Genomic DNA, 140246 nt, shown 5'->3' with positions numbered 1-140246 from the left:
CCACAGAAAATCACAGCACCCCTTATCTATGCTGTTTCCATTGCTGCCATTGGATCTCTCCAGTTTGGGTACAACACTGGTGTCATCAATGCTCCCGAGAAGGTGAGAGGGAGAATGAGTTGGAGAGCTGGTATGAGTGAGGGGCTGATGGGAAAACAAAGGTGTATAAAGGAGAAGAGCTGTCTCCCAAGCAGCTAATAATTTGGTTCTGGTTGATGAAGTCAAGAAGACATTCAAAACCCCCCCTCAACTACAACAATGGACAGGAGGGGCAAAGTTTTGCGGAGGAGAGAGCAAGCAGAGGTTAATTCTCTTAATTAGGACTGCTGAGGGGGCAGGAGGCCTCCATCTGCCATTTCCTGGTAGGTCTATGTTTGGTGCATGGAGGAATGTGAGCCACTTCAGTTTTGAGTCAGAATAAACCAGCCATGGCAGAAGAAATGTAGAGAGCAGCATGCAGAAAACAGTTGAGGGTTCGTAGGGATTACAGTTGCTCTAGTTTAGTTTATCTCAGGGACCATCTTGGCCTTCTTTATTTTATTTGTTTATTCATTCCTTGTATTAAGTGTGGATTCAGTGCTTGTAAAAGGGTTGTGAGTGGAGCACTCTGATCAAATCATCTCATGACTGTAGCCTAAGAAAGAAGAGATGAAGAAAATGAGAAATGTGGTTTCCTTGTAACTATAAGATGGTTCCTCTCTCTCAGGAACTGAGTCACCAATACCACATCCACCCCTTCTCCGGGAATAGATGTCACATCACCGGGGGGGTGGGAAGGGGGGGCGGGGGGGGGCTCTCCTCCCTAGCTAATGTCCTGCTGCCGTCTAGTGGGGGCAGACACTGAGGCCATGTCCTTCTCAGCCCTTGCAGAATTTCTTTCCCTCATTATCAAAGGGGATGCCCCAGAAATCAGCAGCACAGCCCTGTCACATCCCCATGGGGCACTGAAATATTGTTCTACATAATGCTGCAGTTTTTCAGTATTCTGTAAATGAAGTGAAACTTTGTGTCTCTTAAACCATTTCCATGCCAGAAAGCCTGTCCCTGCCACCAGAGTTCTGGTATTGCCAGAAATATTCCCTTACATTCTCTGGTCACGTTTTCTTGCTCCCTCTCACTCCCAACTGTCTCACGCTCCCTCCCAAGCACCACGAGTGACTCGCGTCATCCAGAAAATGAGCCTGTTTTCCTTAATGATCACTGGCCCACACCCCCATGTTCAGTGAAGCAACCTCTCCCTCGCCATACTGCTACCTGTCTACTGAAAGTTCCTCTTTCTGCACCCTCATCTTCCCCTTGTATGACTTGTTGCTGCCTACTGAATTTTTTGGGGTCTATCCTTGCTTCTTGACTCCATGAAAACAGAAGGAAGGCCTCAGCAGTCTCCCCTCTCCCCAGTGCAAAATGCCTCCCACTGAATTGTAACTCTGTCCCCATCTGGTTTCTCTTGCAGATCATCCGGAGCTTCTTCAACAGAACCCTATCAGAACGGAGCGGGGAGGTTGTCTCCCCAGAGCTCCTCACCTCTCTGTGGTCCCTTTCTGTGGCCATCTTCTCGGTAGGAGGTATGATTGGCTCCTTCTCAGTCAGCCTGTTCGTCAACAGGTTTGGCAGGTGAGTTGGGAAGAAGGGTTCAAGCCATTGGGAAATTTTTCCCTTCTACAAGGGAGTGTTGAGAGGAAGGGAGGAGGAGGTGGCTGGTGAGGAAGCAAGAATATGTGGGCTGCAAAAAGAAAGGGTTGCAGGCCAAGGCAGGAGCTGAATGGGAATTACTCTGTTCTCCCGCTCTGAGATGGGGCATCATCGGTAGGTTTACCCCTATCCCAGTGATTTTCCTACTGTATTTGCCAGTTTAAGCTCAGTCTTGACATCTTTACCCTGGCAGGAGGAACTCCATGCTACTGGTGAACGTCTTGGCCTTCGCTGGCGGCACTCTCATGGCCTTCTCCAAGATGGCAAAGGCAGTGGAAATGCTGATTATTGGCCGCTTTGTTATCGGCCTCTTCTGTGGTCTCTGCACTGGTTTTGTGCCCATGTACATCAGTGAAGTCTCGCCCACCAGCCTCCGTGGAGCCTTTGGGACCCTCAACCAGCTGGGCATTGTTGTGGGCATCCTGGTGGCCCAGGTAACCTTGACACAACCCGTTCCTGCCCTCGGGGGAACAGAAGGCTGGGGGGAGATGAGGTGGGCTGTGCTCGCCATTGGGTGCTACGGTATGTGGCCCTGTCATACCCACTGGGGTGGGGGTGAGGAATTGGGGAGTATTTCAATCACTCTTATTTCTCTCCAATTCTTGGTGTAGATCTTTGGTCTGGAGGCAATCATGGGGACTGAAGCACTTTGGCCACTGCTTTTGGGGTTCACGGTTCTCCCAGCAATCCTGCAGTGCGTGGCTCTTATTTTCTGCCCTGAGAGCCCCCGTTTCCTATTGATCAACAAGATGGAGGAAGATAAAGCGCAAGCAGGTGAGAACTCATCTCTGAAGGGGCAGGGCTGTCTTCTGGCTCCCCGCCTGCACTGAACTTGAGTGGGAAGCCAGGACTGACTCTGGAGCCTGTGGTGGATCAGGGTGTGACTCCCGGCGGGCACCAGGCCTGCCTTCCCATCCTTCAGGGTGCACCGGTGCCAGGAAGTGTGGGAAACCTGGCATCCCTACAGAGGCTCCAGGTGGGATTAAGGTGTGAGGAGTGGCACCTGGCCTGGTGGGATGTAGCAGGGCCAGCCACTGCAGCTCTGTCGGCTCCTCCTGAAAGGCAGGAAATAGGCTGACATTTAACAAGGAGCTTGGAGGGTGTTTCCCTTTCCTACCACAGGGGGCTGGAGTCAGCTCTGGCAAACGTGTGAACAGAATTGGGGATCAAATGTAAATTTTGAGATCAAGCAACATGAGCAGGACCTGGGCCTGGTTTCCATGCTGATCACAGCACCCCAACCTCTGGGTTGAAAAGATGAGCAAGGCTGCATGTAGAGGCTCAGTCTTTCCCACCCAGCAGGCCCAAACATGGACTGGCAGGTGATCAAGTCTTCCCAGTGTGCCCTCCCTGAAATAGTAGGATGGGGGAACCTACTGGTCTTGGGTGTATTATACCTGGCATTTTTTGATTCCTCCCTCCAGTTCTCCAGAAGCTCCGTGGTACGCAGGATGTGTCTCAAGACATCCTGGAGATGAAAGAAGAGAGTGCTAAAATGTCCCAGGAAAAGAAGGCAACTGTGCCAGAACTCTTCCGTTCTCCAAACTACCGTCAAGCCATTATCATTGCCATCATGCTGCAGCTCTCCCAACAGCTCTCGGGCATCAATGCTGTGAGTTATCTTCCTGTCCTATCTGCTGGGCTTCCCTTATCTCTGGCTACACTTGCACTTGCTACTAATGTTGAGAGAACTGTGCTTCCAAAAACCCGTTTGCACCTTGACTGGAGGTCACTGTTTTGTGCTACTGCAGAGATTGCCAAGATGAAAGGTGGAGATTATACTGCCTTTCACTCCCCACCCCCCCCCGCCCTCCCCCCCCTGCACACCCTGGCAAGACATTGCGGCCTTGCACAAAGTGAATGAACCTTGACTGGAAGCATACTGTTTTATACTGCTCAGTGCTTCTTAGAAACTCCCTGTTGGGCCTGCAAGCCATTAGGCAGAGAATGAGGGACATGCTCTCAAACACTGGAATCCTGATGGTGTCCAACTTTTGCTTCTCTTCCCAGGTATTCTATTACTCTACAGGGATTTTTGAAAGAGCTGGTATCACACAGCCTGTGTATGCCACTATTGGAGCTGGCGTGGTAAACACCATCTTCACTGTTGTGTCGGTAAGTGGAACGGGGACTTGAGGTGAGAGGTAGCGTCTGCCTGGGCTTTTCTGGGAGGTGTGACTGAAAACAGGCAGCCAGGCTATGGCAAAGCATTGCGGGAGGAGAGGAGGGGAGAAAAACCTATTGTTATACTTTTAGAAGAAAGGGAGGGTGAGAAGGAGTGCATGGGGGAAAAGAATGATGAGAAAAGGCAGTAGCAAGAACCAGAGAGGAAAAAAATTGTACCAAGGATGGAGCAGCCTGGTGACCTGCACAGAGATCACCACTGGCACTGAGGGCTACAAGCAGATAAAATAAAGGTGTAGGGCACACTGAGCAAAGGAGCCTCTTCTGCTCTTGCTGCTGAAGTCATGGATTTCTTTTTCTCCTTCTGCCATGTTTCCAGCTGTTCCTGGTGGAGCGTGCAGGGCGCAGGACCCTCCATTTAGTTGGTTTGGGTGGCATGGCTGTGTGTGCTGTTCTGATGACCATCGCTTTAGCTCTGAAGGTGAGTAATTAGTGTTCTTGTCTAGGCTGACCCCGGCAGGGACATATATAAGACTATACATCTGCCTTGCCCTGCAGTTCTGCCCTGCTGGCAGGTACAGCTGGGGCTAGAGCTGAGTGTGTGGCAGAGAGCACAACTTCCTAACTGCAGAAACTTGTGTCACAGTGTTCACAGTGCAGCTGAGAAAGTTGTGACACGGGAGATGGTATTGTGCTGTGCTGTGTTTGCCTCAAATTGCAGCTGATCATGTTTTGTTCTCTTGCAGGACACTGTGGAGTGGATCAGATACATCAGCATCATTGCCACTTTTGGCTTTGTGGCTCTCTTTGAGATTGGCCCTGGCCCTATCCCCTGGTTCATCGTGGCAGAACTCTTCAGCCAGGGCCCACGGCCTGCAGCCATGGCAGTGGCTGGTTGTTCCAACTGGACCTCTAATTTCTTGGTGGGAATGCTCTTCCCCTATGCAGAGGTAAAGACCTGGTTTGCAAAGCACTGTGAGAGTGCTGCAGCATTGGAATAGGTGTCCAGAGTGGTTGCAGAATCTCCACCCTTGGAGACTTCAAAACATGACTGTATGACCTTTAACAACCTGATCTCTCCTTGAAGTTGTCCCTGCTTTGAGCAGAGGGCTGGTCAGTCTTCCAGAGGTCCCTGATTCTGTGTTCTGATTGTTACTGAAGGTTAAGAGTGTTGCAGCTCACCTTTATATTCTGTCTTAACTGCTTGTAGTTTACAAATAGTTGGAAGAGCCATCTTAATTAGCACATCAAGGCTTTCCCTTTAAAAGCCTAAATTTTTTTCCACCCCCAGGAACATTAAAGTGTTTCAGAAGTCCACAGGAACCCATTTTTTCTCAACAAAGCATTTTTTTAAATGAAATTAAGGGCACTGTTGGAGGAAGGTGTTAGAATTTTGACCTATCAATAGCAAATGACCTTGCATTTAGGTTTATGAGCTTTTCAAATTAAAACCTTGTGCTTTTCTCTTCCCTGCAGAAACTATGTGGCTCCTACGTCTTCCTCATCTTCCTTGTGTTCCTGGTCATCTTTTTTATCTTTACATTCTTCAAAGTGCCGGAGACCAAGGGCAGGACTTTTGAAGACATCTCCAGGGGCTTTGAAGGACGAGGAGAAGCCAGCCCCTCATCACCTGTAGAGAAGAACCCCATGGTGGAGCTGAACAGCATACAACCTGACAAAGAAGTTGCCTAAGATTCACAACACACCCCTTCTTCGACTCTTACACGCTTAAAGAGTCATTAAAGGAATGAGCAAAGAAAACAATGAGAACTGGGACATTTTTTCCCTCCCCCTCAATTGCTGCTATTTTCTTCTTTGCACCCACATACTCGCCCATTCTGCCAGGCTTACCAGCATTAAGCAAATCTGATATGGGTGATCCCATTTTCAAATACTGGAAGGCACCTGGCACTTGAAAAATAATCTCATCTTCCCTGTCACAAACATCAGGAGAAGAGAGAAGAGCTGGCAATATTTTTGCTTTTCTCACCTATAATTGCTATTTGGGGTTAACATTTATGCACGCAGTGACTGTCACGTATTTGAATCTAACTCCTATTTTTGTAGTGAGTTGAAGTGACCCACTAAACAAGTCCCCAGCCCTTTGAGTCTACTGTGTGTGTGTGCAGTGTTACACTGGAATTTAACAAGCCTACCAAAAAGCCATCTCCTTGCTTTTTCCTATCCAGTGTGCACTTTCTTCAGCCTCAGGAAAAAGGGGACCAAGTTACATGCATATTTTTTCCTGCTCTTTTATTTTTTGTATAGACAGACTGAAAGCATACTTTTACTTAAGTTTATTTATTTGTATGTCACTTTGTAAATATTTATTTTTTTAATGGTGTACAAAAATGTACAGATAATGAAATTGAAGATGTTTAAGAGAAATAGCTATTCTAACAAAAGATGCTGTAGACTTGAGGTGCAATAAGACTGTAAAGGAGAAAAGTGGACCTGGACAGGAGATTGGGCCTTTTGGATGGTATGTACAGCAGAGCCAATTGTGCACATCACTTAAGTTATACGTGCCCTCTGGAAAGAAATTCAAACAATTGTGTACTGGTGAGAAGAGGTATGCTTGTTTGTCCACCAAAATCTCTGTTATTTGGGATTTTTGGGGTGGCAATTTTAAATATTGTTGATTGGAAAGTGTGGCATTGCAACAAATGGGTGGTGTAAGTTTATACTTTTAGTCATGGTTAAGCATTCTATGGGATGGTTGAGGGTGGTGATTGCAATCCAGAAGGTAACTTTTCTTGCCTTCTCTTAATTTTATTTTTTTGGCTTCTCTGCTGTATTCTAGTAGGTCTGAAAATCTGAAATTTGCAGGTTGTTATTTAAAGGTGTGTGAGGATAAAAACTATTTTCCAAAGCTGTATTTTCTTAGCAGTTATTATAAATATTAGACAGAGGCATGTAGCATGACCCTTCTGGACATGGGCATGGTCAGTTATGGCATGTGTAAGTTCACAAAGGTGGAAGTGCAGGACTAGAGACCAGAGCTACTAGAACTTGCTAGCTTAGCAGCATGGAAGGTTTGTAGTGCTCAGTGCACCGGTTGGTGGCAGTCCAAATGTTTTTTGTCCCATGTGCCCTCTCTGGAACATCTGCATGACGTTGTTGTGATGCTCAGCAGTGTGCAGCATGCTGTGTAGATGTGTACAGCTCTGTAATAGTGCCTCTGTTAAAGGGGATATGGCAGACAGTTATTGTACATCAGTAAATATTGGTTTCCCTGCTTGTCATACTGCTAGGCAGTCAAGAGCACGTATACACCTACCCTTGCTGCCAGGCTAGCACAGTTCAGTTCAGGAAGGCAAAAAGTAGCACATATGGTATACTTGCAATCAAGGGGTGGCAGCTTTGCTTCACTGACTTGCAGTGCTCCATCGAGAGAAACTCCAGGCCCGTGTCTGTCCTGAGCTGCATAAGCTGTCTAAAGGTAGCACAGAGGTAGGTCCAATTTAAATTCCTGCTCTTAAGATCTTCAGACCTGATCAAACTCGGGTCTACCTGCAAACTCATGCTGGAGTTCATCACTGGATATCCTAGAAGAGAGGCAGGCCCACAGATTCCAAGGTGGGTGAAAGGAGGAAAGGCTCAAAGGTAGGAATGACAGCAAAATTGTTGTAGCATGAATAGCCCAAGCTTTCTTGACAACACACTGCTTCAGAGCAGGTCAGAGAAGTTCCCGTTGATGTATATTCTGGGGGCGTGTATCTGGCATTTTCAGTAACTAGACTGATGACATTTCTACCTTCCCTAATGACAAATAGTTGCAAAGATCAGTAAAATTTGTTGCTATGAAATACTTCCTGTGACTTCATTTGAAATACTCCAGGTTTGCACAATGCAATCCTATTACATCCAGTTTTCCCTAGCTTTCTATCAGGCTTCCATGCCAGCTATTTATTCTCGGAAGTCTTATATAAGACTTATTTTCCAACTTCGATATTTTGGCTCAGTTATACAGATTTCTGTGCCCTTCCTCTGACCCTCCAGCACTTCCAGATGTGATATTTCTACATGGGCATCTGTATGTTAGGAAATTTCCCCTACAGCTGTGCATAAGAGCATTCCATACTTTGCATCAGAGATGTGTGGTGGCTTGGACCGAAATGTGTAGGTCTTTCTCATGTGGTATCTCTTTGTTATTTTCTTTTTTCTGTAACAGCATTGTAAGTATTTTGGATGGGTTTTATATCCTTATTAATGTGGTTGTTTCTTGTTTTTAAAATAAAAACTATAGAACTAAGTATCTGGTTTGGATTTTACTTTCCCTGTAGGTCTTCTCATTCTTACTCCTTTATCACAGCCTGGGACTACATCCTGGAATGTCCCCAACTTCTGCCCTGCAACCTTTCTGGCTAGCCCAGCACCTGGATTTGCTGTTTTATTCTAGTGGAAACTACCATTTTGCTCAGCCTCCATGCGTATCATATCACCTTACTAAATTCCCTTACTACTTATCCCTTAGGAGTTTTTAAACTAGAAAGATGTGCTTCTCTGGCTCTTGTTTTGCCTGAATCCTTTTGTTTGCATCCAAATCCTTTCCCAGTATTTCTCAGTAACAGAAGGGGAGAGGAAAGTGGCTGGAGGCTAGGAGTCCTGCCCAGAGCTAAAACACCTGAGACTTCTGCCCCTGCCCTCTTCTGAGAGTGGTCCTCAACTTCTGTGCCACTGAAGAGGGAGTCCTTCTCCCTGTAAATGATGCTTTCCTCCATCTGGCAGTGACCTTAACGTTCTCCTTGGAAATCTTGCCTGTGTACACTCAGTCCTGGGTGCCTGAAAGGAGCAGGGTGACTAAGGAAACCCCAATGCCTGGACAGAGGCCAGTCCCCAGGAGCTGCTCCCTTACCCTGGGGGCTGTGGCATTGCTGACCCACTGGAGGTCTGTGGGGTGCTCTCAGCCATGGCTCTCTTACCTCGAGAGTACCGAGCACCCACCTATTGCCATGAGGCAACAAGCTCTTGTTCTAGTGCGCTCCTTTCCCTGTCCTACAGCCATCTTAAAAGCCCAAGGAGTCTCTACCTGTGTTAAAATATCCTTCAGAGGAAGAGGATAACCCAAAGTACCCTGGAGGGAGAATCGGGCTAATACAACTCCAGCGTCAGCAGGCTGCACAAAGCAACCAGCAAACCGTAGGGAAGTCTGAAAAAGCTCAGCATAACACAGAGGCAGTACTGGCTTTCTGAAACCTGACATTACCGACTGCTGCGTGCTCCTAGTTCATGCCTGCGTTTGCACAGTTTGCTACATAACCAGCCTCAGAGCTGGGCAGCGCTCTGGGCTGAGCTGTGCACGATTGTTTTTCAACTCTGTGGCTGAGCTGAAAAAACCCAAAAACCCAGCTGTCTAAACACATGAGGATATCTAGGTCAAACTTAACCCTAACATTTCTGTTTTATTGTCAAAATGGGAATGAGAGAGCAAAATCGTTCAGGGCCAAAGTACATGATTCACTGAGCCCTAAATTAATGTTTTGTGTAGTTTTTGTGATAAACTTCTGATTGGGAAATGAGTCTTTGTTTTAGGTGTGGCTATTTTATTTCTGAAAGTTGTAAGGAAGCTTCAAGAGGAAAAGCTGTTTGCAATTAAATGGCTTGAATGCTTGAAGATGGGTCGTTTTCAGCTGAAACTCTTCATCAGGTTCAGGCAAGTGTGTAGGCAGTTCTTTTGGCCACACTGTCCCCCCATAAAAATGTCATTCATCTGACCGGGGTGGCAGAGCTAGCTTGGACAGTTATGTCTTTGAGTCTACCCACAGAACTTTGCTCCGGCTTGCTGTGTGCAAGTGGCACTGCAGAGACCTTCAAAGCATGGCACAGGCCTCAAAATCCAGCTAGTCCCCAGAGCACTGTGAGAGATTCAGGTTTAGCGGCAGCGGGTTTTTTTCTTGCTGATATCCTCACATTACCTCTTGGGTGTACTCGGAGCTGGTGAAGTATCACCTCTGGTGGGATGCAGAACACTCCAAGTCTCTGCATCCCACTCCTGAACTGGACCTGCAGTGAAAGGGAGGGAGGAAGCAAGGGAACACAAAAGGAGAATATCATAATGAAGGAAGGGAAAATTTAGTAAGTCTGGGAGGAAACCCCCTCCCTTCGCCACTTCCCTTCTCTTTGCCCAACACGTACGTTACAAAACCTGTGAGATTCTCGGCACCTTCTCAAATGTCATGCTATTGGCAGAGACGGAGTTTGTGCTGGATCAGCACCACTCTGGATTCCATCTCTGTTCCAGTGCATTCCCCATCTGAGCAGCAGTTGGCAGAGGTGTTATCACCGGAAAAATCCCAAATGGCATGGGAAGTTTTGACATGTCTGTGAAATCAGGAGGCCCTAGGATGTGTATGAGTAATTAGATCACTGCAGAGCCCTTCTAGGAGACAAACCACTACTGAGTGAACAAAAGATCCCCAAGGGTCACAAGAGACATCAGCCACGTCAAAGCTTTCAGTGCCATTTTGCAGGCTGGAGCATGATAGAGAGTGTCGCAGCATCACTGCCAACATTTGTCACTTTTTGCACATGTTATTTCTGACATTTGTGTACCAGACAAGAAGAGCAGTTAATTTCTGTGAGAAGAAATGTGGAAAAAAAAAACCCAAACAAACCAAACCCAAAACATTGTATTGGAGGTAGATTTCACTGCTGCATGCACTGTGCACAAATCTTTATATCTGATTTTGTGCTCTTTTGAAGTTCCAGGCATCTCAGTAGCTGGAGAGACCATGGGGATGCTTCTCCTTTGGGAAGGTACCCGGGTGAGAGGCCAAGCAGTGCTGCAGTCTTACCTCCAAGCAAAGCTGCTAGACCCTTCTTTGAGGGAGATTTGCTAGTTTGGTGGGGGACTGTGCCATCGGTTTTATTCAAGAGGCAGAAAGTTGTGGATACTCTGCTAATGCCATCATGGTGGGGCCATGATGAAGCAGCACCAGGAGGTGAATCACTACAATCTCCTGCTGTACACGTAATGAAAAAGGTCCTGCCAGCAGGTAGATCAAACACACAATGAGTTGCACAGAAAATGTATGCCTCTCTGACCATTTTTTTTTTTTTTTTCAGGCTTTCTGCAGACCAGACCAAAGACACAGTTCCAAGGCTTTCTTCACTTTGAGAAGGACTCTGAAGACATGTGAGATGCTTACTAGAAAACCTGGGGTACGTGGCTCTGGTCTGTCATGCTTATGCTTAAGTCTGGCTCTGTCTTTACAGTGTGAGTTACCAGACAAGAGACAGCTGTCTTCATAATATGCTGCTGGGAAGAGACGGCACTCAGGGAAATTAGGCTTGCTTAGGTGAGGAAAGAAAATGGGTTTGTTTCCTAAGGTACGTATTGCTAAGACAATTTAATTGGTGCTACTTCAAAGTATGCCATATCTAGTGGAGGCAGGCTGTGTAACTTTTAAAACAATTCACTTGCTGTGGTAAACCTTGTTTCTATGCTATACCCCACTAAAATACACAGTGTTTACAAGAACTGTCTTCCTTCTCCATAAGACACAGCTTCAGCATGCCTGATAGACACATGACTGACCTGCTAAGTCTGCTTTCTGCTTGCATTGCACAACCATTTTTTGTTTAGCAAATGGTCACATGGATTTGTGTAAGGCAGTCACATTGGTGCACCAGTCCCTGTGGCATGCAGTGTGGCACCATTGCAGATCATGTACTGAACAAGTAACCGGTCATCCATGCAATAATCAACCTGATCAAACACCACTCAGTCTTTCATCTCTGCTCTGGTCTCTGCTTCATCCTGTTTTCTTCTCTCCTCCATCATGAATAAATTTGCCTTCCATCAACAAATTTGCTTCTCCATCATGAACGAACTCAGATGTTTATTGATTCCTTTATATTCCTGTCACCAACTGCTATTGTCACCCAGACGGCATATTATCTTGTTTTTAACTTGTGTTCATACATGAAATACTTTGGGGCCTGGACTATCTTTGTTCCCCTCTGCTTTGCTTATTTCTTTCAAAGTGCTCTCTCTGATATGGATCAAAGTTCTCAGTGACATGTCTTAGCCTCATAGCTCTGCTTTGAGTCTAGTCTATGACGCAAGTCTATGACCTAAAGAGTCCACAAGGTTTAGGACACAGTCACCAGAATAATTTTCCACTGAGGAAGGCATAGGGATGCAGAACCAGGAGAGGATGAAAGGTGGGAGCAGTGGTGAAGATGTGGAGGGATATAGATGCAGCAGTGTGGCTGGAGACATTTACGATGAAGAGCCCGTAGGAGGCTGCATACGAAAGGGAAACAGTGAAGGATGTACTGAAGCAATCAGTAAAAAGAGAACGGTGGGTTGCTGATCTCCAAGGAAAGGAGGAATGAGGTGCAAGATAAGAAAACCTTGAGACCTGGAAGGAGGGTGAGGCATTCCTAAGTGTGAGAAGGTGGAACAGGCCTGAGAGAGAGGAGTATGACCTTTGGCAGAAGCAGGTGAGAGAGTGAGGAAGAGAAAGAGAGAAGACAACGCGCAGTAGACAGGTGACAGCCACAGCACCAAAGTACGGGCCCTTGAGCTGCACGCCAAATAACATGAAGCCTCACAGGCCTCTGGTAGCTTATGACTCAGAGGAAAGAGGTCATCGGTTCCGGAGGGAAAAGGAAATGCAGGTGTCTCCTCCACCATGAATGCCCATGAGAAGCTTTGCAGCTGAAACAAATAGCTGTGTCAGAGTCACAGCGTTCCTTGCAGTGGGACTTCACCTCTCGGTCCACAAAGTTCGGGTTCTGCTTGCTTGAAGGAGGGCATTAAAAATACCCATTAAGTGCCACAGCCAGGAAGAACTGATGGACATGTAAAATTCAGCTGGCTCAGCTAGACTAAAATTAGCAGAGTAGCATACCAGAAGCTGCCTTTCCATGAACACGAGGCAAAGGTATAGTCCTAACTGTGTTAGGTAATGCAAGACAAGGTCCTGACAAAGAGCACCAGCCAAGACAAACGTCAGCAAAGCCCAGTGTGGACAGATACCACCACTGCGTTGGAATCTGCAGGGGCTCAGCCATCTCGGAACAACTGCCAGCGCAGAAGTGTTGGAAGAAATGCTTTCCAGCTTCCTTATGTCATGCCACAGACAAAACTTTTGGGAGTGATGGAGCAGCATCACACCGCCTTTACTGTTTGACTTTTTTTTCTCATTCTGACATAAGAATAATATTCATACTGATCATACATAGCTCATAGGTAATTTTGTAGGTTGTAATGCTTTGGTCACACACACACTCCCCCAAAAAGTTAAAAGCATTGTATTAGTGGGAGGCTTTAGTGTTTCCAAACACATCGTCAAGGGCAATTTTGCTGTGTGAGCAAGTCTGATTTCTGTTCCAAGTGTAATTGAAGCCAAAAATTTAAAAAAAAAAAAAGAAAAAAAAAAAAAGAAGAGGAAGTAGAAGTAAAGAGAGCGCTACATTTTTCCTTGGGTATGGAAAGTCCACCTCCTGCCTGGCTGTGTGTGTGAGGACAGAGCAGCCAAAGCACAGATGCTAGGGCTGGCTAGAAATTAAGCTCTGGCAAAGATTTAGTGCACAGTGGTGGCTCATGAAAAGAGAGTTTCAGGTTTTCCTCTGGGCTGGCACTTAACCTTTTGTTAACTAAACTGAGCCGAGGGAGCATGTCTTCTCCTGCTGAAGGAAAGGTCAGGGCAAATTAGTAACACTGCAAAAGGAGAGACGGAGAGAATCTAAAGCTCATGGGAAGCCTAAGAGGAGTGATGCGCCCCAGATGCGCAGACCCCGGCCGGGTGTATTTGTGCAGTGCCCGACACCAAGGAGCCTGCGGAGGCACGGCACGGCTTGTGGCTCCTCATCCCCTTCGGTTGCCTGACATGGAGGGGCAAGGCGGTGCGAGAGGGGCACAAAGGCAGGGGGTTGTTCTGTCCCTGGCGCCCGCGCCAAGGGCTGCGGGAGGTGCCGGGTGACCGGGAAGGTCTGGGAGCCAAAGGGGACGTGTCCCCTGCTCCCTGGCTCTCAGAACTGGGTGCTACTGGGCAGCTTTTGGAGCACAGCCATGAAAACCATATTTGAAGTGGCTTCCCACCAACATTGCAAACACCAGTTGAGAGTCCTATTAGAGGCCAGGTCTTTTCGAGAGAAAAAAAAATATCTGATGTGTGGTTTGTGGGTGTGAACACTTTAGTTGCACAGATAGAGTGTGCTTGATTACTTGCTCAAGGTAGGGCATTAAAAGTGTAGGCCAAAATAGTTGGGATAGAAGAATTTTCTGTGTTTAAACCAGACTTTCTATCTCTCCCAGTTTTTTAAATAATGTCGTCTGAAATTATGTCCTCCTCTCTGCCCCCTTGATTCACGTTGAAACCTTGACAGACAGGTATGAAACCCTCAGAACTGCTTTTAATGTCTTCTTACAGAAGTCTGGAGTCTCAGGTGTGCCAATGTCCTCTTGGAGGAGGGAAATGAAACAACAGAGGAATCGGTCCCACCGAAAGGCACAAAGACCAGTGCGTGGAGGCCATTACCATCCCTCCCAGCCTCAGTGCCAGCACCGCACTGTTAGGGTTCAGTGCTGTAGGGGGCTGGGCTGTGACCAGTAGTCTCACGGGCAGAGAGGGAGCAGTGTCTCAGGGGGTGAGGAGGGACCAGACATGAGTTCTTAGCGGGTAGGTCCGTGCTGATCGTGAAGAAAAATGGTGTCTCTGGAAGGGAAGCTTAAGAGGGACAGGTGGTGGGGTTTTACGAGTGAATTGTGGGGAGGTCTTAACACTGGAGAAGACTTTCTCATCCCCCTGCTCTGTCTCCTTCTCCCTGTTTTGCCTTTTAAAATCAGCTGCTCCTCCAAAATAGTCCTGCTACCTGGAGTCTTCCATTCTACCTTGGTCACCCTAGAACTGGGAGCCAGAAGATCCCTCCTCTCCATGTTTCCTGTCCGTGCCTTGAATGCCAGCTCCTCATTCTCAGTGGACGGGGACAGAAATCTGAACTAGGGCCTCCTTGCTGTAAGGAAACAACAACGCTTTGTTCTCTGAAGCACCTGTCATGCGGGTCAAAAAATGGACCAGTAGCTACTATGGAGTTCCATCTCCAGCCGTTCCAGATCCATGCTAACCTGCAGGTATTGGCAAGCTGCACTTTGCCCTTCTACCTCACAGTGTCTGACCAACCTCTTCTAGTATTGCTCTAGCCTATTCCACACCCCAGCACACAGAAAAATTCTAGTCAACCTGTATGTCCTGCTATCTTAGGTCCTGCCTTCTACACTGAAGCATCCTGCTGGCTGTCCCACCATGGCCATCGCTGTACCACAACAGGCTAGTGGGCCCAGCAGCTTATGCTTAATAGATGCACTGCTGGGTTTTTCTTCAGGAATAGCCCATGACAGTTATGCATGAGCTGAAGCTAGTGTGAAGCATTTCTTCCTCACACTGTCTCCCTGGTTATGAATTCACCATTGAGATATCCTCTGGCCTCACGGAGCTGCCAAATGTTTCGTGGACAAATGCATCTCTCCAAATTACACGCTCACGAAAACCTACATTTGGTGGATGTACCTCAGCAGAATGTCAGATGTATGTGGTGGCAATAGATGCGGGATGCTTCTTCCATTTCCAGATATTGCTTGTGAAAAGGTTGGGGAAAATCTGCTAATATTTGGTCCATTGGTTATGGCTTTGTATAGTCTACCTAGCTTTTCCTCTGCCTCCAGTTCAAGCTTCAGTGCTACAGAATATTTTAATGGACAGTCAGCTGGTGTATGTGCTACATTTAGTCTTTCTGATGTATTGTACCCTGTGTCAGGGTGTTGAAGAGTGTGATGGGCTGCCCAGGGCACTCTTTGGGCAATGTCACATTGCCAGAACACCAACATGGAATTAGGAAGAGCTAGTCTACTGGTGGTGTCGTTCACCTTCACTGGGGTATTTTACAGCTTCCCATTTCCCAGTATGCTCAGTAGTGGTTTGCTGTCATCCCTCCCCCTCCTTCCAAAGGAGTATGCTGTGGGAGACAGTACCTACGGTGTAACTCATGTCAAAGTATATTACATCAACCACTCTCCCCTAATCATATAGCCAGTCCTTTCATTTTAAAAGGCAGCCAGTTTGCCCTTGGTAAACCAGTATCAACCTTTCTGGATTACATTCTCGTCCTTCACACGTTTGGCACTGGGTTCCAGGAGGACGTCCTACTGAGGCAAGGATGGCTGGTCTGGAGCTCCCTGAGTCATCCTGCTCGCTTTCCATACAGTTGAGCACAATGTTACCCTTTTTCCAGCTGTCAGAGACGACAGCTGAAAGACTGAAGCCTCATAATCACATCAGGCAATTCTTTCAGCAGCTTCAGCTGTATCCCAGCACCCTTGAAATATATCCTATCCAATCCCATGCACTGTGATATACCCAGCCTGTCTAAGTAGTACTGAGCCTCTTGCTGCCCCACGCCTGGCTGTCCCTCAACTTTCCAAGCCATTATGATATGTTTGGCCATCTAGGAGCAGGCTTTGCTTCTACAGACTGTTACAAGGAAGGCTTTGAGTACCTCAGCCTCTTCTAAGGCTGAGGCATCCATCGCTAGTTTGTCCCCCATTCCTCAGCAGACATGTATTTTCCCTGGACTGGCTACTAGGATAATTACAGAATCCCTCGTCACCCATCCTATCCCATGCAAGTTCTTGCTCCTGCTGGGTTCTCAAAGGCCTTTCTGATTTTGTCCTTTAGTACCCAAGCAGTCCTTCTGTCCTCCTCCTCCATGGCCTATCCTTTTTTTCCACCTCTTGCATACATGCTTTTTGCATTCGAATTCATTGTGAAACTCCTTCCTTAGCCGGGATACTTTTCATCCAAAATTCCCAGACTCCCTGCACAACAAAATGATTTGAAGATGCTGTCTTTCATTCCTCATCTCTCTATACCCACCCAGGGGCTAGGCCAGGGCAAACAGTTGCTGATGCTGCGTCACTGTCTTTTTACAACTCTCTGATGCTGCAAATCAGTGGAAGAGCCTCAAAGCAGTCAAAAGAATACATCAGAGGCAGCACGGAGCTGGTGGAGCAGGGGTAAGGTTGAACTGAAATTGAAGGTGATGTTTAGGGAACAGAACAAGAGGAAGACAAGGAAGGATGGAATGGAGGGAAGCACTGAGAGATGGTGCAGCAGAAAGTCTGGCAGAGACAGCGAGTGACTGCAGAAGGGAGTCCTAGAGCAGGCAAGAGATGGTCACCGCAGTGAACTAGCCAGGGGGGTTATCATATACCCAGAGCATGTCACTTAAAGTAGGAAACAGGAGGAAGCCGTGTGTGCTAAGGGGCAGGAACAAGTATGCAGTGAAGAGGGGTCAGGTCTCTGAAGGCAAAAGCGATTGAGAAGACCTCGTATGGGACAAACCTTGAAAGCAGCGTGGCTGTGAGGGAAGCTGAACGAAGTGGGGTGGAATGGCTACCAGGTAGTGTTAGCTAGCTGTTAGGTGTCTCAGTAGGAGACCCCACTTTTTAGTCATGGGATCATGACTACAAGGTGGATTGGGAGCAGGCAGCTGGAAGGCAGAGGAGGTAGATAAACTCTAGCCTATATCCTCCAAGAATGCGCAGCTCAGCGCTTGCTGTCCCCCAGCAGTCTTTGTCCTTTTGTCACCATGCTCCATCCAAAACAGTTCTTTCGTGCCCATCCAACAGTGCTCCGGGGGTACAAAGAGGTGACTGCCAAGCGTACTGGGGTGGTGGGAATGAACAAAAAAATGCAGACAGCTTTGGAGTAAGGGTTATACTGAAGGCTAATCTTGTTTCAGCAGCTAGAAACAGGAGTTGGTGTGCTCCGGGCTTCTTTATCCTGTGGATAAAGCAGAGATTGACAGCAGTTGATGAGAAGGGTGGGGAAACACCAGTGTGCTTGCAAATGGATTGGATATGCAAGTGCAGGGCTGAGCCTGCTGGTTAAACGCAGACAGCAATACTACATGACACAGCACTTGTTTGGAGTGTCAACGCTCTTCTGCCGACAGGTCTGAGATGGAAAGCAGGGACAGGGATGGGGCTGACGTTGGTAGGGACAAGAGTTGTGGCCAGGTATTTTGCGTGCAGCAAAATGTTGTGCCAGTGCGCGTTTTCTTCTCTGGGCTTTTGACCTAAGCAACCTCCTTGGAAGAAGGGATGATCAGGGTGAAAGTTTAGCAAGCAAAAGATCGCCCAGCTCTTATCATGGGGTGGTGCTTGGCATGCAGGGGTCGAACTGGAACTCCTGGCCTTGCTGCTCGGTTGCACAAAAAGCTCGCCAGCCTCAGGCAGAAAAGCTGGCAGTGCCATCTCCTGGTCAGAGCAGGGGCTTTGAGCTGAGCAGCTCCCATTTTGTGCTGCTGCTGCCGGCCGGCTGAGTGACCCTGAGCAAACCACTTCCCCTCTTTGCAACCAGATATTTTCATGAACAAAATGATGGTTCTAGGGAATTCGGTGAGCAAAGCGCGTGCCCATCTAAATGAAAGCTTGACAAATAAAAGTGCAGAGCTACGCTCGCGTTGACAGTGACTGCTGGAGGGAGAGGAAGAAGAGCAAATATTGCCTGGGACTTTCCAAAACTTTCTCACTGAGTTTCTGCACAGGGCCATAACGTACTTCTTGGCTGTGGTTCTTTTTAACTGGGGACTTCCTAATGGACCTGTCCTGGTCCTACCTCCAGGTACATCACAGTGGAGTTCTTCAGCCATGTTGTTGCATCTTGTAACCACAGAAATTGTACTAAGACGTTCAGCGCTGTCAAGTCTTAACAGCCACCGCTGATAAGGAAGCTGGGTGTGGTGGGAGATGATGGGTGGCCTTTGAAAATTTCCGCTAAGCACACCACAGCTATATTTTCTCTGGATTATGAAAGCAACACCTTCAAGACTGAATCTTGCCATCCATATAGGCTAGATTACAATTGCTCCACAGGATATGAGCAATCAACATCTGCAGAAAGTTACTCACATCCTGCAAACAAGAAATTAGGATGCACAGTTGTGTGCAGAATGAGATTTTTCACATCAACCCAAAAAGAAACATGACCAAAACAAACACTTTTCACAAAGGATCAACTGCTGGAATTTATTGTCAGCTGTCCTTGAGAACTACCTGCATAAAGGGCTCAGGGCAAACTGATAAATACTTGGGATCTTTTAAGTGCCACAGCCAGGAAGAACTGATGGACATGTAAAATTCAGCTGGCTCAGCTAGACTAAAATTAGCAGAGTAGCATACCAGAAGCTGCCTTTCCATGAACACGAGGCAAAGGTATAGTCCTAACTGTGTTAGGTAATGCAAGACAAGGTCCTGACAAAGAGCACCGGCCAAGACAAACGTCAGCAAAGCCCAGTGTGGACAGATACCACCACTGCGTTGGAATCTGCAGGGGCTCAGCCATCTCGGAACAACTGCCAGCGCAGAAGTGTTGGAAGAAATGCTTTCCAGCTTCCTTATGTCATGCCACAGACAAAACTTTTGGGAGTGATGGAGCAGCATCACACCGCCTTTACTGTTTGACTTTTTTTCTCATTCTGACATAAGAATAATATTCATACTGATCATACATAGCTCATAGGTAATTTTGTAGGTTGTAATGCTTTGGTCACACACACACTCCCCCAAAAAGTTAAAAGCATTGTATTAGTGGGAGGCTTTAGTGTTTCCAAACACATTGTCTAGGGCAATTTTGCTGTGTGAGCAAGTCTGATTTCTGTTCCAAGTGTAATTGAAGCCAAAAATTTAAAAAAAAAAAAGAAAAAAAAAAAAGAAGAGGAAGTAGAAGTAAAGAGAGCGCTACATTTTTCCTTGGGTATGGAAAGTCCACCTCCTGCCTGGCTGTGTGTGTGAGGACAGAGCAGCCAAAGCACAGATGCTAGGGCTGGCTAGAAATTAAGCTCTGGCAAAGATTTAGTGCACAGTGGTGGCTCATGAAAAGAGAGTTTCAGGTTTTCCTCTGGGCTGGCACTTAACCTTTTGTTAACTAAACTGAGCCGAGGGAGCATGTCTTCTCCTGCTGAAGGAAAGGTCAGGGCAAATTAGTAACACTGCAAAAGGAGAGACGGAGAGAATCTAAAGCTCATGGGAAGCCTAAGAGGAGTGATGCGCCCCAGATGCGCAGACCCCGGGTGTATTTGTGCAGTGCCCGACACCAAGGAGCCTGCGGAGGCACGGCACGGCTTGTGGCTCCTCATCCCCTTCGGTTGCCTGACATGGAGGGGCAAGGCGGTGCGAGAGGGGCACAAAGGCAGGGGGTTGTTCTGTCCCTGGCGCCCGCGCCAAGGGCTGCGGGAGGTGCCGGGTGACCGGGAAGGTCTGGGAGCCAAAGGGGACGTGTCCCCTGCTCCCTGGCTCTCAGAACTGGGTGCTACTGGGCAGCTTTTGGAGCACAGCCATGACGACCACATATCTGATGTGTGAGCTGTGTGTGTGAGCACTTTGGTTGCACACATACAGTATGCTTGATTCTCCCCAGTAGTGTAATGAAAAGGTGCAAAGTGTCCGCACACCCCACTGGCTCTAGGGAGGCCTTCTGAGAGCCTTGACCACAGCTGGCAGATCTGCATCCTCCTTTCCCCTGTAGGGGAAAGTAAGGCAAAAGCTGAATTACTGTAATCATACAGCCATGCACGCCTGTCCAGCTTTGCAGCACAGAGAATCAAGGTTTTCACCCAGCTGCAGTGATGACCTAGCCCCCACACCACACCCTGGGTGTCTCTGTGGCAAGGGGGCCACAAAATTGCTGCCGAGCCTGCAGATCGCATCTGATGCACGTGGTGACTTGCAGGAAGAGTTCAATGCAGGGCCAAGCTCTCTTCCAGCAGCAGCCAGAGACATGAGATCGTGTCTTTCCATGTGGAAGACTCTATTACTAGAGTTGAAAAGTCCACCTGCTCCTTGCTAACACTGATTTGTCTCCATCAGAGGTCCAGCTACCACAAAAAAGGGGGCAAACCAGCACAGTGAGAGTGGTGGAGGCTCTCCTTCCATTCAGTGGAGCAGGGTCTTTTCTCCAACCCACCAAGCACCGCTGGAGTCACTATAAGCTGAACACAATGCATGCTCCTTGGCACCAATAGGGCCCTTTCGTCTCCTTTCCATGATCTCCCAGGGCCTTGGAAGTAGCTATAATTTCACTAGACTCCTCTCCTCCTTCTGGCTCATAGTGGCTCTTTCTCCTCACAGGGTCTCTGATATCTGTCCCTGAATCTGCTTGTGCACACCCAGAACTAGGGAGCAATACACCTTTGGGGTGATCACTACCCACCTTCACCAGGCTGACATCTCCTCTCAGCCTTAGGAAGGGCAGACATGGGTAGACTGGAAGTGTAGATGGAGACTGGCTTGCATTACCTGGCCAGCTCTGGGCTCTCTCTCATACCTCAACGTCTTTCTTGTGCCCCTGAACCTCGCTTGGTCCTTCCTTCTACTGCATGGCATTAGCTCACTGCTTTCTGATGGCCCCATTTCTCCTGTAGCTCCTTCTGCGTATGTCATGTGTTGCAGGGTCTGCCTGTATACAGAGCAGAGGGTGACCTGGCGGTACACTCCTTCACACTTTGGGGATTCTCTCTGCATTTTCCCTGATGTTTCAGCCCATTCCTCCTGCTCTTCCCCACTTCTCTGCTTCCCCTTTGCTCTTCCCTGTCTCCCCTTAAAGAGCCATTCTTTAAGCACCGCTTCATGTCGCTGTCCTTCCTCTGCCTCAGGTTTTCTTCCAGATGTATAGTCCTAAAGCTCTGGGGGAGGGTGTGGAGGTTTGAGGCACGTTATCCTGCGCTGTGACTAAACTTGCATTAATCCCATCCCAAACTCTGCATGACACAGGGGACCTGCTGAGCTTAAATCCAAGCCAAAGCCTTGTCTCACAAGGATCGTGGCCCAGTGGATGCTCCTACTGCCATCCTTGCATACTTAAAGTCCTGCCCTACTGCAAGGTCACCTTATGATGGCTTCTGCTGTGCTGGAGAGGGACATGCCCGGTGGGGATGCCGGCAGGGCTGCCGCTGGCGGCGGAGGTTCGTGCTGTGGTGGCCCTGCAGCTTAGTGTGTGGCTGTGCCACCCCGGTGGCTCTGCTGCTCACAGCTCCTCGGGCACCGCTCCGGTAAAGCCCAGAGGTGTTTCTCGGAGCCTGAGGCTGGAAGACACCTGCAGGCTCTGCTTTTTGTGGTGAGCCCAGGCGACATTTGCTATATGCCTCTTCTGCTGTGAGCAACAGGTATTTCTTCACCTGGGTCCCAGAAGAATAGCACGACCGTTTAAAAACTCTCTCCTGCTTTTTTCCAGGCTGAGATTTCCATAGGCCACCACCCTCCTACTCTCTCTGTTGTCCTCCCAATGAGTTAACATTACATCCCCCAAACTGGTTACCTTTGGGCTGTGAATTGCTTCCTTGCTCCTGAGGTCTCTCATTCCGGCTAGAGCACAGCACCCAGAGGGAAACAAGATCCCAAGTGCAGCCTCACTGGAGTTAACACTCTGTGTTACCCTGTCTGTAGCTTCAAAACATGCTTAATTATTTGGCAACCCACTATCAGCATGTATGTTTCCCAGGTGCCTCATTTTTAGCAAATAGTCCGTGTAGATGGTTGTCAGCTACTCCCACCCCCCAATTCTCCTTGCTAAGCTTAGGTTCATCTGCAATGTAATTATCAGTAACAATTTTGTAGACCGACTGATAGCTCATAGAGGTAAATCTTGACATGCCAAAGCACAGGGCTACTCTGAAACATGAATGCCATGCCCCCACCCCACAAAATATGCAACACCCCCCTGCCCCAAACTCCAAATGACAACCCAAATCAGACTACAGCTCAGCAGCACTTCTGTGGGTCCTGGTGCACCCCTGAGCCAGAGCTACAGGCTTCAACTGATTTTTCTACAGAGTTGACGGTCTTGCTCCTGTTTGCCCTGCAGAGATAACAGAGCTCATGGGGGAACCAGACCCATTAACAACACTGTCTATTAAGATCCAGCAATGATGTGACTGATGCCCCAGTAAAAGCTGCTGGAGGATCATCCAACATAACCATTACTGATGGTGATGAGGCAGAGGACCAGACCTGGCTTGGCCCTCTGGCTCATCCCTGTTCCAGAGTGGGCTGGTATGTAGGTAAGATGATTGCGAAGAACTAGCGGAGGTGAAGTGACAGGCAACCTTATTTATTTTCATCAAAGCCCCATCTCTGGCACTGTGTCTGCCAGTTCAGCCCTTTCCACCTGTCCTCACCTGCTTTGTGGGAAGGGCAACCTGAGTGGAGCTGGCAGCGGGAATGCCTTCAGACAAGACAGATCCCCCCCATGTGCAAACAGAGATTAGATCTACAGATTGCTGAGAAGATGAGATGCTGCCCTTCTGGTTTGATACACGCTTGGCAGAGAGGAGCTGTATTTTATAACACTCCTGTGCTTGCTGCTCTTCCCTGGGGCCTCCCTCTCCCCCACTCGTTTTGCAGGGCACACAAACCAGAATGTAACCTCCTTCATGTAATCTCACCATGACTGTGCATAATACCACCCTTTAGCCCTAAGGCAAAAGTTTTCTGCATTGACATTCTGATGTTTCTGCCTAGCCAAGGTGTGGGCAGTGCTGCACAATAACAGGCCCTTTACTGACTCCATAGGGTGCCTCAGTTTCCCCATCCATGAAAATGAAATCATGTGGATCTTTGTTCAAGTGTTTGCATGCCTGCAAAACAGTATTGCTGTTGCTTGAATTTGGTAGACCTCAGCTGGCAAACATGCATCTGTTTTGCCTGTCTTTTTTTTTTTTTCCTTTTTTTTTTTTTTTTTTTCCCCATGCTGTGCTTTCTAGACATCTCCCTTTGATTACTTACCTTTGGGATTCTTTCTCCCCAGGTGCATGACTAGCCCCCATCTTTCCTTCTTCCTCCCTGCCCAAGCAAGATAGGTTCCTTTTGCATTACTTCTTTGTTCTCTGTGGTATTTGCAACACCCTCCCAGCCTTGTATCACCTGTGAATTCCATTCCTCCTGGTTGTGTTTTCCCTGTCTTTGCAGCACCTAGAATGACGAAGCCTTTTGTGCTGCTGTTGCTGCAATTGAACCTGATACTTGAAAGGAGGAGAAAGGGTTGGAATAAACTGCTCTGATGATTCATCCCCGGGGCTGAGAGATTTGCTCCTTTGATATCAGTCCCTTGATCAGAGCTCTGCTATGTTATCTCTGTTTGTCTGGGGAGACTTAATTCCTGGCACATTTGGGCTGGTGGAATCCCAGATACCAGAGCCGGTGACTGGAAAAGGAGCACACTGCATTCTTCTCCCAGTCTTAGATAGGTCAAAGAGTCTGTAAGGTTTGATGTTCCAGGCCCTATAAGCCCCTTAAGAGACAGCCTTTTAATGCAACTGAGAAACCTCTAACTTTCTTCCACCTGCCAAAATCCATCACCTGCTCTCTCTGTATCTTACACCCCTGCAGAGGTGTCCCAACACAGTCTCCTCTTCCTCCTGCCTTGTTCTGTGGGCAGGTTTCCCTACCAGCTCATCCTCTACTTGTGTGCCACTCACAAGTTATTGAGGACCCTTTCACCATTCCTTTAGGAGACTGCGCACTGATCCACTGGTCATGAAGCAGGATGAGTGAAAACCATGAAAGGAGCATGGAAAGCCTAGCTTAAGCCTAGCCTACCTCAAATGTCTTCCTCAAAAGCGTAATATCAAAGGGCCGGATGAGTGGGATGGATTCCCAGGTATGGACAGCTCAGCTGGAAGAGGGGCCATGGAGACCTACAGTTTTGCAAATTGGGCTTAAGTGGGGATTCTCTGGAAGATTTGCCTAGGAACAAGTTGGGGGGGGGGGGGGGTGGTGGTCATACAGGGACCACATCTCTGTAGGACCAAGTGGGTCTAATGGTGGAAGAGTGTTTTCTCTATGAATACATTTTGATTAAAATGTTCTGCATTACACGAAATGGTTAAACATGATTTGAGATTTCAAGACCTCAGATAGCTTGGTGCCATGGCAGTGACCACCATTAAAAATCTTCATAGCTTTTGTTAAAGAGAAGGGGAAACAAGTTCAAGTACTAAAAAAATGTAAGCATTGGAAAATCCATCATCCCCTTTCTTTTCAGGGAGAAAATATAGCACAGATAACATTAACAACAGTTAAGATCCATTATTCTAGGGGAGTTACTCACTACGGACCTGGAGCATAGCTTTGCTGTTACTTCATATAAAACCCTTCTTCTTCAAAGACAAAACATCATTGAATAGGGAAACGAAGACCGATGAAGGAGGAAAGTGCGCCTTCCATTTCAGATGCTGGACTCACACTACTTTCTGCTGGTGGCACACACACAGTTTGGACAGGCAATCTGGGAAGTGGAAACACATGGCAGCATCAGGCTGGCCAAGAATTTGCTGTATTTGCACACTGCCCATAAGCTTGTAGCCGTATAGCCAGAGAAATTGCTTTGGCCAGTAACCACAGATGCCTTTCAAACATGAAGCCAGGAGATAGAAGGTGGACTGGAGAAGCTTTGTGAAGGATGGGTGAGAGCAGAGGAATCATCCGCTACATTTCAAGAGATGTTGGAATGAAGCTAGAAGTGGTAGATGTGGCGACACTGTCCAGGGCCTGCTCTTCTGCCTACTCTGATCACATTTTTTTTTAGCAGATCAGGGAAGTAAAATCCTAAAGGTGAGACCCAGGAGACTATGGGAGTGCCAGGAAGGGCTGGCAGAGTCCTTTTCTTCCAGTTTCACCTTCCTCTTGGCATCAGGGTCAAATTACACTTCTCTTAGAGGGCCTCACTGTGTGAAGGACTTCAGGAAGGGTGTATGAGCAGAAAAATCCATCTCGTGATAATGATCAACAGCTTGTCCTAAACTGCTTTGTTGGAAACTAAGCCCATTCATTTCTTGGCCCTTACAATTTTTCACCGGGCAGATTAGAAAAAAAAAAAAAAAAAAAAGAGAGAGAAGGAAACAGAGGGGGAGGATTTAAATATATAGGAGGGGGAGGATTTAAATATATATATAAATAACAGGCCCTTTCTGAGCCCAGAGGGTGCCTCAGTTTCCCCATCCATGAAAACGAAATTACGTGGATCTTTGTTCAAGTGCTTGCATGCCTGCAAAATAGTATTGCTGTTGCTTGAATTTGGTAGACCTCAGATGGCAAACATGTATCTCTTTTTACTTTTTTTCCCCCAGATTTTCACTTTTACTTTTCAGTGATTTCACTGAAAAATTTTGCACAGCAAAATAAGTTGGGCTTTTGTTACTCTGAATAATTTAAGAGAAGGGGCCTCTGCAGACTGTTCCCTTCCTTCACGAACCAAAACCACTTAACACGGGAAGTTTACTCCTAAATTACATTTACAGAAGGAAAAATGGAAGGCAGCTAGGAAATACTGATGAATGTTATTTAAGGTTTGCAGACTTCCTAACCCCTCCCCCAGGCTTTTTTCAGTAGGTGTTACCATAGCTCCCCTTACATCTTCCAGACCTGAGAGGTCTTAACTTAATTTTTTATGCGTCTGGATGGCTGCTATGTACAGTGAAGTACCAGCTCTGACCCTATTTAGCTCTAGGCCCAGAATAGCCTAAAAAGAGAAGGGAAATCCTTTTCCTTTTTCTTTTTGATCACCCAACTGAAACTTGGTTATATTCCCTCACTGGGCATATATTTTACCCCTTTCAGAATTTTTCAGCCCAGTGTGACACACCTAAAAAACCCTAAATGTCAGCAGCATGTTTATGATTTTTTTGGAATAAATTTTCCTTTCCACAGCCTATCCTCAGTACTGCAAGACCATATGTGTTAGGGGGAAAAAACCCCTCCTTTTCTGGTACATACTCATTAACAGTATTTGCAAGGAGGACAAGGCCATTGTGAGGACAGGTAAACGCATGGATCTGACTAGATTGCAGCACAGTCTCACACAAAGCAAAGAAAAAATGTAGAAGATGATCAATCACCAAACAAGAAAAGTCTCTGGAGAAAAATATGTTATTTTAGGAGAAGTAAATTCAAGTTCAAGTCACAGTTAAAGAATTAACATGCTGAACTAAGTGGTTAAAAGGGGAACAGGGTGGGAATGTTGCAATGTGGAAATGTTTTAGCTACTTTGCTTCTTATCATTCAAACTACATTACTTTTCCACTTTTTTGCTATTAAAAATTTCTTTAGATTAAGGCATTACTTTCAATATCAATCACAAAACCTCTGCAAATGTTTAAACAAAGCAGGGCATTTGTTTGAGGCTTCAAAGGAGAAATACTATAAAACAATACTGCCAAAGCCTTTGTCTTAAAACAACTGCATTAACTATCTTTGAACACTTAACCAGAACCACATTCAGCAAGTTCAAGGACTGAAAAACATACTTTTTTTTTTTAAAAGCCAACTTGGACAGAAAAAAAAATGTTTGTTTGCCAATATTACTCATCACAGAAAGAGACGGTGTGGCCCAGAAAGCCTCTGGAGGGTTGCAGGGTGCTCGCCTGCTGCTAGCACCACATGAGCCTGAGGACAGGTCCCTCTGAGCAGACATGGTCCCCACGCACCCCCCCCGAGTGGGGTCTCGTGAGGCCAAGCCTCCAAGAAATTTGTTTTCCTTCTATAGTGGTAGCAATAAGGACTTCTAAACTGTTGCAGCCCGAACTGCCCCAGCCTTGCCAATCAAACAGGAATGCAGATGTAGCGATACTCTTGTTGGTGGCACCAGCTGTAGCATCACTGAAGAGGCTGTCGGGCAGAGCTACACCAAGAAGAGGTGAGCCACGAGGGCTCAAGCTGTGACTGAACATCTAAGTCTCTGCAGGATGCTGTCAGCTTTAACTTTTAGTTCTTGCTCTGTTACGTCCACGCTGTACATGTCAAGTCTTGTTTGCGTGTTAGCTGTCATGGGACACTTCGCCAGAACAGACATCTCAGAGTCAGGGCCGTCCAGTGTCTCTATCCAGATCTGAGCTTTCCCATTTGACCCTGTCAGATTCCTCTTTTAGGAGAAAAGAGCAGCAACTGACAAATGAAGAGGTCTCAAAGATAATTTATTACCTAAAACCCCAGTGAAAAGCAGAAGCAAAAAAAAAAAAAAACCCAAACAAATCAAAAGGTGTTGCCTGGAAGGATGATTTTGCTGAGGTCACCTATGAAAGGTAGGCAAGGATTGTTATAAGAATATCAGGTTGTCACAACCATATGGACTGTGCCAGTGAAAGGACCTAGTTACAGAAACCATTTCCATGAGTATGTTCTCCATCTTCTGCTCTGCCTGAGCATCTTCTGAATGATGTCCATAATCCCAGCCCAGTTTTCAAGGTTGTTTTTTTCAGCCTCTCCTGCCTTCCGTGTCACTAGATTTACCCTGTGAGTAGCACCTGCGTTCACTGCTTTGTGGTTATCATCTTGGGCAAGTCAGCACGAGCTACAGCCACATCGTGGAGGGCATGAGGACAGAGAATGAGGACTTTTCCTCTTTCCTCCTGGTCTCTCTAACTACTAGTCTTCTTATACCACTGCCTTTATGGGGGAAACCTCGTCATTCACAGGCTACTGTTTCATTGCTGTGACTGTTGCAGAGGTCAGCGCCATCTGAGAGAAAGCAAAGGACTTAGCTGTTGATGCAAGATCATGTTACTAACACGCCTGTGAAGAATTTACCCTCTTTTTATTGGAGTGTGCTTTCAGCTTCACGGTACAGAAGAGCACATAAAGGTTGCTCAAGATACTAGAAAGCCCTCGGAGCCAAGAGCATGAGCCTGGAAAGGCTTTCGTGGAGATGACCGTGAGATGATAGTGAGAATTTGGGCCCAGCCTGGAATAACACAGTACCAAACCAGCGAGGGTCTGGCTCAGCGTGATGCCGAGCCACATCTGCCGGCTGCCTGCAGTGCTGGTTTTGGGGAGATGCTGCCTGCCCCAGCGGCTGTGTCACGTGCAGCACGGGGGAGATAAGCTGCTCCCCGAGAGGTGCTGCTGCTCTGAAACCGCCGAGGGTGAAGCCCGGAGGTTTCTGCAGCTCCTCTGCCTCCCGGTCCCCCTCCTGCCCCCGGGGAGGTGATTCCCTCTGTGCCGCCCCACTCACCGGTCCAGCCGGGCCGGTGGTTCTGCTCCCAGGGGTAGCACCATCCTCCACCCCGGCTTCTGCCCAGCGGGACTTTGTAGTGCAGGTGACTACGCCAGTTTATTATGGCCTCTGGGCACTTTGCAAGAAAGATCCCAGACACCTTCAGAAGTCACTGAAATCAAGGAGCTCAAGTGCAAAGTGCTCAGCCAGTGAGACTCCCAGCAAGTACACGGATACCCACTGCCACCCATGCCATGTTTTCTGCTAGGTCTTCAGATTAAACAGTCTTAGAAGACATCCTGATACCCTCTAGGTCTGCTACCTTGGTCTGCTACCATTTTCTAACTGCATCTAAGGCCGTGAAAACTTGAAGACCAAGGTACGGTAACAGGCCAGATGTGAATAAGTAGGAGCACATGACATTCTCCTTGGCTGGTGGCACTGGAGCTGCCCAGCGGGGTCCCAAGCACTGTACAGCTCAGGTCATTGGTGTGTCTCCCTTTGCTTAATCAGCTAGGGCTTGAGGGCAGATAGGAGGGATGGTGATCGGAGCTCATGTGGCACTGCAGCTCTGAAACAGAGAATGATTCACAAGTGAGGCATGAGCCAAAACCACTGTGTAGAGGCTGCTGCAGAGTGATTGCCATATTCAGGATGTTCTTGGGATTCTACTGAGGCTGATGTGCTCAAAAGCCCTTTTTTTGCTTTAAGTTTTTCAAGTTAATTTCATATTTAAAACTGCATTTCTTGTGCAGAGAGATGTCAGTCCCTGCAGTTTGTAGGCACACAGAAGTGTTTCATGCAAACAGAAAACATAATACTGAGTGTTAAAGAGACCCTAGCCAGGCCCTTAGCTGCCTCCAGTCTGCACCTCATGGGAAAGTGGGTGGTCCCAAGGCAGCAGAATCATGCTGTGATGTGGCAATTAAGTTGAATGGTCTGCCCATGATGGCTCAAGAGAAGCTGCACTGACTTTCAGGTTCACCCACAGGCCAGTCCTGCAGTTCCTTTAGGTTTCCCATGCAGGGACCTCAGAAGGCTCCCAAGTTGCCCCCCTTCTATGGACAGGGAAGCCGGCACTAGTGCCACGGGACACAGAGCAGCAGCAGAAGTGCTGGTAGAAGTGGTGTTCTACATCCTTTTAAACTGATGCAAAACCCATTTCCTATGGTCTTGCTCACCCCCACCTATCTGTTTCTTCTCCCTGCTGATGCTTGAACACTCTCACACCAAGCGGGTTCCCCTCTCTGCCCTGTTGGGCAAGTACTGGGTGCTAGCACAGGCTTGGGAAGAAGGCAGCAACAAGCACCTGTGGAACAAAGAGGCGCAGAGGGGTGCAGGGACAGTCCAGGTGAAATAATTTTACACTTCTGTGGCTTTGCACCTTCAGCTCTGAGCTTCTGACAGGAGGCATGCGCATGTCCTGGTACTAAGGCAGGGCTGGTTCTAGCAAGAAATATTGGAATTAACTCTGGAACTTCAGTCTGTGCAATGAGAAATACAGACATTAGCTAGAGACTCAAAATGTCTTTTGAGGTGAAACTAATGAAATCTTCCTAAACACAGGCAGAGCAAATCCTCCTGAGGGAAAGGGACTGCAGCAAGCCCAGAGAGCAGACCAACCTGCAGGCCCATAGCTGAGTTCTGTGGCACACTCACTTACATCTAGTTATTTAATGAACACCTCTGCAGGTGCCTGTCCCCCTTGGATGGGCCATATGTCAGCAAACATCAGCTAACCCTGCCTTAAAGGAAGCTCTTCATCTTCTTTATTCCAACCAGCCAGCGACAGCCTGGCAAAGGCCCCAACCAAGACTACACAATTGAAAGGACGTGCCTTTGAAAGGCCACGGGGGAGCAAATCTGTCAGCTGTGGACCTTACCTGCACTAAATCTTTTCCTACCTCCAGAGTGAAAATGTCTTTGCTGATTGTGCCTCGGTAAGACCAGCCGGCTGAGATTTCTGAGCCTGCTCTGCAAAATGAGACCTGGTGTTGGATGTGACTCATCCAGCGTTTCCGAGTTTGCTCTGGCACAGCCATGTGGAAGATGGGCCAGACACATTTTCAGCTGGCTCCCTCAAATGCCTCTGTGAAGGAAATCCCTTCTCAGTTTCAAAAAAAAAAAAAAAAAAAATTAGGTTCTAGCCCCCAGGCCTGATCCTTACTTGTTTTTTTCGCCCTTGCTCCATCTCTGCCATCTGCACCAGGAGTGTGGGAAGTGCAGGTCCGGAGGGTGTGTGCATGGGGGGGGGGGGGTGGGGGTGCTTTGGGGGGGGGGGTGTCAATGTGACACAAACCACAAAGCAAAGTCTCAGAACCCTCCCCATAACGTGGAGCCAGGGCTTGGGCTTGGCCGGCACGGAACTGAGCAGCTCAGCACCAAATCTACCTCCTGTCAGCTCCCATGTGGTGGAGGTTGGTTGGGATCTGCTCTCCCAGCGCAGTGAAAGGCTCCTCTGAGGTCGTCTGCGCTCACGGGGTTATTTCGTGACAGGACAACTCGAGCTGAGCCCGCAGAAGAAAGGAGGAGGAGGTTTCCCGGGACTCCGGATCAGGCCCTGCTCAGGTGTGACCGAGGAACCTGCAGAATGGGAAGAATTCAGAGGGGACATATTTTAGTCCTGATGCCATGTGTGGCTTCCCCCCCCCCCCCCCCCAACCCCCCCAGCTCTGTCCCCACCCCACCGATCAGCCTCTTTAACATGACAAAGAGCCCGGAGGAGCGGGCGATGGTGAATATTGCAGTCCCGGGCAGGGTATAGCCGGCTATAAAGAGAACTGCCTGTCTACACTTCGGGGCTACCTCAGCTCGCTGCTGAGACCTGCCCCCCCATCCCGTCCCCCCCCCGTCCCCCCCAGTGAGGGTGACATCCATTAGGAGGTGGGGGAACCAGCCCTTCCTCTGCCCGCCATGTGTGCGCACTTGGCTCTGCCCCCCTACCAGCCTTACCCCAGCGGGACTGGCATGGGATACCTGGAATTTTACTGGAACTCGGCGGGGGAGGCAGGACATACCCCCACCTCGGGTGGGCCAGCGGCAGCCGCCGATGCCGGCCAGTCTCCGGAGGGAGGAGGGAAGAGGCAGATGGCAGGTAAGGCCCTTCGGCTAAATCCTAGAGCCGATCCCCCGGGATACCTGCGGTCCCGGGTCAGCCACTGGCTTCGCCATCTTGGGTGAATTTTTCTCCCTCCCTGCCTTGGTTTCCTAATGTGTGACCTTGGGCGAAGCGTGACATGGTGGGCAAGGAGGATGGGGTGACCTCGGGCAGTCACACCACCTTTCTGCCCTACTTCTCTTTGGTGACCATGAACCGGTTTCCTAAAAACCTCACCGGAGCCTGGGAGAGGCCAGGCGCTGGCAGGGCTGTGCTGCAGGCTGACGGGCAGCGTGACAGCATGGGCTCATGGAAGTTCATGGCTCTCGGGGCAGGAGTGTCTGGGCCTCCTTTTAGGCAAATGCTGTCGTGTGCTAAGGAGAGAAACAAATCCTGAAGGTAATTCTGCTCCTGGCATCCCTCATCCCCTCACAAACTCCTCGCCCCCTTCATGTGCTCATTAAACTTGAGCCAAGGCAAGCTCTGAAGCCCTGGGCCAGGAAATCTGCTCCCTTTAAATCCAGCGTTGTTACTCTCTGCTTCTTTCCATTTGCCGTTTTCCTCTCCCTGTTTCCCTCTCCTTTCCACGCTCTTGTTGCCTTGCCTTTCCCTCTTTGCAAAAAAAAAAGTCCAGGCCGCACCACGGTGGCATTTTGTGTTCCTGCCGTTCCTCTCCTGCTCCAGTAGAGTGGCAACAGAATAGCTGATGAAAGCAGGTTTTTGCCCAGCCCCGTTGTACAGTCAGCAGGGTAACAGTTGGTTCCAAGCTGTCAGATGCCATAGAGAGCTACAGGCTCGGGCAGAGCAAGTGGCTAGTGGCTACTCGGCACGTGGCTACTTGCCATGTAGTTTGGAGAAGTGCTTAGGTTCTCTGCATGCTGCCTGCTACACAGAGGCAGCGGGCAGCTTGACTCATTTGTGCCCACAATGGGCCTGGCTTATAGACTTAAAATCTGTCTTCAAACACTCTGCTCTGGCGCCCGTCTCTACAGAGGGAGCCCAGTCATGGAAGCAAACACCTACAGATGTCAAGGGCTTGGGTCTGTCTTAGGTTTTTCACATTTATGTATGTTGCACTGCTGTTTGTGTTTCTTGCTTCCTTTTTCCTTCACTGTCTTCTCATGGGAGAGGGAGCACCTTTGTCTTGCGCTCCAGCTGCAGGTGGTAGATTACATGGCGGTTTGGGGTGACAGGCTGAGCAGGAACACGTGGGAGCTGTAGCTCTACGGTGTCTTGCTGTGGTTCCCATCTAACAGAAGACTTTCCTGTTTTCCAAGCCCACATTCTCAGCATGCTCATTTCCTACCTGTAAGGTTTTTACTGCACAGCCTGTAGGAACCAAGCATCCTGTGGTACCACACAAAATTTTAGCTGCCCGTGCACAGATGTTCAGCCTCCTCTCAGGCTCTGCAGTCTACCCACCACGCACATAACACCTCGGGCCCCTGCACCTCTTCTGTTGACAGCCCCTTTTCTCCTTGGAGGCAGAATCCCTTCGTAATCCTCCTGGCTCTGCTCCCCAGCACCAGAAACCTGCCCCACTACACACCTGCCCCTTCACATAGCCCGTGCTCTGAGTGGTTATCGTCTCCCAGGGGTAGGAAATAGCCAAGAGCAGGCAACCCTAGTGTGCCAGGCACCACAAAGACGCGTGTGGCTCGATCAGGAGGGTACCACAGACACGGCCACCTTTCTGAGGCCCAGCAACACTTCCAGGCTTTTGGGTGCTTGCTTAGTAGCCTCTCACCTTGGGACAGGAGGAGGAAGGGTTTGGTAGGGTGGATGGGGAGCCCATTCCTCAGGAGGGCGTCAGTACTTTGCGTTGGGCATACATTCGGGAGGTTGAGGAGGGTGTCTTGGTGGGCTTCAGTCACTCTTAGGGTGACTAGGAAGGAGGTTGGGAGCTCTTGGTTGGGCTCAATAGTCAGAGGGTATGTACTGAAAATAGCACTGCCCCATCCACTGCACCTCCTCTCTCCTGAAATGTCAGTAGAAGGAGAGGGGATGGACCATGCAGAAGGGTTTGCAGAGGAGCAGCTGGAGGAAGGAGGGATGGACAGATTTATCATTGCAGTTATGGGGCAGGGGGAAGACTGGCATCACAGCCCTTCAGTCATGGCTGGCCTGAAAAGGTCTCAGCCTCTCACAGACCCCCGCGACCAGGCACCTGACAGAAGGGTGCTGGGGTAATCTCTCTTGTTAGCATTTTCCTATTCAGGCAGCCTGAGTGACTTTGCATCTTGGCAGCTTTTGTCTGGACTGGTAGCCGATTGTTTCGGAAGTTTTTCCTTTAGATCTTTATCTCGACTTTGTCCTCAACAGAGTCCCTTTAAGACATGTACCAGGACAAATGAGAAGGGGCTTGGACACCTTCCTCTGCACTCTTGAATTTTGTCCCCTGTGTCCCTGGTACAGGATTACTGGCTCTTCTCACCTGTCCCACACATCCACCTTTCCTCTCCCCCTCCCCACTTCCACGTCAAATTTCTCTCCTTCATTCTTCTCTTGCCAGAAGCCCCCCTCAGCGGAACAGGTCCCTCTATCTATACGCGTGTTGCCGGTGGTGGTATGGTCTGTGGTGGGAGCCACAGGCGAACAGGAGTGAGCCAATATCCAAAGCCTGAGTGATGGTCTCCACCTGCCGCCCCATCACTGTAAGCACCGACTGCTCTGCCCCACCGTACGCCCTGGTCAGCCGTTGCTTTGCCACTGTCTATCAAGTGCCTTGAGATTGCTGGGCAGGCAGTTTTGGGGAACCCAGTCACCAACCCAAAGCTATGCTTGCAGTCATGACCAGGCCTTTTTACACCACAATGAGACCAGACTATTGCGGGGGCCTTTGGGAGAAGGAGCCAATGTGCACCATTCTCCATCCCTGCCCTGAGTTTTCCACCTGGCAAAAGGGAGCCACTGGCATCCTGGAGGGCTGAGCTGGGAAGCTGCTTGCTGCCAGCAGGCCTGTCTGTGCTCACAGGTCCATGAAGAAAGGAGGGTGACAACAAGCGTTTGCTTCAAGAAAGCCCCTGTCTGGTAGGCAGGGAGCTCTACAGCAGGCAGGGAGCATGCTCATACCCGTACAGCATGTCCCATTATGTCTTGTATATCTTTTCCCACTGTCTTTTTTTCTTGCAGAAGTATCCCCAGCTTCATCCAGTTCTGGGAATTTCAGCCAATTCACACCAGATTCAGCCACCAGTCCACATTCGGCATCCTCGTCCCCACAGCCTACGGCTAAGTCTCAGAAGGGCAAAGAAGATGGCATGGAGGGGGTGAGGAAAGCCAAAAGCCGCACGGCTTTCTCCAAGGAGCAGCTGCAAACCCTGCACCAGAGGTTCCAGAGCCAGAAATACCTCAGCCCCCAGCAGATCCGGGAGCTGGCTGCCACCCTGGGGCTCACCTACAAGCAGGTGAACACGGAGATTTTGACCCCTGGTATACCTGTCACACAGCGGCTGAGTGGTCGCATAAGGCAGTGACAGGACGGAAAGACAAGTCCCCAGCAGAGAGTAGAGGCAAAGGTGCCAGCTAACGGCTGCTCCCCTGCCTATTCCTGCCCAGAGATCAAAAGCACTGCTGGGGGAGAAGAGAGCCAGTGGCACCTCACTGGGGCCTCCCCAGTGAGGGGTCAGTTAAGGGTACTAGTGCCAACACTTGTAGTAGAATTGCAAACACAGCGATGAATATGCTGTTTGCCACAAACAGCCTCTACCCTGGGCTTGACAGCACTTCACAGCCTTTTTCCATGCACTGGTGAACTTCACAGAAACCCTGGCATGCATCAGTTCTCTGCATCCCAGGGCTGCAACATGCTGAAAGCTATTGCTCATGTTTCCTAAGGCTGATCTTGTCCCATACCTAATAATGTCCCACGCTTAGCACCGCCAGGCTGCTCAACACCCGCTCCCCCCTCCACGCAGGTACTGCTAGGTTCGTACATTGCAGCCTTTCAGCATCTCTGCTGATCTCCAGGTAGGTTGTGTGTAGTGAACTGCTGCTGGCTCCAGTGATGGCCTTCTAAAGCAGAGGGGGTTGGGCAATGGGGCACAAGTGTTTGCAGTTACAAGTCCAAAATCTGCCTGGAATTTGGATCTGAGAGCTGGGCAGGATGGCCAGGAGCATCCCGGATGCCTCGGGACTAAAAAAGTTACATATGCTTTGTAGGTGCACACATAGGCACGCAACACACTGAACTGGTTCTGTCAGGAACAAGACCTGTGGGACAATCTGCTCTTTCCTTCAATCCACATCCCTGCAAAGGCTGCTCTCACAGCACAGACGCAGCCCTGGAGGCAAACGGCTCTGGAATTCACCCCAGCAAGGAGCTTTGCATTTGGGACCTGCTGGGTACAAGGAGCAAGCCTCTCCCTTCTCCACTCGCAAGCGTGCAGAAACCACGTGTCAGAAGTTTGCCTGTAGCTCAGGGGGTTTGTAGAGACCTGGGTGGGTCTAATTTGCACCAGTCGTTCATCTCTAATGATGGAAAGGAGTCAATTTGTCACAGCTATGACTGTCTGTGGACATGATGCGGTCCCCTCCCCCCCTGCAGATGCACTCGCCGCCTGCTGAGGCTGCGAGACAGACATCTCCCCTGGGCATCGACCCCAGGGAGCTCTTCAAGGCCTTTATCTGCTGCTGCCCATGTATCTATGCCATCTGGTCACTCTCCCCCTGGTTCTTCCTGCTTGTGAATCTGATAACATTTGCTCTTCCCTCTCCTTTGCTGATGTTTTCTCTGCTCACCCTTTCCCACCCAGGTGAAGACTTGGTTTCAGAACCGGAGGATGAAGCTGAAAAGGTGCCAGAAGCATGGCCTGTGGACTGAACGGGCTCAGTGCCTCACGCAAGTAAGAACACAGCACGTGGCTCAGTGTGGCCCTTCCATCTGGGCAGATCAGTCCTGTGATATATTTCCTCCACGGGGGCAACTTAAGCATACAAGCATCGGCGTACCCTGCCTTCTGGTTTGTTCAGCGCAGAGGCACAGACTTGGCGTGACTCTCCATGTTCTGTAGGTAGCCTAGCAATGGGCTGACGATGACACTGAAATGCTTCCAGAGAAAAGCTGATTTCCTCATATATATATATATACACACACATACACACACACAACTGTGTATCCACCCCTGAGCTATGGGGATGTGTACGGTTCTTCTTGCCCTCCCACGCCATTGCCGCTGACCAAGAGACAACATGAAATGTGAAGGGACAGAGCCCCAGTACGTGTCAGGCCTGTGGATGCCAGTGGAGAAGCTATGTGTTCTGACTCACTGTCTTTCCCTTGCAGGGTGGTTTCCAGCCAAGTACTTACCTGGACATGCACCCCAAGTTCCACCAGGGCTACCCCATCACTGCAGCCAACAACATCCAAACCGTGCCTCCCCCCCGTCAGCACTATGGAGCAGGGCAGAACGCTTACACGATCGTGACCAGTGAGGATGGAGGAGTCTTTGGCAAAGGTGGGGGCACCTGCAGCGTGCAGCAGACAGTGGGCTTCATTGCCCAGCACAAAGTAGACTTTTACCACAGCTGTCCTGGCAGCGTGGAATATCCGAGCACAAAGGCAGGTGACGGCTGTAACTTTCACCACTCGGCCACCATGGGGGCTCCTTTCCCAACCGCTGCTGGCCACCATCTCTATCATTCCTAGGCACTGTGGATGTGGGGTACTTGGGCACCTGGGAATCAAATCTTATTCTCCTCTCTCCCTTTGTTATTCATGTGCTCTCCAACTCAGGGGCATCATGTAGCTAGAACCTGGTTTGGCATCCAAATATGTGCCTGCAAGCATGCACAGACACACAGATGTGCAGATACCTGTTTGCCCATGTATGTACATACAGCCCTTCATTCATACATCCTTACACACGCACGCACACACACACACATACCCCTTCTTTATTGGCACAGACAACCAAGTTCCCTTATAGCAAGACCCAAGATGTGGCTACCTAGATTATCCCCTGGAACTTCTAAATTATTGTAACTTGGCTCAGAGGAAGGACAGATTCCTTTGGGGATCTCATTTATACATATCACTGTACAGTTGTGCATACATAACATGTGAAGCCATGGGCTGTATGGAGAGGTGCTGGTGACATACCTTTCACCGAAGCTGGAGAAGCTATTGTCACGTGCCAGGCATCCATCTGATGGTTAGACCACCAGTTCTGTAGGTCAGCCACAAGGTATAGAATTGATGAAGCGTCTAGTGAAGGGAGATGTGACAAGCAGCTTGCAGAAAGGCTGGTAAGATGATCTCATAGGCATCAAAATTATAAATAAGCCCTTTGTTCTAGTCTGTATGTTTCTGTGCCTCCCCTCAAGAAAACCAAACAGTGCATTCAATTTGGCAAATAATAAAATATTTTTTAAGATGGATTATGTATTTTTCTGTATCTTTTTTTCCCACTGTAATAGAGCATTGCAATATGAAATCCAGATGGAGCATAAATAGCCATAGCAACCGTATGCCATTGTTATTACTGATTTGACTCTGAAGCTATAAACAGACATTTTTCTGTGTTATTAATGGATAGGCTTCATGACTCTTGGCAATGCCAGTTATCTAGAGTCAAAGGACAAGATGAGTAACTACCCCTCACCTTAAAAATTGCCCCTGCCCAGCGATATTTAATACTGGGACTGGCTAAAATATAGAGGTACCATCATTTCTAAACTTAATACTATGTAAGTGTCTAAGTACCTAAAACCAGATGTGTATATCAAAGTATATTTAATAACAAAGCCCCAGTTTCCCGAATCACAGGTTTTCTATCATTCTGATGATGGCAGTAACTTTATCTTAATGCAATGAAATAGCTGTCGCAGTTTAAAAAAATGAGCATAAAATGAAGACAATTGGTGTCTGTGACCAGCATAATAAGAGGCATGGTCTTCCACTGGAAAAGCTGGTTTATGTCCCTGTGCCTCACAGCTGTTTGTGCCCACCCCCTCTCCTTCACACAGGCACTTTTTGACCCTTTGGTTGTTCAGTTACACTGCTTATAGAGCCGTACTGTAAACTGTATGACCAGCATGATTTGGGGAAAAATAAGGCCTTTTGGAGGGCAAATCTCTAAGTCATACCATTTTGGAGATCCAATTTAAAGCACAACCCAAAGACACATGTCCTACACACAGCAAGTGCCTAAGCTTGGGAAAGACATGTTCTTGCAGCCACTGCACCATCAGAGGGGTGCGGATCAATTGAGTCAGCTTAACTGGAAAGGTGCTGGTTAACAGCTAAAGGTGCACTACAATAGCAGCAAATACCAGGGCTCTCATATGAGAGTTTTTTCAGCTCCTTTGGAGCCAACAGTGCTGCTAATAACCTGAATATCATCTGAAACCTTGCCATGTCACCCCATCAAAGGCTACTGTAGGTGTAAAAGTTGAGCTTGTGACTGCTCCTCACTAGCAATTCTCTGGAAAAAGTCACCTGTCATGCCCTGTTCCTTCAGGGATGCTTTAGGACAGCCAGGATCTTTCTGTGAAATGTCTGCGACTGGCTTGCAGGAGGATGCTGGCTAGAAAAGCAACAGTTGTGATCTTCCTACTATTGACCTTCAGCAAAGCTGTGCTAACAAACAAGGAAACTGCAAGATTTGGTAGCCAGAGACCCATAAAAATTTTCAGATGCCATCATTTAAAGACAGAGCTTATTGCCACAGGTGGTTCTGGAGACCAAAAACCTGCAGCAATTCCAACAGGCAAGCAAGCAACTTCCAGGAAGGGAGTTCACTGATGTCTGCTGTATCAGGAGCTGCATTCCCAACGCCCGGTGTAATAACAGCAGGAATGCAGCTCCTGTTACTGGCAGTCCCTCAGCCACGGCCAGCCAGAGAGGGACACTGGGAACTTGCTTTCTCTTCTGGCCTTTCCCTAGTATGTAAGCAATGACTTGGATGGATCTTGGGGCTCATCCAAGGCAGCAGTCCCAATGTTGTAATTTGTAAAAGATTCAGTGATTCAGGCACAGCCCAGCTGCTAGAGACACACCCTGTCTGTGAGCACATGGACTTCCATTAAACCTGAGAAATTAATTCTAGCCTGGTTATGAAAGAGACTCACTGATAGGACCTGAGGGTGCTCTTCAAAACTTTGGACAGCATGAAGGTAACATGGCCCTCCCAGGAAAGGAAAAACATTTTTTTTTTTTTTTGTCTAAGACCAGCACCATGATTTTGGGCCTTTCATTACTCCTGACTGCTCAGAATCAGCCAAGATGCTGTTGGCCTCAGATGACAGGTCAAGCAAGAGATGTGTGGCAATGCTTTACTGAAAATTTCCGAAACCCTGTTAGCTCAGCATTTGAGTCACACAGTGAGTTAGATAACTAAATATAATGTTCACACATGCCCATAGGGGAGGACCTATTAAAGCAAAGATCATGCCTTTTATCTGCACTGGAGAGACAACAGGGGCTGCAAGCCCTTGCTCATGGGCCACTCAGAAGAAACGTGTGGCTTGTAAAACATCACTGCAGGCCACGTTGACAGGAGAGCAAGGAATGAGGTTGCTTGCACCACTCTACTCGCTGGTATTTTGCCTAAGTGACAGCAAAGGCTAGAGCCCACTAAACTAGAGAATAAACCCTGGCCTACATAGTCTGTACTAGATCTAACTTCTCCTGTTTGGGTGGGATTGTCTGCACCACTGCAGCTACATCTGCAGCGTTGACAAACTGGAGCCTTGACACTGCAGAAACACTGTGAAAGCACAGTGTATTCCCACAAGCTATAATACATATAAAGAGCTCCATATGAGCTTACAGCTTGATCCTAAAAAGATTTACTGGTGAGGCAAATCGTGTTTGCAGCATGCAGAAATCACCATTACATAGCTCAGTCACAAGAAGCAGCAGTCCTAACAGAGATGCAATGGATCCCAGCAGAAATGACATGCACTTACCTCCTCTGAGGAAATGATATAAACCCTTTTGGAAGGATGGGTCTGGAGGGACTAATTGCATCTCCAGCACTTTTGGTAGTAGTGCTGCAATTACCCATGCAGTTGTTTCACATGGTGATGTGACTCAGGCATGTCAAGGTAACAGAGGAGATCTCCAGCACCGTGGAAAGGCAGAGTCCTACTTAATCCCACAGCTTCCAGAAACTCTGCCTGAGTTACCAGCAGTCCTTTCCAGCCTACCTGCCAAAATTCCAACAACAGTTATTCTGCACGCTCCCTCCAGCCCTACAACTGCGTGTGCTTGCCAAACCTGTGTGCAACCCAGGCTGAGCAAGCAGGGGAATAACGCACCTGTGAAGGAATGCGCCATTTCCACAGAAGGCTCCCATGGTAAATGCAGGAACACAAACCACAGCACGCAGAGCAAGCCATCTCAGCTCCAGGGCTGTTTTAGCAACAATATGTGTTTCTGCAGGAGGACACCTGCCAGCAGAGCTCTGGCTACCTTGTGGCAGAAACATGGAAGAGAAACATGCCTGAGCAACACAGGTAATCTGTAGCAAGCATCCTCTACAATCATTCTGCAAAGACTCCAGTACCTTGTGTATTTCTTTAGAGGTTAAGTTTGCATCTTAAAAAAAACATAAATAAAAAGGACACTGCCAATTTTACCAATTTTTTAGTTATCTATGACTTTTAGAAGTATGTGGTTCAGCTTTGTTTTTTCAAGGGAATTGTTGAAATTAACAGTACTACTAGAGCATTACCCAGAATTCATTCAAACTGATGTTGAGACATGGGTCTCAGGTCAGGATGAGAAAGGATCTCTGTTCTGTAAGACAGGAAATTGTGTGAATCTGGCATTTCCTCCCTCTTCCAGGCCAGATTTACCTTTTTTCTATGGTTGAAGGTTGGCAGCCTGTGAGTGGAAAACAGGCTTTCTTCCTCCTCTACAGGCTCAAACCTCCCTTCCCCCTCCTTCCTGCACACATTCCATCTCACCCTTGGAAGCAGAGCATTACAGTATTGCAAAAGGAAAGTGGACATGCTTCGGCACCCACACAAGCAGGTTCTGGTCAGCAAAGGACCTGTGGCAGTCTGAGCCTGAGCAGTCAGCTGCCAGTTTAGCCAACGGTGCACAGTGGGACTCCCTATTGAACAGCCCCTTTCAGGCAGATAAAAAGCCTTGGTGGTGTACTGTGGTTTAAGGAACCTGGGATTAAACACAAACACATCATTTTTGCTAGTTTAAACTCTGGCTGTTAACAGGAGCTTGGTTCTGCTGGTACAGCATCAGCCATTGAACACAGACAGCTGCCTTGTTTCATTAGTGCTCCTGTCCACAGACCCTTGCAGCCCTTGGCTGCATGCAGGTTGCACAGGTGTTCAAACTAAGACATATGCAAGGAAAGCAAAGCTCTGATGAACCAAGGCTCACTGAGCAGAAAGAGGTTAATTGAGTCTCTAGATAGGTGGCTGCTGATGCACTGCTTCAGTCCCAATGTGTCCGTCTCACATTTTTCAGTACCTTTTAAGTGTTGCTCCCAGATGCTAAGAGGAGATAAATGCAGTCTTGGGGCAAAGCAGGAAGAGTAGTAAGTTTTTTGTTTCAATGCTGGAGGCAGGAGTCAGCTACGCACAAATTTCTGCTGCCATTTGAGGTTAGCACAAGAACCCCAAGAGAGCTGGAGCCTCAATGAGGCAGGACTTCCAGAACCCTAACTCTGACCTTCTGGAGAAGCAGCAAGTAGCCACACAACCTCAAAAGACACTTTTCTTTTGTTCCTGCCCTCATACTTAAATAATTATTTTGAAGCATGGCAGTTTAAGGGCTAGTGCAAGTATGTTAACAGCAAGCCAGCAGCTAGCAGTCCAGTTGCCTAGCCCTGGAGCCCCCTCCCCTTGCACTAGGCAACACACCTGCATGTTAAAAACAAGGCTGATGGACTTCTGTGACCTACTGCTTTTAAACAGTTGCTCTTGATCCTCCTTCTGGGAGAAACACAGTAGGGTTACTTTTTTTCTGCTTTTCCTTAGTACTGCTAACTGGTCTAACCTGTGCAGAATAACCATTCCTGCAGCAGGCTGCTCCATTGCAAGCTGATGACACTCTTTCAACATTAAAATAAACTAATTTATTTTCAATTCAAACAAGTTTGTAAGAACATTAGGCAAAAACAGTAATAAAAGACAACATGCACATAATATAAAACATGCTTGAGATCACTGCAAGAAAATACTCTTTAAGAAAAATTATTCTGGAAAAACAACAAACGTTCACCGCCTTTGCAGTGGAAGTTTAACTACAACATACAACCCTTGTGCAGACATTTGAAGACAGGGTTGCAGTAAAAATTGTGCACTAACCACAAAAAAAAGAAACCTCTACCACAGAAATATTTATGCTTTTACCATCTCGTTTACTCTTGCCAGCTCATGCCATTTTGTATGCTTGGGCAGTGGCAGACCGGGCTCTGCAGTTCCGCATCTTGTAAAAAAAGTCAGTTTCACATTAGGTTGGAGCTGACTTCCAGTTTCTCCATACTGGAAAGAATGATTCAGTTATTTTAAAACAAACCAAACCAACAAACCCTGAAGATTTTAATTAGCATTTTCCTCATTTTGTCTAACTAGGTTTCTCTAAACTTCTCACCTCCCCCAGAGCTTGGCTACTTATGTCAGATGAGGCAGCCAGTGCCCTTTTCAGCAGAATAATACAGAAGAGATCCAACTAAGCCCTGGGGAAGGGACAAATATCCTACTAGCTTACACTCTTAAAACTGGGATTAGACAAGAGGGTGGGGAACCATCCTGCTCTAGCCCCTTGGATGCCAACTCCACTGGGACCCAACAGGATTCCCTGCCCTCCAACATCCAGGTTCCAGGATAAGCCACATTAAACATCACCTTTAAAATAACTGAGTCCTTTACCTAGCTGCCCGCCTCTAGCCCAGAGAAAGCTGCACTGTAGTGGTGCTGTGTTTGCAAAGTGCTAGGGGACCATCATGTATAGATAAGCAGACTGTTCTCACCACTCCAAAGATGACTACACACAGCCACTCCGCACACTTCCAACAGTGGCACTTTGGGCTACCCTCTGCTGCAATTTGCAGGTTGGGGCAAACCAACAGTCTCTCAGCAGAGAGATGTAGAAAGGCAAGATCTAAACTGGGTGGGGACAGTCCCAGAGACACCATCCTGAATGAGCTGACAGGCACAAAGAAGTTAGCAGCTTTGGAAACCGAAGTTTCCACGTGATATATGGGCAATACTCTACCCCACTTTCTCTCCTCTGCTCCTCCCCTCCTCTGAACTGCCCATGGTACACAGGAGGGCAGCAGGCAAGGGGTAGGCAGGCACTGACCCCACCAGGAGAGGCTGCTGAGAGTAACTGGATCAAATCATCTGAAATCAGATGATCTCATGTAGCTTTTTGATGAGGGATGAGAGGATGTAGACAAAGAACCTATTAGCAGTTAGCTGGCTGAGGTAGCATCAGAAATAGGCAAGACAGCAGGAAAGATTCTGGGCTACAACAGGGTATTTCTAGCAGAAATATGCTGAAGTACAGGGTTTGCTTCTCCAGCAAAGCTCTGCTGCAAGACACACAGGGTGAGGATCAGAGATCACCTGCTAAAGAGGCAGCAGAGGGAGGCGAGATGTGGAGAGCAAACACGGACCTTTACCACCTCTGCTGCTCCTGTCTGTGGCCTTGCACATTCCCCTCCATGAATTAAGTCTCATCTATCCACACGCAAAGCACCCTTGCCAAGGGTTAGCTAGGTACAGACAGGTGCCTTTAAACAGAAAGCTAGCCCAAGGCAGCAGGGTGCTGCGCCCCCCCAATGGTTAAAACAGGAGGAGGGGAGGAGGAGCAAGAGAAAGGAGTGGAACCTGGATCCCTGAGTCAAGACCCCAGAAATCCCATGAGAAAAAAACAGGAGAAGGGAGGAAAAAGATACTTCAACCTAAGACTCATAACCATTCTGGGTCCCCAGGGGATGCCAAGGGGCCTGGTACTGATGCAGTACAGGAGAGCTCGAGAATGATATGATGCTGTCAGAGGTGCTCTGGAAGCTGTAGGTGTCTTCTGACTCCAGGCTGACGTAATCCGTATCAGCAGGGTAGCTGTGATAGAAGTTCATCTGCTGGCTTAATAAACCCATGGTTTGCTGGCTATTGCAGCTTGTCCCACCTTTTCCAAAGAGCCCCTCATCCTCCACAGCCACGAACGAGTACAGGCTCTGCCCGTTCCCATAAGTCTGGCCACTGCTGTAAGCCTGGTGCACGCTGGTCACAGCCTGAAGGTTTCTGCTGGCGCCCACGGGGAAGCCCTGGTGAAACGTGGGGGTTATATCCAGGTATGGAGCCTGATGAAACCCATTCTAGGAGAGACAGAGAAGGCTGTTCAGTAAAGCAGAGCACCACACCAGCTGTGCCCATTCTTTTGGATGGGTCCTCCTTTCTCCCCTGCCCCCTCTCCCCAAGCCAAACAATAGTGTCTTTTTTTTTTGGTACTCATTGTCCTCACTATAGACTAATAATAGCGGAGATGACAAGCTCTTAAGTTGGTAATCTCCAGCTCAACATGTCTGGGAACACCATGCTGGGGAGAAAAACCGCAGGAGTAGCTTTGCTGGCCCTCTTTGGCTATTTTGTTTTCTTTCTAGTCTCAACTGGGAGATAAGTGGACTGGAAACAAAGCTCTTTCAGTTGCCAGGGCAGGCTTAAAATAGATGCCACTGTAAGCCCAATTACAAGAAATACAACTGGCTTGGTAATAACAAGTCCCATGCATTGTTTGAATTAGCAGGTTGGACATGACACACTCCTCTCCAGAGACTGGGGGAACCGTGACTGGTGGTGATGGGGGAAGGGGGAATTCTCTCACCTGTGGTAGATAGACCCCTTTTTCCACCCACTGGCTCTCCTTCTGGCAACGTTTAAATTTCATCCGTTGGTTCTGAAACCACGTTTTCACCTAGAAGTGATGGGGAAAGGACATAGGACATTAGAAATTCATTCTCAGAGCTTACTATACATCCTAAAGATGTTTTGCCTTCTACTACAATCCAGTTTCTTCTTGGCTCCTGATACTGCACGTAATTGCATGCAGCAGCTAACAATATGCAGGTAGCCATGGAATCACAGAGCTGAGATTTGAAAAACTAACATTCTTATTCCTCCGATTACCACAGGATGAAAACCCTACCTGAAAGGCAGGCCAAGACAACTGCCAAACCGCAGCTTGTAACAGCGGTGGCATCTCGCTGCAGTGTCAAGATCAGGCCTGACTCAGGAGTCATTCCTTCAGTCAGAAGTGAGTAGCTGGTGGGGCAAGGACCCTCTCTAGGGAGAGACCCAGGTGCCACTCTGACTAAGAAAGGCAACTTGCACAGCAGTGCAAGTACCTGACTTTTCATGTTCAGAGACAATGCACGTCCACACCGAACAGTAGCCTGACTGCATAGCCCTGCTCTGCACGCTCTTTCAACCACCTGCACGGAGTGGGTGGATAGTGCTGAACCAAACATAAGAGGAAGACTGAGTCATAAGTTTTCACACCCTCTGCTCTCTCACGTAGGCAATGGCATAAACAAGACCACGAAAGAAACTCGCTCATCTCTGGGTTTTAAGAAAAAAAAAAAGAAAAAACACCCCCAAAAACCTCTCACAAGGTCACGTCACACCAAAGATGCGACTCAGCTGCTCAGAGCAAGACGTTCACCTGCTTGTAGGTGAGCCCCAGGGCGGCAGCCAGCTCCCGGATCTGCTGGGGGCTGAGGTATTTCTGGCTCTGGAACCGCTGGTGCAGGATTTGCAGCTGCTCCTGGGAGAAGGCCGTGCGGCTCTTGGCCTTCTTCACCACACCCTCACCTTCCTCCTTGACCTTCGGGAAAGAGGGATGGGGAGACTGGCGCTCCGCCGTGGGGCTAGTGGCGGAGTCGGGGGTGTACTGGATGAGCGTCCCAGAGCTGGAGGAAGCCGGAGAGACATCTGAGGAGAAAAAAAGAGAGGGAACCGGGCTGAGCAGGGCCGGGCGGAGAAGAGTCAAAACCTTCCAAGTCCGGCTTCTGGGGAGAATTTAAGACTGCGGCTGCCCCGGGGACTCGCAGGGACTCCGCAGCCGCAGGCAGCGCGGAGAAGCGCCGTGTGCCACGGGCACCCTGGGGGCAGCGGAGCCGGGACACCCCCCCCCCCCCCCCCTTTCTCCGCTCCCACCTCTGCCCCGTCCCACCTGGTCCCAGAGACCCCCGGCAGCCGCCCCCCCCCCCCTTTGCAGCAGGGCAGGCGGCGGAGCAGCGCCCGTCGCACCCCCGTTGGGGCGGCAGCACCGGCATGGCCCCCCACCCCGGGGCAGGAGGCACACGAGGGACACCACCACCACCCCCACCAACCACCCCCCCCTTTCCCCCAAGCCCAGGGCAGCCCGATGGGTCCCCCGGGGCCGGGCCGCCTTTACCTGGGTGGCTGGGGGTCTTCACCGCCGCGGGGAAGGGGGGGGTGTCCGCAGGCGGAGCCTCCTCGACGGGCACGTTGTCCATGCTCCCTGGGGAGAGCCAGTAGTAGTCCCCATACACGACGGAGCCGGGGTAGGGCAGGTAGGTGGGCATGGCCAGGTGGGCACTCATGGCCGGCCCGGGACCCCCAGCGGGCAGCGAGCTGGCGGCGGAGGCTGCAGGCAAGTACCCCATTAGGCGGGGGTGGGTGGGGGGGATGCTTTATGTCCTCCCCAGCCTGGCCTGGCCTAGAAGGGATTGTCATGGCCATTGTCATGTTAAAAGTGGGTTGATTGGAGGGGAGGGGCTTTTGGGGGGGGGGGGTATTCAGGGAGTGGGGGAGGGCTGCGGCACCCGGCCCCGCTTCCCACCTTGGCTCCTAGGTCGGGCCGGTGCTGCCAGCACCCCCCTCCCTGCTGGGGGGGGGGGGGGGGGGGGGGGAGGAAGACCCTCGTGTCCCCCTCGGGGCCCAAAGGCCAGAGCAGAGTCGCCCGGTGAGTTGGACAGGGCTGGGCAGACACCCCCCACCCCCCCATTTAACACTCTTTCTCCCCACCTCCTCCCCGGTCCCCACCCGAATGCAAAAGAATGGAGCGGGGGGGGGGGGGGGGGGGGAGGGCGGACGACCCAGAGCCTGCCCCGGGGCATGCGGAGACTATGCGTGTCTGCATTGCAGATCGCAACCATCATCGCGAAGAGATAAGCCCTCCACCACCCCGCAAGTCAGTACAGACTGGGGGCAGGGGGGGGGAACACGACACACGGACACGGGACACACGCAGCCCTACAGAGGTGTCTGTACTGCGGGGAAGAGGGCTCGCAGAAAGCCAAGCTGCTTGCCCAGCGGCTAGCCCAAGGCTGAGGCAGGCAGGCCTGTTTTGCAGGGGCAGGGAGAAATGGCACTTCGCCTTTTTCAAGCCTCTTTCCTCAGCCATTTGACACTTTTTGGTTTTGAAAGAAGTGGTAGCTTAAAAAAAAAAAAATTAATAAAACCCTCAAGTTTATTTTGGGTACACCAGGGAGGGGTGGGAATCCTCCAGTCAGACTCCAATGGAAACGAGAGTGGTGCAGCTATGACAAAAAAAGTAAAAAAAAGCCTTATAGATCTTAAGGATTTGAAGCCAGGGCCTACAGTCTGCTTGGGGAAGATAAACTCCTCCCGCCCAGCTCTTACCCCTTCCTGTAAGGAAATTAAAAACTTATCACAGCCCAGGAGTTACAAAACCTGGAAAACCACCTGGAAGAAGTACAAATAAAGGCATGTGACACGTCAAGAAAATTTCCCACCTCCACCCAGTGCAAGGAAACGACACGGGCACTTACCTGCATACAAAGGCAGGGGAGTAGCTACTAACCTGTTGTACTGTTAAAAATCTTTTGGAGAGGATAGAGAGGGGCCTCCCTTGACTTCCGTATATCTCCTCCTCCCCTTTTGGGTCATGATGAGGCCCAGCTGGTGCCCTGAGCCCACCGCCCCAAGGTAATGCAGGGGTGGAGGGTTCCTCCTCAGGCCCACCTTTGATCACCTCCTAATTAATGGTGATTTCGTTTCTCAGTTAGAATCCAGCCAGGATCCAGATGGAGAGACAATTAGGAGCAGAGGGGAAAGCGATTATAACTGGGTGAGAGGGATGAAATACAGAATTAGAGCCAGAGCCCGCTTCCTCCCCCCAGCAAGCAGTGTCCACCTCCCTGGGCTGTGGGTTTTGGGCAGGTTGCTGATGCACCCACAGAAAGGGATTCCCCCTTGGACGTGAAGCCGTCATTGTGGGGATGAAGGCCCACGGTCCCCTGCAGACAGGACTGCCCTGGGACATGCATGTTTCCCATGGGGACTCTCCATGTTCCCCCAAACCAGTCCATTGGAAAGACAGAGGAAAACACAGGGTTGAGGGTTTGGAGGTGGCGGGGGTGGGGGTGTGTGTGTGGGGTGTCTACAAACCAAAGCCCTTGCCTTTTGCTGTCTCTTGGCGATGACAGCTTAAGGGGTGCCCCGTGCCTGCCTCTACAGCACGCAGCAGGCAAAATAATTTCATGTACTGATACCTTCCTCTGTGTGTGTGTTTGGAAACACAGCAGAGCTGTTCATAGTTTGTAATTTTCCTGTATGGATCAGTTTTCACGTATAGATCAGATTCCCTCCCAGAGGCAGACCTGCTTTGTACGGTGTGCATGGAACTGATTTCATTTCCCCTCTCCTTTTCCTTTTTTTTTTTCCTGTCTTTGTTCCTCTTTTGATTTTTCTCATCCCACTTTCTTCCATTCCCTTTGTTTTTATGCTTTAACCACTGTATCTCTTTTCTGTTCCATATATCCCCTTCCAGTGAGGATAATTTGCTCCCTTTCCCCAACCGTACCTCTAATCAGGTGACCAAACATATCTTTTTTAACATCTTTGTGAGAGAAACAAGACTTGTGTGAGTGTATAAAACCATACCATCTAAAGTCAGAATTTATTTAGGAAAACAAATGCAGTTATTCTCCCCCCACCCCCCTGAATAAACAATACACACAAAAATATCTTGGGAAGGTAAATCCAGAAGTTGTACAGGCACAGAGGATGCTATGGGAAGCAAGATGTAGATGTTTGAGAGGCTCCCCAGGGTGCCAGGTCTGGGATACGTGCACTGTGGCACCATCAGCCTTCGAAGTGGGTGTACTGCCCATGAATGTTTAGAGCTGATGTGCTTTTAAAAAATACCTGTTGGGAATGACTCATAGAGCAGATGCAAGTATCCACTCCTGGTTTTTTTGGAGCTGCTTTTGGCTGGAGCGGCAACACAGTTCAGATCTAGTCTAGTCCTGTTCTTCTCATCAGGGCCAAATAGCAGCAACAATTTGGGTTTTTTGGCCCAAGGTTGTGTCCCACTCTCCCTTCATGCTGTGGCCACCCCCGCTTTTGCAGTTCTCAATTCATTAGGTGCCTAATACTGTGGCAGATTAGTCAGGTGAGTAAGCGTAGGCTCATCAAGCCTATGGAAGTGAATGTAAGCACTCACTGGGCTGAAGCATGTCCTAACAAGTGTTTTCTATCGTCCTTCAACAGCAGAGATAACAGCTCAGGTCTAAAAGCAGTCTTGTCCTCTCGGCCTAAGCATAGGTAAGACAGGACCATGCCTGGAAGATGTTTTCATTCAGCAAGTTCCCCCTACAAGGGATCCCCCATCGGTGTCGGTAGGGTCACTACCTTCGGAGGGGCTGGAGCTCAGCCTTGCGCTGAAGTGATGCAAACACACCAGTCTATGTAGACTGGAGCTGGGGAAGCAGCAGCTGGCTGATAGTATAAATCCGGCTCTGGAGCTCATACCACTGGGTCAGAAATGCTATGGGCTCCTACCACAGAGCATTGCTAAACTCGTTTTAATTAGCAGGTTAATGTTATACTGGTAGAGGTTGCCTCAAATTTTATGTGGATTATGTGCTCTTCTGTCCTCCTGTAGCTAGCTCAAACCCGGGTCGTTTGTGTTTTGGTGAATACTGTGAAGTGTCACTGAGTGTCGCTGTGTCATTCTGCTTACATTCATGGGACTCAGCGAGGTGGCAGGGTGCAGGATTGGTATTAGTGAACAGGGAACTATGGCCTGAGCCCCATCGCCCCTCAGAGGCTTCCCTGGGAGCCATCATCCTCTGTCAGGGATGTGCGTGGTTGGGGAAGGCAGGTAGAAATCTCTCCCTTGTGTTCTGCTGAGCTTGTCCAGCTTTTCTTCCAAGCAGGCACCTTTGATTTTGATTTTTTTTTCTAAAACTGAACACTCCACAAATTAGGTGTATGAAAACACTCCTGCCCTGCAGCCCTCGGTACTCGCCCAGCACTTGGCTCCGGACAGCCTGCCTCCTGTAGCGTGGTCACAGCTCCCAGTCTGGACCCAAGATGCTATGTTTGTGGAAGGAAGGGGGTCAAGAAAGAATAACAAAAATTAGACCCTCATTCATATTAAAATACAGTTTTCCTTTCTCTTCACTCTTTAGGGGAGCAGGTCGAGAAAAGGACAAAGCTTCTCCCCCCCATTAACAACCTAGTCTCTCAATCACCTGAGAATTACTGGATGATGTGGCCCTTTGTTAGCAGTGGGGAGGCAGGCTGGAACAGAGGAGCCATGGCACAAACCCGAGGGACTTCCTGAAAAGGCAGGAAAGCTGAGTGTCAAAAAACCATGTGGGAAGCAGGCTAGTGAGCCAACACAAATTTCTAGGGCTTGATGGGTCTGTTCTTTCTTTACCAACCCTTCATCCATGCCTGCCACACACATGATGCTGGAGTGCTATAGCTGTAAGCACTCATCTCAAGAAGCATTTCCCTACCAGTGCCCATCAGCTGGAATACAGAATAGTCTCCCCAAGGGAAGGCTTGCCAGCAGCACAGCTTGGAGCCAGGGTTGTGCAGAGTCCTGGGGAACATGGAGACATTGTGCGTGTTGGGCAAAAACCTTCCAAGCGTCCTCTCTGCTCGAATTCTCCCCACTTCCCTTTAGCTACAACGTGGTTGTTCCTACAGGCTCAGTTAGATGTTCTCTTATTAAAAGCGAATGGCATACGTGCAGCTGCGTTCAGACGCTTTCTGCCGTTTCCACCACTGGAGGGGAATAGCAAGTCCTGAGGGGAATAGCAGGTCCTCTGTGTCCAGTGTACAAAGGCCCGATGTAGCCTCAAAACAAGAGCCACCCCCCCGTCACTCACCTCCGAAAGGATGCTCCCTATCAGGCAGTTTGTCTTTTGTTCCCCAAACACACACTGCTTGTAACCTTTCAAATTAAACAGAAGCTCTTTTTTTCCTGAGGCTTCTTTGCTGGTCTTCCCCATTTTGAGTTCTGAGGGGGACAGTTTCCTACAGCTCAGCCAGAGGAAAAGTCTCCGCAAAATCCATCGCTGACAGAGCCTTCGGTTTGCGTGGGGCACTGAAGTGGTAGCTAGATTTCCTGCGTGTTGAAAGCTCTCTCGAGTTCACTGTGTACTGTGGCACCTGCTTTCTTCCACATCTTTCCTCTGAGACTGATGCCACATGTTTCACCATTGTTGATGAATATCAGAACAGAGCTAATGAGGATTATGTGCCAAACGGGTGACTGTAATTACACTTGTGCAGGTCATAAATGGGCACACAGTCTGCAAGTGCTGCTAACACATCCCGCTAACCGAGCTCTTCCAAGTTAGCATGTACTTTTCAGGCAGGTCACTGTGCCCAATCTGTGCCATCTGGATTTTTTTAAGCCCCAGCAAGTCCCCATAAGAGCAGATCACCTGTGAGCCAAGTGTCTAATTACAGGGAAGACTGGGATTAGGGAAAAGGGTGCTCATCTTTCAAATCTGTCAGGGGTTGAGACAGGGATCCCCGCATTGCCTGGCCCTTACCCCCACCTGTACACCCTCTCCTTTTCTCCAAGACTGCCTATTGCACATGCATTCATGAGCGATTAGCAGGTGTTAGAGCGTGAGGCTCCCTGGCTGGCACCTGCTCTACATCTGAATGGCAGAGCCAGTGAAGCCCAGGGCTGTGGAATGGGATCTGCAAGTGGATGTTGTCTGGGACTGACGGAAGAAAAGGATTTACCGGCTTTTGTCTAACAACATTTAGATGGCCGACTTGGCTGAGATGGAAAGAAAAAGACACAAAGAAGAGAGGAATGGTGAGAGGCTGTAGCTTTTTTAACTGGGTGTCATTTGTCTAGGAATTGAATCCAGTGAAGGCTGGAGGCTGGGGAGGGGAATATAGCATTGACATCAGCTAGTGGCGTAAAGGTAAAAATTATCTATACTTCAACTCCTTTACATTGTCCATGGAGAACCAGCTCACATTAGGCTGTGAACACACACATCTTTTGGGGCAGCAGAGGAAAAATCAAAGAGACTCTATTACTGACTGTGTCTCTTCCCAGGCTGCAAGGTCAGGAAAAGCCACAGAATCACACAGTGAAAGAACTCCAGCCCCCCAGACTCTGCTGTGTCAAAATAAAAATGCTTCCCCAGCACAGCTTAGTCATGAAGGAGGAGGAGCAGTCATGGCTGTCTGTGTTGGGAACAACATCTTGCTTAAAATCCCTGCTCTAACCCCAGTTGTGCCCTCCATGCAAAATCTGGGGCTAAGACAGACCTGAGAACACCTTCCCTTAACTCCACTCATGACTAAGTTGCTTTGCCATAGTTGTAAACAGCCTAATAATAGTGTCAAAGTGCCTGCAGATGCAAAGCAACCTTGCCGGGTGTTGCATGGCTTTGGTGCGAAGATGCAGGTGTTGATGTGTGATCCAGCAGGGCCCTCTGACATGGTAACACCTCAGCTGTCTCTTCACTTACTGCACTCACCAGACTTCCCCACCTCTGCAGCAGAAATGGTCAAGCCGGATGTTGTAGTTCATCTCTCCTCAGCCACTGCAGTTCACAGACAGCACGTTGACGCAAACCGCTGAAGATTTCAGTTTCTATCACTACCCACCTGCTCTGTGAGCCCATGTGCTGGCCCCAGCTGGAAGTCTGACTTCTGGTCTGTCCACCAGCAGCACCCAGTATGGGGACAAGGCAGCAGTGTTGCCCTGCAGACAGAGCAGGCTATCGAACAGCATGTTCCCCAGCACAGCTCAGTGATGAAAGCCAGCCCCTCTTGCACTCCTCTGCTGTGATTTGATCCCCAGAGAATCACAGAACAGTTTGGGTTGAAAGGGACCTTAAGGATCACCTAGTTCCAACCCCCTGCCATGGGCAGGCATACTTTCCACTAGACCAGGTTGCTCAAAGCCCCATCCAACCTGGCCTTGAACACTTCCAGGGATGGGGCAGCCACAACTTTTCTGGACAACCTGTTCCAGTGCCTCACCACCCTCACAGTGAAGAACCTCTTCCTTACATCTAACCTAAATCCACCCTCTTTCAGTTTAAAGCCATTACCCCTTGTCCTATCACTACATGCCCTTGTAAAAAGCCCATCTCCAGCTTTCTTGTAGGCCTCCTTTAGGTACTGGCAGGCTGCTATAAGGTCCCCCTCGAGCCTTCTCTTCTCCAGGCTGAACAACCCCAAATCTCTCAGCCTGTCTTCACAGGAGAGGTCATTGGATTCAATGCCTGTCCCCTGCATGTGTCCTTCATGTACTGACATTCCAGTGACTTGAGAGAGCCGCTTGGAGCACATGAAGCTGTCCCTCGCAGCACTGACTGATGCAGTTGTGGAAATGCCAAGGGCTGCTGGCAACCTGCTTAACAGCAATCTGCTATAGCACCAGGAAACAAGAGGAAAAGAAAATGCTCAGAATCAGGCTGTTATACGTAATGTCCTGTTCCTAGCTTTAAAACCTCCCCTCTGGTGAAACACATGAACATCTAGTTTCAACCTCCTGAAGTTAAGGCCAAAAGAGAGGGACTTAGCCCAGTGGGCCAGGTGCTGATTTCTGTTCCCTCTGTGTAACCGGGTCAGCAGGGAGGGATTCTGATCCCATGACAGTCAAAGACAGTTTCACATCAGCCATTCCTGGACAAAACAACAAAGTTAGACACAGTGAGAAAAGGTGGGCCACATTAAGTAAAGGGGAGGAAAGAGAAAAAGAGAACAGAAAACCAGTCTATTCCGTCTAGGTTCCTAGATTGCCTTCATCGTTATGGTGTCTGAGCATTTTCCGGTGGAGTATTCAGCACCCTGACTCAGATCTGCGGCATGTGGTTCTTTGTCTCTTTCTCATCCTCTCCGCAGGGAGACAACTGCACCTGTTGTGGAGGACTTCACTTTGGGTTAGCAGGCTTAGTTTGGGGCTTGTTCATAACATGGTCACAGCTGTTTGTATTTGAGGTGTATGTTGGAGAAGTGCACCTTCTATTTGGAAAGCGGAGCAGTGAGATTGGGGTATGTTGTAGCACAGCCTTACTATGACCCCTGAGACAACTGCCTCCTGCTTAGGCTAGATTTTCACAGGGTTAGAAAGCTCCCCTGTACCAGTAAAGTGGAACTGCTGACACCAGTAGATGACAGATGTTGACTTCAGAACCTTAGAGGAATGTCTATATGCTGGTCTAAGGCTGCTGGATACATCGAGGAGACCGTGAACTGGGCAGTTTGGCAAGTAAGGGGCAGCCTCAGTTAGAAAACATGGGTCAGATACAAAGAAAAGCGGGTCAACAGGCGTGGGAGAAACACTGCCCAGTCCTGCCCTTGTGCTGTAGTAAATTGACTCTGGAGGCTGCCAACACTGTTTGCTAACTGATGTTGGGAGGGGAGGAGAGTTTCTCTTTGTGTGAGTTGCCAGAAGAAGGATAACTGGCCAGCTGGTCTGATCCAATATTTTAGGAAGTGGTGTACTTGGAATACAGTAAATGTCCAGGCTAACTGAGGGATCTCCACCATTCCACTGTGCTGGGTCCATCACAAACCCATGTTCATCAGCAGACTCAGCTCCATATCAGGGAAAGACCTTACCTTACCAGAGGGACCACTGTTCTAGGGTACATCTCCAAGCCAGCACTTAACTCTGAGCCTTGGTTATGGATAATGATGGAGTTTGGACAGTTGGAAGCTAAGAAGCTGCAGAATCCAGCTGTGATGCTGGTTAGATACTTTGGCAGTGACCTGAAGGACTGCTGTTCAAACTGCAAGCAAATGCAATGCAATTACATGGGGTAGTTCTGTGGTAAAATGATCTACCCATGGCCTGGCTTGGCGTGACCTAAATTACCAGACTAGGGGAAGGATTGAAAATAACACAACATCAACTCCTCCGTATAGCTGACAAAAGAAAAATACAGCACTAATTAATCATGTCCCACAAACAGGTCACCACCCACCTCCCCACCCTCAGCAGCGCACACAGCCCTGGGTAACTGCTATTGCTTTTTGTTATTGTTGTTTTCCCCACATGCCAGGAAACTGAGGCACAAGGCTTTGTGGTGGCCCAGCCGTCCTGCCAGGCCCGGAGCAAGCATCAGGCGATTCACGTGTCTTTGACACCTTGCATTCTTAGGCTGAGAGGAGGTGAAGATCCTGCCTGAGGATCACACCCTGGCAATACCTCCTGCCCAGACTGCTGTTCGTTTTTAGGCAAAGAGCATACAGGCTGTGACGCTGCTGCTTTCTGTGCCCCAGCCCTAGGCGCCGCACAGAGCGGGGCAGGAGGCTGTTTGGAAGACAGCTTCTCCCACAGACCTTTGCTGGGTTGGATGGCCTCCGCCAGGAGGGCGGCATGGAAGCTGGCTACTCCCTATCCCGAAACACAGCCGCGGGGGGCTGCGGCACTTCCCTGGCGTGCTCCTGCCTTGTGCTGCTGCCCAGGGAGAGGGGCATCCCGGCCTTCCTTGCCCGGGCTGGGGCACCGTGGCGCCCGAATCCCTTCAAACCTCCCAGGGAATGCCATTTCAGGCGGAGAGTGTCCCTTCTCGTTAGCCTAAATAACTGCATTGACCCGAGTAAGCAGCTCCTCAGGGGTTTCTGCTTTAGGCCATCAGCTCCATCTCACGCGTGAGAAGAAGAAGGTGTAACTCTGCCCCAGACCAGCCCTGCGTGACGGTGGCCCCGATGTGAGGGAGAGCCGGTCCCGGGATGCAGGGATGGGGAACGGGTGGAAGAAAGTCCCAGAGGCCAGCGGGTTGCAGGCAAGTCCCTGCTGGGAAGGAAGGCACAGCGTCCTCCGGCCCGGGACGGCAGGTTTCTGGGACGGACGGCGGGGAGGCTGAACTCGGTCCCCCGAGGGGTCTCCCCCCGGCTCTCCCCTGCTTTACCCTCAGGCGGCCACCGAGGGGCAGCAGACAGCCGCGGCGGGAGCGGGAGCGGCGGGAGAGGCTCCCGCCCTGTCCCCTTCCCTCCCCCTTCTCCTGCCCTTCCCCCGGCGGACCGCAGGGGGTGGCCCGTCCGCCTGGCTGCCTCGGAGCCTCCGGGGTGGCGAGGGCGGTGGTAGGCTGCGCCTCCACCTTGGTCGTGGTTGAGTACATGGCAAGTGAGGTGGGTTGGAAGGAAAGCCGGTGAGGGGACCGGGAGGAGAAGGACTGGAGGAGGCAGAGGCAGTGAGGGGAGATGGGGTAGATTACTCCCATAACCGCTGCCCCCACACCCCCCCGCCCCTAGCAGGGCGAGGTGGTACCGAGTGGCAGTGGGTGCGGAGAGCCCGGGGTGATGGCGGGCTCGCCCGGGGTGCCCCAGCGCCCTGTGGGACCCAGGGCTGAGGTACGCGGGGGGGCGTTGTTCCCGCCTCCCTTCTTCCCGCCTCTCCGTGGCAGTCTCCGGGAGATCTCCAGCTTCGTGAGGGGAGAACTTGCGCCCTGCCTCAGCGGCTGACAGGTTCCTCTTGGTCATGGACGCAGATCTCCGTAATGGCTGCTTCATGCATGGAGTGAGACAGGCTTCAACTGCAGAGGTCTTTTACGAACTCGGGCCTCTCTTCCCAAGCACAAACAACCCTTTCCCCACCTCAAAACGAGCCGAGCTGCAGCTGAGGGACAGGACAAACGGGCAAAAGTCATCCAGATGAAGAAGTCTCGCTCCTCGGAAGGGGGAACGCTGCACGTTTTCTTTCATAGCATTGTCCACCGCTATCACATGAGTAAAATCTTGGGGAATTTAGTGGCGGGAGCTTTCTTCCTTTACTCTCCTTCTGGTTTGCCAATTCATTCGTAACAGGATTGGCTCCTGAAAGCTATTTCTGAGAGGGCGATTTCAGGTACCTTCGCAAGACATCCAGAGAGTGTTGTGAAACTGAACAAGATATGCAGTGATATCAGCTGTGACAGCACAGAAATCCAGGAAATTCTATTTACTCATTTTGCATCCAAAAATAAAAGCTTGAAAACATACCTTCCCCCCTGTACAATGGTTCTTGTGCCTTTCTGCTCTTCCCTACTTGATTGCTGTTCTTCAGCCTCATAGCACTCACCTGCACCTGTGTTTTGGACAGGGTTTCTGTTGTTGGCAGCAAGTCCCAGACACAACCTCTATAAAATGGTATTTGCATTGGCATGAACTTAACTGGCTGCAAGCTGGGCCTAGCTTAATTGGTGCAAAATGCACATCTTTGCTTGTTTGCACAGAGGGAGGGACTAGCATCCTTTCTAGGGTGACGTGCCAGACTGTAACTGTCTTTTTCGCAAAGGAAAGACTGAACGTGTTTCTAGAAATCTTGCAGAGGTGTTGACTCAGCTGTTCTGTTCTCAGTGGCAGCTGAGACTCACTACTCTTTTCTTACTCTTACATTTCTTTCAGCATGACACAGTTAGCAGCTCCTGGCTTTGCTGCCGGCCATTCATATTCTCCATGGGTGCTGTTTTTGCTACCTGTGCTGCAGGTAAGGGGCTCACACACTAGAGTTTCCACTAGTCAGATACCTGTATGATAAAGGCCACAAGTGGGGAAATGTCCTATGCAAATAAACCCTTCAGCTAAAATGGTTTCTGAAGATCTTAATCTGTAGGGTGTAAACTGCAAGGGTACATGGCCTGAGCTCTTGGAGGGCTCATTAGCCTGGAAATCAAGCAGGCTATATGAAATGAGGCTGAACTCCCCTGCTTTAGGATGAAGTTGTTGCTAACAGTTCCCAGCAGTGCTGGGGCATGTGCCAGAAGTTAAGCTGGCAAAGATTAAAGGCTTCAGTTGAGCTAGGAGAAGGATTTCCTTTCTTCCCACCATCTATCATGCTCTTCTGGTCTGTCTTCTCTGCGCATGGGATGAGTGAGCCTCGTAGCATGGAGTATTCAGCATTTCTTCCCCCTCACACAGGCTGGATGGAAGCGTGGCATTCGAGGGGAGCCTCCTGTGCCTGGCCTCTCTCTGATCTCCCCTCAGGTTTTTTTCTGTTTATTCTTGTACTCCCTCTTCTTTGCTTTTATTTCTCTCCTGTATTTTTTCCTGTTAATTTTGTTCTCCAGATGGCCTGCCATTTAAGTTTCTCATCTCCCTGTATTTTTTTTCCTTCATGACGCTGTATCTCCTTGCTCTGTTTCCTTGCTTCTGTGTGATGTGCAGCAGTCTCTGGCCAGTAACCAAAGCAAACTTCATCTGAAGACAAACACAGCTGCTGATAGAGTTGATTTTGATGCACCTGTTGCTTGCACCAATATAACTGCAACTGTAGCTGCCATCAGCTACAAGGTTGCAGGTACCATACCAGGGTAGACCAGACCTCTGCTTTGCACCTTTCTGTTTTCTTTTTATTAATGCATTTTTAATTTTTTTTTCATGGAGAGGGAGAATTCTCTTGTTGTTTTATGATTCTCCTTCATTATTGTGTAGAACAAGTCAATAGATTTAATAATAGAATGAGTTACTTGGAAAATATGAGATGCAACAGAGCTGCTCAACAGGCCATGAACAGTGTTTTCAGCCTGTGCCTCGTATAGCCCCAACGCAGGACTGGTTTAAAACCCAGTCAAGCTAATCGGTAGAGACAGGTTGAACAAAAGATGAAAAATCAGCAAGAAGCAGGTGCTTTGCTGGCAAAAGATTAAAACATGCAGAGCTTATAGAGGTAGATGTGTAATAGTTAATGGAACAACTTGAGGGTTTTCTCAGAATTGTGCAGGTATGGGACTTCAAGGTAAACTGAACAGGAGATGACTGACCCGAGGCAGACCTTGAAATCTCAAAGATGAGAACTGGGACCAGACAAGACGAGAGAACTGAGATAAGAACTAATTAAAGGACTTTGATGAACGATAAGACCTGGGAACCGAGATTCCACTGAAAACTTACAAAGATTTTGGACTCCGATAATGGGTGGTAAAAAGGTATACGAGACTCAGAAACTTTTGGAGGGTTGCCATTCACTGTGGTGGTAGCCCAACTCTGAGTTGTTAATAAAGCAAACCTAGAGAAACCCATGACTGAGAATTCTTTAACAAGTGTCCATTTATATTGTGGGGATAGTTAGGTGCTCTCAGCATGCGTGGTATTGGCACCACTGAGGGTGCTGTCAAGGACATCAGTGCTGAGAAATTTCCACCAACCATGCTGCTGTAACAGCTTCTCTGGCATGGTGGCAATCTCTCCAAGCAAACCAGGGGATGGTGTCAACCTGGCAGCTTCATCTGCTTTCAAACTCTGCCTCCTAAATCACAGTCAGATTGCATCAGGCTTCTTTGCATGCTGAGAGGAACCCAAGTAACAATACTTTCTAAATCTCCAACTTCCAGATGTTTCAATGTCTGCATGTGTGCAGATGTTCTTTTTTTTGTGTCAAAATATGTTGTGTCTTTGAAGAAAGCTCCACCCACCTATCTATTGTGGTGCTGCACACCCTCACAGGTACTCCTTTCCTGCCTGACAGTAAGGATGCCAGCATCCCAGACTGGAGGAAAGAGTGTCCATTAGCACCAACAAAGCAAAGGTTCTGTGGCTGTAGCACAGTGAGGTTTAGCAGTTCATGGCCATTCACTGTTGAGGGCAGGAGGACTTTCCCACACTATCATGTTGAATATGCATACTGTTTTCAGTGTGCCATGGACACTAACCAGCTCAGCAGTCCCTTTGGCTTTGACAGTGCCCACCCCTTATTTAAAACTCGGACTCACCTCAGATAAGTGTGCCCTCCTGCCCCAGTAGCAGCAACAGGGGTGGGGGACAGCAGGAGAAGACAAGGTAGGAGCTGTACTTGCTACAGGAGCAGAGTCCAATGCTATGTTTAAGAAAAGCCTCAGCCTTCTGAAGATGAAGGTGTCAAAATGTAAATCCCACACATGCGTGCTTAGTCCTAGCTTTTGTTCTCCTCAATTAACACCAATCTGTTTCTGCAGCCCTTTGAGCTGGTTTCTGTCTTGGAGACACAGCAGTGCATGCAGGAATGAGAGCTGAGCTGGCCAAGATTGTTTGGCTTTCATAGAGAAAGGTTGCTTGGACAGAACAAAAAAGTTTCTGTGGAAAGTTTTGGTTTTCAAATTTTTTTTTTTTTTTTTTCTTTGGGAAGTGTTCTCCAGGCTGAAAAGGAGATTAATTGGGTAGCCACTCTTGGGTGGTATTCAGGCTCATACCCCTTTTTTAACCTGGCTGTGGCATCCCAGCGGCGTGTCACAGGCTATCAGCTGTTTCAGAGAATGACACAGAATGTGGGTGAGACTGGGAGGGAAGGAGGGACCCTGTGTTTGTGTTGTGAGTCAGAATAAAAACATATCAGGGTGATGCTTTTCAGGTAACAACTGCTGATTTCTGGCCAGCTGTCTTCATGCTTGGCTGAAGTCAGTCAGGAAAGGTATTTCTGGGAAAATGGAATTTCCCAAGTTTCTGATACTTTGTTTCATATCACACTGCAGTCTGGTTGTTTTTGGCCAAAACCCACCTGTTCCCTTGCAGACCTGCAGTCCAAGCTCTTTTACTACCTCTTGCAGAACTGACTGGATCAGAATTAAACATTAAAAAATCTACAGAAGAGACCGTTCATCCTGTCCTTTCCAACAACAGAACTGCAAGGGTAGTAACTGGCAGCGGAACAGGGATAGTCCTGCTGCAGCCCCATGAACAATTTGTGCTGTAGTAAGTGGAGCTATCCTGCTTCAAACCATCTGCAAAGATATGATGCAAGCCCAATAAAGCAACTTTGGCTGTTGTTTTGGGATTTGGACTTAAGCCCATTTCACAGCTCACCCTGCTCCTTCTCCTTTAGGCGTGACTACAAAATCCCAGTATAGACATGGTTTGTCACTTGAAGTCAAGATAAAGCTGTCCTGGTTCAAGTTTCTAAGGCTAAAGACCCAGGACAAACTGGGTCCAGAGAGAAGAAAACGAAGTTTTCCTCATTCCCTGTCTTAGAGTAGATTTTACCTGAAATGGAATTTTTTCCCTTGCCATGGGCTTTTGCCAAAACCCTTGGCCCCACCACCCCCTGCACAGCCACCATGCTCTTAGAGAACCTCTTTATCCCTATCTCTCCTTGCACTCATCTACTACCCACTGCTGCAGCTTGAATTTTCCTTCTGAAGATATGCAGAGTCAAGAGAAGAGATGGACACAGGGCTGACTTTGGGATAGAGATCAGAGACAAATTCCACTGCCTAGCTACATTGCCTCTGCGATGCTCGTGTATTTGTGCCTGAAAAGAAGTCTGCAGACTTTGGGGTTGAAATGTAGGGCAGGCAGGGTTTCCCCAGAGCTATGGGTGCTGGTGCAGCGAAGGGCTGTCCATGGGCTGGAACGAGATGGGGCATTTTCAGGCTGGGGATAGGAGCAGTGATGGCCCCAGCACGCAGAGGCAGATTCCTCTCTGGCTGTGCCTAGTGCAGGCTGCCCCACAGGCAATAGCAGGGGCCAATCCTGCCCGAGTCCCCTCAGCTCTGCTGGCTCATCCCTCATACTGCTGTGCCACAGATGTGTAGGCAGCTGCCTGCTGCCTCTGGGCTGGCATGGAAGAAGCTGGGTAGTGCTGAGCACTACCACAAATGTCTCCAAGAAATTTCCTCTAGTAATGGAAGGGCCTTACGAATGGACAGCTAGAGCTGCACAGAGATGTGTTCTATCCCAGCCTGGCTTGCTTTGCCTCTGCCTGGCTCCTGTTCCCTCTTTATGGGAAGAGTTTCCTTGATCAGCTAAATCAGGTGGAGTAACCGAAGGGCAGTGTCATCGTCCAGGGCAGTCTCTTGGCAGTGAGAAGTGTCCGGATGGTACCTGGATGATGCAGAAAAGAGAGTGAGGAAAATCCTTTATGCTTAGGCAGACTTTTCCCATTCCCTTTTTTTCTTTCTTCAAACACCAGCTTTCAAAACAGAAGTTATTTCACTGTCTGCCCCCCCTTATCATCCAGTTCAAACTCTTTGAAAATCATTAGGGCAGCATGTGCCTTATAAAAAAAGGAAGCAAGCTTAATAACAGGGATCAGTAATTTTTCTGGGGTATTTATTTGCCTCTTGTTTTTTGAGTTCTGAACTGTCCCTCCTGTTCTTTTTCCCAGGGGTCTGGACAAATATATAATGTCAGTTGAGTGGCTGTGACGCAGGTCTGAATCTAGAAGGGCTGAGATGTAAGGAAAGACTTCAGAACCTGACAACAAAGGTCAACATCGCCCAAGAGAGTACAGAGAGATCTGCTAGGGAGTGCAGTAGTTTTGTGATACACTGGTTCTGGTGACAATTGTTTCCTATAAAGCTCCTGGCTTGTACAGATTCTCCTGTCCTATTCAACTCTGGGAGGTGATAAAGGCCTCTTAACAAGATCCCAAATAGACGTGGGGGACAGAAAGGCCCAGCTGTTGGGGGACCAACATCCAATATGTGCACAGGAAATATTTCCTGATACTCTACAAGATTCAAGAGAGGAAAATGAATCACAAAAATGCAGTTATGTTATGGTTTCTATTTCACTGAATAATAAAGAGCAGCATACTGAATGAGATAAATTGAACTAAAAAATTATGACTCACGTGTCCCATGACTGAGCTGTCAGAACAAGATGTTTTGTATTCCTGGTTGAGTTACATACCTGCTGATAATCTCACATCACGTTTTTCACATCATGTGGTATCCAATCTTTCACTGAAATAACAAATATGGCCAGAGTGCTCAAAAGGCAAAATGACTGTGGACACATCGATCAAAGTAATCCATATTCTTCTTTTCTTCATTGGGTGTTTACCAATCTAGTTACCTAACCTGCTTTCTCTATAACCCTCTCAGACCTCTGTAATTAATAATAATTATTAATTACCCAGCAGACCCCTGACCACTAATGCCAGACCCAGGCGGTCCTGTTGGTCATCGGTAGGTGCCGCAGATTTGTTCTGGCTCTGGTGTGGGCCCGCAGCCACATTCTGTCAGGGCTCTGCCGAGTCCCCCCAGCCGTGATTTTGTGCCAGCATGTGCCCTGCAGGTGTGAAGCTGATGCTCCAGGTGGTACCGAGCTCGGCTCCTGCTGTGCATTGCAAGGATGCGCTCCTGTTGCACAGAGCAGATGTTTGGGCAACTTCCCAGGAAGGGACTGGCTGTTTCTGAGGGCAACCACCATCCCATGACATGACCTTAAGTAAAGACATCCCACTTTGTGGTGGGAGGGCTAGCATGTTATCTCAGCAGCGCAGCGTGTCATTTTCATCCAGTCCTGGGACACTGCAGCAGCAGGAGGAGGCAGTGCAAGCCCTGGACTTTTGGAGGAAATTATAGCTGTTGCAATGAGCATGTGTCTGTCCACTAAGGGCTTTCAGGGGTCACAAATACAAGCAATATGGTTTGTGGAGCAAGAGGTGAAGTAATATGTAGAATGAGAAATGGCGTCTGGAGAAGAGATACAGGCATTGCTTAATGTCAGCCCATCCCATACTGCTTACACCTTTGGAGGAAGTTGTTGACAGGCACATTCTGGTGAACAGAGATGCTGCAGTTTAGGAAAGTACTATCCCATCTCTTGACTTCATCTCAGGTGATGTTTATTGCTGTCAGAGCAGGGTCACTGGAATGGATGATGTAAACAAATGCATACTGCATGTTATCCTGCAGGAAACTTTCCCATCAAATCTCCACTCAGTCCATTGCAGGCTGAGTGTCAGCATCTTCTTTTAAAAGTGTTCTGTGTCTCAATCTCCAATCTCCAAAGAGGGCCATTCCTTAGTAATGTAAGTTTTTTCAGTCAAAGGTAGGTCAGTTTATCACAACCTTGAGCTTCATGAATTTCCACCACAAACTTCCATTTGTGGTTTTTTTTATGACGGAAGTGGCACATTTAATACCTCAGATGTCTGCATTCCTAGCAGACCTTTTCTGGTATTATCTTTGATCCTTTTCACCTTTCAGAAAGTTGCACTGTTACCACAGATACTTACAATGCATGCACAACCAACCATGTCAGAATGAACACACTGATCGTGCATGTCTTTACAGCCTCTTCCAAGCCACACACAAAGCTTGCCCGTCAGGTGAGGGTGGCGTACACTGGTTAGGCAGCACCTGCAGTGCTTGCTTTGTCCCTCATGGAGAGAAGTGGTTTCTGAGGCAGCCAGCACTCAAGCCAAGAGAGTTTGACAAGCTGGTGTCAACATCTGGCACTAGCTCCAGCACTAGCCCTGAAATCCCTGAAGCTTCTTGTCCCCCAGAAGTGACGGGGCTCAGCAATTTTTCTTCAGGTACTCCAAAAAAAAAGAGTAATGGAAACCAAAATCCTCATGCAGTTTTGGGATACCCCAGGTAATGGAAAAAACCCCAAGGCCGGTTCCTGGAGGGCCAAATAGCTCTGTCACTGTACTAGGCCAAAGCTGGCTCTGTGCATCCAAGCAGTGGTGAGCCTGAGGTTGTGGGAACTGCTCAGAACACCTGGCATTTGTTTTCAAGAGTGAACGTTAGAATTTGCTCTGCTGCATGTTTGCCAAGGCTTTGAAGAACTAGTTTTACAAGGTCAGGTCGGAGGATGGCCTGGTGTATGCCTGGGGAGATGCGGCTCAAGAGAGTCACGAGTATGTGTATGGAATGTTTTTATCTTTAACTGTTCTGAGGACTGGCAAAGATCCCAGCTGAGCCAGATATGCGCTTCTGTGTTAGTAATAGTGGCTGTATGCTGATAGTTCTTTCCAGATCCTTGTTGAAACATATGTAAGTTTGATCCGTTTGTGAAATAAAGGGAATCTCGTACAGATAGCTCGAGCGCTTAATTTAGTCGCTGCAGAGGTAACCTACCCTCCTGGACCACAGAGTGCTGCCGACACACAGAGTGTGGCATAGCTCACCTTGAGGCAGAGCTGGTCCCTTCATGGGTCTATGAGGAGTCACTCGGGTGTCATTGCCCCCTGCTCCCCTGGGCTCCTAGTCTCAGGAACAAGTCTGCAGAGTCTCTGCAGGAAAGGACAAAGTGCCATCTCTGCAGCACTCTCTCAAGACACATCTGGAGTCTTTGTTAGGTTAGGCTTGGTGTCCTGTGAAAGTATTTGTAATGTTTCCAGACCTGAGCAGGCAGTCCTGTGCCTCAGCTAGTGAACGCAGCCAGACTTTGCATGGAGCCAGCTAACCTCTCTGCATCCACAGTGCAGTTAATCTGCAAGCAGAATATGAGCTCCTGAGTGACTGGTAGTTGTACCTGCTCCTCCGTGTCACCCTAGGATTGTGAGTCTTGCTAGTTTTGCCTTGGCCGTGTTTTCAGAAGGGGGCTGGCAAAGTTGCTGAGCTGCACTGTGTTCTTCTAGCATAGCAGGTGAACAGTAGTAACTCTGTGGGACTTGGGGGCTACTATCTTTCCTAAATGTCTCCCCAGGAAATTAGTATAACAAAACTCAAAAAGACCTTGAGGAAGTGGAATGTGATTTTATTTTACAAATCTCAAAATAAATGGATTTTGCCCCCCTTGCACTCTTATCCATATACTCACCAGCACCAAGATGTGTGCATCTTGGTGGCCTGGCCGGGACCGCTTATGTGCAAGAGAGATGGTGCAGGGTACTTACTAGATCTCAATAAGAAAGGCCTGACAACAAATGGCTTAATAAAACATTTATTTTGATAAGACAGAATAAGAAGAGGAATATAGACAGTGAGTAAATCTAACATCCCTTCAGACGCTGGGCGCCCAGCGCTCGTGCAGCATCGGACAGACTCCGGATGGATTTTCCCACGGCACATTATGCAGATCCTGTCTGTGAAGGGAAGCTCCCCCTTTTTGGTCATCTCAGCTATTATATATTTTCTTACAGGAACGCAATTCTGTTCCTAAAGGACGTTCCAACTTCCTGCTGCACATGTAGATAATGACAGGGCCAGGCCGGTGGTGCAATCGCCGGTGCCAAGCAGGAGCTGCCTGGAGGCTGCTCTGTTGCAATCCACCAGCTAAGTTCATCCAGCGGCCAAGGGACATGTCTAGGGACACAGCCTGATGGCTGTGCTGCACGGCACAGCACAGACCTGTGTATATAAATCAGATTACATTAGTAACGTATGGGCTTCTCAGTCCCTAAGCACAGTGCCCAAGAGAGCAGACATGGGCTGTTCAAGATCACCAGCTCCTCAAGTGCCATGTCTTCTGCAAGGCTCCCAGGACATGGTCCCCTCTCTTCCTCCACAGGGGGAACTCTCCACCTTCTGGGTTTGGCAGGGAAGAGGAGTAAGCTTTGCCCGACTCCTTGTGAGTGAAGAGGTATTTGTGGGCACTTTGTCCTTGACGCAGCTCTGACAGCACGGAAAGATCTTGTGATGCATGAGGCTGAACCACCATGCTTTCCACAGAGGCGAGCTTTGGGTGCTTCGGAGGAAAGGCCTGCATGCCACACAGAACAGCTGCACCACCCGCGGGACTTTCCTGCACAGAATAATAAATCTCATTTTTCTGCTGACAAAGCATTATCCTACCTTTCAAACTTCAAGCAGGCTTCAAAGAGATTGTCCAATTATTACATTTTTAACTGGAAATACGTATCAGCCCTCACTCCCCAGCTAAAGGGCGAGGAAAAAGCACTGCTAAGGGCAGGCTTGTAAAGAAGTGTCATTATGTGGTAGCAACCGTGGTCAAACCAGTTTTTTCCCTTTCCTCTTACATCACCCCGAGCCAGTGAAGCCTGGGGGTGTGCTCGTCATCATCGGCCCTGCTGCAGGAACAGAAACAGAAAGCAGGACAGCACCAAAGGAGGGTTCACGGGCAGAGGAGAAGAGGAGAAGCCATGTACAAGAAAAAGCTGAGAGGGTAAGAAAAAACAAAATTGCTGACCAACCCCCCCCGCCCCAGCTTCAGCTCTGTGTTGTCGTTGCTCCAAACCCAAGGGGACCCCTCCCGTTGTCACCCCAGGGGTGTGCTTTCTGTCGGGGCAAAGTCTCTGCCCCGCGTGGGGAAGGGCAAGGGTGACACTGATGCCAGCGTGCCCGAGTGGGAGCCCTGGTCCGTGGTGTGACTGCAGCACCAAAGTCTGAGCTCGTCGGGGAAGTTCCTGCCGGTATAAAACTGTCACGGGAGCCATAAACCAGCAGGGAATAAAAGGCGCTGATAGAAATGGGCGAAAGATGGGGCTGAACTGGGGAAGGGCTAAGGCAGGAGCCGCCTCACCCCAGCACTGGGCAGCAAGAGAATCCCAAAGTGCCCTTCCCTGCTCGATTTGCAGGTCTTGAAACAGCTATTGTGCCCTAAAATAAACAGGAAGTGTCAGGCCAGACATTTTCTGTGCAATAGAGCGGAAAAAACCCAAAAGTTTGAATGCAAAGTTTAGTAAAGAAGTGCATTGGCTGTGCAAAGCGTTAGCAATGGAAGAAAAACGCAGATTAAAAAGTCTTGACATAGCTATGCTTGTACATTTTTAGATATTATCATTATTACTGTTATTATCTTGCAATGAGCACAATTTTAAATAGTTCCTAATAAAAAGCGTTAGAGGAAGGAAGGAAAATTATTAAATATCTATAATGGTGCACTTTATTACACAAAGTTTTAATAAGATACTAGTTTTAGGAGCTGTTTTTGTAAAATTAGTACATTTTAAAATAAACTCATTGCATTCCTGTTCAAGTTATGGATGATGGGACAATAGAAAAGATATAAATAAGACATTTTAAAAGATATTTGTAATCAGTCAATAAGTTTTCAGGGTTTAATGCACATTTACATAGCAGCTGCATGTTAATGGAAAAGAAGATAAAGCCTAGGAGACAGTTATGTTGGCTGTCATCCCTCTGCCATTTTCTCCCCTAACTAACTCCTCTAAACTTTTTTGGGTGGAAATCACCTATCAAATACTCAGTCTTCACAGGTGGTGTATTTCTCTCCAGCTCTTAAATTCTGAAAAGGTTACAGGTTCACCTTCATGAGAGTGATGAACCAAATTTAGAAAGAAAACTAAAAAAGTATTAGGACTTTTTGATTGTTTGTTTGTTTTATTTGCTAACTCCTAATTTTGTCTTGTATTTGTCTCAAGGAACCAGCTATTAAGTGCTTGATTTTTCTGAGTTTGGCTCCATGTCTATATGTGTACCGCACATAACTATGCTGAACGGCAAGGACTGTTTGTGATAGCTGTACAAATAAAAGAATCAAAGTGATTGCATGGCTTTGGGCAAGTTATCTGTAAACTCACAACTTATTTTAAGTATTTTCTTACCTGGTTTGGGGAGAAAAGGGAGTAGGTGCTGGGATTCTGTATATATTCTATAGTGTGGCAATGTTTTATGACGTTTTTTAAATTTCTTGTCAATCCTTCTGTTACAGGTGTTTAATTTTTCATTAATCCATTATTTAAAAAATGGCAAGTTATATCTGTAGCAGATATTTATAAGAATGCAGACTTTTGTTTATATTGCATTAAGCTGATTACATAATAAATTTCACTTGGCTGAATAGATCTTTAAGTGGCTATATCTTGAAAATCAGTGTATTGCAATATTGTTCTAAAGAAATGGCTTTATGTCCCTGAAAATATGCACAGGACAGCCACTGCAATAGCTTATCCAAAGTACAGTATTTTGTGGTCAAGACACAGGCAAGAGGGTGCGTAAGACTGGTTTAGGTAAGACCTGGAAATTTTAACTTGTCTTTATGTTATAATCAGATGGCAACCACTACAGATACCTTTGAACAAATCTGTTGTAACACTGCTTGCCAAAACCTTAAAGATACCTCCTGTAAGAATTAGATTAACTGATTGGGCTTGAGTATCGGGAGTTCAATGTATTTTCTTTGGTGAACTTCAACCACTGTCACTATATTCCCTGTATATATACACACACACACATAACATATATTATGTACATATTTTATGCATATATGCACATACATTATGTACATCTATTATGTACATATACTTATTTTTATATATATATATGTTCCCTAATCATCAGGTTTTAAAGAAATTTAAGCTAATAGGCACTAACTTCCAAATAACATAATAGAAATAGAAAAAAACCATCTCTTTTAGCACCTCAAATGAGAAAAAATTAACATTAAGCCTGTGCTTCACTTTTGTCTCTCTTGGTTGTTTTTTTTAATAACATACTAAAGGACTTAACTATAATAAAAATAGTTATTCCTGTACCAGATTTAAACATTTGGTGACATTTATATTTACTACATTTACATAAATTCAGTAGAAAGTCTGATAAAGAAATCTGCATGCATAGTTTCTGTGGTTTATATACACAGAGTTTACATGGTAAACAGAGATACACTCTGTACTTTACAAACTGGTTTGTGTACATATGTATTTTAATGCATAGGAGGCTGGGATGAGGAAGGAGACAGGGTAAGAAGACAAAGCCTTCTGACTGACTCAGATAAATGAGATGCTTCTTTACATAAGTGATGATAATATGTGACAGCTCCTTGATCTGCAAGATTTCATTTGTCCTTAGTTCAGATAGTGGGTTTTTTGGTTATTGGTGGGTGCTAATCTATAAAACAATCTACAGGCTTATTGCTTCTCTGTTAAGAGCCTGTCTAGTTGTCTACTAGATTTATTCTGAATTACTCTGATGTGGAAAAATATGTGTCTATCTGAAGTGCATTCTCATATAAATCTCTATATAAAGCAATTGTACAAAGGCTACAAAGTGCTAACAGAGACTTCATATATTATTTATGTATCATGGATAATTACTGATATAAAGGATACATTCACGACCAACCCTGGCAGTCTTTGTACAGTTACTTAATTGACAATATTTAGAGCTCTGCTCTGAGCTGAATAGATCTGGATCTAAGAGATGGACTATCTGTCAGAAAATGTCATTCTTGGGAGACGCATCTTTTTGTGTAGAGCACTTCTTTTTCCTTCTCTCAAGTAGGATTGTGCTGACTGTGCTAATCCTTATGAAAATACAAACAAGAGAATCCAATAAGGAGAAATACTTAGCTTTATAATTTATCAGTGGTTTTATTTTCTTTCTTTTAATTTTCTCAGTTTTTACAAAACTTGCAACGGCTCTCTACATTGAAAAGGGCTACATAGGAGCCTTGGAAAAAATGTCTGTCACATAAAAACATATAGAAAGCTTTTAGAAATACCTACCTGATGAGGAAGAGAACAGCCATAGGAAGGGGTGAGGAGATGGAAGTTCTGCATGCAGCTGCAGACAAAGGGAGGATTAGGTGGTTCAGGGTTTGGTTCCTTTAACTACTGCGTGGTGTCTACCTCTCCATTTTCCTCGCATTGCTCTCATGTTTTGCCCTTCTCGGTTCTCTCATTTCCTCCACCCTTCGCCTTCTTTTGTACAGGAGAGCTACTGAAAACAAAGTTGTAACCAGTCATTCCTTGAAGTTTCTCTTCTGTTTCAGCATGTATGTATCTAAGAAGGCGTTAAAGAATCATTTTGACCCCCGTAATGCTCCACGGGACACATACCTACTTTGCAAACTGCAGTGGGGTGAGACCGGCACACCTTGGACACACTGGGTCAGAAATGATCATTACCATGCTGAAGTCTACTTCCTGGAGAAGGTCTTTAAGATGAAAAGATCCAATAATTATGTCAACTGTTCCATCACCTGGTACTTGTCCTGGAGCCCCTGTGCAGACTGCTGCCATAAAATACTGAAATTCTTAGAGAAGCATTCAAATGTGAACATAGACATACATGTAGCTCGCGTTTATTACGCAGAAGACGAAAAAGTCCGCCAAGGTCTGAAGAACCTTGTGAGCTTGGCTGAAGTAACCATTGCAGTCATGGAAAAGAAAGGCAAGGTTTCCCTGTGCTTTGTGGGACTGGGAAAGGGTGAACTGGTGGACTTTATGCATGTGTAAATCTGTTATGGGCTTGCTTCTGTGCCCAGCATGCTGCCCAGGTTCTTTGGGGGCATACCCATCATCATTCAGTGACTGTCACATTCAAAAAAAAGGTGTTCAAATATCGCAGGAGAAGGGGGACAGGACTCTTAGCAACCAGACCTGTATGAAAATTTTCCCTTGTTTAGAGACACCATCTTTCCATCACTCGTGAGAAAATGGGAGGCAGGGTGCTTCTCCCTGGTCCTAGGGGACTAAATGCAGGTGCTGGGATAAGGCTGGGTGATGGGGCCCTCTGCTGATAAGAGAGAGAAAAAAAATGCCCAAAGAAAATGGCATTGGTTCCAAATATGGAGTGGAGAGCATGCATCAGATGGCCTGTCCATGGCCAAGCTGTCTCTGTGTCATGGGCACAAGGAAGAGGTTAAAAAGACTTGTTGCCTGAGTTTGTCTGGTATCTGAATAAACTGAAGTCAGTCATTTTGCTTCCATTTCTCCAGACTATACTGACTGTTGGAAAAACTTTATCCAAGGAGGTGCTGATGGTGGTTTCTGGACTGTGGACTTTCAATTGGCGGTAGAAGAGAATTGTTCGAAGCTCGAGAACATCTTTGAGGTTAGTAGACTCTGAGGGATAGGGGGAACCACATGCAATGATTTGCAGTCTGGGGTCACTGAGCTGTAAAGAGCAGGAAAGAAGCTGTTCATACCTAGTTGCAGTTTAAAGAGTGCTGCAGCATGTTTTAGGAAAAAGTAATGTAGTAAAATCATAGGAACTATCCTGTCCCATTGGGAGAGAAGCACTGTGGATTTTCTTCCATCATATTACAAAGCCAAGGCTAAGAGTGCAGCTTCTCTCCTTCAGGCTCCAGAGTGGGAGATCCTTTGATTACCAGCTGAAAGTCCAGTCTCATCCCAGAAACCCTCCATCAGATTCCTTTCTAATCTGGATCTGAGCATGGGTACTCAGCTGCTTTCTGTCAATATCTGCAGTGGTCTTACACCCCCTCTCAGTCACTGGGCCCCTACATTCTTCATTAAAGTCCCTTCCAGATTTGATTCAGCAACTTCCCTGGCTGGTCCAAAGGGTACCGTTTCTGCGAGATGAGAAAAGCTGTTCAAAAGAGAATGCCTGTCCCCTGCGAAAATCCAACTTTTGTTTTTGTTTTGTGCCAGACCTCCTGAAAGGCAGGAGAGAGAAGAGAAAGTGTGTTCACCAATGGTGCTCAAAGTTTGTGCCCCTGGAGACAAGAGACCCTGCTTGAATGAATAGGTCCACATCCTTGGCCTGGAAGGACCGTGTACAGAAACAATCTAGCAAAACTCATATAAGTTCTGCAGCATTTTTATTTCAATGTATTAGAGTTTTCTGACAAATGCTATTTTTAGTGAAACAGAATGAAAGAAATCTATGGCTAAGTAGGTCATTGAACATCTGGGAAATCCATCTTATATGGCATCTGTGGAAAAGAGATATTCTGGGCTATTACAAGTAATAGACTTCTGCTATGTCCATTTCAAATCACAGCAAGTCCAAAGTGCAATTGTTAAAGGATCTAAACATCACGTTTTTATTTTCATTTCAGGATCTTCCATTAATAGAATATCTCAGCTTGGAAGGCACCCATGAGGATCATTGAGTCCAACTCCCTGCTCCTTGCAGGACTACCTAAAACTAAACGATATGACTAAAAGTGTCGTCCAGATGCTCCTTGAACTCTGACAGGCTTGGTGCCATGACCACTTCCGTGGGGAGGCTGTTCTGGTGACCGACCATCCTTTCAGTGAAAAACCTTTTCCTAATGTCCAAGCTGAATTTCCCCTGACACAGCTTCATTTCATTTCCTCCTGTTCTACGATTTGGTGTACTATTTACATAGAACTTGTTTAGCATAACTTGCTTAGCATTAGTAGCTAAATTCGCTGAAGCCTTAGGCCGCAAGCTGTGAACTTTCAGCTAGATATGTTGAACTTTTACCTAGTCAAGTAAAAGAAGGCTCCAGAGCTGGTTCAAGGCATAATATAAGGAAGCTACATTCATTAACAAAAGCTGGAAGCTTAGAGATAAGAAAATAAACGGCCCGCCTAGACCCAATGTAGGGACCCAAAGAAGAATGGGAAGACCCCAGTCCCTAATATTACTCCTGGTCCAAACTGTTGCATGAGGGGTGGAGAATTTAGATTGTAAGGGTATAATTGCCGAGGGATTTCTTCATTCAAGGTCCCTCTTTGGAGGAACCCACCTCGAGCTGTAGCGCTATTAATAAAAAGTACTTTTATAGAGGAACCTATCTTTCGGCTTATCAATTCAGCAGAAACCTAGAGTTGAACGCAACTGGTGACTGGTCGCCAGCCTGCTGTAACCCCATTTACTATAACCCTTTGAACCCAACCCATCAGCCAATTGCTCACCCAACGTGTGATGGACTTGTCTAGCTGTGTGCTGGACAGTTTGTCCAGAAGGATACTGTGAGAGACAGTATTGAAAGCTTTGCTAAAATCCAAACCCACCACATTTACTGGCTTCCCTTGGTCAACTAGATGGGTGACCTTGCCATAAAAGGAAATTAAACTGATTAAGCAGGACTTTCCCCTCGTGAACCCGTGCTGGCTATGACCAATGCCTGTGTTGTCTCTCAAGGTTTTTTTCAGTAAATCCCAGAATAACCTGCTCCATAATTTTACCAGACAATGAAGTGAGACTGACAGGCCTGTAATTACCAGGGTCTTCCTTCTTACCCTTTTTGAAAATTGGGACAACATTTGCCAGCTTCCAGTGGACTGAGATCTCTCCAGACTCCCAGGACCATTGAAAAGTAATGGAGCGAGGTCCTGCAATGACACCAGCCAGCTCTTTCAGTACCCTGGGACAAATCCCATCAGGCCCCATAGATTTATGCGCATCCAGCTGGAGCAGCAAGTCTTGAACAAGTTCAGGGCCGGCTGGGAGTTTATCATCCCCCCAGTCATGGTCTGCCATCACAGGACTCCAGGGGTCCCAGGGCCCATCATCAGTGTTAAAGACAGAGGTGAAGAAGGTATTAAATGTCTCCGCTTTGTCTACGTCTCTATTTGTGAAGTGACCAACCTCATCAAGTAGGGACCAATGTTATCTCTGATCCTCTACTACACCCACAGAAGATGGCCAGCTGCCTTACTGCTTGTATGTAGAAGATAACAGTCATAAAATGTTGCTAACATTCCCCGGTTTCTAAAAGCCACCAATATCCTGGAAAGACAGCTTGTGACTGGGAATCTTGAGCATACTGGACAGTGCTACATATCCCCGATGAGAAATTTCTGGATGTAGAAATGGAGGCAGGTACCAGCCAGAATGGGGACCAGTGTCCCAGGCCCAGCAATCTGCTAACATTGTTATTCCTCTGATGTGGCCCAGTGGTGCACAGGCTGATGGGAAAAGGGTACTGAAAGAAGACTGCTAAATTAGCACCCAAACAGTTGATTAATTCACTGTAACTTACTTCAGCTGAGGCATTTTGATGAAAACAGGCTATTTCCTTGACTGTTGGAAAAATGAATCTCTGGCAAGAGAAGGTGGGGCTGCCGAAACATTTGTACATAGGTACATTTGTGGAGACGTACTGTCCTCTCGGCTATCCTTGTCTCCTACCTCATGCTGCAAGAGGAACAAAAGTGAACGTAAAACCACAGAAAATGCCCCATCGGGGCAGAAAGCATAGTCCAGACATTGTATCTAGTAGTGGCAGGAGGACATGATTTTTAGGGAAAGCAGACAAGCCTGGCCACTATTTGTGGTTCATTATGATCCAGTCACATTACCTCAATACCCACAATGACTGTGGTTGGGAACTCTGCATCTTCCCTTTAGTGTCTGTTTATGGGCTTGAATACCATGAATTTCTCAGATTTCTTTTGGCCCTGTCCTGCCATCTGTGTCCACAGTTTACTGGGGCAGCAGATTCCAGAAGTTCACAGCTTGCCATGTAAATAAGCACTTGCCTCTGTTTTAAACTGATCAACTAATCACAGTAAGTGCCAGTTCTTGCTATACAAATGTCTCATCATTAATCACTGAAACACTTGTCTGCATTTGAAAGGCTGTGCTAGCCTGAGAATTTTCCACTGGCTCAGTGGGAGCTATAACATGTAACTGACAGCAGCACTTGATCTTAAAAGAGCAACTTAAAACATCCCCAGATGCTCCATTCAACAGAAGCAAATCCTCCATCCACCAAACGGTGTGACTGTGGAATGATAATTACAGTATCCGTGGTCATTGCATTTCAGCAGCTCCACTCAGCTGGCTAAAAGAAGTAAGAAAATATTTTTATCCACAAGCCCGTCCTGGAACTGGACCACTAGATGTATCCACTGGAAACTCCTTGAAAAGCGAGGCATGTTAGGCTGCACAAAGAACGGTAGGAATGCAGTTGTACCCCTTGCAGTTGTCTGGCTGGGTTGTTTGTTCCTCTGTCCGATTGTTCGCTCCTCTGTACTGTGCAAAGGTACAAGCCCTGCTGTCCGTACCAAGTGCTTGGGAATAGAACCTCTCTCCATCCCTTGTTCCTGATGCTAGGTTATTTTTGCAAGACTAGGATAAATATTCATTGACTTATACCCATTTTAGTCATTAAATTCTAAAGCTATGATTGGGCCTGATTCTTTTCTCATTTGTACTGCTAATCTTTTAACATAGTCAATAGAATTACTCAGAGTTTTCGACCAGTCTAGCCTAAAGAGAATCTGGCTAATGGAAAAAAAGAGGTGACAACCTGTAACTCACAAAATGGCAGCACTCCTCCTCAATTAAGTAATGGCCACTTTGGTAATGTGTCCTCCTGTTTATATATGGGTCTTTACATCTTACAAGTTTAGGAGCTGATGCTTTCAAGCTGGTCTTAAAGAGGCAGAGAAAATTAATCACACAAGTTGTTATTGGGGTAAGAGAAACACGGTGTGAAACGGCTAAACTCAATTTTTGAAGTAAACCAAGTGTCTCGCCTCAATCTCTACTGTTGTTGGCACAGGCTGCCAATCAAATGATATCACAGTATACCTTCCCAGCAGCTTTGGGGATGGTTCTGTTGCTTGTTGATCTACTGTCCATGCCAAGGCTCATTATGCTGAATTTTTGTTTACATTGTCCTGTTGGCCTTGACTTACCACACTGAGCCCCTGTCTGTATTGTAACCAGCTCTTGGTCAAAGCAAGGCTGTGACATTCCTATGTCACAAGCAACCAAGAACCCAAAACTGTTTTCACAATAAAAACTGAGGGCAATTATTATGGTCTGTGTATCTCAGGGCCCTGAGGGCATTAAAAACCCCTTAGTTGCCTTGACAACCCTCACTTGGGTCTTCCACTGACACACTGCCCACAGATGGCCCAGGAGCTCCATTTAAGCTCAGGTCTGTGCTATTAGTCCCTGCCTGAGCTATGGCGTAGGTGTGCTTGTCTCCATCTCCCCCACCCATGCCTACGTCCATGCCCGTGACCAGCCATGGAGCCTGTTGATCTGTTTCCTGACCTGTGAACTGATTTTCAGGGTTGACCTCAGACCTGTCTCATCTCTGTGGACCAGGCCGGTGATCACCGTGTCTGTATGTGACCTTGGTTGCCATCACAGGACCTGATCCTGACCTGAGGTTTGACTTCCCAGCTTGACCTAGGACCTGCCTGGTCAGCATGAACCTGCCTGAGAATCTGACTCTTGGTTGATCCTGGCTGCTAGCCCTGGGCCTGCCCTGCTCTCCTTTTCTGGGTACACTGGGACGGGCCCTGGCTAGCAAGGCTCCTTCCTTGCTGTCTGCTTTCTCTTGCTTGACTCGGCTCCTCATCCTTTAGGGAGTAGCTGGCCCTTGCTGCACCCTGGCAGTGTCTGGCAAGAGCTGCTGTGACATGGGCACAGAAAACAGTGGCTCTGGACACCTGGCCGGTTGTCTAGATTCTGCTTATCTATAATGCTATGATGACATTTTTATTTCAAGCCATTCTTTTTAAGTCATATTTGCCTAGCAAATTAGTCTGTGGTCAAACAGTAAGCAAGAAGAGACCTCACTTTCAGCTCAGTTCTCCCCGGGGTGTGTGTGGGGGAGAATAAGGAAATGAAATACAAAATGCTGTATCTAATGTAATAGTGAAAATAAACATACCAAATGAGACCTGATAGGCCAAAAAGCAATGATGCAGCTGAGCGATATTTCTCAATAGTAACTTAGAAATCAGAAGCCACCTCTCTTGAACTGGCAGAGACAAAAGCCAAGTCATGAAATAGGAGAACACTCTTGCTGCTGCCATAGCTGGCTGAAGCACTGCCATTTAACCATGTGGCACATGCATATGGGGCTAGGAAAAAGATCCAGGAGCTGAGGGATGATGTTCTGTACTCAAATGTCTTGTAGTTCTCATGTATAGAGGAACAGAAAGGCCTGAATCCAGCCCCAAGTAGCACCTCTATGGTCACTGCTAGTCCTTAATGCACTGCAGCCTTTCTGTTCCCTGCTTGAGGCATATGACCTTTTAGTCTCCCATGGACTGAAACTTGTGCTTAAACTCAGTCATTTAGAGGTTATGGATGATACGTAGAGTAAGGCCTCATCCAGCACTCCATTCTGGCTACCTGGTCTGTTTGCATCCTCTCCACCTCCAGCCCAGGCCCGTGTCCTGCCACACAGCGTGATGACTGCTGTCCTCACCTCCGTTTCCTGACTAGGCAAAGGTGCTGCTAGCTGTTGTCTCTTTCCCTGCAGCATCCCAGATCTGTCAGGCACTGAAGGGGTTGGAGCTCCGTTGCTGGTTTGGCCTGGACTTTTCCTTCAGCAGATCAGAATTCCTATGCCAGCATGCTCTGTATGTGCCGCCCCACCTCTGCATCTGGATGGTCACTTGGTGGCATCCCAGAGCTCCGAAGAGACCCAGGGAGCAGCCAGAGCTTTATCTCCCCAAAGTGGCTTTGGGAGCCTGGCTCAGCTCTGCTTCCTGATCTGCAGCCCCAGAGAGGAGATGCAGAGCCACAGTGCTTTGCACTGGCATTGCCCGGTTTGCGCTGCATCCATTGCTACCATGGGTCTGATTAAACCAACAGCAGTTTTCCTGCCAAATGAAGTCTCTGTTCATCCTTGAGCCTTATCCATGGTGATGGGAGGCAGAGTGTCTCAGTTGAAGTGTCTCTGGTGAAGGTGGATTGTGGACTGGGCAGTAGGCTGTGGCAAAGGAGGTGCAGATGAATATGTTCCCCATCCGGCAGCCCTGCCTGTCTTACAAGACAAGCAGTAAGTGTGTTAGCCTCCAAATCTGCAGTCTGTGTTAACTGTAGTAGTGAGATCTGGCAGGACTTCCCTGTCAGCATCATGCATGACTTCTCTGAGATAAGACAGGAAAATTGTGACAGGGCAGATTGCAACGACATGGTATCATCATTCCCTCTGCTTCCAACTACCATCTGGATTATTGGTCTACCCCATAGTGGGGTCTTTCCATAGCAGCATCTGATCAGCAAATGCCTAATCCATAGCACCAGGGCCAAGACTATTTGGGTAGTTGGAGATGATTTTCAGGCCACTTTCATAGCTGGATCTGACAAACATTTACAGTTGACCACATTAAGTGTACTTGTCTGAGTGAACCATGACAGCTCAGCTGGATTTTTGGATATAAGGTCTGCCCTTCCACCCTCACAGTTCCCTGCTCATCTTGATTTCCATCTCATTTGTTTTCCACTTCTGCCATCTGCTGCTCACAAACACTGGTTAACCCCACATCCACCTTTTAATGCCTCACTTCTCTTAAGACCTGCTTAGATGCAGTGAACACAATCCATAACCATCACTGTGGCAGGTGTGGGTCCTCCTTGTGCTGCTGACTGGCCTAAGCAACACCGCTTCAACCTGGGAAAAGGTAGCTGGGACCTACCGCTTCAGCTGCATCCCTAAATCTCTTCCCTTGAAGGGTTATCTCACAGCTGTAGCAGGTGTCCCCTGGACCTGCACCACATGCCATGACTGTTCAAGTTCAAAGCTATCAAGACTACTGATAGATGGTCCCCTGAAGATTGTCCTGCCTCTGCTGTGAGGAATACCATAAAACACTGCTGCTTAAACACACGTTTGAGTTCCTATCTCACAGTCCTGCTCCATACCTGTGACAGGAGAAGGAGCGTTAGCTGTGATGGAGAGACTATTACATAGTAACGTAGGGCCCAAATCATGAAGATCCTGGCAGAGCAACCCTGTATCTCTGGAGTCTTCTGAAGACTTCTTACAAGACCTCTTTAGCATCTTACCTGTGGATATCCAAGTAGGGTGGATTTCTAGCCTACTTGTGGATGTGAGATGGTGAGTTGGGTTAACCCTGGCAGGCAGCTGAGCACCACACAGCTGCGTGCTCTCTCCTCTCCCTGCCCTATGGGATGGGGGAGCGAATCGGAAGGCAAAAGTGAGAAAACTCATGCATGAAGATAAAGACAGTTTAATAAGTGAAGAGGAAAAAAAAGAAAAGGCACCCCAAATGATGCAGAGGCAGTCACTCACCATCAGCAGACTGATGACCAGCCAGTGCTTAAGCAACAGCAACTTCAGAAAAAAAATCTCCCCAAGTTTTATTGTTGAGCATACCATTAGATGACATGAAAGATCCCTGTGGTCAGTTGTCCCAGCCAGCATCTTGCCCACCCCCAGCCTACTGACTTGGGGGCAAAGTCAGAAACAGAGACGGCCTCAATCCTGTGCAAGAGCTGTTCAGCGATAGCTAAAATGTTGGTGTGTTATCAACACTGTTTTCGTAAACCAGGCTAAACCACAGCACTATACGAGCTGCTATGAAGGAAATTAACTCCATCCTTAATGGTGCCCGATGGTTGTAATGCCTGGTTCTGGCAGACATTTTCTGTTTCTCATGGAGGTTTTACCTCCCGTGGGAGCTACAGCTTACAGGTGAGTTTTGGGGAGAGTTTAACCATGTGGTTGCCAATCCAGCAATCCCTGAGCACTTGGAAAGAAAAGCTCAGTGCTGAAAGTTCCTAGAGCGGCTCTGAACACTCTCTCCAGTATGACTGATAGGAAAGGAACAGATGAATCATTGCTTTGTCTCTAGTGAAGTCCACCTGGTTTTGTTGTCCCCCTCGCTATTTAAAACCCTGCTAGTTGTGTGATGATTGTATGCCAGACTCAGCCTCTCAAAGGGAGTATGGACACTCTGATGTCCACTGGGTTTGCAGTACTTATTGTTCTGCTAAGTGCTTTGACACAGTACGTGCATTGAAACAAAGAGGTAGATAGGAGGCAAAATCAGAAGGATAAATATGCAGAACTTCTGTGGTGCAAAGTAGTGTGAGATGACTGTAGAAGGACTGCTTAGACTAGAAAATCATAGTCCAAAATACAGATATGTTCACTTACAGTATTTCTTTTTTCACACTAACTCCTCATGAAATATATTTGATCCACTTCACTGATTTCTATAGCCTCACCAGATTTCTATACCCTTACCAGTTAATGTGAAAGAATTCTATTACAAGGATATTGGGATGTTTTGTTTAGCTAAGAAAAATTAATATTGAAGTAAGCACACAGGTAAGTCCTGCCCACTAACCACACGTCCTCCACCTTGCCTGGGTCAGGGCTCTGCCCACACACCCTTGTGTCTGGCTGCCATTCCACTTCGCTGTTCAGAGTCAGACTTACCCAGAAGTAGCACGGCGTCAACAGTTATCTTAATCTCTTACATTTTCATTTCCACCTATGGAAGCTGAACAAGATTCTCAGTAGAGCATGATGCTGCTGTGTAACCTGCAAAGGAAACGAAAGCAAAGGTGCTGGGAGAGATAAAAAGGCCATGGGTGGGTGAGCTTACTGGTCAGAGTTGTAAATTAGTATGCTGCTAAGGACCTGTATTTGTTTATCTACGAGCTTGTTTTTATATGCATTATTGCATTATTATGCATACATATATATGTAAATATCTGTGTGTGTACTCATACATACATATTCATACACACACAGAGACATGTTTTAGCCTTTTTTAAAATTTGAAGTTCACAGAATAAATCTCAAAAGGATCTGTGTGGTTTTTCTTTCCATACAAATGTAGATATCCGCTGAGAAAATGCCATTAAATCCAAACAAACATACAGCAGATTTTCCTTTTACTGTCAAATGTGCCAGCAGCAGAACACTTGAACTAACACAAAAGTTAACATTACAAATTAAGTCCAGGAGGTGGTTCGTAAGTGGAGATTGAGACCTAAGCCTCTGTGGCGAGAGCCCCAAGCTTTTAGTCACATTTAAGTTTTGCCTTCCCCCTTGCTTCCAGACTTCTACCTGGTGATTCTCACCTCTTTCCACTAGATCATTGAGCCAGAGAATAGAAAGCTGAGTACCTGTAAAATTCTCAGAGATTTGCAAATTGGGATGTTGGCTGATTCCAGCCTTGTCTCTTTTTGTCTTCTATGATGTCTGATCTAACTTTCCTTCTTCTGTGCTCCTCTTTGTTCTTTCTAACCTGCCTGTCTTCCCTAATTTCCTCCCCGTGTTTCCATTTCTATGACTTCTACCTCAGTCCACATTTGTGTTTTATGCTGAATAAAATTGTTCGGTGTGACGTTGGAGTTGGTGTTACCAGATCTACACCTTGGTTTTCAAGTGTCAGGTAAGCCAAAAGATATTTGAGAGAAATTGCAAACTTTGTGCCTGTTCTCTGGAGACACAGCTGGCTCAGTGAGATAAGTTAGAGGAGTGGTACATTCAGTAGACATCACTACTGTAATACTGTCATGCTGGGAGACTGTTTTGCTGAAATCTGTTTCCTGGGAGATATCTGTAAGGAGTTAGCTCCCTGTTGCTCTGTCCACCTCTCTATCACCTAATGTATATCCTGGAGTCCCTCTGCAAAGTGTTCTGAAGAAACTGTGAAGTTTCTGGACGATTATCCCCAAGGAGTCTGGTCATAGGTATACAGCATGGCTCTGCTACCACAAAAGGGAATATTATCGTGAAGGTCTAAGGAACCTGGTGGCTAAAGGAGTCATGTGTGAGTGTGTGTCCACCACTCTGTGTGCCCTTTGCTGTGTATGATCCTCCAAAATGCATTTATGTTCAGGAGGTATGTGTATGAGGATGGTGGTTTTTTTTTTATTAAAATCCATTTGCTGGAGTGGGTGAGATATATTCAGATGTTACCAATAGCTCAGCATTACAAACCACCTTCACTTTTATCTCTAACTTTATCTTAAGCAGCTTCTGTAAGGGGAGATAATTGACAGCATGAGAAATAGAAAAGAAGATTTTGATCACAGCTGTTTGAGTAATATGAAGTCCCACCCATATATATGACCCTTGTTACAGACATGTAGCAACTTAAAGGCATACTGGATTACTGCTATTTGCTCATAAAGGCCAAGAAAGGGTTCTCCCACTCAGGTATATGACCCTTTTGGAGGTTATCATCATCCCCTGATGCACTGAAGTTTGGTCCCCATAGACAGGATGTGCAAGTTCTTCTAGAAGCGTGAAAATTCACTTGTGTAGTAACCTTGTCTTTCTGATTTTGTTAGGGATTCCCCTCCTCACATTAAGCTGGCAGAAATGACAGAACGACACTTCCCTTTTTTTTCTCTTTTGGTTTTCCACCATCTCATAGAGCACATTCACCTTCCTGGAGACACGTGGAAATGTTGCATTGCAAATTCCCTGCTTCTGCTTGGACTCGTTTTTTCTCTCTCTGCTTTCTGGGACACATTGCTGGTTTTATACCACGAACTACTGCTACTGAGCACCGCTGCTAATCAAGCCATTTCTTGCAGATCAGACTAAGCATCTCAAAACCTATTTTACAACTGCATATTTGCAATTATCTACTGCAGAGAGAAGGAAATTAAGAGAATAGCATAGTATCAATGCATTTCTGGCCTTACTGAGTATCATGTCCATGATCTCAAAAACACATTAGTCAAACACCTTTCAAATTTTTTTTCAAGAAGTGTCTGAGTTGATCCCATTCACTCTTCCTAAATTATGAACTAATGCAACCACGAGGCAACAATTCTGTGCTGTGAAGTGGGTGGTGACCTTGCAGCAGCAGAAGAGGCCCTGAAGGCAGGTGCTGTGTTGGCACCGTGCTGCCCGATAACCTGCCACGACCAGCCTTCTCCTTCACAGAAGGTCCTGCCAGTGCCTGAATCCCTTCTCCCTCTGTAGTCCACCATTCATGTTCACTCCTGTTTGGTCTGCCCTTGCAGGAAACTGAGTATTTTTTGACAACAGAATATTGAGGGCTGGCCTCGGAGAATACAAATAAATCACTCCTTTAGCTTTACAATCCCAAGTCAGACCTGGCATTGAGGATGGCAATGGCTTTGTCCTCAGGGAGGGCACATTACTGGACGATGGCTCACCAGGGATCCATTTCTGCAGCTTGCATCAGGTCACAAAATAATTGTGTCACAAAACCAGGGGAAACTGTAAGTGATGGAGACTGACTCAGCACAGTCATGTCTAGCTAAGCCATATGAGGAATTCTTTTGTAATCCCTTTAGCTCTGCAAGCCAGTTTTGGGTGTGTCTGTCAGAGGAAAGCTTCTCACTAGCAACTAGCATTGCTTCACTCATTTTTCAGATTAAATGGGAAATATTTTTTGCTGCATCTTGTGTGAATTACAGAACAGATCACAGGAAGGTGATGCCCAGTTCATGATGCAGAGCAGATTTTTCAGGGCACTGGAAAAAAGCCTATTCTTTTTACATCAGGCAGCTGGTCTCTCATGACCAGTAGCTTCTGCAGATACTCACCAGCTGGCTTAGGTCTTGCTGTCAGGATGCTCACATGAGTACAGAGCTTTTCTCAGTTGTGAAGTTTCGTAAATACCTGGGTGTTCCCCCACAACAAGCTGTCCACTGCCATAGCTTTCTTGCATGCTGGGCAGCTTGCTCAGGGTTAGCCCAAGAGTGTCTGCCCAGTTGCTGACCACAGCTGTAGATGTGTCCTCACACACATTGAGGGTCTGCCTTGCTTACGTTAGGACCCAGGTTCAGGGGTGGATGAGTGGTCCTTGGAAATCCACAGAATGGTCCCATGAAGGGAAATGGCAGTAACCATCACCACCTGCTGGAGATCCATAAAATCACAAGCTTTTGCAGACGATGTCTTCTGTTTCCCTCTCTCCACCGGGTTCTGCTCAACTTTCTGATGATAGCTGGGTGCCAGAAAAGGTATCTGCCATGCCACAGCAATGCGACTTGATGCCATTTGTGTAGATGCTTTTTCTCCCTTTGTGCATTGGGGTGACCAGAGAAGACTTGCTTTTCTATTCTGGGGCTAGGGGTAGTAAAGAGATAAAATTTCTGTTCTGCACTGCAAAAAAAGGGCTCACCTGTTAATTCCAGCTTCTGGCAGGCAACCTTGCTTACACCCCCAGATCTACTTTTGAATGGGAGTCACCCTCCTTAGCAATTTTTTGCTGCCAGGAACTTGCTTTCAGTTTCCCTGAGTGGGGTGGTTTATGTGCGTAAGAGCAAGTCACCAGGAGGAAATAGTTGAGTAACATTATTACTGTCCAAACTTCAGTGTTTCGGAACAGAAACTGAAACAAATGTAAGACTAAGAAAGAGACATCCATCCCTCAAGAGGCAACAGACAAATCCAGAAATATCCATGGCTGCTGTCGCTGATAGAGGTAAGTACCTGTATGTGAAACGCAGGTCTAGTTCTCCATATTTGGTGTAGATATTTATTGTAGTTGTATCTAAGGAACTGATGAGTACAGCCAAATGTGTGCATTGGCACATGAAGATATACAGGAGATACTCGTGGATTTTGTGTGTTATCTCTTTGAATGCATTACCATACCTTGAGTCTTAGGTCCAGCTTCAAAATATTAATATGTTAACCCTCATGTGGCATTAGGCAGGAAGAATTCAAATTCCAAAAGACCTCTTAATGTGGAGAGAGATCTCAAAGGCAATTAAGAATGGAGAAAATTAGTTGGCTTATTTTTTCGCCTATTTTGTTTTCAATGCAATAAAAAAAATTAAAAGATGCTTCTTAAAGAACTGGTGCAATAAGGCTGTGCAAAGAGCTGATCAGGTCTCTGTTGATGTAGAAGACTATTTTATTCCTGCTGAAATGTAATTTCACTTTGTATATTTCATAATTCCTCACCTTAAAGAGCTAAGAGCTGTGGAAAAATACCTTTAGTATCTTAATTCTAAGTAAATTAATTCTTTTCTTCAATAAAATGAGGGTTCTTAGATCCTTAAGTTTGCTCTGGATGGACTTTTACAAAAGAAATAACTGTCCTTGATCACCCACAATTGTTTTCATCTAGACCCTCAGCTAAGAAGGGATGAACGAGTCATAGGGTCAAACTTCTTTGCCATCACAAGAGACAAAAATGTATATAATCAGGCAGGTCTGTGGTGCCAACCCATAGGTATTTGGTAGTCAGAAATCACCCTCCTATCTGCACTGATATTTTTCCCTCAGCACTGATATTTTTTCAGCTTTTGAAACAGTTTCATGCTAAGAAAAGAAAGAACCATTGGCTGTGGAAATGTTTTTGTCTAGATTGACATTATGAGTACCATCAGGAAAATAGCTCAAGTTTTGCCAATAGAAGTGGTTTGGAAGATACAAAGGGAGAAGAGATTTTATTCTGCTCTTTCATTAGTCAGGGAAAAGCAGATGCAGTACTGCTGAAATCAGTGAAGTTAAACTTGAGTGAGATCGCAGTCAGCCCTAATGTGTTAAAGTGAGTAAAGGTTCATGTACAGCATAGTTTAAACAACCATCAAGTTCAGCTCCCAGGTAGAAATCCACCACTCCCGCATCCCAGAGTGGCTCCCCTTTTAGATAAAGAGATTTGGCAGGAAGTGTGTAGACTGAAAGGGGCCAGGACAGGAGGTGTAGAGGAAATTTTGTTCTCTGATCTGCTATCCCTAGTGACTGACAATTCTGTTCCATCTAGATGCTGCACCCAGAGAGAACATCCACGGGTAAGAGATACAGTTCTATCACTGTGTGCTGTCTGGGCCCCATGGCAATTTCCAGACATAGGCAAAACTAAGAAGCCTTGTGCCTTGTTTTCTTCTTACCATCCCTTTCCCTGATCTTCCTTTCCAGTTGTCTCACTGCTTTGACCAGTGCTGATCTCAGAGTGCTGATGGGGTTGCTTACTCTCCCATCACCTCTCAAGGAGGTGCTGTGGGTGTTTCACCAGGGCCACTCTAGGGGAATAATTCTGGAGCCTTCATCAAATTCCAGATTTAGATCATTAGATTGCAACATTCTTCAAGCTGCTTATTTGTGATGGGAAAGGCTGAGAGTGGGAGGCTTGGCTGATGTTGAGAGCAGGCAATGCACAATGGGACCAAACAACTTTGAAGTGGGGGGATCATAGTACTGCTGATAACATTTGTCGCAGGTGGAAGCTACAGCCAAATGACTTCAAAAGAAATTATTTGCCTGGCCAACATCCAAAGGTGGTGTACATGCTGTACGAAATCAGGTGGAGCAGAGGTACCATCTGGAGGAACTGGTGCTCAAACAATTCTACCCAACACGCTGAAGTCAACTTCTTGGAAAATTGTTTCAAGGCCACGCCATCTGTTTCTTGTTCCATCACCTGGGTCCTATCTACTACCCCCTGTGGGAAATGCTCCAGAAGAATTCTGAAGTTCCTGAGGGTATATCCCAATGTGACCTTGAAAATATATGCAGCCAAGCTGTTCAAGCACCTGGATATCCGTAACCGGCAAGGTCTCAGGGACCTGGCAATGAATGGAGTCATTATACGTATCATGAATCTTTCAGGTATCCCAACTACTCTTTGGCTTTGTCTAGATGTGGATTGAAAGTTCTGGGATTATGTGCACTCTCAGCAGTTGTTCTTTGTAATAGTGGTGATGACTGGCATTGGGGAGGACTAGTGAGTGCAAAAGTGCCACTCTCTTCTGCCTTATTTCTTCTGCAGTCCCATACAGCCGCAGGACCAGCATCGTCATTTCCTTTTGCGAAATCTGAAGGAGAGTTATGTCTTTCTCTAGCCATCCACGCCTCCTTTATATATAGTAAAAAATCCTGAGTGTAAGATAGAACCTGTCCCTTCTAGCATATATGGACAGATCAACTTGCCAGCTGCAGCAAGTAATGGGTTTCCCTTGATAGCTGGAGGAGACATATCTAAAGGATACTTTCAGAGGATGAATCACAGAGGATGTCTTGCATGTGTGTCTTTTAATATGTATATCTTGCTTGTCTGTTGATGTTTAGCTGTAAAAATAGTCCAGACAAGTAGCTCACAGAAAGGAACGTACATTTGAAGAGATGAATCTCACATACCTGTCTGGATATTTGCTACTGGAGTGTGCAGCTAGAAAACCTACCAGCTCAAATGTAAACTTAAAGGACATTGCTTATCTTGGGGAACCTGTCCCTGGGATTATACCACCAGAGCATTGACAGAAGCTCTGGCCACCCTATCAACACTGAGATCAATATGAAACTGCTAAACGTTAGGGTGTTCACTCCAGGTTTTCCACGATCATCAAGGTAAGTCAGACAGATTCATGACTGAAGCAACAAGTTTATCGTCTTAGCCAAAGCTGCTGTGATCAAGCACAAGGCTGCCAAAAGGTATGCCTGAACAGCCCTGATTGCACATGCTACTTCCCTTTTCAGTCGTTCCCAGAGAAGCAGCCTGCCTCTCGCTAACTCCTTCTCCCTTGGCCAACATGCTCTGGCTTTATGCCCTGATCTGCTATCTGTGATAGGGGTTGCCCAAGCCACTGTAGTGATCTTTCTCTCTTTGGCAAATCCCCTTTTTAGACATACTGCTATTTGTAGAGTTTTGGTTCCCCTTTCCACTAACTTATTTGTGTATTTGCAAGTCATTGTTAGTCCCTTGCATGAATACCCTCAGATGAATATCTTTCTCCTGCCCTTTACCGTTGTCTTACTGAGAAAGAAGTGACTCACCGACATATTCATGAAGAAAGAACTGGGCATGCCATTCATCAAAAGTGACTGGATATGTCTCTTTTCAGATTACAGTTACTGCTGGAAAACATTTGTTGCATACCAACATGGAGAAGAGGATTATTGGCCCTGGAGCTTCGCTTCATACATCTTTCTGAATCAGACAGAGCTCTCTCATATCCTTTTGGTTAGTACGCACTTGAAGAAAACACTGAGAGAGGAAAGTAATGCAAAATCCTAGGAAAAGGAGGTTTGGAAGATCCTGGCAATAGTGTTAGCAGAAACAATAGTAGGCAAAATAAGCACGGGCTTGATGCTGCATGAACAGAGGGCCGAGTGGGCAAGAGATTGCCAAGGACTATGAGCCTACATTGTGCCTTTGTGGCCAGGAGTAGAGAAAAGATTTAGCAATACTCTCACTTTTTTTACTAAGGAAATGGTAAACTATTTCAACCCTTTACATGGATCAGCTACAAGTTCATTAGCTTGCAGCTTACTGGAGCTATTTGATACCAAAAGCTCCTTCAACTGTGTAAACATGATTCAAGTACACTTGTATTGCCTCTCAGGACAAGGCCACCGATTTTAGTTAAGTTCTGAGCAAGTTCAAAAGCCCAGATGGGTGGATTCACTTTCAGAATCAGAGCTTACACATAAGAGTATCATATGATTGAGATCTGCATTCCCTATTTCTTGCAATCCATACAACTGCAAAAAGTTATTTCTATGGCCTGATATCCTACTATACAAGAAAGAGAAGGTGGTCTACTGAACAGGAGAGAAGACCAGGACTGGAATTATCTTCTTGGCTCAGCCACCCTTTGCGGAGCAAGCCAGTTCTTGAACTGGTCCCCATATGTAGAACAGGGGCTAGCAGAATGGACAGCAGGAGATAGAGGAAGGGATGCACAGAACTACGTAATACAGACAGGAACTTAAAAGTCTAGAAGGAGAAAAACTAACCTGTTTGTAGGATGCTATAAATGCCTTGTTTCATTTCTGACTGAGGAAAAGGTATGCATTAGCGTTCATTTCAGTTCCATCCACTCCAAACTTTACACAGGTCTTTTAATACCTCAGGTTAAGTATTAGGAATACCTCAGGAAAGGACCCGACCTTTCTAATTCTGTCTGAATAAGACATTCAGGTGACAGGATACACAGTCAGTGGCATTATCCTGCCAGTCAGCTGATCTAACAAAGTAGTTAATGCAATGTAACTGCTTAGGAGATATTTTTCCCTTGGCTTTCAGCCTTCCGGAGTCTCCTAATGTCTGAGATGAGATGATTAAATAATTTAGCAGCTTACACACAATCAAATGCAGAGTGTGATGCTTACCAGGGAGTTGAACAGAGCTGTCTGCTAAGTGCTTGTGAGTACTGACAACATGCAGCTGACTCAGCACCGCTCCCTGGGCAGCAGGACATGGCAAATATGCCCTTCAGGTCTTGGTTTTAGAGACAGCTAACAAAAACCTGTCCCTCCCTGTGCCCCTGACATCCCTGTTTTTTTACTGCAGAGTCCTGGTGCCTAGGAAGCTTGCACTGGGACACTCGTGCTGAGAGTCAGGCACTTACTTGCTCAACTGCTTTGCTGTCTCAGCGAAACTCAAGCCACCCCTAAAATGAAGGTGAATAGGGCCCGTTATCAGTAGTTCTGACTAACCACTAACCCACCCAGAAGGAATGGGAAGGTCTATGTGCTCAGCCCTTGTGAACACCCAGCCCCATTGTACTAATTACACAGGGGTGTAATGAGGAGAGTGAGTTCCAGGCACATGCTCCAGAGAAATACAGACCCTTGGGTCAAGTCGTGCCCCCCGCCCCGGCATAAGAAAGACACTGAGGAACTGAAGAGGGTTTGGTGGAGTACCACTGTGATGGTCAGGGGGCTGGAGCACTTGACCGACGAGGAGAGGCCGAGGGAACTGGCTTTGTTAGACCTAAAGAAAAGAAGGCTAAGGGGGATCTAGCTGAAGTGTCCCACTACATAAAGGCAACAGACAGCCAGGCTCTCCTCAAAGCTGCACAGAGAGAAGATGAGGCAACAGGCACAAGCTGCAACAGGGGAAATTCCAACTGGAAAGAAGGAAGAAGTCTCCCCAACAGCGATGCCGTACTGGAGCCGGTGCCCAGAGAGGCTGTTAGACCTCCATCCCTGGAGATGCTGAGAAATTTCCTCTAGAGCTGCCAGATGTAGCTTTGGAGTTAGCCATGCCACAAACACGTTGTTGGACTAGAGACCTCTAGACAGCCTTTCCAACCCCCCCAAATTCTGCCTTTCCACAGGGTCTAGCTCCACTTCCCCTGAATTCAGCTACGCAATCTGCCACCTTTTAAATGCTTCTGTTTCTGAGTGGTCTGGCTTTCTAGGAGGGGTTTACATGGCACAGTAAATTCCGAGGTGCTATCCTGTTGTCTGGAAAGCTGTGACCCCAGGGAGATTATCTAACATGCTGAAGGTGGATCAGAGCGATGTCTTGGACTAGATGCTGTATTTTGAAACTCTGGATCATGTTGAAGAGACAAGTTTTTAGCACCTAATTTTTAATGTTCATGTTTCTTTCTTCCTGCTAGGGACTTCCTCCATTGCTGGCAAACTGAATACTAACAAGCATTAGCAGCATGTTTCAAGCTCACTTTTATCATAGCACTATTTACAAGACTGGAAAAGCCCGTTCCTGGCAGTCTTTTCTACTGCAGCCTTGAACTATCAGCTTCATACTGCCACCAGAGAAGGCTCTTATCACTGGCTGGGCATTGCTAAGTATTGGACACAGTAGAAGCAGCACATGAAAAACCATCAAGAACTTTGGATGATGCAGCCAGGCAGCCAAGACACAGTGCTGTTGGTCTTTACAAGGCTTCCTGAGAGTCCAATGGGGATGGTGACCATGCCCCAGGATCAGGCTTTTCATGTCTGCTGATTCTGCAATCAGATTCTGTGAGTACCCTCTTGAGAGGCCCGTGCACATTTTTTGGGCTCTGATCTGTTCCAAAGAAATAATCAGAGCAATGCATTCTGGTTTGGAGAATTTCATGAAGGTCACTTTTATGGCTATGTGTGTATGCTTCAGAAAATACTTCATGCTATTGCAGTATTTCTGTAATATTATTATTATATTGCTGCTTTTATTAAAATATAATACAATTTTATTACTAAGGATTATGTTGCTTCATTTTAAGGTTTTATTCTCCCTACTTTTATGAAAACAACAGAATAAAAGGGAAAATGTCCACTCTGTGGAAATTTTGCTTTCTTGCTCAGTTCCTGGGCACATCCTTCTCCTGTAATTCCAGACTCTGGAGTCCTAGCTGTTCATTGTAAACTGGGGGAACACAGTAAAAAGTCTCTGCTTTTCCAGCTGGAAACACTGAGTGGAATGGTGAGGTAGGAGATAGTGAGAGCTCTGCGCTATCTCTACAGGCAGAAGGCAAAAAGAAGATACAGGTGTGTCGGGCCTTAGAGCAGTTCTCAGTTTGCACTGCAAATAATGCAAAACATCTGAATGAGTCATGCTGGGAGCTCCGTGTTTCAGGATTCCCCACCCCTCCAAGCAGGAGGCCCATTGTGTGATCCCACTGGGGAATGTGCTGCTGCTGGGATTTGCAACATGCAGGCACAAATGATTCTTTCAGGAATAAGGCAGGGGCTGGTGGGAACCATGCCTATCTCTTCTAGTTGATTAATGCTTATAGCATCCTTTGGCCATGCCAAAGCCTCCAGATGTTTCGCAGACAATCAAGACAGCCAGAAAAGTTGCAGATTGAGGAAGCAGCTCCAGCCCCTGCTGTCTGAGAGAGCATCTAAAGCTGAGCGCAGCTGGCTAGGGAGTGTCTCTTACGTTAACCGAGTAAAATTACTCCAAGCAATGTATAGCATGGCTAAAGTTTTCTTTCCCCTGTCCAGGACCTCAGGCTGGATGTCACGTGCTTGCTTTCTGGCCATTCTAGGGTTAGGTCTTTGTTTCCTCAGGGAGAAATCAAATCACTCGATCAAGATGTAGTGGAGTACACCAGGGTCCATAACCATTCAGCAACATACTTTCTAGGTTACTGGTCTGCTGTAGAATGTGACAAATTGATTTGAGCTTAATCAACATGTGTATCTTCAAACGCCTTCATTTGTGTCTTGCTTTGAAACTTCATTATGCCACAGAAGTCAGCTAAGTCCCATCTGAGAATCTAAAAAGTACAACAGCACAAAGCTCTGCAACAATGCGTAGTGTCTGTGGCTAGCACAAAATGGAATCCCCAAGTTTTAAGAAAGCCTGCAAGACCTGAAGACCCATCCATGTCTCTTGTCAGAAATACTTAAGCATCATAGAATCTTGCTCACAGTTTAACATATCACAGAGAAGGCTTTACCCATAGCAGTGTGGAAATTACTTACACATTGCTAGTTCACGTGAAAGAAAGGTAAAAATGCTGGCAGGTGTCACTATGTTTCCGTACCTTAGAATAAATATGCAGTCATATGACCTTGGAAAGGTTGGAGCTCAGTGTACCTAAAACTCCAGCTCTCTGGAGGAAGACAGCAGGTTGGATGGCCCAGGTCTTCGGAGTAGGATGATGACATTGCCTGGAGATTAAAAAGACGTGAATTTGAATGAGGAGGGGAAGGTGGGTTGATGGGAGAGAATTCATCTGAGAAGACCCAAGAAAGACAAGAGAAGCCTTCTGTAAGTAGCACTAGATGAAGGGGATTACACGGTCCAGAAGCTAGGGCTGTGTCAACCACTTTGTTCTACATGAGAAAGGACCAGTAGTCCAGTAAGGAATGTACCAGGCCAAAGTTGATCTTAATCCTATAACAGCAGTATGGTCACCTGCTCCAAATTAATTGCTTTTTCCTGCAGTATCATCTGAGGGTGAGTTACAGACCCTGCTGTGAAACCTCCAGCTTTGTTCCTGGCAGTCCAAGGCCCATCTCAGTGAGCTATTACCATGAAATAGTTTTTCTGCAGGCAAGGTAGAGGACAGTGCCTTTACTGCAGGACAGAGGGGTTATTCCTGGCACACCTATTCTTACTTTGAACTTCAGCTAATACTCATCTGTTTAGCCCCAAGCCAGAGAGCCCTGGATGAGGGTGGGGCGGTGGCCGAGGGAGAAAAGCAAGGGAGAAGTCAGAATATACAGCAGAACAACAAAAGACAAAATGATGAAGGAGGAAGAAAATGAGATCCCACCAGGCTCCTCAGTTTCATTTAACATGGGTCTTTGCAGCATTACCCAGTGCAGCTTCTCTCAGACAGGTAGTACGGTAGGTATGATTCCCTCCAGGCTGTGAGGAATGCCTTGGGGATTAATAACAGTAGGTCGGCACTAGCAAGCATATGAGATGCAACCTGATGAGTTTTGGACACACATCCTGGAAGCTGTTGGGCTCACTCCTGTTCCATCATCCTGTCTCAAAACACTATTGGCAAGTGTCCACCGGCTCCTCAGGGAGCAGTGGGTGCCTGCACAGGGATGTGCTGGTTTATGTCCCTTTTCAGCTCCCTATAGTATTTTATAATATCGTACAGTATTGACTCTCTGACTCTTACTCCCAAAACATGTGTTTTCATTTGTCGTCCCCTGTAATTATCTGGTTTTCTGTCCAACTCCTTGTTTGTTTGTTCCTCCTTCTCAGAAGGGTAATCAGTCTTCCTAGAAGTCCCAAAAGAGAAACGCAGCAACAATGGGTTCCTGAAGGTGAAATACTAAGGAAGAGAAGAACAAAGTGAGAAGATAGAATACTTCTCACCTGACAGGCTCCCAGGCTCCAGCTCTCTTCAGCTCTTCCTAGGCCAAACGTGGTTTCTGAGTATTCGGTAGCCCTTTCTGAAGCATAAGCAGCTACGATGCTGTTCTGGGAGTGGAAATGAAGCAGGATCTTGGAGACAGCTGAAAGCAGAGACAGCATTTTATGGAGGCTGTAACAATTCCAGCTGGAGTGTGGTCAGGGTCCCATGGCCCTGCCCCAGTACAAGTCAGGGTCGGGAGGGGGGAACCAGAGATGTGCCCATTTGCTCAGCAGCAATCCTAGTCTGTTAGGCAAGAACTTTGCAGTGGTGATGATCCTGTAATGTGTAGGACTATCTCTAAGGGAGCAAGAGGGCACCTGATAAAGCAGAAATGATGAACAAGGCAGTGTGAGGGATGGTGCCACACTCCTAGTAGAACCTGGACTACTAGTGAAGTGAGCGCTGGGGATAGTGCTTGGCATTACCAAGTCATTCAGCTGCACAGAGGTGCCTGGATTAACTGAAGTGCACATACTCATTTTTATGAATGAGCCAGAGTTCATGATTCTTCATGGAAGGCTCAGCCCTTTCCCAGTGAAGGCAGGAGGACAAACTTTCTCTGGTCCATTTGGAAGCTTGCCAGTTCCAAGTCAGCTTAGTGAAGCTTTTTACACCAGTTTTAGCTGCCAAAGTGAATTTGCAATCTCCTGTATCCCTGCTGTGCTCCTCCTCGCGCGTAAGGGCCTAGAGGTGGGTCTATAGGTAGCCTATAGAGGTAACCACAGAAGAGAGCTGGTTTACTCTCATCTTCATCTGTCCCTCTGGACTGGTAAAAACATTATTCCAGCTTGTAGAATAGGATAGTTCTTAACTGTGATTTAATAACAAGATTATAGCACGGACACATCGACATCCTCCCTGCCCTGGAACTCGGGTGCACTCACCCACATGAGGAGACAGGCCCCCTGTAGGTAGGAAGATTACCTCACTCAATATTAGCCCCGCACCTCCAAAAGTCACATCAGTCCTTCAGCTGGCATGCTTAATAATAATAATAATGACAACAGCAGCATTAACAATGGTGTTTTAGCTATATCTGATGTGGCTTTGGAAGCCTGAAGGGAAACATGCCTATCACAAAGGCATATGAGAGATTTAGAAGCCAAAGGCAGCCTTCGAAATACTTGCCATGCTTTGGTGCCTACTCTTCTGCTCTGACCTCTGCTCTTGCAGCAACCCACTTTCTCCTTCCCCCGCAGAGGCTCTGCTCATCACTGCTGGTGTTGTCAGAACAAATGGTCTCTTCTGTGCCAAACCCCTCCACGTTTCTTCTGCGAACCAAATCTGATTTCCAACGCCGCGAGTATTTAATACATATGTGATTAAATAATGAAATTTCTGCTCATAGAAACACCAAAGGGTCAGCACCAGGGAGGGGAGAAAAAAAAATCTACTCGAGCTAGAGGACAATGTTGGGCACAAATACATCTCGGCTAAAACTCCTAAAAGGGCAAGTAGCAAGGGACTGGACTCCATGACCCTGAAGCCCCTTTCTGTCTTGGTTTCCAAGTACCAGCAGGCAGGAGAGGAAGCAGCAGGGGGGAGACGTGCCTTGAAAATCCCCCTTGTATTTGCAAGGGCCTGGAGCGTGTCTTTGCATTGTTTAATGGTAATCTGTTTCTTATTATTGCAATGTGATGTCCAAGGACGCTGTGTACTGACCTGGAGTAATGCTGTGTGCAGCTGTGGGAATGATGTCAGTGTCCTGCTCTTCAATGGGCATGTTCTGGGGGTTGTTGAGAGCCGGACTGCAGGAGCCATTTGCAGCGAGGAACAGCATCCCTCCAGCCAACACCCTCCTAAAGGGTGCCAGACACCCCTGTGCGCCAGGAAATGACAGCCATGCCTGGTTTTCCACACTGTACCGATAACCATCCCATCCCCGTTTATCCTGTTTCCTCCGTTATCAAGGACCGATCCTGTACCTCGCTCTGCTGCGGAGCTGGAGCTTCCACAGAGCGGGTTGTCTCTGTGTGATGGGTTGACCCTGGCTGGACGCCAGGTGCCCACCAAAGCCGGTCTATCACTCCCCCATCCTCAGCTGGACGGGGGTCGAGATAAGGACAGGAGAGATCATTCACTAGTTACTGTCACGGGCAAAACAGACTCAGCTTGGAGAAAATTAGCTCAATTTATTACAAATCAACCAGAGTAGGGTAATGAGAAATAAAATGAAATCTCAGAACACCTTTCCTCCACCCCTCCCTTCTTCCCGGGCACAACTTCACTCCCGGATTTCACCACCAAGCCCCCCCAGCGGCACAGGGGGACAGGGATGGGGTTTACGGTCATCACACGTTATTTTTCTGCCGCTTCACCTCCTCAGGGCGAGGGCTCATCACACTCTTCCCCTGCTCCAGCGTGGGGTCCCACCCATGGGAGACAGTCCTCCACAAACTTCTCCAACGTGGGCCATTCCCACGGGCTGCAGTTCTTCACGAACTGCTCCAGCATGGGTCCATTCCACGGTGTGCAGTCCTTCAGGAGCACACTGCTCCAGCGCGGGTCCCCCACGGGGTCACAAGTCCTGCCAGAAAACCTGCTCTGTGGGCTCCTCTCTCCACAGATCCGCAGGTCCTGCCTGGAACCTGCTCCAGTGTGGGCTTCCCACGGGCTCACAGCCTCCTTCGGGAACACACCTGCTCCAGCGTGGGGTCCTCCCTAGGCTGCAGGTGGAGATCTGCTCCACCGTGGACCTCCCTGGACTGCAGGGGGACAGCCTGCCTCACCAGGGTCTTCCCCACGGGCTGCAGGGGAATCTTCGCTCCGGTGCCTGGAGCATCTCCTCCCCCTCCTTCTTCACTGACCTTGGTGTCCACAGGGTTGTTTCTCTTACATGTTCTCACTCCTCACTCCAGCGGCTGTTTTCCCCTGTCCCAACTTTTTTTTCCTTCTTAAAAATATTATCCCAGAGGCGTTACCACTATCACTGATGGGCTCGGCCTTGGCCGGCGGCGGGTCCGTCTTAGAGCCGGCTGATATGGGCTCTCTCGGACACAGGGGAAGCTTCCAGCAGCTTCTTACAGAAGCCACCCCTGCAACCCGCCGCCCCCCCCCCCCCCGCTACCAAAACTTTGCCACACAAACCCAATACACTCTGTATCCCAGCCCCCGGGCTGATAAAGCACGTCTGTTGTCATACGACTGGATGCGTCCTGAGGGTCCAATTGCCAAAAGGTCATGCAGGTGGCTGCGTGCAGATACACGCAGGATGACGAAGGAGCTACCCCCAGCCCGTGGGCAGGATGGTTCTCAGCAGCCCCCTGGGCCTGGTGAAGGTGTGCTTACAGTAAGAGGGCATACAGCTTGAACGTGCAAAAAGCACCCAAAACATTACACACCCAGTCATGGGAGCAGGCCTGGCAAAAGCTCATGTTTGTGCCAGATTTGCTGGGAAATCTTTTGCATCCTGTCATTAATTGCAGCTGCAGTCCTTAGGTGCGAGAACGGGGAGGTGGGCACACTCGTGGAAAGGAAGGCTCGGGGCAGCAGCTGTACAACTATTCGGATGCGCCTGTGCCTTGCTCATCGCTGCAAACCGTGGGATGTTGGACCAAGTGAGACTGGGGTTTTCGGGTAGCACCATAGGCCCCTGCTCTGGCTGTTCCCCACAGTCTCGGGAGGAAACACCAGCCCAGATATCATAAACCCCCGTTTCCCACAGCTCAGGCAATGGGGCCTGAGGTATATTTGCCACAGTCTCCTTGAGGGGTTAGGTTTTTCCCAGGCGCATATAAAGGAAGGCGACACTGAGAATAGCACAGTCACTATCTCCATAAGGGATAGGCTGTAAACATAAGTGGTACTCAAGAGTATATAAGCAGCAGTGAAATGTTCCCTATATACACAATCTACAAAGCAAGTAAAAAAATCGTAGGCTGAAAAAGTAATGTTACTACATAACAGTCATCCTCCAGGGAGTTATTCTTTACAGAGACACCTAATGCATCTGAGTTTGAATTAATAATAATGGCAATTCAAAGAATACGTTGTAACAAATAATATGAATTGGTATCTGAGAGTGGAAAAAGTGCAGTTGAAAAGAATCTCTATAGCAGAAGAGCTAAATTCCAATAGCTAAATTGCATGGATTAGCTAAACAGTCCACTGAATTTAATCTGCTTTAGATTGAGAAGAAGCAACCTGGGATGTTTTCTGAATGCAGTGCATGTTTCTTTGCATTTACTCATTGCATTTATTCTCCTATCGTATAATGTCACTATTTGTCATGTTTCAATAGGTATCTTCAATTCAACGTTTGTCAGCAAATGCCATTGTCTCAACTGCTTTTCAAAAAAACGTTACTTTTTCTAGTAGCTCTCCAACAATTTCACTGAGAAGGACAACGGTGTTGTACAGGCCAATCCCAAAAGTTGGAAGACAGAGATCCTTTTTTCACCTCTGCTTTTCTTCTTGTTTTGTGAAGTATGTTGAGTCAGCACTTCTGTGTCCACTTTGGTCAGTTACAAGTCATGAATGGGGACGATGATAGGCATGCAATCGAATGTTGCAATCAATCATCTTGAACAACTTCAGCATTTACATCAGATATTTGGTAGTATTTCTGAAGTACCTGTTGTCTGAACACTTTATCTGCCTTGATCTGCTGGGTGACACTGTCAACAACTTCAAAGTTAAAAGTGAAAAGGATAAAGACAGTTTAATAGGATAGTGCCAGGTTGTCTCTCCAGAAATCAGAAAAGATAGATGTCACGTCAACCCTCTTTGTCAACTTTTAATTCCCTCACCCACATAGTACAAAATAATGACAAAACCAGATGCTCATTTTTGAGACCTTTATTTATATAAATAATATCCACCATATCAAACAAATATACAACACCATGCTTGCAAATTAATGCTTTGCAAAGAACTCTCATTGCTATTCCTGGTCAAAATTCCTCAAGCTGAGAGTATCTCAGGAGCCTGAAGTTGTAGGAAGCTTGTGATGCACCCAGTTGTGACCGCTCCTAGCAGGAGGAGGCACTGTGGGAGCAGGGCTCTCTGCTGTCCTCCTGCATTTGGCCTAGCACCAGAGGAGGTGTTTTGAGGAGCGATGCAGGAGCCTTCAGCCTTACCCGGAAAGAGGAACGGGATGGAGCAGAGAACTCCCAGCCATCATGAAGGAAATGACAGAGCACCCCCAGAATGTGGGACACACTTAGCCTTGGCAAAGCCTCAAGAGGTTCGACTGCAGAGGACAATCCATTTGTAATTTAGATAGTGGGAAGGTGGTGGTGAGTAGGTGTGTACTATGAACCCATGTCTTCAACTTGGTAAAGACTGTGTCCACAAGATCAGGTGCTAATTTGCCCCCTACAGAAGATATCTATCTACAGGCTGTATAACTTTGCTCATGCTTGATGTTTTTTCCTGGTCAGCTCTCAGTCCAGTCACCAACTAGCCATATCTGGCCATATTACGGGCAGTAAGAGGCCTGAAAAAAACAGAAGACTGTGGGACTGTTGAGATGCCTCCAGCAGAGGGCGGCTGGCTGGGGACGGAGCATATTGCAGGTCTGATCTGGGAGGAGATGCTCGGTGGATGAAAAGTATTCCAGTAGTGAGAGCTGTGGTGCTCCTCCCTGAGGTGTGCAAAGAAACAGATGGTGACCGATGTAGATGCCAGTACGCCATCTAAAATGCCACAGCCTCAACCTACATGAATGAGAAATTATGTCTGAGGGACAATACGGTGTGGAAATGAAGTGTGATTTCCAGTAGCTGTATGCTGGAAAAACATTGCAGAGGTGAAGTGCCTTGGAGGCTCCTTTCCTGGCTGGGTGGGATGTCCACACACTGATCAGTACTGACTCCGAGCTGCCACGGCTCTCAAAATAGTTAATAGGAGTTGAGTGGACTTCCTATTTCTGCATGGGGAATGTCTTGCTGCACACTCAGAATTGCAGCTCGCACTTGGAAATGTTGGCCAGCGAGTCTTCTGGTTTCATTTTAGGCTTTTATTGTCTAGTTTCAACCTCCCCTAGGGCACAAAACCTGGCCCCACAGCTACTGAAGCTCCCTCCTTTCTGGGCAGGAGGCACTACAGGGCCTGGGCCTGCACACGATCCCTTAGAAGACCTGCTGGCTTCAAGTGAGGTTTCCAAGCTAAGCTACCTGGACTGTCCACAACTCACTTCAATACTCTCAGTCAAGCTTTCCAATAACTGGCCAATTCTGCTGTTAGGACATAGGCTTTACCACTTAAATGGTGATGGTTTTCAAGTTTCTACCCACATCTGGAAGGACAAATAAACCGTTTCACAGGGGAGGACACAGAGCAGCTCAGTGTAGTGCAGCTCTAAGAGCCAAGAGACTTGCTCGCCGAAGCCCTCATGAAATGTGCAGATCATTGCGGTGCCAGTGAGAACACAGTTGCACGACCAGCTTTGTAGGCTGTCTGCTCCCACCTGAGCAAGGCTAAACGCAGGTCTCCATTTAGTGGATCACCTAAATTAGCTCTGCAGGGACTAAGGGAGGGCAAATCGCTCTTTGGCAATGTCACTGCAGTCCTGGCTCTTCCCAGCTAGCAATGGATGAGGTGTGAGTCTGGGGAATGTGTCTTCAGAAGATCAGCCTAATTCTCCTTGGAAATGAAAAAGTAAGGATAGTCTTATCTCTAGACACAGGGCTGGAAGGAAGAGAGATGTAGAGGGAAGAGGAGAGAGATCTGTTGTAAGGGAGAGAGTTGGAAAACAACAAGTGTTGGTGAAGTCTTCTGATTGCTGATGACTTTCACTTCAAAGTCCCAGAGTTTTAAAGGCGTCTCGTAAATCATCTACTTCGTACAGCGGCTGCAGGACAAAATACAAATGGTAGGTCAGTTGTCAAGTGAGCAGGAACCTATGAAGGTGGGGAAGGAGGAAGGAATGGCAGGAAATGGGATGAGAGGTGGAAGAAGGGGAAGCGAATGAGGAGAGGAGACATCAAGGAAGTTGGGGGACAGAGGCACGAGGGGCATAGAAGGTGAAGACACAGGAGTGAATGAAATGGCAGATGGCAGAGATGGGCAGCAAGAGCAGAAAGGAACTATAGTGAGGAAGAGAGGAAGAAGCTGAGGGTAGGAGGCACTGGAAGTGAAGTAGAATTGGCCCTCACCAGGAGGATCCGTCGAAGTTTCCTGGACAGATGGACAGCGTTTTCATGCAGCCCTTCCCAGGCTTTGAATGTCTTTTCCCTGTTCTCCACAAACGTGTTCCAGCAGTAGAAGTAATCTGTGCGAGGCGCAAGGGAGTTACAGAGTGCTCAGGACTGCCCCAGAGAGGACACTGACCTCTCCTAGGATCACCACATCATCGCATCCCGCCACCCTCTGCTCTGGCTCCTTGTCCTAGCTCCTCCCGCCCTCCTGGGTCTCCCTAACCCCCCGTAACTTTCCATCACCTCTCTCCCGCCTGCACATCTCACCTTTGAAGGTCATGATGGCAATCTGGGCCCCGGCCCTGTGCAGGCGCCTCAGCCCCTCCGGCTCTGCCTTGCGGTCCTCACAGAAGTAGAGGCGGGCGGTGAAGATGCGGAGGGTCAGGTTGGGGTAGGCGCGCAGAAAGTCGGCCACGTGCCGGGCGCAGTCGTAGCAGGGGCTCCAGGAGGTGAACCAGGTGATACGGTAGCAGCGGCCCGGGTCCAGGTCCCAGGCTGAGATGTAGCGCAGGAAGAGCACCTCCACGTGACAGCCCATCTTGGTGAAAGAGGGAGAGGGGCAAGGTGTGAGGTGGGGCGTAGGGAGCGGGGCGTACGAGGGGCGAGGAGGGAGGTGTGGGCTGGATGGGGTGTGAGGGGAGGAGAAACAAGATGGGGGTAGGTCCCAGGGTCAGCGCGTTGAGGGAGAAGGCGCAGCGGTACGGAAGCAGAAGACTGGCTAGGAAAGCACAGGAGCACACCGATGCGTGGGGACGTACAAGAGGAACGGGTGGGAGCTGGGCGGAAAAGTAGGTAGACTGGTAAAGCAGCAGAGAGTATGGGTGTCTTGCTGGTAACACACTTGCGGGTAGCATAAAGTACAGGTTTACCTGGAGGCCGCACCCCCCAACCAGTATGCCCCAGTGCAGCGTCCATGCTCGTGGACACGTGTGCCAGTGCCTGCGCTGCTGCCGCAGCCCTCTTTTCCCTGCTGCCCAAGGCGATCTGAAGCTGCAGGCACCTCAGCATGGATGTAAGAACAGGATGCCAAGGCGTTCCCGTACCTTATTGCGCAGGTATCCGAAGTCCAGGGAGCACGATGTAGCGCTGTCACGGCGCTTTACAACATAGCAGAGGTAGGTTTCACGCCGGCCCTTGGCCCAGCGCAGGTTCTTGAAGTTGTAGAGGAAGAGTTTCCTCTTCATCAGGAGGCTGCAGGAGAAGACAAGAGAGAGTTTACATTAGCCCCACCCTGGAGCCAGCATTTGGCCATGTCTTTGTTGAGGTCTTAGCACCAAAAATATCCTCCTTGTGTCCAGGCCTCTCAGTACAAGACGAGCATCGGTAATTTGCATGCAATGTGTTAGGGAAAGGGTGCAGACTTGACTGTGGGGATGAGGCAAGTGACCTTGTGAGTGGAAACAGTAAATGAATTAGTAGTGATTAGTCAAACAGCAACTATGGCTGGGTAGAGTGTGAAAATATCTGCAGATATCCAAAAGATGGACACCAGTGAGGGAGAAGGATGAAGGCATCTGAGAAGAACTGGGAAGATGAGAGCGTCTGAAGTTCAGTCATCAAGAAATATTATTTTTGCTGTATGAAACCCTGAAAAGCCACTGGGGCAAGGGATGGATCAAATTAGAGCCTCTTTAGAGAAGACTGGACAGAGTTTCTTCCCAGCATTGCCCAAAAGAAGAGCATGGTTGAAAGTGTGCGGGGCTGGGGGTTCGGGTAAGGTGCCATACGCTAGCTGACCCAATACGTAATGGGGTAGACATGCCGACAGCTCTGCAAGCACAAGTGCCATTCCCACATTAGACCAGCCTGCTCCCATGCCCAGAGATCCTGCTGGGGAGGCAGCAGGAGCACGGGGAGGGTAAGGTAGTCATGAGTCGTATCTAACAGCCTCGCTGCCAAGTGGAGGTACACGGGCAGCTGAGAACAGCTGTGTTCATTGAGGTGAGATACTCACCTCCCCCACAGCAATGCAAAACAGAAGCGAATGGGTTAAAAATAATCACATCCTTTGTCATCTTTTCCCTCTGACAGGCTGATGTTCAGCAGGGAGATGGGGACAGTTTTAAGTGATATTGAGCTGGGTTTTTTGGGGGGTCTCCAGTGAGGTGTAGGAAAGAGGAATTGGGTTTGTTAGGAATTTAAATCCGTTTTAAATCTGAGAGTCCGAGAAAGGAAAAGGTTTTTTTATACAAACACCCTTCAGCTGTTTGCTAATGTCACCATAAAGCCTGAGCACTGCAGAGCACTTAATCTCCAGCCTCTGCTCCTCCAGGAGTCCTTCGTGCACCCTCACTCATGGCTGCTGCACCACAGGTGCTCAGGACTCATTCATACAGCCATGCACATCCTCTTGCCTTCTGCTACCCAGCGCACGTGCTTTGCTCTCCTGTAGCACTCCCTATTGCACCTCACGCTGCATCATTGCCAGAGAGGCACGCTCTTCCCTCAAGCACCCGTGCTACTCTGATCGTCCTACAGATAGGCAAGCCACCGGCACACATCCTCTTTCCTGCTGTGTCACCCTCAGCCTGCGGTGCAAAAAAATACCTGTCCTGCTCGCACAGAAAGAGTGAGCACACACAGACTCAGTTATGCCGTGCTTTATACAGTCATACTCCTAGAGAAGTAGATCCCATGGGAGTTACGGCACGTCTCCTGCTAGGAGAAGGTCCGTAGAGAAGACGGGGCTCTGCAGAGTCCTGCACACACTCAGAGGGCAAAGCATTCCTACCGAGCATTTTATTCAGCCCAGCAACAGCCTCAGGCAGTTCTTGGAGGCCTGTCCTGGAAGCGCTGCCGCAGTCCCGCACCGCTGGGCTTGCAGGTTGTGTCAGGAGAAGAGCACAAACTGGTCCCGCTGCATTTCATCTCCCCTTTCTCTGGCAGTTCCTGCTGGGTGCGTGTTTCCCATACCCACTGTAGGTTCTTCAACCTCAGTTTTGATTTATTTCTCACACTTCGAGCCGCCCCACTTCCTACCACCTTAGATTCACCCTATTTCCCCGCCTTTGTACAAACATATATATTCCCTAACACACACATATGTTGGTCCCTTCACAAAACTGTCATCCAGGGGTTCACCTCAGGCTTCCCCCTGTTAGATGTGTGCTATTGCAGGGATGGGGGGAAGACTCTCCCCCCTAACAGAGGTGCTGGAGAGTGGACACCCCTTCTATGTGTGACACATCCTCAGGTTGTCCAGAGAGGATAGCCCAGACGATCGCATGGGAAATGAGCAGGTATGATAGGCCAGAGGCTTGGAAAGCTCTTACCTGGACTGTGCCACAACAGCAGAAAACAGAGCAGAGGAATTGGGAAAAATGCAGACGCTTGTTGAAGGACCATATAAGCCAGGTGAAAAACAGTGACAATTATTTTGATGTTGCATCAAAGCCCACATGGAAAAATGCTTTTCAGCACATCAGAAACTTTAGGGAAAACAGACTTTCCCTTTTCTTTTTTTTTGTGAATTTTGGGGCAAAAATGCTTGCTTTCAGAACGTTTCTGATTCTTCTTCTAACTGTCCCTTTTCTCACTTCTTCCCATTTTTCGCTATTAAATGGTTTTGCCCCTGTGGAGCAGCACATGGATGCACATAAGGGTGAAGAACAAGGAATGACCCCAAAACCCAGAAAAATAAAATTATGATCACTGGGGTTATTTTTCAGAACAAAGTGAAGACAATTTTGAATCACAGTTCCTGTTTTCCCTTCTCTCTGGAGTTCACCGTCCCAGGGTTTTTTTTTGCGAGGGAGGATTTCAGCATGTGGCTGGTAAAAGAAGAATAATGAATAAACAGATGTTGTGGGGAGCAACTGAGCAGATGTGCAGTTAGGTACAAACTGCTGGATACATCCGCAACTCCTATAGCTATAGCATAGCTCAAGGGAAAGCAGGAATGCCACAGGAGCTGTGATTATACCCGGGCACTGAAGAAGTGGATTGAACAGAGACCACCTCCTCAAATAAAGATTCATGAAGCCAATCCTCAAGTCAGAGTGAAGGCCCCTGAGTGTGTGAATGATATGCAGTTGTGAGGAGTGATTAGTGATAATTAGCTCGCAGAGTAATTGCAGTGCAAGTAGAGGAATCCAATGCTGGAACAGTCTGCGCTTAGGAGCACAAGGGTGTGAGCAGCAGAAACACAGTAAGACGGAAATCTGGTGCAACAGAAAGAGTAAGTGGATGAGGAGAGAAGAGTGGGCAGGGATTGAGGTGCTTAAGCGGCGGATAGCATCTGAATGTTCATCTTTCTGTTATGTTTTTTTGTTTCTAGAAAAGAAAAACTATGAAAAGGAACAGAGAATAGTCACGAGAAGGAGAAATGACAGAAAGGGAAAAGAGTACAGGGTGGCAGATAGTCAAAGAGAAAGAATGACGGAGACACAGAGATGCAAGGTGCAAGAGCAGGACGGGGTGGGGAGTTAGATGACTGAGTCAGATGGAGAAAGGGAAAGGGACGGTGAGCACCAAACAGAGAGCAGGTTAATTCTAAGAGAAAGGCCCTTGTTTCTTAGACGAGCAAGAAGCCGGAGGCACTCATTTTACCTGTCCATGACTGCCAGGGTGTCTCTCAGGTGATGGGATTGCAGGGAGGTTGTCTTGCAGGCTCCGTCTGTGCAGCCCTCTGACTTGATGTGCAGAAAGGTGGACTGCCCCGTGCGTCCCCTCCCCATTCACCCCTATCTACCCCGGCTGGCTTTCGTCGGGGTGTGGTTGAGGGAGGAGTTAGAAAGGTCTCAGGAGCTGGAGAGCAAAGGGTTGAGATGCGAAGGGGCATCAGTTCTGAAAGATGCTCAGCACCCATTGGTCGCCTCCCCCCGCCGCAGTCCCCATTGGGCCCTCCCCGCCTGCAAAATTATTCTGAATTAATATCAATAACATAATGAGGCAGGAAGCATTGTCTAGTGGTTAGAGGGAGGCCTGAGAGCTTGTGTACCACTAACGTGAATGTGGGCAAAACCACACTATCCCTCCGGGCCTCGGGTCACGCAGCTGTGCCGTGAAGATGGTGACCGTGCCTTGCCCCGGCGCAGAAGGAGCTCGGGAAACACCGAATTGTTGGCAGGCTTCCCCCCCGCTCCTCCGCGTCCCCCTTCTGGGCAGCACGGGGCAACACCGAAGCCGAAGAGGAGAGTGAGAGGGACCCAGCTCCGGAGAGAGCCCGGGGTTTGACGGGGAGCACCTGGCCCCGCTTTGGCACCTGAACACGGCCGCGGGCGCCCGAGCCGCGTCGACACGCCGGGAGCGGTGGCAGACCTGCGTTTGCAAAGCTGTACACAAAGCACGGGTGGGGAATGGCTCAGGGCCAGATCCTGCCATTCCGGGCGGCACCGGTGCCGCGATCCGCCGGCGGCAGGGTGGCTGCCGGGACCCCTCTGCCCGACGGCTGCGCCCAGCCGGCGTGCCGTTGCATGCCGTCATGCCCGGGTTCACGCTCAGGATGCGCAGTCTCCGCTCGGCCAGCACGGCTCCCTGCCTCCCGGGCTCTGCTCCACCGCGGCCCCGCAGCACCTGCCCAGGCACCCGTCCCCTCCGCAGGGCTCGAGGGCACGGCACGGGGCAGCCGCTTCGGCCGGGCAGGGTACTGAGGAGGCGGCCGGGGGATATTCTGCTCCGTTTCTTCCTCAAGCGGGGCACGGTCAGCGCGACGGCTGAGAAAAAGGGCTTTTGTTTACCTCACGCTAGGGTAGTTCTTCGTTTTTTCTCCGCTTGATTTACTTTCCTTATTAATTTTACTGGCTTTCAGCACGCTAGGGCTGTGTGAAACCAGTATATGCAAAACCATGAAAAGGAGAGATGAGTTGCCAGAACAGAGCAGACGACTCTCTAGCCCAGCACTTTGAGAGTTTTTGTCTTTGAGAGCGGCTGGCATGGCACGCTTCAGGAAAAGGAGAAGCATTCCTGGGGCGTCCAGGGCTGGGCTGTCCTGCTCCCTGGGGAAACGTCTGGGTAGGGCGCACACTCAACCAGCCCACATTTGGGCAGCTGCATTGGTCTCGAGAGTTGTGGCAATTACCCTCTTTGAGGATCTGGCTCCTAGCTTTTGACCAAAGCTAGAAGAGGCTGCAATCCTTGCCAATCCCTGTCCTACCCAACAGAGTCAAAGAGGAGACTCCTGCTGATGACACAGCTGTCCCCTTTCAGCCTTTGCCCTAGCAGCACCTTGTGACAAATCTCCTAGGTCAGACCAAGAGGCGTTTTGTCCCCCTTTCATACTAGATTTTTCTTTTAACAATGCAAGGAGGATGTTTGTTACACAGGACATAAAAAAAAGAAAAAAATAGCAACACGCCCCGGGAAATCTGCCTCTTAGAGATCACAACTGTTTGTGTTTCATCAGATAATTAAGGTAGTTTCAGCTTTATTCTTGTTCTGGCTCCTAATTTCCATAGCCAAAAGCTTGCAGAAAATTTTACATAACATTTTCTGCTCTGAAAGGAGTCAAGAAATACCTTCATGGCCAGCCTGTTCTTCCCCATAAATTAAATTTGTGTGTAATCATTTTCACAATGGTTTAACATGTCAAGGCTCATAAAATGTTTAACTAGATCCTTTCTCTGGTCCTGCCTGTAAGTGGAATTCATTCCTCCATGTTTAAAACGTCAGCTCTTTTCCTTAAATGTTGAAAGCCTCTTTGCTCTCCGCAGAGATAAAAAAGAAAGAAAGAATGAACGAACAGATGAACTATATTTATGTGACTCTTTGGCAGGGCTTTCAGGTCTAAATACCGATGTAGGCTTTCTAACACCCTTCATTTACACCGGTAACTTCCCTCACACTGCAGGTGCGACTGCACAAAGTCAGTGGCAGTGATTCTCTGCCTCTACCTCTAATCCCCAGAGCAGAAGCGTCTTGGTGTGGATGTGTGTTTAGTGTCTGATAGCAAGTCTAGGGTGACATCTCGAGAGGGACCCTCAGCTCCTCTGCAGTTCTGCCTAAAGCAGGAGCTGCAGTCTCTTTGCCAAGGCAAGATCTTGCTCCTTAGCAGATGTCACCTCTGCTCTGGTTAAAAAGAAAATAGTCTGGAAAACCATGGAAAGGTGGTTGATGCCTGATCTAGCTGCTAGTCCAGCTTCCTCCCTGGCTGTAAATTGCCAAATCTTTAACGTATGGTGGGGACCCTTTTGGCTGGGAGCTAATACACCTGAGGAGAGATGCTGAACACTCTGGCTTTCCTTCCTTTCTTCTCAATGCAAACTTACTTGGAGAAGGGACTGGGGAGGGGAGAGAAAAACAATTTTACTGAAGATGACTCCATCTGTTTCTGATCAAAGCCCGGGTCAAAGTTACAGGCTCATGGGGAAGGCTAGGAAGGGTCCCTGTGCTGGTGGTTTTGGAGTGTTAGCTAGCAAGAGACACTGCTCCAGCTTATCAGGATCACAGAAGGATGTTCTAGCGTCCCTTCAGGTTTCTTGTGCGTGGGGCTCTATTCCATGTCTTGAAGTGAGAACAACAAATAACAGCAGGCTGAAGAGCCGTGCAGGGGAGGAAGAGGAATATCACCGTTACTGTTACTGAAGATTCAGAAAGCAAGCTGATAAGAAATCAGAGAGCAAAAATGTGGTGAATAATTAAAAGTAATTACCTAGCCCCAAAGCAGAGGAGAGGTTGCTTGTTTAGTCAACAGGAAGTCATGTGTTGGTGTGTACTGATATAAATACATATTTATTTTTTCCATTCACCCTTTGCTCAGAAATCGCATTTTGAAACAAGCGCCGACATCACCAGTTGGTTGATTCTCGTGCTGAACACAAGAAACGCAGACACCTGCTTCCCCTCGCCTCAAGCAAAAACCTCAAGCAGAAGAACTTTCTCTGCTCAACAAGTGCTGATGTACCACAGACACTGACTTGCACAGAGACCTCGAGCAGGGGAACGGTAGAGCTCCTTGCAGTTAGACACAGGCAAATAAATAAGCCGATGCGCTTATTTATTATAAGCACATATAATGTGATATGCTTATTTAATATAAACATATATTAAGCATAAGCATATATTAAAGCATTTATTTATTATAAGCACGTTACATTATATTCTGTGTTCATTCCACAAAGATTCATCACCCTGTTTTGAATGACAGACCCAACACATAGGTAACGCACTCGCTCAGGCACCTCTGCCAGGCAGACCACTCTCATTACTCCAGTCCTGGGCGTAAGAAAAATCCACACTAGATGTAGAGGCAGCTTGCTGTCTAGGACATGGGGCAAAGGACCTTGTCCCCAGAGCTGTCAACTCATCTTGTGACACAGCTGTGGATGCCATGCCGGGGGACAAGGTTTCAGCAGTTGCATGACAAAGCACTGCCTCCGTGGTGCGGAATACGGAGCACCGCGGAGATGTACGAAGGCTGTGAGGATGTCTATGAGGTCTGCCTGGGGTGGACATCACCAGGAGGGAGGTGGGGGGGGGGGGGGGGGGGGGGGGTGGGTCGCTAACGCAAATCTAAAACACTGTGGGGTGGGTGTCACTGAGGCTGCATCTAACGATGGACGGGAACAGGGATCCCAGGTCATGAGAGGGAAGTGGGAAGGAGAGAAGGCAGGGGTTCAGGATGCGTGGGAGTGCCGCTGGGAGCGTGGGTTTATGAATCCTGGATGCCTGCGCTGTGCTGCCTGGACTGCTGCACGCTGCAGAATTGTAGATGATGCCAGTGATGCATAACCAAGGGCATCTGGGTGCTGGGTGTGCACTAAGATTATACGTTATTATGCATTTTACTAGTAATTTGGCTTTCCAGTCTTGCACTGCAAAACCTTTACCTGGAGACTTGACTCATGGTTTATTTTATTCCACTGTTGAGCTTGTTTTGGTGCTGGAGGATGAGGCAAATGAGGGCGAAACTATTGAATTGAGTACACATTTTTCAACCGCAGTCCTGTGAGTGCCTCTCATTCCTGCCCCGCAGCTCTCTGCTAGCCCAGCCTGGGGCTCCTTATAGAAACTTATGACCCTTAATCCTGCCTCTGTGACCCCACAATTTTTTCTCTCCCTGCCTGTGTTAATTCCTCCCCACTATGTCTCCAGGCAGCAGCAGTTCCATCCCTTGCTACCAGTGACTGACACCTGCTGGGATCGCCAGCAGGAAGGGAGGAAAGGGGCTGGGTTGGGTTGAGAAGCTCGAGACCTAGTGAATGGCTTCCCCATCATGAACGCGGGTAAGAAATGTGACCAAAATCCAAGTACTTGCACTAAATGTCTTCAAGCCTCTTCTCTAGCCTGAGGCCGTGGCATGGTTGGCAGCTTATCTCATTCACACTAAGAAAAACACAGTCTTCGATCAAAGCAGAATGCCCTTCCCCATGCTGAGAGCTGGGGGTGGGGAAGCACCCACCAGAGCTGCTTGCACCTTGCTGCTTCCCACTGCAGCGCACGCAGCTCCAGCCTCCAGCACACCCTGCCCGTCCGACTTGGCTTCTGGCTCCGAGCTGCGCAGACCCGGAGAACACATTCATTTTGCACAGGGAGCTGCAGGCTGCGTTCCAGTGTTCCTCCATCCTCCTACAGCTCAGCCCGCTGGTCTGGGCACCCCAGACCCTGCTCCCAATCACATCTGCCCCCTCCTCAATGGAAGTCTCTAGCTCCGTATCTCTGCAATCATCTGCTAGTCGTGGGGAGAAACCCAGTTTTGCACCGCAGTTTTTCACAATGAAACTCACCTTCTAGCTGTGGTTATGGTTTCACAGACCAAAGTCGCCTGTTATTAGCTCCTGTTTGTGCAGTTGCTGCAGCTCGTGCTACTGAGTGCAAAAAGAACTTGCACCTGGGGCCTGGGTGGTAAATCCTGATTTTAATTTCCCTGTTGTCTTTGGAGACGTCCTTTGCTGGAGACCCTGGGACAGAACTGCTTGGGAGCTCGCTAAAGAGCAGCATGTTGCATGGTCCTTGGCTTGCAGTCATGTGTTGAGTTCCCAGCAGTTGTACAAGCTTTCCATGGCTGGAGGTCCTCATGAGCAGTGTTCTTGCATCTTACAAAGTTTTCTTATGAACAAAGCAAGCATTTTCAGAAGATTCAAGATAGCCTTGCTACTTCTTGTCTTCCTCGCCCCCCCGAGTTCAGAGCTGCTCCTATGCTCTCATCACTGGGCACATCCAGAGGGTTTGTGGGATGCCACCACTAACCTCTAACTCCCTAACACCAAAGTGTTGGACAGTAGAATTAGGGTCTGCCCCCCACACCCTGATCCTCTTCCAGGGGGCCCAGTGCTCTTGGCAGTGGGGGTGGAATGGGGACCCATCCTGAGGCCAATTCAGTGAGGGAGAAGGGGGTGAAAAGTGATTCTTATTGCATGATGAGGATCATCTCCTTTGCTGTGGTATCTCTGCTGTCTTCCTTCCTTGCTAGTGCACTGCCATGCCTGGCTGTGCTAACTGTTAGCATCAGTTATTTCTTTGGCCATGACAGCATGGGAGGCTCCCAAGTTTCTGCTGTAAGGAGCAAAGTCAGAGTTGTGACACACTTGATCTAGCTGCCTGGGCAGGGGATGGTATCCAAGAGTCTGAGGAGGACTTCCCAGCTAATGTCATGGAGTTTAAAAATAGCCTTTCATGTTCCAGCCAAAAGCATGGGTTCTGCTTGGATGAAAAGGCAGGTAGAAGCTCCTGGAAAGCAGAGGAGAGAAAGAAGAGGAAGAATCTGAAGGGGAAACAAAGACCCTGGGAAACTACTGATTATGAATTACTATTATCAGAAATTTTAATTCACTGGTGCCCGCTGGTTTTAGACAATGCTTGTAGCATTGCTTCTGCTTCCCACTCAGATGTGTCCCCCAAACAAATATATCTCACTAAAACACACAGCTCTTGCATTCACACGCACAACCAGTTAATTTCCCTTTGCCTGGTCTGTACTCAATGAGGGCACACCCTGTCCACTCATCTCTTCTATCATTTCCGTGCAGGTACAGGTAGGGTAGGGCACAGGCACATTTACTTGCAGGTGGCTAGCTTGCTCCCATCCCAGTTTGGCAAACTGATAATGAGACCAAAAAGCTCACAGATTGGAGAGGCAAAAATCTACCCTGAAGCAGTGCCCCTGGGGACTCTCAGGGAACAGCAATGGCAAAGGGGCTTGCAGAGACTATGAAGAGTTCAGACACCTTTCCTAAATTAAAGCAAAGGGAAACTACAAAGATACCAGCTGAGGGACAAGGGAGCCAAGAGAAATGGTGTAATGATGGTGCTGTGCTCAAGCAGAGCTGATGAGAAAATTCTTTGCGACCATGGTGTGGAGAGTCTCTGACTACATTCACACTGCACCAGGCAGAAAAGCAACTCTTTTGAACCCTTCCTCCACAGCAAGGACCAGGCTGGAGGCTAAGCCTAGGCTGTGGAAGAAAACAGGTTTCATTTGCTAATCCATAATAATGGCCAACGCAGCTTGCTCTGGCTGGTCTGTGCTACTTGGGACCCAGGCAAGAGACATAGTGAGGTGTAAGCATTTTCCAGTGGGTGCCTTCTAACACCAGCTGACTTTGGTGCTACAAGGGAAGAGCCAGAGCAGTAAGCCCCACAGGAATGCCTTCAGCATGGAAAGGCTTTGTAGGTACAAGGCACCCCGTACAAGAGGTGGCATGCTGACACATGCATCAGTGTGAAACCAAAACCTTGGCCAAGACATCACGTTGGCAGGCTGTCCTGGCCGTCATGTTTGAAGCAATTGCTGCTGCTGCACGTGCGACTGCTGCTCCAGCTTCTAAGGCATAGGCTAAGACACCAGAGAAGGTGGTGGGAGGATCCAAATCCTGCAAGTTCCCAGCCTCCAGGAGGGCTGATTATGAGGGCGATGACTGTCTCCAAGAAGCACAGAAGAACTTTCTCTCACCACTGGAGTCTACGCGGTACAGAAGGACAACAGCTGCACCAGGCTGGGGCTCAGGAGCCTGGGCAAGGGCAGCACAAGAGGGCTTGGTACTTCTAGCTCCTTTAAACTCAACAACAAGCCAAGAGGAAGGTGCCAAGAAGGCAGCAAAGGCCAAGAACCACCTGGCCCTTGACTGGCACTGCCAAGAAGCCCAGATTATATGTGTCTGTGAAGGAAATCCCAAGGAAAGCCAAGAAACTGGCAGCCACCATGGCCAAGAAAGCAATCAAGAGCTTAGAGAATATGAGAGCTGACAGACCAAAAAAGGCAAAGATCCAGCTAAGGGTAAAACTGTGAAACCCAAGGCTACCAAACCCGAGGCAGAGAAAGCGAAAGTGGCCTCAGGCTGAGAAGGTAGTGCACAAGTAGATGCTGCATGAGCACAGGCAAAGTCTCCTGCTTCGGGGACATGGAGTGCAAATCCTTTAATTGAATCATTGATTTTCATCATGTTTTGCATTTTTTAACAGTTTCCCCAAAGGAAGATAATTAATTGTAATAATTAAAATTCCTTGGTTTGCAATAAAACTCAGGCTTTGTATGAATTAAATGTTTCTTCTCGCTATTTTCTTCAATCGCCTGCAACAGTATTGTAGGGGAGATGGAGACAGAGTCTGCTCAGAGGTGCACAGCAAAAAAGAATAGAGGCAACAGACGAAAGCTGCAACAAAGGAATTTCTGATCTGACATCAGGAAAATATTCTCCATCTTCAGCGTGGTGCAGCACTGGAACAGGTTGTGGGTTCTCCATCCTTGCCAGTTTTTTCAAAATTCAGCTGGACAAGGCTCTGAGCAATCTGATGAGCTTTGAAGTTAGCTCTGCTTGCTAACTTTCGACATAATTTTATCTATGATCGTAACTGGGAAGGTATACTATCTCAGTAAGGACATTTATTTTTAAAAATGCACAGCTTCATGCACATTTATTCTTAGATTTAAGCAGGTGAGTTCTCACATTACTTATTATTTAGACACACTGAATTACATATGTTTATTTATTACATTTTTTTTGTTAATGTCTACTTTGTGACAAGCTGTATTTGTATGGAAATTGCAATCTTAGTAAAATGCCCCAAACAGCATTCTGAAAGATAATTTATTCATTAAATGGAGCTTTGCTCTACTGACGACTTTCACCAATTCAGTTTTTTCCTATACTTCAACATAGTAGCAACAAGTACATACAGCTTGCATTTTAACTGACATAATTTATATTATTGAAAACATTTTTGTTTGAAAAAAATAATTTACACTAATAACAAAAGTAGACAATCAAATTCACTCATGATGTTTCACACACTTTTTTAATAGCTTTTTTTTTAATGGACTAAACTCCAGCTTTTTATTTTGTGGGAGTTTATGCCAGCTTGCTACATTACAAGGGCTAAGAATGGCAGGGAACAGACAGAAACAAAGCAATATGCTGAAGATCAAAGACCAGGAGGTGAAGAGGAGATCCAGAAATAGAATTCAGATTTTGTGTGCCCCAGTCAAGGGGCTGTTCACAACTGGACAAATGCACCCTGTCAAACAATGTCAGACCATGTGGTGCCAAGAGTAAATGTGATGGGATCGTGCATCTTTAAAACCTTTTTTTTAAAAAAAACCCCAACTTTTTAAAAATGTTAAACTAAAATCCCTCTTGGTTTCAACCCAGCTATTCTTTATGTGATAGAGGTGCTCTTTCTGGATGGGTTGCAGGCACCGGTCCCCCCTGCGAAGGACAAGCCCCCACCCCACCAGCAGCACGCTCTTTGAGGGACCCCTCCAAGCCGAGAGGCCCGATGACAGCACGTTTTGTTCAGGCTGTGGGTTCTCGTGGACAAGATCCAGGCAACACGGAGCTGCCAGGCGACTTGGCAGCTGCTTCCACCAACCTCCCCCTGCTTTCCTGCAGCATTCCCCATCCTCCTCGCCTTGCTGCTGCAACCAGGGGCTGCCACCTCAAGACACGCGGTTGCTGTCCCCACAGCGCACGAGTCGACCTGAGGTGCCGTTCTCCCCTCCCTGCTCTGACCGGCACGTCCTTCCCTTCAGAAAATCCCGAGCTTGGCAGCTGAGGGAGCCACAGCGCGTGAGAACTGGAGGGCAAGAGAAAAGGAGAGCTGGCGTGGGCCGAGCACGGCCCCCAGCCCCAATTGGCAGTGCCACATCGGGCACCCTTCCTGCCGCCCCACCGTCCTCCTCGCCGTGTTTCTTGCTGCAAGGTGAACCAATGAACAGAGAAGAAAGAGGAGAGATGAGGAAAACAGAGGCAGAGAACAAAGAGGAGAAGGAGAGGTGGGAAGGTGGAACAACCCTTGCTTTCCAGGCGCGGCAGAAAGCCCTCGGTGTGGCCACCTTCCCTCGCAGGGAGCTCCAGCTCCGTACGCCCAGCAAAGTGAGGTACCACTTCAAACTGGGGACCAGGCATCGGAGCACCGGCCTTGAAACAGCAGCCTTCAGACTGGCAACACTGACCAGTACTCTGGAGCCGCGACAGCAAAACGAGCGAGAAGAACCACTGTGTGGGAAGTGACTGCAGGCCATCTAACTCCCGCTCCAGGTCAGAAGAGTCTATGAGAATCGGCCACAAACTGTAGATCATGCTTTTAAAATGGGACCCTGGCTAGTCCAACTTCATGAGAAACAGACCTAGCTGGAGCTGTATTTAAAACCATTTCCCCAGCTTCCAAGAGAAGGCAACGTCCAGAGACCAGCAACGCAGCACCGTGACAATTCAGGTTGGAATGGCAGGGGAAATAAATCTGTGTATGGGATAAGAGACCAGCAACTCAGCACCATGACAGTTCAGGTTGGAATGGCAGGGGAAATAAATCTGTGTATGGGATAAGTGCTATTGAAGATGGGGAAGCCTGTCTGTGGACTCCGGTACTGTAAGGAAAGGGAAGAACAAACCGAATTGCAAAAAGTCGATGGCATATGTCGTAATCTGCTCACACAGTCGGTGGAACGTGCTGATAGATCGAGACTGCAAAGGCCAAGAGCTCATCAGTCAGAGCAGGGTCAGGCCTGTGTAGATAGGAGCAACATCGACAGTCCCGGGGGCTGAGGCCGTTTTCATTGTAAGGGTGCGAGACAGGGACACCGCAGCATTAGCCAGGAAGGAGCATCGATTCCAGGGGATAGTGTTGTGCAATAACCTGCATTGTGTGGTTTAGTCCTGAAGAACGATGGGGCACTGTCAGAGGCAGTTCAATGGGTCATTTGGGCCACAGCCACTTTTGTTCTACAAATACCATCTAAAGGCAGACTTGACTGCTTGCACATGAAGCTGCTGCCCGGAGTCTCCCATGCTCTGAGTGCTCCATCTTTTCAACCAAAACATGATGTACAGTCAGTGCCTGATGAATCTATGCAAAAGTCAGAAATTCAATGAAAAAGAAATTTTCCTAATCTTTTTTACCTAGATGTGTAATTTTTAATGTATTTAATTTCAGTTATTCCCATTACCGAGTTAAATGGCTCTAGCAAACAAATTCTTCTTTGCTTATGAGATGATTTATCACAGTTCTTAAGTCAGCCATCTTACTATTTTACTTGGAGATGGTAATTCTCCACCAGCAAGTCATGGCACATGCACAGTGAGAAGATGTGTTCTCAGCAGAAATCTCACGGGCTGGGAAGAGTTATCCCTGTGCTCAGCAGCTATCAACTGTCAGGAAAATCTAGCCCAGCTATCCATGGAAAAAAAATGCTGAAGATAATTTTCTGTATCTCTAGAAAAAATAATGACCTCCCAGGAAGACCTGCGATTCACGAGTGACAGGAGGGTGGCAGGGGAGGACTGGGCTAGCAGGCAATAAAGAGCTCCAAATGACAGATTTGGGCTGGAGTCAAGGCTGCCCACAAATCTGGAGGAAATACAGCTAGAGACAAATAAACCCAAACACATGAGAATTGCCAAGAATAACAGGAAATAAATTTTCTTTTAATATTTTTGTGTGCATTATATGGACTCTAGCATTAAAACAGTGTTCTCCTGGAAAGGAGCACCTCTTCCCGTCCCTGCTGAAAGCAAGCAACAGAAAGGCTTCTAACCATTCCCCAAACTGTATGAATGTTAAATTTCTATATACTGTACAGTAGCAATGTTATACAGTTATATATCTATATCTATATCAGCTTACATTCAACTCTAAATACAGAGCGGAGACTTGGCCTAGTCCGATTTCCAAGAGCTCCCTCTAACACCTCATCTCCATCCTACCTTCCTCCACACAGGCAAACTCCACAGGTGTCCCAGCATAGAAGTCAGTGGCTGCCAGTGGCTTGAATGTCTTTGAGATCAAGCTCTCACTGCCCTCCTCTCTACACAAATGTGCATATTCTCACTGCCCTCCTCTCTACACAAATGTGCATATTCTCAGTACAGAGAAATTCCTCCTCCATCCCTAGTCTCATGAGCCTCGAGTACTCAAGAGGAGCATCATCCTCTGTGTAGGGGTGTGATGCCCCTATGTATAGGGTGAAATTCCAGTCACCGCATAACTTGGAATTCTTTCTCCTGTATAGTGGGTTAATACAGAGAGATTTAGCCCATCGATGGCCAATTTTGACCTTATATGGAACAAATCTGTGTCTCCACAGGGTGTCTTCCCCTATACAGAGAATGTCACCAGCTTCTTGCTGCATACAGCAGAAATCTGAGTCCCGGGGAGAGGCTCTTACCTTAATTGTTTTGCTCTTTTTTTCAGAAATGTCTGCCTCTGTGCAGCAAACTGTCCCTTATACTGTGTGACCCTGGCCCTGTGCAGCACACCAGTGCTCCTGCAAGGCTGAACGGTACTCAGTTCAGCAGCTGAGTACATTATGCGATGGGGGTGAAAACTAGCAAACTGGCTATCTGTTAGTTGGAAACAACACTTAGAGATCCTAGAGACAGGGTCTTGCTGATCTGCTGCAGTGAGCTAAGCTGCTCAGCTCCAGTGCCCCACAGAATCATGCCACTGAGAGTCACATAGAGTGATTAATACACTTCAGACAGCTCTTCCCCACTTACCCTACGCCGTCTCATAGTGAAAACTGCCCATATACCTGGAAATGTTCTCTATATATCTGGAAAACAAAGTTCTCGAGCAGACTGCAGACATCCCGTGCTACCAGAGTGAAATCTTTTCCCCAGGTTGGCCTGCCTCTATAAGTGCTTATACCTGCAGATACGTTTACCTCCCCACCAGCACCTGGCTCTGTGCAGGTCAGCACAGCCAGAGAACCTGCAGGAAAACCCAGGGATCCCAGAGAACAATTCTTCTCCCACCATTCCAACTGTGACTCCTTTCTGCTTTGTGCTGGAGCTCCCAGGTCAGGAGGTAGGAACTCAAGTGGAGCTATTGAAACCAGGCTCAGCAACTGGAGAGTGTGGAGGTAGCCAGACCAAAACAAGTCACCAGGACAAGCTAATTCATTGCAAGTTCCCAGTACTGCGAGGACACAGAGGTTCTTCATGGGCTCTCTTGGGCTTAGGAGCTGAGGCAGCCCTACTTACTGCTCCCTGGAACTTGCCTGGAACGGGCATCAAGAGATTTCTTCAACGGAAAAGGAGGGACAGAATGGGGGAGAGGAGAGGAGGGAGAGGAAGAGGCAGCACTCTAAGCCAACGTAATCTTCTTGAAAAAAAGATAATGCCATACAAAATCCAGAATTCTTCCTTTTGGTAGCAGTTGTGTGTGAGGGAGGCAATGGACTTGAGACAAAGAACTTCCCAGAGGTAGTTATAAATGATCTGCTGCCATACAGGGACAATGAGGTTTGCCTTGGGTTGAGAACAGCTCATCTCCCAGTTCTGTCACTTCTCTGAGGCCAGCAGACACAGGAGGCTGTGCTACCACACAGCAAACTCAGTGGCTCAGGAGGACCAGAGAGGCTCAGGCTGACTAACCATATCTGAACTCACACTGCTGCCATGTAAGAAACCCAGGCCAGGAGTCCTAGGTTTGCACTCCTCCACGTGAGACACAGCTTAGGGCATCTGTACCGTTGGAGAGGACTACATCCTGTCCCCACGTCTGTCTCTTTGCAGGTGCAAAGCAAAAGAAGATGCAGCACATTTATAAGGACCTCTGGGAAATAAGCAGTTCATGGCCTGCCAAACAGAGTTTGAGAGAAAAGAGGGGACAGCATCCCACATCCTCAGCAACAGATTTAGAAGATGACGACAGCCACCGTGAACAGACTAGCAGAGAGGGGACTCTGTGTACTGCAGCACCTGAAGAAGAGGATGTGGGGGAAGGCAGAGAAGCAAGGAAATGGCAGGGAAATCACAAACAAGAAGGACTTGTCTTGGGTTGTAGGTAGTGGATGACGATTTCTCTTCTCTCCCTTCCTTTTTCTCTCCTACTGTTGGCAGCTCACAGAGCATCAGGCCTTCTGCGCTGCTGCTGCTCCAGGAGTTGTCTGCAAGGGAGATGCAGGGGTTGCCCAGATCGGCGGAGACGTCGAGAAGGAAGACCAGCCAGCTGGCGACAGATCTCATCTGAAGACATAGCAGACACACACAGGTTGACAGATAATCAAAGTTTCCTTCAAATTCTTCACCACAAAAATAGTTAAGAGGTACATCCTTCACTTCGTCTACAGAAACTGTTGGAACTGCTGAATCCTCTTATACGTGAAGCAAGTGAACAAGTCCTTAGGCTTTTATTAATTTCCTTCTGGCTTTATTCATGTACAATATATATTAAAATAACTCGTATTTTGCTACAACAAAGACTGCAAAAGAAATCTAGACTGGATCCTTTTTCTATTTGTGAATAGAAATACTGAGAGTTACTCTTTAACCTCAAAGGAATGCAACTTTGAGTAAGGGTGTTTCTGGGGCTAGCACAGCATGATCAAGACTGAGGAAGGCAGAGCTCTCATACTTGGTAGTATGATATCTACTTCCCAGTGTTTTTCATGGCATGCATACTGGATGCAAGGCTGCATTGCATTACAGGTCCCCCAAACCACGTCCAGGGAAACTACTACATATGGGTTGGGTAATTAGGTAGCTAGGAGACTCTATCAGATGGCTACAGCTATTCTTCTAGGTTAGCTTGTGCTATGACTCACCTTGCATGACCTCATTCTCCTTGCAGACAATGCGAGAGCACACCTCCTTGTTTATTATGTACATGCGACGCACACTGAGGGATCACCAGGAACACGCCAAGAACAGTAGTGAAAGGCACAGGGACCCAAAGAAATAAAAAAAGGATACAGACAATAAACATGTATAGTTACTGATAAGGAGGCAAATCCTAAATTTTTAGGATTAGTTAGTCTAGAACAAGGCTGTTGTCAATAGGAAAGTAATCTTTGTCAAGACTTCAAAAAACGGCCAAATACCTTAAGTATGGATTATGATATAGGGCACATTACAGCTCCTTAGTGCTGCACAAGTAATAGTTATTGTGCTGTTTTAATTAATCACCCTAAAAGGACACTCTGAGGATAGGATGCATCTCACCAACTGGTTCCCTGAGGGAACCTCTAGTCTTCAAAGGAAACAACTGCAGAACTGGACATGCCATTTCTGGAGAGTTTTTAGGGCTTTTCTTAGAGACTGCTGGTTTCTTACCTTGTAACACAGAGGTAGCTGATACACTGCTTTACTGGTTTGTGAACAGAGTACAGGCGCGTGCAAGGGAACTTTTCTTCACGACAATCTGGGAACACACGCAGAGAGAGGTGCAATCTAGCATCACTGGCAGAGGCACCCATTCTGGCACACTTATGACTTCACTGCTAGGTACTGTTCTCCAGGCTTCTAGGGAAGGCCCCTAGCCACTATTTTGCACTCTCTTGTGAGAGATGGGGATGGTATAGAGAAGAGGGAAATAAGGTAGACATTTCTGATCCCCTTGCCTCATAAGACAAAAGTAAGGGAAAGTTGAGTGAAATGCAAAATAAGCCCACTGGGAATCCTCAATACAGAAGGCACATGCTGTAAAGCGGACAGACACAAATAAACAAAATGTAAATTGTAGTCGCATGTTTAAGACACATGTTTCTAAAAGATCTGCAATCTCAGAACTCAGTACACAAATCTAGTTCCTTTCTTTTCTGGACAATCAACCCTGTAGCTAACTGTGATGGGTTTTCTTGTATTTCCTTCCGAAATGCAAGGTCTCAGCTACTGACAATGACAGAATATTGACCCAGTGTATCTGGTCTGGTGATCTGCCAGTTCCTCCCCTCCTCGGCATGCCACCCAGAGGAAGACTTCTGCTTCCACTACCATCGTTCTCCGGTACTTCTAAGTCAAGGAACAGGGTGAAGGGAATTTTCTAGGAGACAAAGCTCAGTGCTCAGCCAGCACCTGCCTGGAGAAGTAACAGCATGGGTGAAAGTGGGTCTGGGAGGGGGTGCAGGCAGCAAACTTAAACGTACCTGATGAAGCTGTCGTAGTTTCACTGTCAGACTGAACTGGAAGACAGAGGGTAGCAAAGTTAGTGTGATTTACCATGGTTCCTTCCTAGACATCAGCTTACTCAAAACAAATAACTGGAAAGCACTTTCAAGAGCCTTCTATTGTAACTTCTAATGTGGAAAAAGATTTCATTGTTACGGACATGAAACCAGAAACGAAGGTACAAATCCAATATGAATCTAGTGCCAGCCACCCAGCCAACAATGCTAAAAAAATCTGTCCAAGCTTTACCATAAAGCATCACCACTACTGTTCAAAATTACACTGTAAGGGTATCTTGACGTATAATTCAAAAGGTTGGGTAAATGTATTTAGTTGCTGTAATTGCCACCCACCTAGGCAAGAAGCGAAGGAGCCTGTGACTGCCTCTTACTAAGGCATAGTGACACCTTTAAGAAACAGCATCCCCAGAACGCTGGTTCTTTAATGTCCATGGCAAGGGGTCAAAAGGAGGTTGTTTTGTTGTTCCCTGTGATACAGCAACCTGCCTGTACCACAGTAAACCAGTACATTCTATTATTTACCCAGGGAGAAACTGGAAAGGAACTCAGAGGACTGACTGCCAGGCGCACGTTCTCATCAACAGTTACAGAGGACTTCTACTTCTCTTGTTCACATGCCATAGTGTCAGCCAGATGCACAGACAAAACAGATGGGCATAGAGAGAAGTCTTTTGGGCATCAGGGCTGCGGTTAGGGGCAGTCGGGGAAGGCAGGATTCTGGGTGTGCAAGGGAACGGGCAAGGAGAGGGAAGGGGGGGGGCCACAACATTTGGCTGTGGACTGAGAATAAACTCACCAGGACTAAGAAGCACAGGTGGTGTGACAGCTGCAGCTAGAAAAAGAGAAGATGTTCTGAAAGATCTTAATTTGAGCTTTTAGTCTCTTTCCCCCTCCCACAGTTCTGCCGATGGCTCACCACTCCTGACCAGTTGCCATCCCACATCTGGGTCATAGAGAACACTGATAGTGATGTTGTTATCTGACTTGTCAGAGTAACTGCAGGCTTTCCTTGTGAATATGCTGGGTGTCCTACAGATGATGGGATGCTGTAGGGCAGAGATGGGTCCCATGGCATGTCCTTTGTGAAGAATTTCTTCTTGATCCCACAACAATAAGCGCTTTGAAGCCAACATCTGCTGTAAAGGCTTCACGTTCAGTCTTTTCAGGCTTAGATGTAGGTTAGCCACTGCCAGTTTGGTCCGGGCACCAAGCCTTATCTACCCTCCTACAGACTGTCAGGTCTCACACACTGGACACGAGACTGACACAGGTTGCTTTCACCTCCCATACCCACCAGGAAGATCATGCACATCGCGTATACAGTACTGTGCTTCCACTTTTCTCCTCCAGTGCTGTCCCGTGACAGCTGGTCAGCTTGACCCACAATACTCTAGGCAGCTGATGAGCAGAGTCACAGGGCAGAGGAGAGACCATGGAACTGCTGTCCTGGAGAACAGGACACCAGTCTTGGATGAGCTCTCCTACACACACAGCACACTTCCCAGCAACAGCCAAGCGCTGCTGTCTCTCCTTTGTCTCTTGAACCATATCATCAACCAGATATGTTCTCCCTCTCCCTGTCCTGCCTGGTCCCCCCACCTCAGGGGGATGTGTTTGAGAGATTGACCCAGCAGAGAGAGAAACCATCGCCGAGGCCAGTGGTGCCGGATTTGAAACAGGACTCTTACGGAAAAAGTGGGGAGGCTCCTTCTTGAGCCCCTGGCCCTCTCCTCCATTGCCCATTGTGAGCCCGGCAGGATTAGTCTGTCTTGTAAATGCCAACACTCACATGAGGTCTGTGTCCTTCCCCTGGGGCTATCTCCACAGCAAGGCTTGGTTCTGTAAGGAGGCACGCTGCATGCTCCAAGTGTTCATCTTCTAAGCCTCCACCATCTACCCTGTCTTTCACATACATTTCACTGTCTCCCAGTGACATAGACACAGGCACGGCCGGGAAGACAGTACTAGAAGAACAGTATTTCCACCTCCCCATCCCACCACTGCTCAGAGTTTGCTTTATTACTATCTTGTCGGTTTTTTGCCACCTCTGCCTCCTGAGCACTCAAGCATGGCTGCCAGCTGTCAGCAAACACATACGCAACCTGTGTCCCATTGCTGCCCAGTTAACCGGTGAACCTGACCAATTTCTCTCCCTTGTCATTTAGTCTCTTCCTTCCTGCAACATTCTCTGGAAGCCCAGGCTACGTGAGCTTTGGATTTCACGGCTTCCTGCAGTGCAAGCAGCTTCCAAGAGCCCTGGTACACTGGGTGAGACTGGCATTTCCTTGGAGAACAGGCCATTAAGTCACCCTAAATTCATCTCCCTGCATGGAGCACAGAAAGGACTCCCAGACAGCCATAAACGCTGGAAGAACACTGCTAGATGTCAAAAATGGGGAAGAGGAGTTTCTGAGCATAACGGGTAATTTCTGGGTCTATGTAGGCAGGAATAAATGTGAAAAGGGGAAAAGAAGCCTGAAGTTGCCAAGAGATAGGCGCTTACCAGAGGTGCTGACAAGAGAGTCGGTACTAACGTCACCTGGAAAAGAGAGAATGTCCTTGAGAGAGCTTGTCTTTACTTTGTGGTCCCTGACATAGCTAGCCATAGCTAGCTTGAATTACCTTGGCTGCCAGGGTAGGCTCCTGAGACAGTGGGATCCAATCCAGTAAATACATAAATAAACACAGTACCCCCATCCCACCTGTATCCAACCCCCTTTTCAGTGACTGGCCTGGGACTGGATTTCTTAGTGCACATGTTGCATCAACCCTTACTGAACTCTGGATTCATATTCTGACTTCTCAGATATGGCCACTGTGGGCATCTCAATGGGAAAGAAAGATGTATGAAACAAAGGCGCTGATGGCTGCTGCAGCAGCTGAGGTACCCACTGCGGAGGAGGGAGGCAACTCCAGGACCTAGCCTTGACTGCAGAACTTCATTAGCAAATGAGTTTCTTTGAAAGGCAACTGATGGCAAAGCTGGGCTAGGTGTGGTGGAGGGATAAAGTGGGAAGGAGAGGGAGGCTTGGTGGACACATTTTGGACTGGCTTCTGAATAGTTTTCTGTGAAGTCCAAGGTATTACACATGACAGGATCACAGCTGGGAGATCTCTGATGGCTTAGTCAGGGGCTTCAGTTTGAAGAAAAGGCAGGCCCTTGTGGTTCTTCTGGGTGCTGAAGCATGATGCAAACATATGTTCATTTTATCTTACTGTGTCACAGAAATGGAAAAAGGTCCAGATGGATAAAGCAATTCACCCCCCAACAACACAGCCAGTATGAGGACCAGTCAATATCCTTTCTCAGTGGCCTCACTGCTAAAGCACCATGCCACTTGGGCACCCTTTCTCTTGGGGTTTTCCTAAGCAGTGGTAGAGTTCCCAAGCATCTCAGGACTGAAGGGTTATCAGCTCTCCTGGATCGCCCGCAACCCTTGACTGTGAACATAACTTCACTTGCTTCAGCTAAGTGTTCAGGACCCCAACACTAGTGAATTATTTGTAAAGAACACACAACACTTAGCAGGTTGTCTTGGAGGGCTTGTTTAATCTTCACTGAAAGGCAAGCTCACAATGTCACAGGCAAGGAAACAAAGAATAGCATTTGCAATTAAACAGGCTGTAACTACACAGGTCAACTGGGTCACATGAGCAGCCTTTAGCACCTAACATGCCTGTAATACTTACCAGTTGCACTTTCCAGTTCTTGCCCATTGACCATCCATGGAAACCAGTCTGCAAGAGAAGAAGAGAGAGGAGTGAAGAAAGGACAGAGAGAGGGATTTCTATAGTCTGCAGGCTTTGTGAAATTTTTGAGATGCCTCTCTGTCCGGGAGACACCACTGCCCTCTACTGAAAGGAGAAATGCTCTCCTCTGCCTCTGCCTCTGCTGCTGGCTGGATTTGTTCTTTAAAGACTTGTGGATACGGTGGATCCTCATCCTATCCCTGCTGCTTCCAGCAGGGTCAAAGGCTAGGTACAGGGACAAGATAGTAAATACCTCCGGATCTGCTACCAGGCTTTGCTTTCCTGAAATGCCATTTGATGCATTTTGAAGCCAAATTGCACCGTTGCCTCTGTGCTCTGGAGGCTGGTCAACATCCCTATCTCCATTTTAAAAAGAGGAAGCTGAGTCACGGAAATTATTTGCTTGGGGTCACAGATTGAGTCATTGGCACAGTAAGAAAAGGATTGCGGGTCTTGTAGCTCCTTAGGCAAATATTTATCTGGTCCATCATCCCTCCTGGGTATGGAGCACAGAGCAGAAGATCTTTCCCCTCTCAGCCCCTGGGCACACTGGAGAGGGAGAATGGTGAAGGCTTGGCTGTGCATGCTGGGTGGAAGAGGATAAATTGAAACTGAGCTAGACTGTTCATTTGTCCAAATATAAAGGGTGAGAGAGCTGCTTCCTACAGCAGCCAGGAATAGGAAAATATTTCCTGCTAGCCACAGAGGAGGGAAATGTCTGCATAACTGGGGTGGGATGAAGGAAGGAGTTGGCAGGAAAAACCCAGTGATCTGGGGCACTGCAGGGATGTGTGCAGGACCAGCCCAAAAACCAGTACACCATGCTACATCTGATGAACTCAGCCTTTACCTTTCTGTTAATGGGAGCACGGCCTGGGTAAAAACTATCAATCAGGTCTGGAGTTTTTGTCTTAGTTCTTCCTCATTCCAAGAGCAGTTATTTGCAGACTGCAGAGGGACTCTTGGGACCCCTACATAATCCTGCTCTGCAGCATTACAGGAGTCACTAGACCCTGCTATTCCCTTCCCCACCCAGCTGCCCACAAGGGCTCAGCTGCTGGCGACTGACCCAGACATGTTTAATAACTTTAGTGCACAACGTAGTACAGCCCAAAACTTTCCCTGTTCTGGCTAATCTCTTAACCATAAGAAGTAGAGGAGAAAAATTATATTGAACACTTTCTCACTTGCTTCTGATACAAAAGGAAGGACACAAATTCGGAAACCATTGCCAGGGCCAGTGGTGCCAGTTTGAAACAGGAGTCATAGGGAAAAAGGAGGGAGGCTCCCCTTCTTTTTTATAACAGTGAAAAGTCAGCTCTTACTAGCTTTCTAGCTTTTTTTTTTTTTTTCCCCTCCTCCCTAGGAGATAACTAGAAAACTGGTCCAAGTCTAAAACAACAGGGCACAAGTAAAGTGAAACCTCTGTATATGAGGAGAGGAGACAAAAGAGGAGACTTCCTTATCAGATTTTCAACCATTTCAATTTCTATCTGCTATGGTACCAGACTCATATGCTTTATAAGTGATTGGACTTTATTGTCCAAGTTCCAATAAATTCATCCTTGAAGTCTGAGAAAACTGCAACCCTAATTCACCAAATCTGTAGCTCACCCAAAACCAAAAGAGACAATGAGACCAGCTAGTGATTCCTGTTGTTTTCCAAGTTAAAACAAAAAAACCCCCCAGAAATGCTAAAACAAAATACACAAAAGTCAGAAATATTCTTTTCAGGCCTTCTTCATGCATCATTAAAACCACTGCCTTTTTTTTCTGTCTCTAACTTTGTAGGCCACTTATAAGCTCATCTCTTGAATGCCTCACCTCCCTGCTTTGCACTCACAAACATGACATCCTCCACTGTGCACCTTTACAGGAAAAAATGCTATTGGGAGCAGAATCAGGCTTCAGCATGAGGGTAGGACTGAGGAGAGTAGATTGGAATAACCTGACTTGAATGGGATAGGTAAAGTCATCTGTCTCCTACATACGGTCTTTCCTGGGCAAAGCTTTTTCTATTCACTGGAACTGATCTTCTTTTGCTGTCTGTCCTAAGTCTTCTGACTATAAAGTCTGATGCTGCCCTCTTGTTTAAATTTTTGTGCTGTTCCTTTTTTAACAAATTCAATCCCACCTGAATTTTTGCCAGAGTAACTCCAAGCAAACAAAGACATGGAGCAACAAAACATAACACCACCAACCACAAAAGCAGAGAGCGGTTTGAACTACGGAGGTTAGGTTTCTCAACACAGCTATACAAAAAACTACAAAACCTCCCCACAGCTGAGTGGCCTGGAATGGGGCCATTCCAGCAGGAACCGCTAGTGACAGCAAACTGTCACAGAACAAGTTTTGTGGAGCACTGGGAAACGCTCTGCAGATCATCCCAACACAGATGGTACAGCTGTCTATAGCAAGCACAAAACACAGCTAACCCTCTTCCTCAGCTCTGGACCTGGCTGTTTTGCTTACCCAAACATCCCTGCAGCGGAGGCTGTGGACCTCCGTCTCTTGCGCCTCCCAGTACTTACTGGAGAGTAGACATATATGGGAGCCATTCCCCAGTTCCTGTATTTTTCCTTACAACCCTATATCCACCTTGCCGTGTTTGGTCCTTCCCCCTTCACCATCCATCTACGTTTCTCTGTCTTTCTCCTTAGGTTACTGCACATTAGCCTGCATAGGAAACTCTGCGGGGCCGGGATGGAGAAGAAATCCTCCCCCCGGCGTAAGGACTCACCAGCTGGGGACAAGGAGAGAGCTAAGAGACACAACAGTATACAGGCTCCAGAGGTCTTCATCCCTGTGGAGTGGAGGAGAGAGGAGTCACAGGAAAGCTAAGGCAGCAACAGGGATACCCCCCCCCCCGATAGCCCAGGAACTCTTTGCTTGCTGCCTCCATTTCCCTCTCAAGACCACTTGGTCTTCCCAGCCTCTCTCTCACCTGTCTGTCTCCCTCCTAATCTGTCCAGTTTTCCAGCTGTTTCTGAAACATTCTGGACTGACTGCGTAGCTCCATCTGCTTGCTTTCTCTTTCCACCTCCTTTTTCCAGTCTCCATCTCTTTTCTCAACCAGGTGGCCAAGGCCCCCCTCCACACACACACACCACCACCCCCAGCATGCAAAGAAAAGTTTCCCCTTGTTATCTTCCTCCACTCTCTTCTGCTTTGAAATGATCTTGAGGAGCACTGAGAGGGTAGGTAGGGTCCCCATCACTTACTGCAGCCCTGGGTCTCCACTCCCTGCAGCAGCAGTCGCTCTCTCTCTCCCCTTCAGTGGTCCCCCCCACTTTGGCTATTGGATAAATCACATGCGGCCACACCCAGAACACGTTCTACTTTTGGTTGTCTTCAAAATACGAATTTGTGGGGAGAAAAAAAAAAAGAAGAAGAAAGAAAGAAAGAAAAAGGAGAAGCCAGCGAGATGGTGGGACGTGGTGTCATCATGCATCTGGAATGAGGGGGGGAGCGAGGAGCAGCAGCCCACACCCTCATTCCAGAGTTTATTATCCTCCGAAGGGAGCCCGCTCCTCCCATTCCCCCAGGAGGGCCCAGCACCAGGGACGGATTCTTGCCGCTGCCTTAGACCTCCGGGTCCCGTTGCGGTCTGTGCGCCCCCGTTCTTCCCCCCCCCCCCCCGCCCCTCTTCTCCTTCCGAGGCCGCCACATCTCGCCGGCTTTCCCCACTCCACCGCCGCCTCCTCCCCCTCCTTCGGTTCTCTTTTCGTGCCGTTCGCCTGCCCGCCCTCGGGCACCGGGACCCTCGGTAGAGCCCGCACCCCCTCCCCCCCCCTCCCCGTTTCCCGGGGTCTCCCCACGGTTCTCCCTCAGGCTCCGGACACCGGGCCGTGCTCCTGAAGCCGCCACGTCCGCGGGGTCTCTCCGCTCCGGGCGGCCCGGCCTGCGGCAGGAACCGAGGGTGGGCACCGGGGGGGGGGCAGCGGGGACATGGCGGGGGGGGCTGAGGGGCGGCGGGCAGCGGCGCCCCGCCGGCCGCGGGCAGATGGCGGGCTGGCAGGCAGCCAATCGGCTGGCAGGAACAGTGATGACATCATCCCGCTGCCCCGCGCCAGGGGCGGAGGGGACCAGCGCCTCCCGGCGGGACGGGGACGGGGACGGGGACGGGGATGGGAATGGGGATAGGAATGGGAATGGGGAGGGGATGGGGATGGAGATGGGGATGCGGTGGGATGGGATGAGGGTGGCGATGGGTTGGGATGGGGATGGGGGTGGGATGGGATGGGGATGGGGATGGACATGGGTTGGGGATGGGGGTGGGATGGGAATGGGGGTGGGATGGGGCTCCCCCCAGGACCAGGCTTGTGTGCGTTTGGGGGGACGGGGAACAGGCAGCAAGCAGGGCGCTGGGTCCATTCTGCAATGCCATGGCTGTTCTGGCCAGTGTTAGAAAGGTGGGGAATAGGGAAAACGTGTGCAAAAAAAAAAAAAAAAGTAAAGAAGTAGGAAAATGGGAGAGACATAAACTGAGAAAGGAAGAGGAAGAATGAGATCTGACCCTCCCTGCCATCCGTCAGACTCCCTTGTGCCTCCAAGCATGCTGCATTTTATGAGAGAGGGAGGGGCAAGCCCATGAGCCCCACTGGAATAGCCGTACGCCCCTAACCCTTCCTCCAACAGCCCCGGGATCCCCCGTCTTCTGTTGCTTTCTCAGAGATTTCTTTCCCCTTTGCTGCTTCTGGAATTACTCCTCTGGGCCTGAGGAGGCACTGGCTGGACAGTGCCCCTTGTACGAGCTTCAAGGCACAACCTCAGTCCCGAAGCCAAGCAGAAAGCTAGGAAATGACCAAGCTCCCTCCCTCGTGCAGCAATGAAAAAGAAACCTTGTAGGGGAAAGCTGTGTCCCCTACAGCTTATCCTGGTAGCCAGGTAACCCTCGTTTGCTCTCAACAAATTGCAGACTAGAAATAAAATCCTATAATGCCTTGTATGCAGTTACTGAGGGAATCCTCACTATGTCCTCGCTGCCCCAAGAGACCCAGAAGAGTGCTACTGCGTGTGACATATCTGAAGCCACCACTTCTTACCTAATAGTGGCTGAGCATCAGCTGTGGCAGTGCTCAAGAGAAAAGACAGAATGGACTGCTCCTTCTTATTTCTGCTCCTCCCAAGACTCGCAGGGAAGCAGCTGTGGTGGGCAGTACCAGAAGAGGCGTAGAGGGGATGGGGAAAGCTAGGCATTTCCCTGCTCACCAGGGCAGCCCTCCGGACCCAAGCACCATCACTGTTTTACCGGAATGAGACGCCGTCATTCCCGCTTTCAGGGATTGGCTAAAACTCAGCCCGCTGGGGACGCTCAAAAGGTGTGATTAAACAACCAAAAGAAAACGATGGAAGTTATAACAGCACCCCAGTTTGAGGAATCCTCTCAGATCCTCGGCTTCTTCTGGAAGTCCACATAGCGGTATGTTTGGGCTACACCTTTCCACACAGCTTGGTTTGGTTTTTGTTTTTCTCTGTGCCTCTGTGTTGTCATTCAAGCCTCTGTTACTGCTTAACTGGATAACTAAAATAGCTTGAAGACCTTGTGAGTTCTGAACACATTTATTTGAAACCTTCATTGGTGCCCGATGTTTTGATCTAGCAATCTGTTGATGTACCACCATCTCCCACAGAGCGCAGAGTTCACCTCTAGTCCTGCGCAAGGTTTCTTCTGATTGCTTTTGAGCCTTAAATGCTTTTTCCCAACTGGAAGACTGTGTCCTCCCCCGGCTGCTCCGTGCGGGTAGACCACTTGTGCTAGCAGCACCCCTCCGTCTGGAGACCCGGGGGGAGGGAGGGGGATGCTCCCGCTGATGGAATCGCTGGCTGGGAAGCAGTTCCGTATTTTATATGCCAGAGAAACCGCAGTGAAGTAACGGGAGGTCTCGTGGTGCTCTTGCTCGCCGTGGACACCGGAGGGAGCTGCAGCACACCGGCATGCGAAGCCCCATTTTTTCCCCTCTTGCAGTCCAAGCACATTCTGCAGATGTGGCTCTGTGTCTGCAGGCCCCGGTCTGGTATGAAGGCTTCTCCTCTTTGCTCTCCTGTTTGTCAGTCTGCTGGATCCACAACTGTTTAACCGTTTTGCTTTTGGGGACAGAAAAGAATCTCGTCATTTCTTCCCCCATCCTTGCCCCATGACATTGACAAAGATAGTTGGACAGCCCTCACGGCTGGGAGATATGAATAATTAACATCCTTCTGCACCTTCCCTTCTCATTCACGTTGCTGTCTTCTGCTTTGCATGCAGCCATCCTTCTTCAGCAGAGGGTATCTTGGGGACATCTGCAGCAGATGACTCAAGGTCAAGCACTCTTCCCTCTAAAAAGTCAGGTATCATCACTGTATGGTGGGAAGGAGAACTGCCGCAGTAAATAGCGTGGGTGACTCATAGAGGAAACACTTCCATAGAGATATTCCCTTAAGCTGCACTGACCCCAGTGCCCGATGGTGTTTACTTAAGATCAGAAGCAGTGACAGTGATTCAGCAAAAAGTTCTCTTCCTTCCAAGTTGGTACTGATCTCGTTATGTTAGCAGGGATGCTATAGCGATGGTAGTGTGGTATTTTGGATGAGACACAAAAAATCAGCCTTCCTGGAAATTAAAATCTCCTGGTGCATGTCATCTCAGAGATTACTGCATCTCAGCAGACAGGTGAGTGATCCTGGGGTGTACTATTTGTAAAGGTCTTGGAGAGGTATTTGAATGCCTGCTGATTTCTTTCCCTCTCTCTCTTTGTTTCCCTGGCCTTTGCATATCCTCATGGTAACTGGGCATTAAGTTACATCTGAGTGACAAGAAATTAATGAACTGTTGTAAGATGTTTGAATGTGTCACGTCAATAACTGGCAGCACTACTGGTCATGTGAATTGGGGCTGAAATGAATTTTCTTGGCACCCATGCTGCCGATGGGCTCCACTAATACTTGAGGTCTGACGCTATCCTGCAGTTGTTGCACTGGTGTTGCTGAGGTCATCAGTGGGAAGGGACATGAGATCAAGGCCTGATACATCTGTCCCCAGTTTTGGGAGGTTCACATCTGACTTTGTATCCAACCCATTGTAGAAGTGCAAACGCTACAAAGTCCAGGAGCCTGGACGCAATCCACCTCTTTTTGACTGATGGTCATGCTTTTTGTTGTCCCACCTACAAGAACAAGGAATTCTCCACCCCGTCATTTCCAAATCAACAAGCCAGTGTTTAGAGGGCAGGCAGTCTTGCGGCCACAAAATACCCTAAGGCAGTCCATGAAACTCTAATTAATACCTGCTCAGCTCCTTCAGATCAGTTCATTTGTGAAGAACTGAGCGCAAGAAGAGGCAGCCAGCAAGCTCTTTGCTGTTTGGGTAGTGATTTGGCCATGTAGCCAAGAAGGCTATGGTGAGAAGTTGCCAGGACCTTCCTTCTTCCCTCGCTGTGCTTTGGGGTTTCCTTCTCTGCTCTCTCTGTAGTTCTTACTATCATAAATTTCCTTCCTTTCTGGTCCTTTGTACTGTCTCAGGGCCAATTCCTCCTGGCTATTTCATATGTCCCTCGGTATTCCCCTTTCTCCAAGCAGCTGAGCTCAAATACAGCTTCTCTCAGGGCATTTTTTCCACAACTGCTCTCTCAGGGAGACAGGTAACACTTTAAGCTTAACAAATATATAAATCCCTCCTGTAACCCCATTTATGTGAATCCATATATTCTTTGGACCACATAGAAACACCACCTTTAATTCAACTGGCGCAAGTTTTCCATACGGACGAGGCTGCAGCCATGAGTTAAATGCCAGTAAAGACATGATGGATTCCTCCTCCCCTTCTCCCATCTCTTCTGGACATCACAAACCCCGGAGCAAAGTCAGGAGGATTAATCCTCCCACTGCAGCGTGGCAATCATGCACCGGAGCAGTAACCAGAGCTGGCTAAAGAAGTCACTGCTAGGGAGCCGAAGGGTGTCTTACACCTACGCAGAGAGGTTCACCAGAGCTGGGCCAGCGGAGATCAAGTCACAGCTCGGCTTTCCAAACAATATAGTATCTGTCTCACTTGAGGTCCAGCCTTTTATACCATTTTATTGTCTTTTAGTAGTCTGCCAAGGTGGAACAGGTTTTGGTAGCTCTGCTCTGATGTTCAACGTTGCAGCACTGAGGCGTACATCGCTGTGAGATCCTCACGCAACCTCATGAGTCCAGTAGTGGGGCTACAGAGAGTACTGGGTATTACAAGATGTGATGAAATTGGGACAGCTTGCAGTGCTTGAATGGGACGTGCCCTGTCAGTTAAAAGTGGCATAAGAGGGAGGTAGGTGTGCAGAAAGGATGTTTCATGTGCACATAGAGAGACTGGGAGCAGGAATAGCAATTAAAAATAACATAAAATAAAATAAAGTAAAATAATTTTAATATATTATAAAATTATACTATTATATTAAAAAATAGGATAGCCTATAAGCTTTTAAACATAATCAGGGAAGGAGGCAAAAGTGGCAACTTTTAAAAGTGATTTGCTTTATTTAAGTTCTGTAACATTTAGAAAAAGATCTGTTGTCAAAGCCTTTTTTTTAAACTGGCCACATCTGAAATGCACAAACTGTTGAAGTCCTTCTCAGTGTCAGCACTGACAGCGCATACCCTGCTTCTGAACGGATGTAAGAAAGGAGAACAACAACTGCACTGAGTAGAAGAAATGCAAACAATGCTACGTGTTAGCAGACAAATTGATAAGAGTTTATATTGCGGGGAAAATTAGGAAGCACCACCTTTCAGGTTTTTATCCCTCCATTTCCTATACCTTCACAGGGACTGTAAAGGCTGACTTATCTTTTAAATACTTGTTTATGTTTTATTCTACAGTTGACATTGGAGGAATCTGAACAAACAAAGATTTTGGGCATTACTGCAACTGCATTGATACAAAGCACTGTCTCTCCTGTAGGTACAGCTGACTTTAACCAGATCACTTAAATTTTCTTCCGACCTTCCCCATGTACAGTTGCTATTCTGACTCGATGGCAGACTGAAACCAAGGCAAGCGATGTAAATTAAAATCTCTATACATGTATACATGTGAAGGGCCTGCACTGATTTAGTTCACCTCAGTTTTAGAGATGAAACCAGCACCAAACATAGACCATTCTGCATCAACATAAAAAACACCTTTACAAGATGCCTGTAAAAGGGCAACAACACTGGTAGCTGAAAAAACTCACCTGATATTATTCTAATCATTTCTTGCCTCTGTCCATCAACGCAGCTGCCCTGATACGTATCTTTTTATGAAAAAAGACTTCAACTATTCACCCATTATTCCCTCATTTGTAATTGTTCTGAGAATAAAAACACACTGGAACTTCATTTGCATGCAGCTGTATAGAATATTTGCATTCAAATCAAAGCACGCTGGGTTTGCTTGTTAAAATATCTAAATGTTATTTCATCATATCAACCCAGCCTCTTTAGCAAGGCTCCTTTGGCTATGTATTGTGTCCTCCTCGAGTTCTCCTGGCCATGCCATCCATCTCGGGTTTCTCTCCGATTTAATTCTTGTGGTTTTTTTTGCTACATTTTCTTTTTCCTGCATCTAGTATTTTTTCTCCCCCTCTTTATTTCTGTATTTCTTCCTCTTTCTCTGTCCTCTTCTGTGCATGTCTTTTTTTTTCTTTCTTTTCGCCTCCCTCCCAGTGCTCTTTCTCCCGGTTTCTCTCTCTGCACAAGCTTTCCTGACTCTAGCTTTCTCTCTGTCTCCCTGGTTTCCTTTCAGTCACCTTCACTGGAATGTTGGCAGAAACATTTTTTCTTTGAAAACAAAGAGACTAACTAAGTAAATGAATAAATAAAATAGCTGGAAGCAGGCGGGAGGTTTCAATTCCAGAAGGGTCTGTATTCTGCGAGCTTTTCTCACTTCTTAGCAGAGGAGGAGATAGTTGAGCTCCCTGCCCACCCCCCACCCCCCCCACCCCCCCCACCAGCCTGACGGGGAGCCAGGCTTCCCCCCTCTCCCCTGGAGTGAGGACCTTGGCTGGGAGTGATGGATTGCACTGCAGTGAGGGCTGGGAGCACTGCGGGGAGAGAGGGGGAGGGATGGGGAAAGGAGGGATGGGGAAGGGAGGGAGGGGTGGGGAAGGGAGGAGACATGCTGGCAGCATCAGGACAGGAAGGATGTAGTGGGGCTGATGGGGGGGGGGGGGGGGGGGAGTGGAAAATGGGGAAGGGGAGGGCATGCGTTTCTGCGGGCTGTGCTGTTCCGAGCGGATTTGGGGAGCCCAGGTCTGCGGGAGGCAGAGGGTAGCGGGGGAGACAGGCGGGGAAAATGAAAAAGCAATAGGGAAAGGGAGGAAGGAGAGAAAGTCAGAGCGAGAGGAAGTACGGCTTCGGTTGTACGGCAACGACAAAAGAACACGACTCTGGCAACCCGAATTTCCTTGGAGCTGTAACAGAGGAGGCAACGTCGGAGATGTAGAAACACTCCAAAAGGTCACACAAGGCACACTGCAAACCGTATTGAAATGTGCTTTCATTGCACTCCGAAGGGTGATAACAGTGACCTTTGGACAGTAGCGAGGTACATCTGTACCGCTGAAGCTGCTGGTGATGGTAAGCATGTTGGCAGCGCCCGGTTGCAGCAGCTTTATTGCCTTGTGGATTTTGGCAAGGGGGATGCGTCCTTTTGCCTGGGCGCTGTGAGGAATGCAGATGACCTCCTCCCCACTGCAGCAATTACAAGTGCTGAAACATCAGTTGTCATTGTTTGGTGCCCTTCATGCTTCTCTTCTTCCTTTTTTTTTTTTAATATATATTTTCCATCTGTTCCTTATTCATTGTCCAGATTTTTCTCCATTTCTCTGTTTCCATCCAGCCTCCTTTCTCCATTATTAACATCTTTCTCTCAATCCACCTTCCAGCATTACCTTCCATCCTCCCTTCCCCTCCCTCTCCCCTTTTGAGGACCTCCCTCCTCCTGCCCACCCCCAGGCTTACTTCCCCGATGGCCAAATGCCATGCCACCACATCGCTCTGCACGCCCGAGGCCCAAGGCAGGCAGGGCAGAGTGGCGGGGAAGGGGCTCGGTGGTGGGTGCAGGGGGTGAGGAGCTGGAGGAGGATGGGGAGCTGGGGGTGGTGGCGCTGGCAGCCATGCAATCAGCCCCCCCCTGCCATCGCACTGCACCAGCTGCAGTTTCCAGCTACACTGACCTAGTTCTGGCCTCCCTGCAAGGCACCTCCATCCCCCTCCTCCCTTAGCACCTGGCCGCAGCAGGAGGAGGAGGAGGGAAGGGGAAGGGTCCCCTCGCACCGCAGGGAGCTACCCTGAACACTGCTCCCACAATGGTGCCAGACCTTTCGAGGGGAGACCCGAATCTGAGGTGCAGGCGCCCGCCCCTTAATCTCCTCCATCGGTTTAAGGCAGGCAAGCAGGCGCCGAGTGTAGAACCATGCTTGCTAGTGGCAAGAAGCAGCATCAGAGTTAGATGAAGAAACTGCTCCCCACGAACGAGAGAAGTCTTAAAATAAAAAACAAACCAGATTCCCTGCAACATCCTCTCATCAGCTCTGGGCAGAGAATTGCCGGACACAGGAGGAAAACAGCTGCATGACGGGGAGAAACTCAGGGACGTTTAACCTGCTGTCTGCGGCTCTGCAGCTCGCAGGGCAGATGTTTATCAATCTTAATGCAGCAAAGTGCCTACAAGGTATAACCACCCTGCAGTTGCATCAGATCCTTCCCAACAGGCACTGAAATCCTAAGTCATCACTGCAACAGCATTCATCAAAAGACAATGGAGAAAGAGACAGATAAAAAGGGCAGAACAGGAGTCAAAAAGAGGGAAAGGAACATGAAACAAAAGCAGGCAGACAGAAAAGAGAAAGGAACTTTCTCAAGATGGTAAAGGAACAATGCAGAGCGAGAAAAACTGCTGGAGAAGGAGCCAGGCAGACAAAAAGGAGAGGCAGAAAGGAGATACAGCGAGAAGGAAGCATTTTCCTTCCAAATTAGTTTCCATCAAAAGCACATTTTCCCTTTTCTCCAGCTCCTCAGTACCGTTCCCCGTTTCCCTGCAGCGTAACCGCAACTTAGCTGGGAGAAATGCACTCCCATCTTCTGTAACCAGGAGCTGCCGGTTATCCCCCAGCCTTTGAAGCCTGCCAGCTGCTATTCACCCACCCCTTTGTTTCTGTGTGTAACTCTGCCCGCCTGAGCTTCTTTGTGTCCCTCAGTTCTCAAACGGTGCCCAGAATAAGGACAGCAGAAGCCTCTGACCTTCTCCAAAGTTACCTAGTCAAAGAGATGCGTGCCCTCCTCCCCTACGTCCCCGAACGCTTGCTGTCTGGCAGGAAAAGCCCTGCAAAGGCCCTGCGAGCCCCCTCCTCCTGACAGGATTGTGCCCTGAGCCTCCGCAGTCCTGTTTCAAATGCCAGGAACAAGGGAGTTCCCACTCCTTCTATTCCACCACCGGCACAGACCTGTCTTCTTTTATTTTATCTCGGTATTTACACCGAAAGGATTATTTTCCGCCCTAGCATCCTGCTCGCTCCCTTCCCTCCGCCCGGTATGGGAAAGGGACGGTCCTGCCCCCCCCCCCAAACGTCACCCACTGCCAGCACCTCCGCAGCAGGACGGCTCCCCGCCCCGAGGCGGGGGGTGCAGGCCTCCTAGAACCCACCTAAACCAGCAGCACCCCCTCCAGCTCCTCTCCCCCCACCCCGGGTCCCCGGCTGCGGCGGGCGGCACGGCCTGCAGAGACCTCGCTGCTGCCGCCGCCGGTTCCAGCCGGCTGGGCGCCGGCCGCCGCCTCAGGCAGGGCTGAAGCGCCAAGGCCGCGCGCGCTGCCCGCAGCGCCCGCCCGCGCCCAGGCGAGGATGCGCATGCGCGCCCCCGACCCGGGTGCGGGGCTGCCGGTGCCCGGGCGGCGGGGGCGAGGCCGGGGCTGCGCCCGGCCCGTCTGCACCCCCCCCCCCCCCCCCCCCCCTCAGCCTTCCCGCCCTCCGCCGTCCCTCGGTCCGTCCGTACCGGCAGCAGCGGGCGGGCCCCGCCGGCCGGAGACCGCCTGAAGGGGCGCGGGCAGCGGAGCAGCTCGCCAGCTGGTGCCGGCTCCAGCGGGGGCCTGGAGCTGTACGGGGTGGTCCCATCCATGGGGAGGCCTTGGCGGGTGGGCAACGGACGGGGGTTTATTCCGAGCGGGTTGGGTGTGACGAAGCGCTGGGAGCCGGGCGGGTTGCAGTGTTCTGGAGAGGGGACATCTGGTGAGGAGTCCGTTATGGTCTCCGAGCGACGAGCCCAGAGCAGCTGGCCGGTGAGATTGGAGACGTGCGTGGTGCTGGGCCGAAATACTTTTGGGGTTGAGTCAGTGAAACCTGGAACTTCCCGCAGACCCCCTTAGCTGGGAGTCCTTTGTGTTGGCAGTGACTTCTCCATGTTCTCCTATCTCACGGTGGGTTATTCAGAACAGGAATTAGTGTAACATCAGTCAGAACCAACGAGAAACGGGGGTTGTACGAAATTAGAGATGATTTTGCACCATTTTGCATAGTCCTCATTTTACATAGTGTGAAACAAGAATGATAAAGCCATTTTCTCGTTGAAACACAATCCAGAAATTGTTTCCCTCCACGGGACCATCTGTGTTCATATGTGAACCCAAGCATTCATGTGTGAACACAGGCATCTACCTTGCCTTGTATTTTTTATTTATTATTCAGTCATCCAAGTGGGAAGCAGAAACATCGCTATGAGACTTAGCTGACCAAATGAGTAGCTACTGCAGTCTCAGGCAGCACACCGGCAAACTGGGAAAAACGATTAGGCTTAGCACCATTTGCAGACTGGGCTTTCCACCATTTTTCCACCACGAGCTCATACACCCAGCCAGAGACAGTATATGAAACTTCCTGATGTGAATAATAGAATGATGTCCTGCAGACTTTGGCTTCAGGACTAAACGGGCTGGTTTGCGTTTTTAGCAAACTTGGTGACAAAAGACGTTTCATGGAATCAACCGTGAAATCAGATTTTGCATACATTAAGGCCTTGGACCAGTCCTTACATGATGCATTTCAGAGTGCATGGGAAAAATCTCAAAAGAAAGGTGCCAGGAATGTTTATAGTGTTCAGAGGCATCCGTTCTGTGCTGATGCTATGATTGCATTTCTTTCCTAAAGGGTAGGTACTTTGGACCATTGACACTGAGGGCAATAGCTGATATTCTCCTTGAGCTATCAAATAGTGAGAACTTTGTCCTGAGAATAGATTTATAGATGACAGGAGAGACCTCACCTTCACTGGCAAAAAAAGAACAGAAAAAGGAAAAAAAAGTCTTGCCTAATTCTAGGGAAGTCTAACGTCTACATCCAACTCAGCAGCAGTGACAGCTCTTTAAAAGGAACTCCAAAGATTCTGCAGCAGTGGGCATGACCTTAGCAACAAATGGACACTTTCTCCTGCTCCACCTGTCTAAGAAATAGCAAAAGACTTTCAGGACTCTCTTCAAACTGA

General features: G+C 48.1%; 7 protein-coding genes across 8 annotated transcripts in view; 4 read left to right on the top strand and 3 right to left on the bottom strand.

The window, feature by feature from the left end:
- The window catches only part of SLC2A3 (solute carrier family 2 member 3), an 11366-nt gene extending 3295 nt beyond the window's left edge, over nucleotides 1-8071 (top strand). Inside the window, exons 2-10 of the mRNA XM_049822032.1 lie at nucleotides 7-102; nucleotides 1454-1614; nucleotides 1886-2126; nucleotides 2304-2466; nucleotides 3117-3304; nucleotides 3703-3807; nucleotides 4196-4297; nucleotides 4563-4766; nucleotides 5293-8071. Of these exons, the coding sequence (XP_049677989.1) occupies nucleotides 7-102; nucleotides 1454-1614; nucleotides 1886-2126; nucleotides 2304-2466; nucleotides 3117-3304; nucleotides 3703-3807; nucleotides 4196-4297; nucleotides 4563-4766; nucleotides 5293-5508 (1476 nt within the window). The 3' untranslated portion in view covers nucleotides 5509-8071. The remainder of the gene's footprint in view (nucleotides 1-6; nucleotides 103-1453; nucleotides 1615-1885; nucleotides 2127-2303; nucleotides 2467-3116; nucleotides 3305-3702; nucleotides 3808-4195; nucleotides 4298-4562; nucleotides 4767-5292) is intronic.
- Nucleotides 8072-31724: 23653 nt separating this feature from the next.
- On the top strand, nucleotides 31725-37555 carry LOC126047839 (homeobox protein NANOG-like). The gene is made up of 4 exons (XM_049822034.1): nucleotides 31725-31905; nucleotides 35041-35315; nucleotides 36663-36752; nucleotides 37193-37555. The coding sequence occupies exons 1-4, from the start codon at nucleotides 31725-31727 to the stop codon at nucleotides 37553-37555; spliced, it is 909 nt and encodes a 302-aa protein (XP_049677991.1).
- Nucleotides 37556-44786: 7231 nt separating this feature from the next.
- Nucleotides 44787-47450, bottom strand: LOC126047840 (homeobox protein NANOG-like). Its single transcript, XM_049822035.1, has 4 exons — nucleotides 47282-47450; nucleotides 46547-46815; nucleotides 45710-45799; nucleotides 44787-45203 (listed from the first exon to the last, which is right to left on the bottom strand). The coding sequence occupies exons 1-4, from the start codon at nucleotides 47448-47450 to the stop codon at nucleotides 44787-44789; spliced, it is 945 nt and encodes a 314-aa protein (XP_049677992.1).
- A 20134-nt stretch (nucleotides 47451-67584) lies between these two features.
- On the top strand, nucleotides 67585-80343 carry LOC126047842 (C->U-editing enzyme APOBEC-1-like). 2 transcript variants are annotated; one of them, XM_049822040.1, is made up of 5 exons: nucleotides 67585-67848; nucleotides 71359-71819; nucleotides 72367-72482; nucleotides 73453-76266; nucleotides 77394-80343. In XM_049822040.1, the coding sequence occupies exons 1-4, from the start codon at nucleotides 67826-67828 to the stop codon at nucleotides 73504-73506; spliced, it is 654 nt and encodes a 217-aa protein (XP_049677997.1). In that variant the 5' UTR covers nucleotides 67585-67825; the 3' UTR covers nucleotides 73507-76266; nucleotides 77394-80343. The 2 variants fall into 2 exon arrangements, with proteins under 2 accessions (XP_049677997.1, XP_049677998.1); XM_049822041.1 differs by having other exon boundaries at nucleotides 67597-67848; nucleotides 71419-71819.
- A 2526-nt stretch (nucleotides 80344-82869) lies between these two features.
- Nucleotides 82870-91934, top strand: LOC126047957 (C->U-editing enzyme APOBEC-1-like). The gene is made up of 5 exons (XM_049822283.1): nucleotides 82870-82873; nucleotides 85379-85513; nucleotides 86804-86831; nucleotides 87260-87648; nucleotides 88881-91934. The coding sequence occupies exons 1-5, from the start codon at nucleotides 82870-82872 to the stop codon at nucleotides 89051-89053; spliced, it is 729 nt and encodes a 242-aa protein (XP_049678240.1). The 3' UTR covers nucleotides 89054-91934.
- A 9406-nt stretch (nucleotides 91935-101340) lies between these two features.
- On the bottom strand, nucleotides 101341-117185 carry AICDA (activation induced cytidine deaminase). The gene is made up of 7 exons (XM_049822282.1): nucleotides 117147-117185; nucleotides 116505-116577; nucleotides 106944-107394; nucleotides 102784-102940; nucleotides 102008-102278; nucleotides 101699-101814; nucleotides 101341-101394 (listed from the first exon to the last, which is right to left on the bottom strand). The coding sequence occupies exons 1-7, from the start codon at nucleotides 117183-117185 to the stop codon at nucleotides 101341-101343; spliced, it is 1161 nt and encodes a 386-aa protein (XP_049678239.1).
- Nucleotides 117186-117506: 321 nt separating this feature from the next.
- MFAP5 (microfibril associated protein 5) lies at nucleotides 117507-129552 on the bottom strand. Its single transcript, XM_049822042.1, has 9 exons — nucleotides 128993-129552; nucleotides 128512-128574; nucleotides 125712-125759; nucleotides 124525-124560; nucleotides 122818-122853; nucleotides 121980-122015; nucleotides 121168-121255; nucleotides 120660-120733; nucleotides 117507-120081 (listed from the first exon to the last, which is right to left on the bottom strand). The coding sequence occupies exons 2-9, from the start codon at nucleotides 128570-128572 to the stop codon at nucleotides 119957-119959; spliced, it is 504 nt and encodes a 167-aa protein (XP_049677999.1). The 5' UTR covers nucleotides 128573-128574; nucleotides 128993-129552; the 3' UTR covers nucleotides 117507-119956.
- Between the last annotated feature and the right edge of the window lie 10694 nt (nucleotides 129553-140246).

Source organism: Accipiter gentilis, chromosome 18, assembly GCF_929443795.1.
Source record: "Accipiter gentilis chromosome 18, bAccGen1.1, whole genome shotgun sequence".
In the NCBI taxonomy this organism is placed as follows: Eukaryota; Metazoa; Chordata; class Aves; order Accipitriformes; family Accipitridae; genus Astur; species Astur gentilis.
Note: the sequence above shows the minus strand (reverse complement) of the source record. Positions and strands in the feature narration are given on the sequence as shown.

Coding starts and splice junctions, on each gene's coding strand:
- LOC126047840 (XM_049822035.1), bottom strand. CDS start 47,450: ATGAGTGCCCACCTGGCCATGCCCACCTACCTGCCCTACCCCGGCTCC. Junction 46,816..47,281: donor GAAGACCCCCAGCCACCCAG/GTAAAGGCGGCC, acceptor TTTTCTCCTCAG/ATGTCTCTCCGGCTTCCTCC. Junction 45,800..46,546: donor TGGGGCTCACCTACAAGCAG/GTGAACGTCTTG, acceptor CATCACTTCTAG/GTGAAAACGTGGTTTCAGAA.
- MFAP5 (XM_049822042.1), bottom strand. CDS start 128,572: ATGAAGACCTCTGGAGCCTGTATACTGTTGTGTCTCTTAGCTCTCTCC. Junction 125,760..128,511: donor TCTCTCCTTGTCCCCAGCTG/GTGAGTCCTTAC, acceptor CTTCTCTTGCAG/ACTGGTTTCCATGGATGGTC. Junction 120,082..120,659: donor GGAGAATGAGGTCATGCAAG/GTGAGTCATAGC, acceptor CTATGTCTTCAG/ATGAGATCTGTCGCCAGCTG.
- AICDA (XM_049822282.1), bottom strand. CDS start 117,185: ATGTGCCATGACTTGCTGGTGGAGAATTACCATCTCCAA. Junction 102,941..106,943: donor GCGCCCGCGGCCGTGTTCAG/GTGCCAAAGCGG, acceptor CTCTCTTGTCTT/CTCCTGCAGCCTCCTGATGA. Junction 102,279..102,783: donor TCGGATACCTGCGCAATAAG/GTACGGGAACGC, acceptor TCTTTCACCAAG/ATGGGCTGTCACGTGGAGGT.
- LOC126047957 (XM_049822283.1), top strand. Junction 85,514..86,803: donor GGCTGCTGTCGCTGATAGAG/GTAAGTACCTGT, acceptor TGTTCCATCTAG/ATGCTGCACCCAGAGAGAAC. Junction 86,832..87,259: donor CCCAGAGAGAACATCCACGG/GTAAGAGATACA, acceptor CATTTGTCGCAG/GTGGAAGCTACAGCCAAATG.
- LOC126047839 (XM_049822034.1), top strand. CDS start 31,725: ATGTGTGCGCACTTGGCTCTGCCCCCCTACCAGCCTTACCCCAGCGGG. Junction 35,316..36,662: donor TGGGGCTCACCTACAAGCAG/GTGAACACGGAG, acceptor TTTCCCACCCAG/GTGAAGACTTGGTTTCAGAA. Junction 36,753..37,192: donor GGGCTCAGTGCCTCACGCAA/GTAAGAACACAG, acceptor TTTCCCTTGCAG/GGTGGTTTCCAGCCAAGTAC.
- LOC126047842 (XM_049822040.1), top strand. CDS start 67,826: ATGTACAAGAAAAAGCTGAGAGG. Junction 67,849..71,358: donor TACAAGAAAAAGCTGAGAGG/GTAAGAAAAAAC, acceptor TCTTTTGTACAG/GAGAGCTACTGAAAACAAAG. Junction 72,483..73,452: donor AGCTCGAGAACATCTTTGAG/GTTAGTAGACTC, acceptor TTTTCATTTCAG/GATCTTCCATTAATAGAATA.